The 125,453-nt window shown below is 54.2% G+C and overlaps 4 protein-coding genes across 4 annotated transcripts; 1 reads left to right on the top strand and 3 right to left on the bottom strand.

Moving 5' to 3' along the window:
- Positions 1-5,089: 5,089 nt before the first annotated feature.
- Positions 5,090-7,279, top strand: GP1BA (glycoprotein Ib platelet subunit alpha). Its single transcript, XM_054396321.1, has one exon. The coding sequence runs from the start codon at positions 5,093-5,095 to the stop codon at positions 7,277-7,279; it is 2,187 nt and encodes a 728-aa protein (XP_054252296.1). The 5' UTR covers positions 5,090-5,092.
- A 1,913-nt stretch (positions 7,280-9,192) lies between these two features.
- On the bottom strand, positions 9,193-12,753 carry KLHL33 (kelch like family member 33). Its single transcript, XM_054396303.1, has 4 exons — positions 12,222-12,753; positions 11,040-11,973; positions 10,466-10,636; positions 9,193-9,920 (listed from the first exon to the last, which is right to left on the bottom strand). Exons 1-4 carry the CDS (start codon positions 12,742-12,744, stop codon positions 9,344-9,346), a joined length of 2,205 nt encoding a protein of 734 aa, XP_054252278.1. The 5' UTR covers positions 12,745-12,753; the 3' UTR covers positions 9,193-9,343.
- Positions 12,754-16,364: 3,611 nt separating this feature from the next.
- On the bottom strand, positions 16,365-20,898 carry NDUFA11 (NADH:ubiquinone oxidoreductase subunit A11). The gene is made up of 4 exons (XM_054396284.1): positions 20,802-20,898; positions 20,567-20,659; positions 18,780-18,902; positions 16,365-16,543 (listed from the first exon to the last, which is right to left on the bottom strand). The coding sequence occupies exons 1-4, from the start codon at positions 20,881-20,883 to the stop codon at positions 16,431-16,433; spliced, it is 411 nt and encodes a 136-aa protein (XP_054252259.1). The 5' UTR covers positions 20,884-20,898; the 3' UTR covers positions 16,365-16,430.
- A 6,905-nt stretch (positions 20,899-27,803) lies between these two features.
- RANBP3 (RAN binding protein 3) lies at positions 27,804-75,300 on the bottom strand. Its single transcript, XM_054396035.1, has 18 exons — positions 75,279-75,300; positions 74,340-74,395; positions 60,248-60,400; positions 52,502-52,538; positions 52,331-52,417; positions 49,969-50,040; positions 47,361-47,426; positions 45,255-45,347; positions 44,115-44,218; positions 40,498-40,617; positions 39,115-39,218; positions 36,763-36,841; positions 35,841-35,943; positions 34,797-34,921; positions 32,289-32,409; positions 31,575-31,717; positions 29,538-29,718; positions 27,804-28,511 (listed from the first exon to the last, which is right to left on the bottom strand). Exons 1-18 carry the CDS (start codon positions 75,298-75,300, stop codon positions 28,468-28,470), a joined length of 1,710 nt encoding a protein of 569 aa, XP_054252010.1. The 3' UTR covers positions 27,804-28,467.
- Between the last annotated feature and the right edge of the window lie 50,153 nt (positions 75,301-125,453).

Below are 125,453 nucleotides of genomic sequence, written 5' to 3'. Positions count from 1 at the left end.
GGATCCTCTTCCCTCTCTGCTTCGCTCTCCGCCCCTGGCACTGTTGTCATCCTGTGCTGCACTCTGCCAGCTCCTGCCTGTGCCCTTCTGCTTTCTTACCCAGCCCAGTAAAGATCTCTGCTGGGGTGAGCTCTGCCCTGATGTGTTGACTCCATCCCTCCTGCAGGGAAGGTGGATCTGGATGCAGAGCTTGTCCTGCCTGAGGGTGCAGGGATGTGAAAGGAGAAGACAGGCAGCAGGATGTCCCTGACCTCCCCCAGAGGGTCAGCCCCTGGCACTCTGTGCTGGGCCAGGAGGGCTTCACCTCAGGCAGGCAGAGCTGGGAGTTGGTGGATGGAGGGTGGTCCATGGGGTCTCTAGAGAGGATGTGAAAAGGAAGGGAGGCACTGAGTTCAAACCCGAGGGCATCTGGGCAGTGGGGCAGTGGGCAGGGCACTCCCAAGCTCTCTTGTCCCCCAACCACACTCTACTTCCCAAGCTCCAGGCTCCCAGGCACCTCCAAGTCCCCCTGGACTGTGTGGAGGGCCAGGTGGCATCTTTCAGTGTGGATGAGGAGATTCCCATCTTCACCTTTCCACTGGCATCATTCAAGGGCATAAAAGTCCACCCTTGGGTCCTGGGACATGGCTCAAAATGTGGCCTGATGGAGGGGGGAGGCAGTAAGAGAAGGCTTTGAGAGAGAACCTCAGGTGTGCAGGGTCAGGAGGGTTTAGGGTGGAAGGAACCTGTGGAGGTTTCTGGTACAAGAACCTGTCCCAGCAGAGCTCCCCCAGGACAGAGATGGAAGAGTGAGCTGCAAATGCAGGGCTGATGTAAGCCTCCTCTGCCTCTTGTCCCCACCTGAGGGGAGCAGGCTCAGCACTCAGACACTGCCTGCTCCCTTCCTCTCCCCACATGGACGTCAGGACCTCAGGATCTCTCCTGGCCTCTTCCTCACTGCTCCTAACCAGCCATGGGGAGTGTGTCTGCAGATGACTCCTGACCTTTCCTCCACTACAGGAGGCTTCTTCCCCTTCAGAGCTGGTCACAGTGGACTGCTTGGACCTTTGGCTCCTTCTCTCTCGTGGGGTGAAGGAGCTTTTGAAGGCCCAAGGTGTCCTACTGCAGTCATCTGCCTGGAAAAAGGAGACAGAGAGGCAATTGTAAAGGGTTGGGGCTGTGGCAGGAGAGAGCAACTGGTGGTGTCGTGGGGGATGCTGTAGGACCAGGGGCAGGATGAAAATGGTGCTGTGCAGGAGGTGACCACAGGCAGGCTTCAGCCCTGGGATCCAAGCAGGAGACTGGGCTTACATTTGCTCTCTGCCTTCCTATCCCCTGAGTCCTGCTGGAAACTGCTGATGCAGAGTCAAGAAGCAGCAGCCCAGGTTCTGCCTCCAGCACTCCACAAGCTGAGCTGAAGTGTCCCTGCAGGGAGCAGGCTGGGGGTGAGAGAGGCTGGCAGAGGACACAGGAGGGAGGCTGCCCCAGTGGAGCAGAGGGATGTATCCCACCCCAGAGGGGTGAGTGTCCCACACAGAGGGATGAATGTCTCACTCCAGAGGGATGAGTGTCCCACACCAGAGGGATGAGTGTCCCACTCCAAAGGGATGAGTGTCCCACTCCAGAGGGATGAGTGTCCCACACCAGAGGGATGAGTGTCCCACTCCAAAGGGATGAGTGTCCCACTCCAGAGGGATGAGTGTCCCACTCCAGAGGGATGGATGTTGCACACCATGGAGCACCCTGCTCTGCAATGAGCCTGGCAGGAGGGAGGTTTTCCCAAGGTCCCCTTGCTGCAGGACTGCCTGGGCACCAATCTGCTGGGTGAGGAGCCGAGGGAGAGCTTTTGTGTCACTTTCTCTGCTTAACCCTCTAACCTGTCTTTGTCTTGACCCACTGAGGCTTTTTCCTCACTTTCACTTTTCCAGTTGTCTTCTCCATCCTGCCCTAGGGGCAGTGGGTGAGCAGCTGCTGGCTGCTTAGTTGCAGCAGAATGGAAAAGCAGTAGCAAAGCTCTGCAGCATCTCCTCCTGGAGCTTTTTGTGCCCTTCCAGCCCAGAGGGCCAAGGTGCTCTTGAGTGACCCAGGGCAGTGGAGACAGCTTGGCTGTGGGAAGGGCCAGCAGGAGGAACTGCACCACCAAGCTCCTTCCTCTGCCTCTAATCTCCTCTCCTGCTCTGGGCTGCAGCTTCTGCCTTGGACGTTGGAGCTGCCTCTCAGCTCTCCAGAAAAGCCCTCTCAAGCCACAGGGAGAGGATCCTTCCCTACACCACAGCAGACAAGATCAGGTAATGTGCAGAAGCTGAGTCTCACTGCTATGGCAGCCAGGCTGTGCTGCTTCAAGGATGGAAGCCCGGAGCATGCTGAGAAAGAGCTGCCTGGAAGCAGAGGAGGGGGCAGGCATTTCCCCAGGGATATCCCAGGGACCCTTTTCCCAGGAGGGATAAAGGTGAAAGCTGGGGGTTAGGAGGGAGGCAAGAGCTGCTCCTGGGTGCAGCCCTCCCTCCTTCACTGCACAAGAAGTTATGGAGCTGGGCTCTGGTTGAGACTTCTCCAAGGAGACGGTGGTGTGGCAGCACAGTTACAGCCAGGGCTGTGCTGAAGCACAGGAGATGGTTTGGACTGCTCAGGAAGCCACAGCTCCCTTCCCACAGCTGTGGGTGCTGATAGAGGGGCAGGGCAGCCCCAGCCCCAGCACTGCCCCAGAGCAGCCCAGGCCTTGGGCAGGAGGGAGGCAAAGCAGCAGAGAGCAAAGGTTGGAGCTCCCAGGTGAGTCTGAGTGGGAGCCACAGCTGTGCAGGGGAAGCTCTCATTGCACATGGCTCATGGCTTATGGCACATGGCTCATGGCTTATGGCACATGGCTCATGGCTCATGGCTTATGGCTCATGGCTCATGGCTTATGGCATATGGCTCATGGCTCATGGCTTATGGCTCATGGCTTATGGCTTTTGGCTCATGGCTCATGGCTTATGGCATATGGCTCATGGCTCATGGCTTATGGCACATGGCTCATGGCTTATGGCATATGGCTCATGGCTCATGGCTTATGGCTCATGGCTCATGGCTTATGGCATATGGCTCATGGCTCATGGCTTATGGCTCATGGCTTATGGCTTTTGGCTCATGGCTTTTGGCTCATGGCTCATGGCTTATGGCTTTTGGCTCATGGCTCATGGCTTATGGCATATGGCTCATGGCTCATGGCTCATGGCTCACGGCTCATGGCTTATGGCTCATGGCTCATGGCTCATGGCTCATGGCTCATGGCTCATGGCTTTTGGCTCATGGCTCATGGCTCATGGCTCATGGCTCATGGCTTTTGGCTCATGGCTCATGGCTCACGGCTCATGGCTCATGGCTCATGGCTTATGGCTTTTGGCTCATGGCTCATGGCTTATGGCATATGGCTCATGGCTCATGGCTCATGGCTCACGGCTCATGGCTTATGGCTCATGGCTCATGGCTCATGGCTCATGGCTTTTGGCTCATGGCTCATGGCTCACGGCTCATGGCTCATGGCTCATGGCTCACGGCTCACGGCTCATGGCTCATGGCTCATGGCTCATGGCTCACGGCTCATGGCTCACGGCTTATGGCTCATGGCTCATGGCTCACGGCTCATGGCTCATGGCTTATGGCTCATGGCTCACGGCTCATGGCTTATGGCTCATGGCTCATGGCTCATGGCTTTTGGCTCATGGCTCACGGCTCACGGCTTATGGCTCATGGCTTATGGCTCATGGCTCATGGCTCACGGCTCACGGCTTATGGCTCATGGCTCATGGCTCACGGCTTATGGCTCATGGCTCATGGCTCATGGCTTATGGCTCATGGCTCATGGCTCACGGCTTATGGCTCATGGCTCACGGCTCACGGCTTATGGCTCATGGCTCATGGCTCACGGCTTATGGCTCATGGCTCATGGCTCATGGCTCACGGCTCACGGCTTATGGCTCATGGCTCATGGCTCACGGCTCATGGCTTATGGCTCATGGCTCACGGCTCACGGCTTATGGCTCATGGCTCATGGCTCACGGCTTATGGCTCATGGCTCATGGCTCATGGCTCACGGCTTATGGCTCATGGCTTATGGCTCATGGCTCATGGCTCACGGCTCATGGCTTATGGCTCATGGCTCATGGCTCATGGCTCATGGCTCACGGCTCATGGCTTATGGCTCATGGCTCATGGCTCACGGCTCATGGCTCATGGCTCATGGCTCACGGCTTATGGCTCATGGCTCATGGCTCATGGCTCATGGCTCACGGCTTATGGCTCATGGCTCATGGCTTATGGCTCATGGCTTATGGCTCATGGCTCATGGCTCATGGCTCACGGCTCACGGCTTATGGCTCATGGCTTATGGCTCATGGCTCATGGCTCATGGCTCACGGCTTATGGCTCATGGCTCACGGCTCACGGCTCATGGCTCATGGCTCATGGCTCATGGCTTTTGGCTCATGGCTCATGGCTCATGGCTCATGGCTCATGACTCATGGCTCATGGCTCATAGCTTATGGCTCATGGCTCATGGCTCATGCTCCTACCTCCTGAACCCACAGCTGGCAGAGGGCTCAGCTGGCTGTGGGTGAAAGCATCTTACCACAGAGTCACAGAATGGATTGGGTGGGAAGGGACCCCCAAAGCTCATCCAGTCCAACCCTCTGCGGTCAGAAGGGACACCTGCAGCTGGAGCAGGCTGCTCAGAGCCCCATCCAGCACACTGCTGGTCTGGGCTGGCTGTGAGTGTGTGGAGAGATGTGGACACAGCAGGGCCACTGCTTTAGCAGTGGTGAGGGCAGCGATGCCACCCTGGTGCAGGAGGCACCAAGGTCAGGACCTGCATGGATCAGGTTCTCTCTGCCATGAAGGTTAGCAAAAAGGTAGAGGCAGTGTGCCCTTGCTGAGCCCCCAGGGATGAGACAGCCAAGGGTGGGTGCTGGCTGGGGCTGTGGGACTCATCTCTCCCTCCCAGGAGGAGCTGCGAGGCTCCAAGGGCTCTCAGGGGGTCTGGTGGGGGGCAGCAGCTGTGGTGCCTGCACGGGAGGAAAGGTGACTTGTAGCTGTGCACCTGCTTGTGCCCAAGCCTCTTGCCTCTCCCCTCCAGGCCATGTGGATCCCTGCCCTGCTCCTGCTCCTCCTCGCAGCCCTGCTGCCCCCAGCCAGCACTACAGACCCGGACCAGCCCTGCCCTTCGGAGATGAACAAGGTGAAGGACCTGCTGGAGGTGAACTGCACGGAGCAGGGTCTTAGCAAGGTGCCCCCAGGCCTGCCCCAGGAGACTGGCATCCTGCTGCTCAGCACCAACCACTTCACCTCCCTCTCCACCTCCGACTTCGTGCCCCTCGCCCAGCTGCAGGACCTGGACCTGTCCCACAACGGGCTGCTGGCTCTGCACACAGGGCCCCTGCTGCCGGCGCTGCAGGAGCTGACTCTGTCCCACAACGAGCTGCGGGAGCTGCCCACCCTGCGGGGGCTGCCCTCTCTCACCCACCTGGCCCTGGCCCACAACCGCCTGGCAGCGCTGGCGCCGGGGGCGTTCCGTGCCGTGCCGCGGCTGCAGGACTTGGACCTGCGAGGGAACCAGCTGAGGACGCTGCCCCCGAAGGCCTTCGAAGGGCTGGGGGCACTCAAGGACTTGGACCTCTCGGACAACCTCCTGGAGGAGCTGCCGCAGGAGCTGCTGCAGGACCTGCGGGCGCTGGTGACGCTCTGGCTGTCGGGGAACCGCCTGCGGAGCCTGCCCGAAGGCTTCTTCCCCGAGGGGCACATCTTCATGTACGTCTTCCTCACCGAGAACCCCTGGCACTGCGACTGCCAACTGCGCTACCTGCGCCTCTGGATCCGCCAGAACGAGGACAGCGTCTACCAGCCCGAGAGGGGCCTGGAGAAGACCAAGGTGGAGGTGGCCCCTGAGAAGGTTCTGTGCCACAGCCCCGCCGAGCACCGGCACAAACCTATCATCCACTTCCGACCCGACTGCGGCGCCGAGGGGGATGCAGATGAGGAGGAAGAGGAAGACTATGATGATGGGGAAGAGCCGGTGAAGAAAGCTTCCATGGCCACCTTGCCCTCCTCTCAGCCCAGCCCCCAGGAGAGCACTGCTGTGACCTCACCTCCCCTCACTGCCTCCACACCTCCTGTCAGCACCCCTCGGAGCTCCACCCTTGCCCCAAGCACTTTGTTGGCAATGCTGACAAACACCAGAGCCCCCAGCCCCACCAATCCTGTGCCCACCACCCCTACCCCCACCCAGCCCTCCAGCACTGCTCCCACCACCACCCCACACAGACTCACCACCCCCATCCCCACTACCCCCATCCCCACCACCCCCATCCCCACCACCCCCATTCCCACCACCCTCACCACTACCACCCCACTGACAACCACCATGAGCCCCACACCTCCCAGTACCAGTAGCTGTCCCCAAGCCACCCTTGCCACCAGCACCACCAACACCTTCACCACCCCCATGGTGTCCACTGGCACTTTTGTCACCACCCCCATGGCAGTGCCTTCCACGGCCATGCCAGAGACCTCTTCCACTGTCAGGGCTCCACCTCCTGCTCTGACATCCACCACACCACTGCTCTCCAGCACCCTGCTTCCCACTCACAGCCCACCACCACCAGCTCCCATGAGCACCACACACTTCACCCACCCTGCCCCTTCCCCTCCCCCTGCCCCTGTCCCCCTCTGCCCATGCTCCACCCAGGGACCAGCTGTCCTCCTGCTGCGCTCCCAGGCAGGGGCAGGGGGTCCGCAGTGGGAGCAGTGGGTGCTGAGGCACTGCTGCCTGTTGCACTGGGGGCTCTACTTGGCCTCCTTGCTCCTGCTTGTACTGATCATGCTGGCCCTAGCAGGCTGCCTGGCATGGATGTGTCTGGTGGGACGGAGCTCCTGGCACAAGTCCTGGCAGACCCAAGAGGTTCAGTATCCAATGCTGAACTGGAGGGAGGCAGCAGAAAGTCCTGAAGTACATCTCTGCAGCTCCAAGAGCCACGTCCAGCACCACACATTCTGTACCATCAAGGAGGTAGAGCTGTGCCCTGAGGTCACTTACTGCACCATCAAAGACCTGGGCTTCCAGCACCATCCTCCTGCACCTTCCTCCTTCCGCACCACAAAGCAGCTTTGGGTCCACCATGGTCCTCCAGAGGCTTCATTCAAATCCTTCTCCAAGAAGCTGATGGTCACAAACCTCAGCTCCCTGAGGAGCCCTTCTGCTTACAGCCTGGACAGGGGGGTGAAGACCATGGGTGCTGTCAGAGTGAAATACTCTGGCAACACCTTGTGAGGGCTCAAAGAGAGCCAGGGTGGTGGCTCTGCCTCCTGTACCCCTGGAATCTGCTTGCCCAGGGAGAAGCTACCCAGCTCCTACCTCCAGCATCCAGCCCTCACCCCCACTGAGCTTCCTACACCTGCAGTAATCACCTGGGGACTTGGCAGGGACAGGAGATGTCCAAGTCAGCCATAGCTTGAGGCTGCCTCTGCCTGGTGTCAGGGTGAGTGTGGGGAAGCCAAGCAAGCTCTGTGCTCCCTGCCCCAGCTGCTTCTGTCCAGGGGTTGCCTAGGAGAGAGGGTGGTGCTCAGGAGGGAGGGTGAAGCCCGGGGGGTAGGTGATGCCCAGGAGGCTGGGTGATGTTCCTGGCCCAAGCCAGGTTGTTAACCACAGAATAAATGTTCTCTCTGCCTGAACTTCAGATGGGTGCTGGCTTCCTTTCCCTGGACCTCCCATGGTCCTGGCAGGGCACAGTGGTGGACAAAATTGCCTTTGGCACTTGGAAAGGTGAGGGCAGAAAGGAAAACTCCCAACTTGGGACTTTTTCCCTAGATGTGTGACCCTTCCCTGTGGGAAAAGCATCCCACAGCAGGTCTCATTGCAGGTTCCACTGCAGATCCCACTGCAGGAGACTGTAGGTGCCAAAGGCTCTGCATGAGCCATCATGGCATGGCTAGAAATGGGGCAGAAAGCTTCAGAGGGCACTGGAGGGGACAGGCAAGGGATCACACAAGGACAGTGTCCAGGGGGTGGCCAAACTTGGTGACCACCTGTGCAGAAGTCACACAGACAGCTGGGGAGGTGTGAGAAGGAGGCAGAGGTTGTCCTTGGCAGAGGTCAAATGTGAGGGCCCAGCATTGGTGCACAAATGCAGCAAGGAGACCACAAGCATCATTTGCAGCCTCAAACACTGTCCCATCTGGGACTGGCCCAAAGTGCAGGCTGTGGCCCAGCAGACCTCCTGCCAGAGGAGTTGCTTGCTCCACAGAAGGGTTCATGTGCCTGAGCTTGGCCAGCTGGCCTGAGCACCCTTCTAGGTAGGAGTGCTAAGAAGGTTCTTCAGTTTGCCTACTTGGAGGTGGCAGGGGATGGAGACCCATGAGGCACAGGGGATATTGGGGTAGTAGGAGCCATGGGAGGTCCTGAGAATGGGCAGGTAGGAATTAGAGCTTCTCCCCCCAAAAAAAGACACCAGGATCAGCAGCCTCACTGAAGTCCTTCTGCACCAGTGCAGGCAGTGTGGGCAGCAGCCAGGAGGAGCTGGAAGCCATCATGCAGCAGGGAAAACAGATGTGGGAGTGGTGAGAGGACTCTCAGATGGAGTGCTCCCATGCATGGCTCTGGACCCTGCAGAAGGGACAGACCAGGAAGGAGGTGGTGGAGCAGCCCTGCTGGTAGGCATTAGCCCCCAGGGCAGTGACTGTGTCCCTGTGCTAGGCACTGGTCAGTTCTGCCAGAGTCTTGGGCTCAGTTTTGTGCCCTCACTCCCAGAAGGACATTGAGAGGCTGGAGCAAATCCAGAGAAGGGCCACAAAGGTGGGGAAGGGGCTGGGGAGAAGCAGCTGAGGGAGGACCTGGAGGTGCTTAGTGTGGAGAAGAGGAGGCTGAGGGAGACCTCATTGCCCTCTACAGCTCCCTGAGAGGAGGTGGGAGCCAGGTATAGGATCAGTTTCCTCCACCAAGAAACACCCTCCCTGTGGCCAAGGAGCTGAGCCCCAAGGTTCTCCACCCACCTCCTGGTCCCCACCAGCACCCTCCCAGGACACTCAGGCCATTGGTCTGCAGCTCTCCTGTTCCTTGCAAGAAGCTCCTGGCTGAGGTCTGCCCCTCCCCCCCTCCCCCCCCTCCCCAGCAGAAACAACAAGAGCCAGGGGGGCAGTTCAGGAGCCACTTTTATTCACCCCAAGTGTGGGGGGAGATTGGGGGACCCTCAGCTCCCACTGAAGGGCCCAGGGCAGGAGAATGAGAACTCCTGGAGGCACAGGGTCACAGTGTGGAGACTCTTTGTGTCCCACAGGGTGCCCACAGCCTAGGGCATGCATCCTTCTGGAAACCACTGGAGGAGAGGTTTAAGCCTCCCTAAATACTATTGGGAATTCGATCTGACCTGGAGGGGTCCTCAGGGCAGCTGGGGCCACGCAGGGCAGAGGGCACAGTGAGGACACAGGCCTGGAGGTCAGCATAGGCATGGGGCAGGGTGCCCCTAGTGATCCAGCGCCGGCTGCCCGGCTGGTAGGCATGGATCAGGTGAGTATTCTGGTAGGTCTCATGGCTGTACCCCCCCAGCACCACCAGTTCCCCCCCCACCACAGCTGCACCCCCAACCACATGGGCACGGGGCAGGGGGCTGAGGAGGACCCAGATGTTCAGCTTGGGGCTGTAGACCTCAAAAGTCAGCTGGTCCCTGTAGCCAGTCTGCCCAGCCCGCTGACAAAGCCCCCCAGCCACATAGAGCTGCCCCCCTGCCTCCTCCATGACGTGCCCAGCTCGGTGCCCATTCATGGGGGCCAGGAGCGTGGCAGGAGCCCCTGGGGTGTAGCGCAGCAAGGATGCCTGGCACTGGCACGCCTCATCAAACCCCCCTGACACGTAGAGGGCACCGTCCAGGGCACAGGCTGCGTGCCCACACAGAGCCATCGGCAGGGGCTGGCACCTCCTGGGCAAGGAGAGAGGGAAGGTGTGAAGGGCAGGGCAAGCAGGGCATGGTGAGGTTCCCCAGGGAGCTATGGCTCCACTGACTGCAGCATCTAACGAGCCCCTGTGGGCAGCATCAGCTACCACGTAAGGATGCCCAAGGGGTATCACTGCTCAGCACTTGCAGACCCCAGAAGAGATCTTTGGTCAACCTGCAGCAGCCTCCCTCAATGGACAGCTTTGGCCAACACCCAAGAGAGCACCCAGTGAAGGTGGCTGGAAGGTGGTCAAATGTTTGATCTCACTGGCAGAGGCCAGCAGACCCTCAGGGCCAATACTATATTGGCCAAAGCCTCACTCCCCACCCAGCAAACAGCACTGGCCAGTACCCAACAACCCACCAGGGACCTGGATGCTCAGCAATCAGCAGACCTCTCCCAAAGGCCACTGCAGGTCCATTCTCCACTGGAGGCTCAGTGAGCCAAAGACTGCTCAGAGGACACTGCTGGCCAGTGGAAGGGGCTCCCAGGGCAGAGCAGGGCAGGTGACTGCGTGCAGTGCTCTCACCTCCAGGTGTCATTGGCCAGGTCATAGCACTCCACAGTGTCTGTGCAGTACTGCTCCCCAGAGCTGCCCCCCAGGGCGTAGATGAACTCCCCCAGCGCCGTGGCGGTGAAGTAGCTGCGTCCGCAGCTCATGCTGGCCAGGCGCTCCCAGGCATCCTCCATGGGCTGGTACCTGGGGTGGAGGGCACAGGACAAGAGGCCAACTGTCATCCACAGTGCCACAAGGTGACCTGGGCACCACGGAGGGCAACAGCTCACCCTCTGCAGCTGGCCAGCCCCATCCTGCCTTTGGGCCACATGGTGCCCTTGCGTGGGAACGTCCCCTCCTGTGGGCAATACCAAACCATCATGGCCTGGAGCACCTCCAGACAGGAGCCCCCCTGGGTTACCCACAAAAGCCTGGAACACCCCAGAGTAAGAGGCCACCTCCCAGCCTGGCACCCAACCAACCCCAGCGTGTTCAGCTGTAGTGCCCCATGCCTCGGTTCTGCGGGCAGCTCTAGCTCCAGCAACATCTCCTCTGGTCCCACAACGTGCTGGTGACAGCTGGAACCCCAGGTCCCTGCAGCTCTCACCTGTAGACGCTGGCCAGAGTGTCATGGACCCCATAGTAGTGCTTCCCCCCCAGGATGTAGAGGGTGTTGCCCACCACAGCCACAGCGTGCCGGAAGCGTGGCCCATCAGGGAAGCGTCCCAGTGCCCTCCACTCCACCTTCTTCACCAGCCCTATGGCACTCAGGTAGCAGTGGGCAAACCAGAGGTGCCTGCTGGGCTTCCTGGCAGCCAGGTTGGAGGTCACTTTTTCCCCACCACAGACCACCAGCACCTCCTGCAGGAAGCGCACCCGGCAGGGCAGCTGGGCCATGGGGGCGAAACCTGCGACCAAGAGGTCGTGGACGACTTTGGGGTCAGCTACCCCTGCGGTCACTGACTTGACCTTCTTCAGCTCACAGGTGGACATGAGGGCGAAGCGGACGGACGACAGCACCTCCTTGGCCAGCTCCTCTTGGCCGTCACCGTTGGCCAAGAGCCAGCGGGATGCTGCTTCCAGAGCCTCCAGTTCGTGGAGGACGTTGAGGCTGTCGGAGCGGAGCAGGCGGATGAGGAGGTGTGCAGGGAGGTCCAGGAAGGCTGGCGTGGCCACCACGCTGGGGAAGGTGGCCAAGATGTAGTCCTCTGCTATGTGGCCCACCTGGGCCAGCTCATAGGTCATGGCAAAGGACAGCACGTCCGGGACAGTTTCTGGGGTCAGGCCATGGGTGAAAACATCCAGGCAGAGGGTGAGCAGCCCCCAGGCCTGGTAGCGCAGGGAGGTCTCAGCTGCCTCCAGCACCGCGGGCCATGGCCCTGCCACAGCCCCTGTGTAGGCGAAGGAGAGGAGGAGGCGCAGCTCCGCTGGGGACAGCCCCGTGGCCAGCGGGGCGGAGGGGTCGTGGGTGGCTTCCCGCATGGGGCAAGTGAAGAGGGCCCGGAAGAAGTCACAGGAGCAGCTCAAGGCCAGGCGCTGAACTGGGGGGAAGGAGGAAGAACAGTGGGGGGCAGCGGGGGACCCTCCGCACTGAGCAGGGAACCCTCTGCCCCCTGGGAATTTGAGGTGTCCTGACCCCCCACCAAGACCCCAGCTCTCCTGAGGGGACCAGCCCTGTGGCCACCTCTAGCTCCTCGCCCACCCCTGGAGCCTCAGCCCCCAGCTGCAGACCCCAGCAAGCCCTGAGCCCCACCTCAGCCCCTCCCGGGGCACCTCGCTGCTGGCTCACCTGGGATGACCTCGTCCCCCGCCTGCAGCTGGAGGTCGCAGCCCAGGCCGCTGCCATGCAGCTGCTTCATGGCTCTTAGCGTTTCCCACTGCTCCTCCAGGGGCTCGAAACCCCCCTCCTGGCTGTCGTTCTCCAGCCGCAGGGCACAGGCGGTCCCCAGCCGGGGTGCCCCCAGGGCGCGGGCAGCCTCTTGCACCTCCCGCTGCCGGCCGCGGGGCACTGCTCCCCCATAGGCGAAGGCGAGCAGAGCCCTCCAGCCCCACAGCGAGACCCCGGCGGGCAGGGGGACGTGGGGCGGGGGGCCCTGGCGCAGCTCACCGCTCCTGCCCTCCAGCAAGCGCAGGAAGAAGGAGCTGATGGAGGCCAGCACCACGGCGTGGGCTGCGTCAGCCTCTGGCCCCACGGCCACGTCCACCAACTGCCCCGCGGCGCGGAGCTGCTCGGCTGCGGCCAGGAAGTGTCCCGCATGGGCCCTGTCCTGCAGGCTCCAGTGCGCCGTGGCTGGCCCCTCTGTAACCCACATCCTGCCTGGGGGCACATGGGGGGCAGGTCAGGAGCTGTCCCCATCGCCAGGGCCGCCGGGACTGGCACTGCCCCACAGAGGATCCATTGCCAGAGCCTCCACCCCACAGCTGAGGTCACCAGGCTCTGATGCTGCCCCAGAGCTGCATCTGATGTCCCCCGGCAAAGCCACTGCCCCACAGGCAGTGCCAGCAGCCTGCGGTGCTGCCCCACGGCTGAGGCTGCTGTCCCTCATCTGCCTCACTGCTGAGCCCTCCGCATGAAGCTCCTGACCGCTCACACTGCTGCCCCACAGCCCAAATGCTGCCCCACAGCTCACAATGCTGACCCACACCTCACACTGCTGCCCCACAGCCCAAATGCTGCCCCACACCTCACACTGCTGCCCCACAGCTCACAATGCTGCCCCACACCTCACACTGCTGCCCCACAGCCCCACACTGCTGCCCCACACCTCACACTGCTGCCCCACACCTCACACTGCTGCCCCACAGCCCACACTGCTGCCCCACAGCCCCACACTGCTGCCCCACACCTCACACTGCTGCCCCACAGCTCACACTGCTGCCCCACAGCCCAAATGCTGCCCCACACCTCACACTGCTGCCCCACAGCCCACACTGCTGCCCCACAGCCCCACACTGCTGCCCCACACCTCACACTGCTGCGCCACAGCTCACACTGCTGCCCCACAGCCCAAATGCTGCCCCACACCTCACACTGCTGCCCCACACCTCACACTGCTGCCCCACAGCCCAAATGCTGCCCCACACCTCACACTGCTGCCCCACAGCTCACACTGCTGCGCCACAGCCCAAATGCTGCCCCACACCTCACATTGCTGCCCCACACCTCGCACTGCTGCCCCACAGCCCAAATGCTGCCCCACACCTCACACTGCTGCCCCACAGCCCCACACTGCTGCCCCACAGCCCAAATGCTGCCCCACACCTCACAGATCCTCACTGTCCTGCGGCAGGAGGCACCGAAGCCCTTCCGCAGCCAAAGCCACCGGCCCCGAGCGGCTCCCGGCCCCGAGCGGCTCCCGGCCCCGCAAGCCCTCCCGCGGCCGTGCCCTGCGCGGTTCCGCCGCGCGTCCTGTGCCCCATTACCGCCTACCGCCGCTCCGGGAGGCTGCTGTGACCCCCCAGGAATGTGTCCCGGTAATTATAGCCCAGACCGGACACGTGGCCACGGCCCGGGGCTGCGAGAGGCCCAAGCGGAGGGAGGTCCGCGGCCCCGGCATCCCGCGAGGGGCGGTGGGGACACCCGGGGGGAACCGGGAGATACAAGGTGACACCAGGAGATACCAGGGGACACCGGGGGATACCGGGGGACACCGGCGGACACCAGGGGACACTGGGAGTCAGCGGGGGACACCGGGAGACAGCGGGGGACACCGGGAAACACCAGGGGACACCGGGGGACACCAAGGTTCCCTGAGGATGGGCAGTGCAGAGCTGCCCGGAGAGCTTTCCCCTCTCAGCTGCAAGCAGAGCTGTCAGCCAGGGGTTTTCCTGAGCAGGTCCTCTTGGAGGGCTCTGTCCCATCAGACCTCCGCCTTAGCCTTGTGCACCTCCAGAGCCCAGGGTGAAGCAAGATCCCCTCTCAAGTCCACGGGTGGGAGAGGAACACTCCCTGTGCTCCCCCAGCCATATGGTGACACCTCCACCACCCATGGTGCTCCCAAACTGGCACCCAGCCACACTGACCCCCACACCGGAGATCTGGGGGCTCCCCAGCCCCCTTGTCAGGGAGCACATGAGGACACCAGCCCCTTTGCCCAGCCCCAGGACCACCCTGTGCCCCCTCAGAACCCTCCTCCCACCCACAGAGCACATGACAGGGACCTGTCCAGCCTGCCCTGGCTGTGACCACATGTTCCTGTGTCACTCTGTCCCCTTTCTGCTGCCCTTGGGCCCCCAATTCCATGCCTGCTGTCCCACCATCTCCTGTCTCCCTCCCCTCACACCTCCCTGTGTGCAGCTTGTGCCTGCCCTCTCCCCCCCTGTGCTGCACAGCCCAGCCTGCCTTTGCTGGAGCAGTAAGCTGTGATAAAATGAGACTGCCTCAGCCGTCAGTCTCCTCTCCAGGCTGAAGGATGCTCTGTCCTCACCTCGTGCATCCTGTGCCTCTGCACCTGCTTGGTGGCTTTGCTGGACACACTTCAGTACTCAGAAGCTGCTGGACACAGCCCTGAGCAACCTGTTCCAACTCCAAGCAGAAGGATCTCCAGGGCTCCCTTCCAGCCCCAGCTCTAACCCTGAAGTTTGGGCTCTAGGTTTTCTCAGATGTTTCCTGGAGAAGGTCCCTGGGGCACCCAAGCACCTGGGTGTGGGCAATCTGTGCCTCCTTCCCCCACCCCAACCTCCTCATCCTCAGTCTGGAGCCAAGTGCCTCTTCAGAAGTTTTGCCTCCAAACCCCTGGTGATGGTCTTGGAGTGGTGCAATGCAAACCCCTGCAGGACCCATCCAAAACCACAAACCCAGCTCCTAACAGCCCAGACTGCAAGCAGCAGCTGTGCCCCTCTGGCATGACAGAGGCATGAAGGCAACATGACTGGTGCCCAGAAACCACAGAATCATGGAATGGTTTGGGTGGGAAGGGACCTTCAAAGCTCATCCAGTGCCCTGCAGCCAGCAGGGACATCCCCAACCAGAGCAGGTTGCTCACAGCCCCAAACAACCTGACCTGCAGTGGTGCCAGCCATGGGGCAGCTCCCACCTCTCTGGGCAGCCTGGGACAGGCTCTCAGCACCCTCAGGGTCAAACATTTCTCCCTTTTCTCTACTCTCAATCTCCCTCTTGCAGTTCCAAACCATCCTCCCTCGTCCTGTCCCAGCAGGTCCTGCTCCAAAGTCTGTCCCCAGCTTTCTGTTCAGCCCTTGAAGCACTGCAAGGCCACCAGAAGGTCTCCCTGGAGCCTTCTCCTCTGCAGGCTGCCCAAGCCCAACTCTCTCAGCCTGGCTCCCAGCAGAGGGCTTCCTGCCATTGCTGTAGCCTCCTCTGGCCCTGCTGCACCAGGTCCCTGTTTGTGCTGTGCTGAGGGCTCCAGAGCTGCCCCAGCACTGCAGGGGGCGTCTGAGCAGAGCACAGCAGAGGGGCAAAATCCCCTCCCTGCCCCTGCTGCCCACACTGCTGGGGACCAGGCTCTGGGTTGGCAGCACTTGGTGCTGGCTCAGCTCCAGCTGTGCACCCCCAAGTACTTCTCCCCAGGGCTGCTCTCCACCCCTTCACCCCCCCTGCCTGGATTGGTAGCAGGGATTGCCCCAACATGGGTGCAGGACCTTGCACTTGGCCTTGCTGACCTCGTGAGGCTCATCCCTGCCCGCTCCTGCAGCTTGTCCAGATCCTTCTGGATGGATCCCACCCCTCAGGCTCCTCAACCACACCACTCAGCTTGGTGTGCCTTGCTGAGTGTGCCAGCAGCCTTGCTGAGGGTGCTCACCCTTTCACCCCATCACTGATGGAGCCATTGAACAGCACTGGCCCCAGTGAGGACCCCCAAGGGACACCCCTTGATCTCCACCTGGACACACAGCAGAAATCCCAGCAGGAGCAGCAGGAAAAGTTTCCTCTCCAGCAGCTCCAGCAGTTTCACATCTCAGCCCCACACTGGATTGAAAATATCTTTATTGCACAGCAGCAGCCAGGGACAGCTGGCAGGGGGCAGCTGGCAGGGGGCAGCTAGAGCTTGGGGGGTCCTGACAGCCTCCAGCCCCTCTGCTTGCTGATCTTCGCCAGCGTGGCCACGGCGCCCAGCCCCACGCAGGCCACGGAGCCTGTCATGTAACTGTGAGCTGCAGAGACACAAAGAGCCACAACAGACCTTCAGGGCACGAGCACCAAGGGGCACAAGCTCCTCACCACCTCCTGACGAGCAGAGCTGCTCTTTGCCAGGACAAGCAGAAGGGCTCCTGGGTTTAGTTCAGTTTTAGTCATGGCATCGTTTTGGGCGGAAAAGGACTTTAAGGTCATCATCCAACCCTGAACCCAGCACTGCCAGGGCACCACCAAACCACAGCTCTGTGGTTTTTAAATCCCTCCAGGGATGGGGACTCCACCACTGCCCTGGGCAGCCTAAGCCAGGCCTTGACAACCCTTTTGGGGAAGAAATTGTTTCTCGTATCCAACCTAAACCTCCCCTGGGGCAACTTGAGGCTGTTTCCTCTTGCCCTCCATGTCCCCTACTCTCCTTCAGCCTGCACCCTGGAATGTCAGCTCCTGCAACTCAGCACATCTCACAGGGGCAATCTGAACCTGCTCATTTCAGTGCCAGCAATCACTGCTTCCAGCTCCCACCAGCACAAAGATAAATTTGATTTCACCACAACTCCAACTGCAACCAATCCTCACATCTCTAACCCTGAATCTGAAAGGCTACAGAAAAGAGACCATGGAATGTGCCAGGTGGGAAAGGACCCTCCAAGGTCACCTTGTCCAACCCCCCTGCAGGCAGCAGGGACAGCTCCAACCAGAGCAGGCTGCACAGGGCCACATCCAGGCTGATCCTGAGTGTCTCCAGGGATGGAGCCTCAACCACCTCCCTGGGCAACCTGTTCCAGCCTCTCACCACCCTCACTGTGCAGAACTTCCTCCTGATGTCCAACCTAACTCTGCCCTACTCCAGCTTCAAACTGTTGTCCCTCATCCTATCCCCACAGCCCTCCTGAACAGTCCCTCCCCAGCCTGCCTGGAGGTCTCCTGCAGATATTGAAATGCAGCTCTGAGGTCTCCCTGCAGCCTTCTCTCCAGGCTGAGCAGCCCCAACTCTCCCAGCCTGTCCCCACAGCAGAGGTTCTCCAGCCCTCTGATCATCTTCATGGCCTCCTCTGGACTCTCTCCATCAGCTCCAGGTCTTTCTCATGTTGGGGATCCCACAGCTGGCCCCAGCCCTGCAGGTGAGGTCTCCCCAGAGCAGAGCAGAGGGGCAGGATCCTCTCCCTCCAGCTCTGGCCACACTGCTTTGGATGCAGCCAAGGCTGCCTTTGGCCTTCTGGGCTGCAAGTGCCCACTCCTGGCTCCTGTCCAGCCTCTCCCCACCAGCACCCCCAAGCCTTCTCTGCAGGGCTGCTCTGGATCTCATCACCCCCAGCCTGGATTGGTATCCAGCACTGCCCTGACTCAGGGGCAGCACTTTGCCCTTGGCCTTGTTGACCCTCATGAGGTTTTCCTCAGCCACTTCTGCATCCTGTCCAGGTGCCTCTGGATGGTTCCCATCCCTCAGTTTATCAACTACAGCACTCAGCTTGGTGTCATCTCCAGACTTGCTGAGGGTGCCTCAGTCTCTGTGCCACTGATGAAGGCTCTGAACAGCACAGGTCCCCACAGACCCTTGAGGGACACCACTGCCACCAATCTCCATCTGGACACTGAGCTGTTGACCACAACCCTTTGGATGCCATCATCCAATCCATTCCTTATCCACTGGCCACCCATCAAAGCACATCTCTGCAGCTTAGGGAGGAGGATCTTGTGGGGACTGTGTCAGAGGCTTTACCATGCAGGTGACCTCTGTTGGTCTTCCCTTGGCCACCAGCATGGTGACTCCACTGCAGAAAGCCAACTAGGTTGGTAAGATCTGCACAGAGCCCTGCAGGAGCTGCCCCAGGAGCAGGACACAGCTTGTCCGTTGAGTGCAGGGAGAAGTGCCAGGGCAGGTGTCAGACACCTGCTGTGGGAAATGAACTCCATGTGCTGCCCACACAGCCTGGTGCCAGCTGCGCAGTATCCAGACCCTGCCATCTCCAGGCCTCCAGAAAACCTGGATGCCACCTCCCAGACCCTGCCATCTCCAGTTCTAACTGGCAGCTGTCACTCAGCTGGCAGCACTGGGCTAGCTCTGCCTCCATTCTGGTGCCAGCCTGCTGTGGTCTCTGGTGCCCTTCAGCAGTGTTTGCTTCAGGTGCTGTACAGTGGAGCACCAATGGAACTGGCACAGCACGAGCTCTGCCATCACCAGGACTGCTCACCTTTCCCTCAGGGGAAGGGTCCCCAGCCCAGAGAGGGCTTCCCTCAGGCAGTGCCCACATTTACCTCGTGCCCCCAGCACGGCTCCTGTGGCACAGCCACCTATGAAGTAGTTCAAAGGGTCGTCTGGCTGCTCCCGGATCTGGGCACTCAGGCAGGTGGTGACACCAAACACAGCTCCCAGGGTGGCTGGAAACAAGAAGCACAGAACAAAGCAGACCCCTTCAGGCAGCTGGGAATGAACACAAAGCACATCTGCATAAACCACAGAATGGTTTGGGTTGGAAGGGACCTTCCCAAAGCTCATCCAGTCCAACCCCCTGCATGCAGCAGGGACATCCTCCACAAGAGCAGGCTGCCCAGAGCCCTCTCCAGCTTCACCTTGAATATCTCCAAGGATGGAGCCTCAACCACCTCCCTGGGCAACCTGTTCCAGTGTTTCACCACCCTCATGATGCAGAACTTGTTCCAAACATCCAATCTCAATCTGCTCTGCTCTAGTCTGAAGCCTTTGCCCCTGGTCCTGTCCCTGCAGGCCTTTGGGAACAGTCCCTCTGCAGCCTTCTTGTAGCCCCTTCAGGTACTGGGAGGCTGCTCTAAGGTCTCCCTGGAGCCTTCTCTTCTCCAGGCTGAACACCCCCAGCTCCCTCAGCCTGTCCCCATGGCAGAGCTGCTCCAATCCCCTGATCATTCTGGTGTCCTTCCTCTCCATCAGGTCCATGTCCTTCTTGTGCTGAGGGCTCCAGAGCTGGATGCAGCACTCCAGGTCTGGAGACACACAGTGCTGGTTCCTCTGGCAGAAGAGAGGACAATGAAGGAAGATCTGCTTCCAGCTACCTGGGCATCCTGTCCCAGCCACTGTGGTGAGACTCAGCATTACCCTAATTCCCTTCCAGTTACTCCTGGTCCCTACAGAGGCCCAGCTGTGCAGCCACCTCTGCAGGTCCTGTGCAGGAACCCTGCCAGCACATGAGGCAGGAATGGCCAAAGACACCCCCCCACACAACCAGCTTGGTTATCAGAGCCAGAGAATGCAGGCTGGCGGGGACCCCAAGGATCATCTGCTCCAACCAGCCCAGAGCCTTTCCAGATGAAGCAATAGGGAAGCCCAGCAGCCTCATGGTGCAGAACTTGTTCCTCACAGCCAATCTCAATCTGCTCTGCTCTTATTTCTAACCACTGCCCCTCCTCCTGTCAGGAGAGACCTTTGCAAACACTCTCTGTCCCTCTCCATCCGGGACAAAGATTCTCCACCTCTGTGGCAAACCAGCAAAGCATCAGCTCATGTTAGAGACCTCTGAAGCTTGCCAGAAAACAAACAAACAAAACCCCACAGCAAAACCCAAACCAATGCAGTCATGTTGCTCCTAAACTCATCTAAAAAGAAACAGAACCCCCAGGTCAAGGACTGCAAGGAGCCTCCAAGAAAGCCAGGAAGGGTCTGGGAGTGATAAGATGAGGGCAATGGCTTTGAGCTGGGAGAGGGGAGATTGAGAGTGGAGATGAGGAAGAAATTGTTGAGAGTGAGGGTGGGGAGACACTGGCACAGGTTGCCCAGGGAGGCTGTGGCTGTTCCCTGCCTGGAGGTGTTCAAGGCCAGGCTGGATGAGGCCTCGAGCAAGCTGGGCTGGTGGGAGGTGTCCCTGCCCATGGCAGGGGTGGAGCTCGATGAGCTTTCAGCCACTCTATGGGAAGGGAGCAGCAGCTGTGAGGCTTCTGCACCTTTCTCAAGTCATTTCTGCACTCAAGCTCTTGGCTGCCGTCCTTCAGCTGCCTTCGAGGGAAGCAGAGGGCCGAGCCCCACCGGCACCGCGCACGAAGCCAAGCTGGGTTCCCGCCGGGCCGGCCCTTACCCATGGTGACGGTGTCAGTCGTCGCCATCTGCAAGGCGGCCAGCGCCGAGCCGGGCTGCAGCAGGATGATCCTGTAGGCCGTCCCCACCAAGCCTGCAACACAGCACAGCGCAGCACAGCGCAGCGCAGTGCCGGTGAGCACGGCGCCGGTCAGCGCGGCCGCGGGGCTCCGGCTGGCAAAACCCGAGCCGGGCCCCGAAGCCGCCCTTCCGGCCCCCCCGACCGCAACCCTCACCGACGGCGGCTCCGACGCGGGTGGTCAGCCAGGTGCGGCTGGGGCACTGCTCGCCCTCGGGCCCGTCCCAGTACGCATCCATGGCTGCAAGGGCACGGCCGGGCCCCGCCAGATCTCGCGAGAGGACGGCCCCGCCCCCGCCCGTCACGGCCCCGGCCCCGGCCCCGGTCCCGGCCCCGGTCCCGGCCCCGGCCGCCCCGCCCGCAGGGCAGCACCGCCCCCGGGACCGGCGCAGAGCACGGAACAGAGAACACTGCGGGGGGGAAGGGAGCTGTGAAGAGCATCCAGAGTCCCACCCCCTGCCAGAGCAGCTCACACAGAACACATCCAGGTGGGGCTGGGAAGTCCCCAGAGCAGGAGACTCCACAACCTCTCTGGGCAGCCTGCTCCAGGGCTCTGCCACCCTAACAGGGACAAAGTTTTCCCTTCTGTTCCCCTGGTACCTCCTCTGCTCCAGCTTGCCCCCAGTGCCCCTTGTGCTGTCCTTGGACATCCCTGAGCAGAGCCTGACTCCAGCCCTGCACATCTTTATCCCCAGCAATGAGGGCAGCCCTCAGGCTCCTCTGCTCCAAGCTTCAAGCCTCAGCTCCCTCAGCCTGGCCTCACAGGCTCACAGGGAGATGTTCCACTGCCTGCAGCAGCTCTGGGGCTCTGCTGGACTCAACCAGTCTCAAGTATCTCCGCACCTGGGCCTGCCTCAGCCGGGACCGGCAACCGCAGGGGGTCGCGGGCACAGGGCTCTGCCCGAGCAGGAGCCGGCGCGGCGCCGCCCCGCCGGTGGTCAGGCCGCCGGTACCCGCGGGACGGCCGCAGTGCTGAGCTGGAAACGCCGCAGCGAGCCCGGGCCGGGAGCCGTATCCCGGCACTTGCTCAGGGTTGTGCAGGGCAGGTGTCCAGTGCCCGAGTGCACCCCGAGACCTCTAGAAATGAGCTTCATGGGTTCAGCTCACACCGACCGGGGCTCTCAGGATGCCTTCGGACGCTGCAGTTGAAGCTGAACACCACACCGGGAGCCCCAAGCCTGCCCTTGCTCAGTGCTGGCTCTTGGGATGCTCTGTGGCTGGGTTGTGTTTGGGTTTTTGTTCAGTGCTGGCTCTTGGGGTGCTCTGTGGCTGGGTTGTGTTTGGGTTTTTGCTGAGTGCTGGCTCTTGGGGTGCTCCGTGGCTGGGTTGTGTTTGGGTTTTTGCTGAGTGCTGGCTCTTGGGGTGCTCCGTGGCTGGGTTGTGTTTGGGTTTTTGCTGAGTGCTGGCTCTTGGGGTGCTCTGTGGCTGGGTTGTGTTTGGGTTTTTGTTCAGTGCTGGCTCTTGGGGTGCTCTGTGGCTGGGTTGTGTTTGGGTTTTTGTTCAGTGCTGGCTCTTGGGGTGCTCTGTGGCTGGGTTGTGTTTGGGTTTTTGCTGAGTGCTGGCTCTTGGGGTGCTCCGTGGCTGGGTTGTGTTTGGGTTTTTGCTGAGTGCTGGCTCTTGGGGTGCTCCGTGGCTGGGTTGTGTTTGGGTTTTTGCTGAGTGCTGGCTCTTGGGGTGCTCCGTGGCTGGGTTGTGTTTGGGTTTTTGCTGAGTGCTGGCTCTTGGGGTGCTCCGTGGCTGGGTTGTGTTTGGGTTTTTGCTGAGTGCTGGCTCTTGGGGTGCTCCGTGGCTGGGTTGTGTTTGGGTTTTTGCTGAGTGCTGGCTCTTGGGGTGCTCCGTGGCTGGGTTGTGTTTGGGTTTTTGCTGAGTGCTGGCTCTTGGGGTGCTCCGTGGCTGGGTTGTGTTTGGGTTTTTGCTGAGTGCTGGCTCTTGGGGTGCTCTGTGGCTGGGTTGTGTTTGGGTTTTTTTGCACAAGGGCTACAATGGTAACCTAGAAAGGTTGGCACAGATGATCCTCAGGGTCCCTCCCACCCTGGCATTCTGGGGTTGTGTAAATAGTGCTTGGACTATCTATCCTACAGGAGTTTTGAAGGACTCTGTGTGGAGGCTGTGGCAGTCAGTCCCTCTGGACCTTGTCTGTAGTATTTGCTGTTAGGGCTCCATCATTTTTTCTGAAACAATAACTGAAGCTTTTAACACACACAGGCCACCCTGGGTGAGGCTGCTCTGTATTTATTTGTTTCTGGTTGCTGATCAAACCATTGGTGACTCTCCACCCTGCTTTCCAGGCCTCTCTCTTCAAGCTAAGCTCTTCCAGGTTGTTTTCCCCACCACTGAACTAAGTCCAACAGCTGAACAGAAGTCCAGAGCTGGATTGACACAGGTCAGGCTCTCTCTCCACTTCTCTTTCCCCTTTATGGGAAAAACTGATGAAATACTTTTTTCTCTCTTGCAGTCCTGCTGGAGTTCCCCCACAGTGCTGCTTTCCTGGGGTACCTCAGAACAGCTGGGGGGGTGTGTGAGCTACTCCTGAGTTACCCCAAGTAGTAGCAGCTATGGAGCTACTCCTCAGCAGGACACTGCTGGGTGCCAGGCAGCAAGGGCAAAAGAAGGAGTGCAGCAGGGACCTGGGACTCAGCCCCTGGCTTTGCTGTGCCAGACCTGTGGCTGCACCCTGGGCATGGCAGGGCAAAGTCACCTCCACTTCAGAGCTGTCTCTGTGGCAGGCTTAGAGCAGCTTGGTGGAGGGCAGGCTGACAAGAGGGGGTCAGCCTGGTCCTGTCCCTTGAGTCCAGCAGCAGGAGCAGCAGGGCCACTGAGCTGCTGCCTCTGTGCCCCCAGCCAGTGGCTGCTCTTCGAACTGCAGCCCCCAGCAGCAGGCAGGGACTGCTGTTTGTTACAGGAAGCAGGTGCAGGGTGGATTTATTCCTCCCAGTGAGTCCTTTCTGAGCACAGTTAATGCAGAGCTGCCTGACCATTACAGCCAACAGGACAAGAGAGCCCTTGGCTGGGTGGTGGCACATGGGATAAATGCTCTTTCCTTACTCTAAACATGGAAGCCACTAACTCTTGCCCAGGAGAAGCCCTTCTCCCACTGACCAGTGTTGTAGGCTTTAAGCAGCTGTTAAAGGCTCTGAGCGTGTACCACAGCTGGTTCCACAGATGAGCCAGCTGGGACCAAGGCTGCTCCTGACTTCTTTGCAGCCTGTAGCTGCCAGGCATCACCCAAGCTTGTTCTGCTCTGAACTGGTCCCAGCAGAGAGCAGAGTCCACCTTAGGGCCTGGTACACAGCTGCAGTGGTTTGCTCTTCAGAAGCCTGTGTCAGACTCTGCCCAAGCAATTAATGCTCATCAGAGAGCTGTTAAGGGAGGTGTAAGGTCTCTTACCCCGAGCAGGCAAGCTCCAGGGCCAGACCAGTGCAGGCAGGTGACAAGACTTCAAACACCCAACCTGACTCCAGATACTTTATGAGCAACTGCAGGTGGTGGCTGCAGCCAGTCAGCAAACACAGGGCCTGGGCTCCCTTGGCTGGTGGATAGCATCCCACAAGCTGCAGCTGACTTCAGTTCCCTTCAACCCCTAAAACTTTGTTTTGCCAATAAGGACACCAAGTCACACTCAAAGCCTTTCCCCATCCTCCCCTCTTGTGGGCAGGTCTCAGTCACAGACCTCCCACCTGCATCTGAGCTCACTCCTGGGCCTCCAGAAGGAGAATTTCCCCTGGTACAAAATGCACCACAGTTGGTGAGCAACTGCCCAGGTGGCAATGAAAAAGCCTCTCCTGGGTACAGGCAGCACAGGCTGGGCACAGGACTGGTACCAGCAGCAGTGCCCTCCAACCAGGTACCTCCTGGTCTCTTGGGCAGGAGGAGGACATCAAATACAACCTTTCTGCTCAGCTCTTCCTGGGATTCATCGGAAGCTGAGGATAAGGTATCAGAGCTCCATCAGGAATGGCTCACTCAGAGCCCACCTCTGCCCTTAGCAAAGGCTTTCACTGCCCACCCCCAGCAAAGGTGGCAAATGGCTTTTGGGTCTTTTAAGCCCTTACCAGGAGCTACTGGAAGGGTACCTCTGAATATTATCTTTAAATGAGACTTTACAGAACTGTGCTTTGAGCAGTTCCTCTCAAGATACCTGAGCCAGCACCTAGCAGACAGTCTTCAGAGTCAAGTTTAGCCTCTCTGCTGCTCAGTGTTAACCTTCACAGGGTGAAGAAAAAAAAATCCCCCTGGGAAATGAAATCTTTTATAACTTTGTCTGAATTTTATCTGCTCCCCCAAAACAGACTCAGAGCTTGGCTTACACCAAGTCAGTGCACAGCAAGAGCAAAGAAAAAGGGCAGAAGAGCACACAGTGCAAAGTCAGTTTAATGAAGTCTTGCATGACAAATTATGGCAATTCTCAGCATTGGAATTCCTAAACCTGGGGATTCTGGGGGAATGTGGCCAAGTTCCATCCCTGTAACACATTTCTAACAAGGACAGAAGCCATTTCCTACACTCATTGGAGAAGAAGAGGCCAACTGCAGAGCAGCACAAGGCAGGGACAGTCAGCAATGGAAATGATCAACAGCTTGGGGCCCAGGAGAGAGAGGAGGCTTGGGACACAGGTGGAAGTCTTGACTCTTGCCAGGTGTCTCCATAATTTGGACATCTGCCCAGCCTGGTGGCAGTGAAGGGCTGCTGAGGATCAGCTCATTCAGATCTTTTCCTGCCCTGTCTCCTCCCAGGTGCTCCATCCTGCACTGGAACTGGGCTGATGCTGCTGTGCTTACCTTAACGCTGCAGCTCCTCTGGCTGTGACCTCACCTCTCCTTTCACAAGAGCTTTACTTCTGCTTTCCCTGCCACCACCATTCCTGAAACACCTTCCCCATCAGATATGTTCAGCTTTGTTCCACTCCTCAGCAGCTTCTTAACCCTGGGCACTCTGGAAGGCTGAGCCCACCTGGGCCAGCAGCCAGGCCAAGACACACAGCACCTGCTGACAACATCCACTCAGGAGCAAAGGTGCAGCAGGAGGAGGGTGCAAGGGGAGGGCTGGTGTGAAGGCAAAGCTGGATCACCAACCTCCCTCCTAAGAGCCATGGCCCAGCACAGGAAACAGAAGGCTTGGGGCTTGGTTTCTGACAGAGGTTTTCGTGTTGTCCCCACACGTTGTTGCCAGTCTCACGCAACCCCCTAAGAGCACAGAGGCATTCTCTGGGTTCACCTCTCCCTGGTTTATTGAGGCTTAAAGCAGAGTGAAACAAGAGGTTTGGCTTTGGCTCCATCTCGCTGGGCCAGGCCTGAGCTCCATCCATGGCCAGTTGGTGGTTCACAGAAATATTTCTCTCCTTGCTATGAGCATCACCAAGCTTCCATGTGGAACAGGATCTGCACCAGTAAAGAGCTGCCAGATGCCTTTCAGAATGCTGCAGGTGGCTGTGTGCCACCAAAGCCCAAAGCAAGGAGGCTTAGTCCACTTCCTGAAGCTTCTTAGCTTCATCAAGTTCAGTTTAAAGCAGCTCAAGTGAGACCCTGCATGGACCCCATGGAGCCTGGCACCAGGAAAGAACTCCTGTTCTCCACAAGCAGGCCCTGGTGACCAAGACATCTCATCTTCTTCATGCTGACCTCCTGCAGGGTTGTTTGGAAAGATTGGCCTGAATCTGAGTCATCTCAGCATCAACAGATCTAAAATACAGATCAGCTATTTGATAGTACAGAAACTCCCCAGACCTTGGGATGCAGCAGAGAATTGGGTGGGTGAGCAGCAAGAGACTTCTGTGAGTGAGCTGCATGAGAAGGGAGCTCAGGAGGGCATCAGTGAGTTTGTGCATGGTTAATAAAACCACCCCAGGACTCTAATAATAAACCCAAAATGCAGAAAGGGAAGAGCAGCCAGTCCAGAGACATCAGGAAGGGGTGGCACAGCTCAGCCCTGCTCACTCCCCAGAGAAGTAATCCAAGAGGCTCCTTCACCAGGCTGTCAGGAGAGGCACAGCAGCCCCTGCCCCACTGGCTCCCCCCAAGAAGCAGGCAAAGTCTTTTCCTGGCTCCCAGCAGAGCCTCAGGGAGCAGAGGCAGTGAGGGCTGCTTGATCCCTGCCTTTGTGCTGCAGCCTGGCCTTTCATGTTCAATCTAGGCTACATCAAATGCTTCCTCCCCTTCCATCTGCTTTTGACTGGTGCAGTTTACATCTCCTGAAGCCACCAAGGAAGAAGCAAGTGAGAAATGAGCTGTTGGTAACCTACTGGGAAAGGAAAGAGCACAGCTTGGGGAATTTCTAGGGAAGTGCCCTGGCCACTGAGTGACTGCCACACTCCAGCTCTGCTGGACAAGGACACAAGGAAATCAACCTCAGCTTCCACACAAAAGGCCCAAAGAGTGAGAAAAGCTCCACAGCAAAGAGTGAGCAATGGTTCCAGGAGGAGTACTTCAGAATTACACACAGGAAAACACATTCTTGCTTTTATTTTGGTGGAACAGAATACAGAATCCTTCAGCCCAAACTAGGCAAAGCTGGCAATTACCTTTTTGTTTTTCCTCATGCTGCAAGACTTCAGGAAACAGGAGGAGGAGGGAAGGGTTAGAAGTTACTTTTCTATTTAAGGCCGTTAATTCAGCGAGATATCGAAGAAGGAACTCAACTGAAGCATGAAGAAGTTGTGTTGACTTCAGGAAGGTTACTCACATGTGGGTAAGTCAGGCAAGTGCTTCAATGGCTTGGTGAATCAAGCCAGCAAGTGAGAGCTGCTTTAGGGGACAGATTGGTTGGGATGGCTGAGGGAGCTCATGACATGAGCCTGGCTTTATTCTTCTGAGGGCTTAACAGCTCTTTCCTCATCAGCTTTTCTGAAGGTGGAACCTGGAAGCCTCCTACAGGGGTACTGCAGCCACAGAAACACAGAGATTTTCTAAGAAGAAACTGTAGGCAACATCTACTCTAAGGGTGGCTTAGCTCTCCCTTAAATAGAACCAGAACAGTACAAAACAAGAGAGTTTCACTTTTTCAACACACAAGAGCATCTTATTGAGAAACTAAAATAAAAATTAAAAAAAAAAAGTATCACCACAATATAAATCCCCAAATAATAATAATGAAATGGGAAGAAAAAAAAAAAAAATCAAACCCCAACAAAACAACTTAGCAAAAAAAAAAAAAAAACCAAAACCATCCTGGGGACTTCAAAGTTCTCTTCTCAGTGCCTTAAAAAAGCTTCTCTGGTGAACCACGATGGGGAACAATGGGCAAGGGGGGAGAGATTAAAAGGTTCAAAACCTGCCCCCCAAAATCTGCAGTCCCAAAGAGGGCAGTCAGTGAGTGGAGGAACTGGTGAGCAGTTTCCCTGCAGGTGGAGAAACTCTTAAGGGGGAGTTGGGGGTCAAGGAAAGCAGAATTCGAGGTGGAACCGCATCGGGAAGTTCTATCTCGGAGGCCTGCAAGACAGGAACTACTGAAGAAACAGTCAGAAGGTCCCACTGGAAAGCTGTGACAAGCTGTAATGTGCCATCTCAATTACAAGGAGGAGGGGAAATGTTTGGTTTTTTGTTTGTTTTTTTGTTTTCTTTTCTCCTTTTTTTGTGTGTTTTTGGCTCATCAATATGATGAGCTTTCACGTCCCAAACCACATTCAGGTAGTTTCCCAAGTCTGCTTTTTTTGTGTGGAATCTATTGGATCCAGACCAAAAAAACCAAACAAACAGAACAGGGATGCACAGTTCTTAAAGTCCTGGAGCCTTCAAACACTGCCTGAAATCATAGCTGGCCTGGGGTGTCCAGAGATGCCTGCAAGATGGTGTTGATAGCAGCCTTGCAAGCAGAGCGGCTCACATCTGCTATGTGCTGCCAACGTTCTGCCCCTCACCTTCATCAGCAGCACCTGGAACAAACAGAGCAGGTCTTGGTCAGGAGAAACACCTTTGGTGTCTTGCCTTGCAATAAGAAACCCCCCCAAAAACCTGCAGAAGTCAAAGATTTGGGACTTTAATGACAGATGAGAAGTGCAGAGCTGCCCCTCCCTCTGCCTTACATCTTCCTTCTCCAGATGAAATTCTGTCCACAGAAGGATTTTGTGTTCTTGACTCATCTGCTTTGGGGAATCCCAGGAGCACCTCAGAGCCTAAAAGCTCAGTTTCCAGCCCCTTTAATCCACCCATTGCTTTTGTTCATTCCTTCTTTTCATCCCTGCAATGAGCTGGGATGGAGGCCTGGTCTCTGGCACAGGCTGGGTGCTCCAAGCTGCAGGAAAGCAAAGCAGTGATGGGTCCCAGGTGAGGAGTACTGAAGGAAGCCTTCCTCAAACTGCACACCAGAGCTGTCCCTATATTATGGTGTACAATGAAATGAGATTTTCTTTCCATGCTCCTTGGGAAACCTTCTGCATTCCCAAGAGCTCTCTGCTCAGGGGTCAGTCTGGCCCCCTTGAGGGGGACCACAAGAAAGCTGGGGAGGGACTTTTTAGGCTGTCTGGGAGTGATAGGACAGGGGGGATGGAGTAAAACTAGAAGTGGGAAGATTCTGATTGGATGTTAGGAAATTCTTCCCCATGAAGGTGGTGAGACACTGGCACAGGTTGCCCAGGGAGGTGGTGGAAGCCTCATCCATGCAGGTTTTTAAGGCCAGGCTGGATGTGGCTGTGAGCAACCTGCTGTGGTGTGAGGTGTCCCTCCCCATGGCAGGGGGTTGGAACTGGCTGAGCCTTGAGGTCCCTTCCAACCCTGACAATTCTGTGATTCTATAGATCCTGTCTGCTACTTGGAGAAGTAGCAAAGAGCTGCACTCAGAGCCAGGTCATGGCCTGAGCCCTACCCCACACCCTGAGGAGAGGCCAGGAGTGCACCCAGGAGACAGCCACAGAGAGAGAGATGCATGGAAAACAGGAAACCGCCTGGGCTGTCTTGCTTACCACTTCCAGCTGATCCTGAAGGTGCAATGACATCATCATCACTATCCTCCTCATTTGATTGTGTGACCTCTGGCTCAGGTGCTGCACTCTTCACCTCCTGCTCCTGCTCCACTCTGCTCCGCAGGGCCAAGATGCGGTGGTGCAAGGCAGCGTACAGCTGCCCTGTGTCTTTAGAGCTTGCCTGCAGGTTTCACAAACAGGCAAAAGGTGCAAGGAATTGTAACAGATAGAGCACTGCCCACACAGCACTCACCAGGCAAGCCCAATCCACAACTGCTCTGCAGTTTTCTCCTACAAGGTTTTCCAAACCAGGCCAGGATGGGCTGTAGGACACTGAGGAAGGTGTCAGGGCTGGACTCTGGTGGCAGGAGCCCTTCCCTCTGGCCCTGCACCAGCTCTCTCTGGCTGATTTTATACTCCCTCCTTCACCCAGCAGTCACATAGCTTTCCTGACACCTCCCAAAAGCTTATGCTAAAGAGATTCTGAACTCAGAAGTTTGCCTTGCACAGGTTTAGCTGCAATCACCTCATGGGTCCATGAGGCACTGACATGGAATTCCAACAGAAGGCATCAAGAATCTGAGGGGACCTGTGGCCAGACAGGGGATCAATCCAATTTTTTTGAGGGGTTGTTTTTTTTACACTCTCTTATACTGCTCAGCTGTTTCAGAGGGAAGCCTTTGTGAGAACCTGTCCACAGCCAAATCTCTTTTACTCTCCATGGTTCCTCAGGCCTTTGAAAGAAGCAGTTTCCAGGCCTATCAAACTAAGCATTACAGGACATTATTTCCAAATGCTATGAAAGTGTCTTCACCATGCCAATTCAACTCCTCACTGACTACTGCTACCCTTCCCTAAGTTACCTTACAGTTAACAACCCCAATTCTCAGACCTTTTCATTACAAATTATTTCCACCCCCATCTGTCACCTCTGGATCTGCAATGTTCATAGAGTCACAGAATGGGTTGGGTTGGAAAGGACCTTCAAGACCATCCAGCTCCAACCCCCTGCCATGGGCAGGGACACCTCCCACCAGCCCAGCTTGCTCAAGGCCAAGGCCAGGCTGGATGAGAACACCTCCAGGGAGGGGACAGCCACAGCCTCCCTGGGCAACCTGTGCCAGTCTCTCCCCACCCTCACTAGAAAGAATTTCTTCCTCATCTCCACTCTCAATCTCCCCTCTCCCAGCTCAAAGCCTTTGTCCCTTGTCCTGTCACTCCCAGCCCTACCAAGCCAATGTTCTGGGGGAAGGTGACCTGCTGCTATTCTCTTCAGTTCTGATCCATACACTTCACTCCTTGGCAATTCCTTGTGTAGCATCAGTGTAAGTCAGAGGAATGTGCTCAGACCTCAATGAGTGCTCTTAGCAGACAGAACACCATGACCCTGCTGTCTTGCTGACCTCCCAGGTGTTTCAGTAATCCTAACTGGGATTGCTGGTCCCTCATCGAGGGAGCACAGAAATCACTTCCCCTGTCCTGCTGCTACTTGGAACTGTCTGTATGAAAAGAACATCCAAGTTAAATGTGCTACCCAACTACTACCACAATGCTCTGAGAGACACCGAGTGTTTCACCTCCAGTGAGCACCTCCACACCCACCCATGCTGCAGACAGGCAGTGACAGCTTCCCTGGGCCTTGGAGGTCTCATTTTGGCTAAGCCATCACACAGAGATCTCTGAATGTCCATTACCCTGAGAGCAAAAATGATTTGCACCACATTAAGTCTCAGTAGGTGTGGAATAGATCCCATGGGATCAATGCTTGGGTACCACCTGGCTTCCCAGGGCAGGCTTTTATGTGGCACTTCTTTACAAGCAGTAAGGCTTTAGATGATCTTTAAGGTCCCTTCTAACCCAAACCATTCCATGATTCTGTGGTTTTAGGACTCTCTCAGCCAATCCAAGCCTGCCAAGGAGGGGTTTGTGGCAAGGAGGTAGAAAGCAAAGAATGGGGGAATGGAACCTAAAGTGCAGTTTAAGCAAGCCCTGATTTGAGGAAGAAAGTTTAAGGTGTAAACAAACTCCAGTACTCACTGATATGAGGAAAACTTTAACTCCCTGGTCCTCTGTGTCCATGGCAGTGATCCTGATGCTCTTCTCACTGGCTTTGTCAATCTGCATCTGAGCCCACAGCTTGGTATTTAAGATTAGCCTGAGGCTCCCCTGAGTCCTCATCACTAAAGCCAAACAAACAAGATCAGTTAGGTGGGAAAAGACACAACAGGAAGCTCAAGACAGCCAAGATGGCTTTTTAGGGTGTGAATGTTTAGGCCTCTGAACAAAAAACATTAAGGGAAAGTCCCTAAAGCAGGAATCTTGTCACAAGTGCTGCTCACTTGGACATGGGCTGGTAAAGGTTTTCAGCCCTGGCTAAGAGATGCTTAGCCCAAAGCCTTATGTTAATACATCCAGGTTCAGAGGTTGGATCTGAGCTGACAATCTCAGGCTAATCTCCATTCCTGCACTATGCAGGGACTTCCCTCACCACAGGCACCCTGTCCCAAAGAGCAGAGAGCCCAGCTCTGAAGAATGCTACCATCAATGTCCAGTCAAATATTCCAGCTGGTAAACACAGCTGGATTGATGGGGGGGAATGTCACTGGAACACTTGTTACAGTAGATCCATGGAGGAAAAGGTCATAAAGTGAAGCAAGAGAAAAGCTCCCAGGTGCTTCTGAGGGGCTGCATCTGAGACAGAAGCTGTGGTGTGTGAGGGAAGGAGCAGGGTGCCAGGCAGGCTCCTCTCACCCAGGCGGGACTGTAGTGTTCCGTCGTCCGTCGAGGCCATGTCATTGAGCCGCAGGAGTCCTCGGCCTCTTTCCACCCAAGACTGAGAGTTCTTATCAAACACAAACAGCTTGCACTGAATCTGTAACAGAAACATCTCTCTGTAGCACAGGGGCTGGTTGAAGCCATAAATCTAGTTCACATTCCCTCACAAACCAGTCAGACTCCTTGCTGGAATTTTAAGCCATTTGGAGCTGTGGAAAACAAATGTTCATCCTCTCCTCTGCAAGGAATTCCTCCAACTATGCTGTGTGCTTTCACAAGGTTTTGTGAAGAGAGGCTCTACATTCCTAAAGAGTGCCTGTGCTCAAGATCAGGCAAGAACAACTTCTAGACGAGGTACAAAGTTCTCCAGAGGAAGCTTTTTGTGGCCAGGCTTGGTTACAGTCATCATGGCCTGACGTCAGGCAACTCTTTGGAGTTAAAAGCATTTTGTAAGCCTCTGAGGCACTCTGCACCATCAAAGCTGGTGTCTGTTGCTGAGAGGACCCAGCAGAGAGAAAGGAAAGCAAACTTCTTCCTGTGCTGAGGAAGAAAGGATGAACAAAGACGTTAGCTCATCACCAACCCAAAGTCAGGAGCAAACCAGAGCTGTTCTTCCTGCCCTCCTGGTTCCTCACTCTGCCAGGCTCAGCCTCTCTGCTTTCTAGTGTAGGACTCTTCCACTTCCCATCAGAGCTCTGGTTTTTACCCCTGCCAAACACCTCTGCTTTATTTTCCCCTCTCTAATCCCTCTGTTGTTACCACTCAGGTTTCACACTTCTAAGCACCACCCCCAAGCTCCCCACAGGTGCAGAATTTGGTTCCATTTCTGTTACCTCTCTTCCTCTTATTCTCCCTGTGGTAGTTCAGAGGGTAGAGGTGCCTTTAAACACCACAAAGTTACAGACCTCCAGGGGCTAGAGAGGTGCAGGAGGTGGACCAGAAAAGTGTAATCTTCTGTATTTCATTCCCATAAGTCCTGCATCCCTAGAAACCAAATCACTCCTGCTTGCTCTTCCTTTTTTCCCTCCCTCTCCCCTCTCAGGAGGGCATCCAGGCTGTTATCTCTTGCAGGGGAGGCCTGGTGGTAGCCTTGGCAATGCTGCCAATTAGTCCTGGAGCTGCCTAATTGGGGCCTGGAGCTGCCAAGCTGAATGTTTGCTATGTTTGGTATGGGAAGACAGAGAGGCTTGGGGTGGGGGTGGGCATAAAGGCTTGGGTTTGTTGGCCTGGTTTAAAATGAGGTTTGTGTGAAGCTTTGACTAATGGGGTTCTGTGTTAAGCTCAGACTATGGATTTTGTGTATTTTATCTGCTTTGTACTGTTTTGTGTTGTTGTGAATAGCATTTCCAGTTAAACTTTCCAGTCCTATCCCAATCCTTCATGTGAGCTTTTTTCTTTTGCCCCTTTTGGAAGAGGTAAAAGAACAAATCTGTCTCATTCTAAACCAAGACACTCCCCACCACACACTCCCTAGCTCAGGATACCTCAGACCTGCCTCACTAACACACTTCTGCCTGCACAAGCTCCACTGAACTTCACAGGACAAGAGAAGTTAGGGAAGAGTTCTGTTAGGTTACAGCACATCCAGTCCCCTACTGAGCACACAACTGCTGGGAGCTAGGGGTTAGGAAACAGGACACAACCCTTCAGTGTTTTGATTACACGAAGCAGTCAGGAGCTTCTGCCTCCCAAACCAGGGAGCTCAGGAGCAACCATCTGTGTCTGGGGAAGAGAATTCTGAGAAGACAAATGTTGTAGATTACTCTTTTCCAGGATAAAGCACAGGTGCAGCTGGGATGCATTGGCCACTGACAGTGTCAGAAGAGAGCAGCAGGGACCAAAAGCTACCCTTAAAAAAAAAAAAATAAAGCAGTCCAAGTGCTGAGACACTCAAAAGATCAAGGGAAAAAGGCTCCACTGTGATTGGAAGATAAGAGAGGAGGGCAAAGGAAAATTCCAATATAGACACACCAAGCAGATGAAGACCCTTCACATCTTCAAGGAGAGAAAGTTATTAAATATTTATGTGAATGGATGACTGAAGTGTTAAAGAAATCACAATTAACATCAGGAGTTTGAGTCTAAACCATCTCTGATTCAACTCAGTACCTCAAGACAAATCCCTGACTGCTGTTGTGTGGTTTCTGCTAGAGAAGAAGCCAGGCTGCAGGCTGAGAGGCATCCTGGGTTTGACAAACAATTAATCTCCAAGGAGTACAATAAAGAACTTGGAAATCTTTAGGTCATTTAAATTTTCTTCAATTAATTAACCTTCTCTGGGATGGCTTCAGGACAGTATCCTTCATGTTTGTTTGGATGGCCCAGGCAATTTAAGAGGAAACTGAGACCAAAGTTAAAAATGCAAACTCTGGGTCTTTAAAGACAAGAAAGTGCATTAGAGGGAGGGAGGATGGCAGAGCTGCAGGCAGTCAGGTGGAATTCACTGGACAGCCACTGAACCCCCAGCACCTCCAAGCTCCTTACCTGTAGCACATTGCTCTCAGCCTCCTCCCCAGTGATCACTTCCACCTTGGCCAGCAAACACTTCCTGGCTGTTGCTTTAGTGTAGGCTGCAGCTGACTCTGCCAGGGACTCTGAAATGTTATTAGCTGAACAAGAGGGTCAAAGCTGGAGGATGACCAGCATATAATGGTTCAGGATTTATAAAGGCCCCACACCAGGGCCACCAAACTGGGTCCCACACAGCGTTAACAACCTGGGACCCACACGAGGGCTACCAACTTGGGTCCCCCCACCAGTGCCACCAAACTGAGCCCCACACCAGTGCACCAGAACTTGGAGAACCAGAAGCAGAGCAGACAGAGACTGACATCAGAAACAGGACTGCAATTCCAAGCAGAATCCCAGCTTGTCTTCCCAGGCTTGTCTTCAGAGCACAGCTGACACAGGGGCCAGGAGGGGTCAGTGATTGGCACTACACCTGGAGGTGCTCCAGCAGTCCTGCTCCTACCAGCACTACACACTGGTACCCACACATGCACAGCACCATCCACTCTCCACTTTTATTCTGGCTTGCAGAAACAATTGGCTGGAGAAATTCCAGAGCTCCCAGAAAATCTTGCCCAATATGGAGAGTGACCTGAGTCTAGAACCCAGCAAATGGTTCTTGAGGCAAATAACACATCTGGTGCAGCCTCTCTCTCTCTCCCAGGGACTCAGACACTCAGTGCCTGCAGGTGCAATGGTGAAAGGCTGTTTGCCACATTTCTGCACTCTGCAGGTCCAAGCAGCTGCTCTGTTAACCCCTTCTGCTTGCTTTCTACTGAAGGGACTCCCAGCAGCCTGCCATGGTCACTCTGGGGTATCTGGACATGTGGAGTAGTAAAGACAACAATTCAAGAGACTCCACAGCACCTCACCTCCCACCCCCAGCCTGTACCTTTGCTTACAGGAGCCAGGAAGAGCAACACAACCCCACCCTGATTATAAAGCCACAGCAGGCTGAAAAATGCCATTGTTCAAACAAGGATTAACTCCCACCCCCAAGAGATTGATTTTGGTTTTCACCTTTCTCTGGTGTGGCTTCCTGAGAAGATGATTCAGACCCAGACTCTGTAGCAGCATTCTCCTTATTACTCTCTGCGCTACCTTCGTTTGATTTGGGTGGACTCTAAGGCAAAAAGAGGAGGAGGTAAAGAGGAGGAGCAAGCAGACACTGCTTGTGCACAGCAGGAGTGAGCAATGGCTGAGGGAAGCCCTGGTGCTTAGAAACCACAGGGCAAGAGCAGGATCCCATGGCCAAGATGCTTTCCCAGGAGGAATCATTCCAACCCAGTTCCAATCATTCTCCCCTGAACTGAACCCAAACTTCAAGCCTCATGCTGAAGTTATGTTCAAAACAGACCCATTTCAGCCACAGTTCACCTCAGTGCCCATTTGACTGAGCTCCCTGCTCAGGCATGAAATGCAGAGCATGAAATGCTTCTCTTCTGGGGCCAGCACAGCACTAAGACAAGGGCTGGGAATGGGGAGGCACCGAGCTCACACCTCAGGCTGCCACACACCAAACAATGTCCTTAGCACCAAGGCAGCTGCTTCACTGCTGGCCCTGGAACCCCGTGGCTGGGGAGTTGTGTGAGTGAACTCCTAAGGTGGAGGCCAGCAAACCAACCACCCTCCAACACTTCTAACAAGGAGGCCATTGAAAGATAGGAGCTGTGCCACCCAGTGCAGGAGCTGTGCCACCCAGTGCTTGGACTCCAGAGCCACCTGCCCTATGCAGAAGGCATCTCCTCAGAGCAGCAGGGCAGGAAAACTCTGGAGAGCACTGGGAACCCCACACTGCACTCCCAGGAGTCATCTCCAAAGGAAAGCACTGAAAGAAAACCCTGCTGCAGGGGCAGACCAAAGGGGGCTCCAGACTGCTGGGTGAGAACCTGCAGCACAAGCTGCTCACAGGTGCAGGAGCCCTCCCCCCGTGGATACTCACTAGGACTCGCTCACTCATGTTCTGCCCAAACACAAACTTGTTGCTAGAAGCTTCTGCACTGTTTGTAGAGTTCTCTACACTGGAAAACAAAAACAAACAAAAGTCACACCAGAAGAAGCTTCAGCAATCAGGACAACATCTGCTGTCTTCTGGTGACATTCAGCACAAAGAGTGAGTGCCACTGGCTTTGGAGATTCAGCACTGGTGGCACAAACCAGTTCAGGTGGGAGCAGCTACTGGGGTTAGAGGGAGGCTTCTCTGAGAAGGATGGCAAAGGAGTTTGTCACTAAACACCTTCCCTTCAGGCATCCAACCCCATCCCAAGCAATGCTGAATGCTGCTCAACCATGGAATGCTTTGGGTTGGAAGGGACCTTAAAAACCATCCAGTCCCAGCCCCAGAACTCACTTTTTTAAACACTCTTCCAACAGAGGATGGCTCAGGTTGGGAGGGACGTTACAGCTCATCCACTGCAGCCCCCTGCCAGGGGCAGGGACACCTCCCACCAGCACAGGTTGCCCAAGGGCAACCAACCTGGCCTTGAACACCTCCAGGGAGGGGACACCCACAGCCTCCCTGGGCAGCATGCATGGACTTGAACACATTTCTAGGTCGACTTTCTCAGACACAAAGGACTGGAGCAAAGCCACTTGCAACATGACAGCTGAAGCACAAGCAGCAGGGATAAAGGAGGCCTTTTGGTGGCCTAGCTGCAATGCCACAGCCTCCCCAGGAGGTTTCCCAACCAAACCTCAGCCTTCATCTCCATTATACAATCAACATCCTCCTCCCCTGTGGCAGTTTCATGAACAGCTTTTCAAAGCCATTTAGAGAGGACAAGAGTTTTACTATTTAATGGACTCAAAAACCTCCCAAGTACCGTGGCTCTGCCTTCCCTTCAGGCAGACCTTCCCAAGACAGCAACATACAAAGTGAACATGCAGGATGGACACCACTTGGAATTGAGCCTATGTGGAGTGCACACTTCTGGGGGCACTACACAACTGAAGCAGAACCAAAACCACCTTCCAGGTGTGCGAGCAGGGCTGCTGCTTCTGCAAAAGGAGATTCAAAGAGGAAGTATTCAAAGGAAGGAGGTTTTGCCTGCTAAGGGAATTGAATAGCACAGTTCTGAGCTCCAGCTGGGAACTCAGTATGATCCACCAAGGTAATTTACAGCTTCTAAAGTACTGCCACCATGTCACAGAGGGAGGAGTTTTTCTCCTGCCACCCGGTTCTGCCACCTCAGCTGCAAACCAGAGATGCTTGATTTTTGTCAAGGCAAACCCCAAACCAGGCAGCTTTTGGCCATTACCTACCAGGAATAAATCCTCCCAGAATGAGCTCCAGCAAATCATGGCAGTAGATGTCACACAAACATCCATCCCAGGATGTGAAGCCCACAAACCAGAAGCTACTCTCTGCAAAATCCAATTTAAAGGATCTGACAGCATCCCTGGAGAGGCACCCACAGACTCCCTCTTCATGGTGTTCCCCACCTCTCCAGGGCATCATCTTAGAAGCTTAGCATCAGAAGGCGGAAAGGCTGCAGAATTGCCTGGTGCCTCCTTTGAGGTGAACAACAAGGTGCAGAATGCAAGGTTCAGGCAGGCTCACATTGCTGCTCTGCCTGCAGCTGCCTCGTGGCCTCAGATGCCCTGCAGCTCAGGTTCCTACAGCAGCAGAAGTCTCCCTCTGCTCTGCTGCTCTCCCCATGCTTCTCCAGCTCTGACTTGAACCTACAGCTCTGCAGGAAGAAATCCTCTTCTGTTTCCTCCTCTCTGTAACACTCCCTGATTTTTCTGGCCACTGCTGAGCTAACACTTTCACAGGGCCATACCAACCCCTCAGCCTCCAGTGAGTTCAGAATTCTGCAGACACAATTAGCAGTTTTCTCCTGGCTGCCTCACTTCACAACTGCACATACAGCAAATGTCTTCTGATGCTGCTGCCTACTCAGGATCTCTCCCAGTTAGGTCTCTGTTTACTCACACAGGCCCTTTAGCCACATGAAATCCACTCACCACCACCAACACAGCACAGAGCTCTACAGGATGCTACTGGCAGCTCCAACTGATTGCAACCATTCCTGAGAAGACTTTAACAAAGGTGAGACGAGAGCTTTCTGAAGCAGTTCTGGTGAGGATGTGGTCAAGTAAATGCTGTCAAATGCATCTCCCTTGACCAGATGATTGAGGACACCTGAAGAACTGAAGTTTGCCACCTCCTCCTTCAGAAGCCTGGGTTCCCAATGACCCAGTACAAGCTCTGCACCCAGCAAAGAGCAGATTCCCAAACCATTTTGGATCTGAAGTAAGGAAAACTGTCCTGCAGGTCTCCCTGCAGCCTCACCTGGAGCTGATGTACTGTAGGAAATAGTTTGTAGCAGAGGGGAGCTCTGAAGGGGGCAGGCCAGCACTCTGCACGTCGCTGCTGTCGTCGCTCTCGTCTCCTAGCTGCAGGAACAAGCAAATACTGAGAGCTTCACCTGCTGACCGCAGCATTTGCAGTTCATTCCTCCCCAGAGCTCTATCCACAAACACTAAACCAATGGCCCAGTCTCATCTTCTTCTGTCAGGGACCCAGCACAAGCTTGTTTTCAACAGGAGGTACCAACAACCCAGCTCAGCCACTCCCTGCAGAGGCTTGAGCCCAGGCTGTCCTATTTGTCTTTTCTCACTTTTGCTGTGAGCATTTTAACTGAATTCTGACTCAAAAGCTAAGAGAAAACATCACACAGCACTGAGCTTCACAAGTCACCTATGACTGCAGTAGGTCTGTTTATTTCTGGAAGTTTCTCTTGCTACTTAGCAGTTACTATTTGATTTACTACATCTGGAATATCAGTTTTACTTACCTGGCAAAGCCAACCAAGCTGTGCTCACAGAGTTGAATTTTGCATATCATGGAACCACTGAATGGTAGGGGCTGGAAGGGACCTCTGGAGATCACCCAGTCCAACCCCCTGCCAGAGCAGAGGCACCCAGGGCAGCTCACACAGGAACACATCCAGGGAGGTCTGGAAAGGCTCCAGAGAAGGAGACTCCACAACCTCTCTGGGCAGCCTGCTCCAGAGCTCCAGCACCCTCACACCAAAGAATTTTCTGCTCATGTTGAGGTGGAACCTCCTGGGTTCCAGTTTGTATCCATTGCCCCTTGTCCTGTCACAGGACACCACTGAAAAGAGCCTGGCCCAGCCTGGCCTCTTCCTGCCCCCCACCCTGCAGATATTTACAGACATTGATCAGATCTCCTCTCAGCCTTCTCTTCTCCAGACTAAGCAGCCCCAGGGCTCTTAGCCTTTCCCCATCAGAGATGTTCCAGGCCCTTCAGTATCCTGGTAGCCTCCACTGGCCTCTCTCCAGCAGATCCCTGTCCCTCTTGAACTGGAGAGGCCAAAATTGGCCACAATACTCCACATGTGGCCTCATCAGGGAAGCAGAGGGGGAGAAGAACCTCCTTAGCCCTGCTGGTCACACTCTTCCTAATGCAGCCCAAGAAGCCATTGGCCTCCTTGGCCACAAGGGTACATTGCTGTCCCATGCAGAACTTGCTGTCTACCATGGGTGATTTATTGTCCATATATCCATGGAGACTTTACCTCTGCCATGCAGAGACTTCAAAGTACCTCACAAACAGCCTGGGATGCCCATGCCAAGGAATGGTTTGCTCTACTGCTTCCCATCCTCACTTGCAGCCACAGACTGCCAGCCAAGGTAACCAGCAGGAGTTTACCTTCACTCTGTCCCTCAAGTTCTGCCCAAACACGAAAGCTTGCTGCGTGTTCAGCTCTGCCTTCTCACAGCTGTCATCATCTGAAGCACTGCTGGGCTCTCTCTTCTGACATTCTCCTGCCTGCAGAAAAGAAATTGGGAACTTTAGTCTGGGAAAATGAGTTTCTTTAGACAAACCCCCAGGTTATGGCACTCTGAGGCACAGAGCCACTCCCAAGGAGCAGCCAAGCAGACACAAGGCAAATCCTGCCCTACTGCTGCTCAGAGCATCTCGAATGGATCCTAGGATATGAAGGTCAAACCACAGGCTCAGGGAATTGTTTTGGCTGGTAAACACCTCAAGGGTCATCAAGTTCAAGGGGCTCTCTAACAATCATTTGGTCCAAACTGTGCTCAGAGCAGCATCAGCTTCTGAATTATGCAAAGCTGCCTGAGCCCTTAGTGCAGCTGAGTCTGCACACCCCAAGGATGGCAGTGGCAGAGTCTGGTGGCCTGGTTCAGTGTTTGACTGCATTGAAAATGAGAGTTCTGTCCAGGGAAGAGGCATCTATAGCTTCTCTTCTTCCTAATGTCCAATCTACATCTTCCCTGCTCCAGCTACAAACCAATGCCCCTTGTCCTGTCCCCACAGGCCCTTCTCAACAGCCCCTGCCCAGCTCTCCTGGAGCCCCTTCAGGTACTGGAAGGATGCTCTGAGGTCTCCCTGGAGCCTTCTCTTCTCCAGGATGAACAGCCCCAACTCTCCCAGCGTGTCCTTGTAGGAGAGGTTCTCCAGCCCTCTGATTATGTGTCCCTCCCTCATGCAGCACCAGGATCCCCAGGCCCTCTTCTGCACAGCTTTCCAGCCTCACTCTCCAGCCCTTGTGACACAGAGGGTGTCACTCCAGCTGCAGCACTTGCCATTTGCTGACCATCAGCTGGATTCTCTTCACTCATTCCTTCAGCCTGCTGAGATCCCTCTGTCCAACACAGTCATCATTTCCCCTTCCCTCAGTTTCCTGCATCCACAACCTTCACAGGGCTCACTCCACCTTGCCAGAATGTTCCTGTAGACATCAACTAGCACTGACTCCAAATCAGCCCTGAGGGAACACCTGTAGGAACCATCTGCCCATCAGACTTTAACCTACCACCAGCTAGCCCTGAAGCTCATTGGTGCAACCAATTTTCCACCCAACCAGTACAGCTCTCTCCAGTTTGGCCATGGCTCTAGTGGGAGATGTCCCTGGCCATGGCATGGGGATCCTTGAGGTCCCTTCCAACTCTAACAATTCTATGATTCTATGGCAATATGCCAGTAAGGTAAGACCATGACTCTGCTCTAGGAAGGGCAAACCAGGCTCAGAAGCAACAGCAAACCACCACCTATTTGCCTCACAAGCAGCTCCCTGGTACCTCAGATCTGTGCCACAGACCTGCACATCCAGCTCCCAGTGTGGAACTTGTCATTCCCAAGTCCCCATTCACCCTTGTCCAACCTTCTGCAGAGAGCCCCCAGGGTCTGACAAAGCTGCTGCATGAACTTCAGTTACTTACAGCTGTGCTAGAAAGCTTCAGGCAGCTCAAGCTGCCTGCAAGTGTCAACACAACAAAGAACCACCATAGCCCTTGGGAAGTGGCAAATCCTCAGGTATGGAGCTTCAGCCCATTTAACACTTAGCTGTCAGTGAGCCTCAGCATTCAGACCTAGGAGCTCCCTTCCACCAGAAAGCTTCCTCCCAGGTCACTACTTCTGGACTTTCATCAAAGTCAAGAAGACTTTTGGACATTAAAAACATACAGAGAGTCTCCCTATTGGCACAGACTTCATGCTGATCCCTGCAGTGAATTTAATTATTGCTCCCTAATTATGGCAGCAACCTTTCACTGAACCTCACACTGAGCCTCTCACACTGGAAGCCTTTCTGCTTAGACTCTTGGACAGCAAAATGAGCTGAGCCTGGAATCTCCAATAAGCCGCTGCAAGGTCTTGCACCATTGACAATGCTGCTGCTGTTCTCAGTGTGGCATCAAAGGGCAACGTACTGACTAATGAAGCCATCCAAAAAACCAACCTCAAATCCCATACCCCCTTCTCAACCATCATCTCCTCGAACCCCCTAAATCCCCTCCTCAGCCATCATCTCCTCAAACCCCCTCCTCAGTCAGTATCTCCTCAACCCCCAAATCCCCTCCTCAGGCATCCTCTCTGGAAGCCAATGCATTGGTTGCTGCAGGAAGGCAAGGCCTGGCCATGCTTCCCTGCACATACAGGGAGAGAACCACTCCAGCACTTTGCTTTCAGGACACAAAAATCAAAAACTTCTAATGCATGCAGCTGAAGCTTTTCAGTCCATTACCTGCACCCTCCCTCTACCACTTCCTGGAGGGAATTAATTTGCTGGGTTTTTACCCACTGTCAGCTCCTGGCTGAGCCTCTTTCTGTGCAGCACACTCACTTCAGCTGCATGTGTGCCCCCAGCAGCACTCCACACTCCACTGTTAGAAACCAAGAGCCCATCACCCATGGGCAGGGATCACTCTTGGCCAGGCAGTCTGAGCAGGAAGACTGCACACATGCAAAGTGCTCAGCTCCCCCAGCTAAAAGCCAAAGCCTTTTCAGGTGGGAACAAGAACTCAGTAAATGCCTCCTGGTCTCTGGCCTGGCAGAACACCAGATACAGTGACAGTCCCTGGAGGAGAAGACAACTTTTCCCTTCCTCTGACTCACTCCCTGCACACAGAGTGAGAGATGAAGCTGCAGGAGGCAGATACATTTCTTCCTGCAGTCTGATCAGATGGAGAAGCAGCACTTGTGACCATCAGCCACTGAACCACGACACCCAAACTAGAGGAATTCAGTGTCAGCAGTAGAAGGGCATCAGTCAAGCAGCAGTGAGATTTGAGAGCAAGACCAGAAATAGAGCCAGGATCAAAAGGAATCAATGAGAGCACAACTGAGTCATTTTTAAAACACAGAATCCTAGAATGTTTTGGGCTGGAAAGGACCTCAAAGCTCATCCAGCTCCAAGCCCCTGCCATGGGCAGGGGCACCTCCCACCAGCCCAGCTTGCTCAAGGCCTCATCCAGCCTGGCCTTCAACACCTTCAGGCTGGAGGCAGCCACAGCCTCCCTGGGCAACCTGTTCCAGTCTCTCCCCACCCTCACTCTCAACAATTTCTTCCTCATCTCCATTCTCATTCCTCCCTCCTCAAGCTTCAATCCATTCCCTCTCCTCCTATCACTCCAAGCCCTTGTCAAAAGTCCCTCCCCAGCATTCTTTTAGGCCTCTTCAGGCCTTGGAAGGCTGAAGGCCACCTTTATCTCTTGATGAAGATACCAAATGGGTTGAAGCAGAAATAACTGGCATGGGTTTAGGACATACACTGAAACATTTTGTGAGGGAAAAAAAAAACCCACCCTTAACTGGACTCAGTAAATGTTTGTTGCAGTTCTTGAGTTAGTAAAGGTTAATAGAGCAAATATCAGGAAGTATAAAATCTCCTCCTCTATCTGCAGAGGGCTGGCAGTATGGATGGACAGTGGGGCTGGGACTGCTCAGACTGCCTCCTGACACTGAACAGAGACCCTTCAGAGAATGCTGGCAGTTGAGAGTCCTTCCAGCCCTCCTCCACTCACCTTGTCTTCAGAGTCAGCACTTTTCAGTGCTGCATTGCTTAGTGATTCTGAGGTGGCTGCAGAGTCTGGTGGGATATTGACACCATTGGTGCCACTGCTGAGAACTGCAAGAAGGAATGGGAAATGGCATCAGTTCTCTAGGTATTATCTCTAAGTTTCCCACAGCAAACTCTGGGTTATCATCTCCAGAGTTCCCACAGTGTTTTGCAAGAGACATGACAACCACAATTCAAAACTCTTAGGAGGATTAAAATTCCAAATGCAGAAAGTCCCATCAGCAAAATACAGAAATAAATAGAACTAATCACTTAACCTAGACACAGGCTGCAGGGATAACTTCAAGCAACCAGCCCAGTCCACTCTAAAACTGCTCACAGCCCACAGAGCTCCTCTCTGGGCTGACCTGGTGACTTACGCACTGACCTCCCACAGAACATTTGTACTTCAATATTAAGTCCTCTGTAGAGTTCAATCTGTGCTAACAGGCAGGCCAGGAAGTCAAGCTGAAAATGTTTGGTTCTGTGCCAGATCCTGCAGGAGCTGCTCAGCTCAACTGAACACCCCAGGCAGGGGAAGCTGTTTAGGGGAGACAGACATCTTGATGAGTTTCTGTGCTTTAACTTCCAGTTTGCAGCCATGCCTGTTCCTCTGAGCTCTGTCACAGTCCATAAGCACACAGAGTCCACAAGCACACAGAGTCCGTAACATCCATGAATAGAGCTGAGAATTAGAACTGCAGCTCCAAAATGGTCCCCAAGCCTAGAGGCACCTCCCTGTGCTTCAAGCATTTGGCATCACTGTGCAGCTGGCTGAAGCCTCCCACTGCTGTCCAGTGATCAGCACTGGGGTGTTACACCATGGTCAGTGCTGCCACTTGAGAGACTGCTAATCCACACCCTTGAAAGCCTTTGCATTGCAAAACCCAAGCATGGACTACAGCAGAGCCAGAGGCCTGGCAGAGTCTGACACAGCCTGAAGTGCTGCATGTGGAGTCCCTGTGGCACACAGACACTGCACACTGAAAAGAGAAACTCAGAAAAGAGAACAGCAGATGCTGAGCAAAAGCAAACTGCTGCACTGAACAGCTGCTGTGCTCCTGCTCTCCCCTGCAGCACCCTGCAGAGCAGAAGCTTCATTTACCCATCTGTGAGAAGGCTTTGGGCTGGGGGGCCTGTAACACCGCCGGGCGTAGCACACTCCGCTGCTGCTCCTTCGGCTTCTGGCTAGGCAGACCTGCAAGGACAAAGCTGGTTCAAGAGCTAGAAAGCTTTCAAGTTCTAAAAATGCAGCTTCATTTGAGCTCAGCAGCTTCCAACAGAGCATGCAATGGAAAACCAGGCATTTAAAAAGCTTCAGCACATTTTTTCCCCATCCCTTGCTCAGGCTCAAAACAGAATTAGGCCCTGAGAGAGAAGAGAACCTCCCAGCCTTAGAGGAGTCCTTAAGACAAATCTGCCTCAGCCAGGACAGCAAAGAAGGAAGGGGCTGGGACTGACTCAGAAATAAGTCCAAGTGGGAGAGAAATGAACAACCTCCTGGCAATCCTATTTATGCACTGACAGCATTCAACTACAGTCAAAGGCTTTTCTGCTCCTTCCAAGTAAGACATCTCCTGACAGAGGGACACAATTTGTTTCCTTTAATTCTTCATACACCCAAACCTATTTATGGAGTAATCATCCCAGGGGTTCTATCACTGAACTACCTTTTGGTCTCCTCTCCTTAATTCTACTCTTGATTCACAGTCAACTAACTTAAGCTAATAAACTCCTCCCTCCTCCCCCAACAATCTTAACATCAAGCTCAGAAGGTTCAGGCAATCCCAGAAGGTTCCATTTTCTCCACTGAACACAGATGAGCTCTTGATCCAACAAGGTGCTGTGATCCACAAGTTACTGTGAGCACTCAGCTGATCACAGGGCTGAGGGAGCTGGGGGTGTCCAGACTGGAGAAGAGGAGGCTGAGGGAGACCTCATTGCTCTCTACAGCTCCCTGAGAGGAGGCTGCAGGGAGGTGGGGGTTGGGCTCTGCTCCCTAGGATCAGGTGATAGAAGGAGAGGAAATGGCCTGAAATTGTGCCAGGGGAGGGTCTGGTTGGAGAGGAGGAAAAATTTCTTTGCAGCCAGAGTGGTCAGGGATTGGCACAGGCTGCCCAGGGAGGTGGGTGGAGTCCCCATCCCTGGAGGTGTTCCAGAACCATGTGGCCATGGTTTGGTGGCCATGGCAGTGTTGGACTCAATCCTAGAGGTCCAAACATCCCTGGCAGTTCAAAATCATCTTCTTGTGGTTTTATGTTTACTGCTCTTGCTGCAAACGAAACAAAGGCTTCTTGCTCTCTCTCTAAAACCCAACCAACAAACCCAAATCACAACCTCCATGACCAAACACTGTGTGCTGGGTTTATCCTCAGCCTTCTAAGGAGCTGGAATTAATTGGGAGACATTAAGGTCTCCCCCATTCTGGCCAGGTCTGCATCAGCAAGCAGGGAAAGGGCAGTGAGCAAGGTAAGACTTTGCTGTAGACTGGGCCCAGGCTGAGCTCCCCTGGACTGCTGGCTCCTGTTCAGCGCCCTCCTGGAGCACTCCCTTTGCTCTGCTTTGCTAGCAAAGGAACTGAGTCCTTGTAGCCCAGGATTTAAGAACTCAAAGCAGAGAGAGCTGAGAGAGACACTTAAGCAATGTCTGCCTGACCCAAGCTGAGATCTGAGGTGCCTGCACACATCACACAGAGGGTAAGGGCTCAGCACTCTGGGGAATAAGGGATTTCTTCTGCATCATCACAGGCATGGCCACCTGCCAGCTCCATCTGAGAAACTCCTCAATAAGTGATAGAATGGGTTGGGAGAGACCTTAAAGATTGCCCAGTTTCAACCCCCTCCCACCAGCCCAGGTTGCTCAAGGCCTCATCCAGCCTGGCCTTGAACACCTCCAGGGAGAGGGAGCCACAACCTCCCTGGGCAACCTGTTCCAGTGTCTCTCCTCTCCACTCTCACTCTCCCCTCTCCCAGCTCAAAGCCACTGCCCCTCAAAAGTCAAAAGTCCCTCCCCAGCTCTCCTGGAGCTCCTTCAGGTACTGGAAGGCTGCTGTGAGGTCTCTCTGGAGCCTTCTCTTCTCCAGGCTGAACAGCCCCAACCCTCCCAGGCTGTCCCCACAGGGGAGGTTCTCCAGCCCTCTGGTCATCTTTGTGGCCTCCCCTGGACCCTCTGCAGCATCTCTCTGTCCTCCAGCTGCTTGCTTTGTGCTCACCTGCACTGGGGGCCTGCCCATGGATAAGGATCGGTGGCTTCAGCCGGAATCCGCTGCTCTTCTCCTCTAGGAGCAAAATGCAGAATGAGGAGCAGACAGCTGCAGCACCTCACACACAGCCAGCAGCAGCTCCTCACTGCCCACAGGGTAACCACACAGAGATTGTATAAATACCCAAAGTCCTAAGATGGCCAAAGAACAAATCCCATCTCTTCCAAAAGCAGCCTGAGTGCTCACACATCAGAGCAGCCACCCAAAGACACAAACACAGCTTGGGGCAAGGGAGTTCAAAAAAAGCACTTAAAAAAATAAAATAACAGTAAAAAAATTAAAAACATTAAAAAAAATTAAACTAAAATGAAAGATAAAAAAATAAAATACAAAATTAAAAAAGACATTGAAAATAAATTTTTAAAATTATTAAAACTAAATAAAATTAATAAAAATAAAAAGGAAAAATTAAAAATAAAAATATTAAAAATAAATAATAAAATAGACATTAACATTTGCATAAACAATAATAAGAAAAATAAATTAAAATTTTAAATAATCAACAATAATAAAAATAAATTAATTGTTAAAATAAAAGAATAAAATAAAAACATATAAGTAAAAAGAATATTAAGATAATTGAAACTAAAATAAAACAATAAAATCCAAAGTTTTTTTTTCAGGGGAACCACAAACCAGAGCATTCTGAGAAAGGAGATGGAGTCCTTCTGTGAAGGACTTAGGCAGAGGCTGAATGGAGGTCAGAGGGTTTGAGTGGGGATGAGCTGAGCAAAGGGCATTCAGAGGGTGACTGATCATGGCAGATGCTAACAAGCACTCAGCTGCTAATTACCATAAATGAAGTTAACCTTAATTGCTCAATCCCAGCTCCTGGACATTCTATTAGCTTTTAGTTTGTACTTTGATAGTATGAAGGTAAAAATATCCCTCACTCCAGGTAAGGCTTTTAGATAAAATACCAAAATGTCCAGAAAATATCCATAGGCCAAGGGGCAGTGGATGGAAACTGCAGCACAGGAGGTTCCACCGCAACAGGAGGAGGAACTTCTGCACTGTGAGGGTCATGGAGCCCTGGAGCAGGCTGCCCAGAGAGGTTGTGGAGTCTCCTTCTCTGGATTCCAGCCCTGTCTGGATGTGTTCCTGTGGTACCTGTGCTGGATCCTGTGGTCCTGCTCTGGCAGGGGGTTGGACTTGATGACCTTCAAAGGTCCCTTCCAACCCCTAACATCTGTGATAGATCACAGCTCTGACAGAATGAGCTCTTCAGAACCCACAAGGTGCAGCTGTCAGATGCTGCCTTTTGGGGGCTCAGTGGCTGAGCTCAGAAGACAACAGCTCAGCACCTCCCCATCCTACTGCACGGAGCTTTCCTCATGCCACTGAAGTGTAATCATCATGGGATGGGATGGGTTGGGTTGGAAGGGACCTTCAGGATCATCCAGTTCCAACCCTCTGCCATGGGCAGGGACACCTCCCACCAGCCCAGCTTGCTCAAGGCCTCATCCAGCCTGGCCTTGAACACCTCCAGGGAGGGGACAGCCACAACCTCCCTGGGCAACCTGTGCCAGTCTCTCCCCACCCTCACTCTCAACAATTTCTTCCTCATCTCCACTCTCAATCTCCCCTCTCCCAGCTCAAAGCCCTCTTCCCTCATCCTGGTACTCCCAGCCCTTGTCCAAAGTCCCTCCCCAGCTCTCCTGGAACCCCTTCAGGTACTGGAAGGTTGTTCTAAGGTCTCCTTGGAGCCTTCTTCTCTCCAGGCTGAACAGCCCCAACTCTCCCAGCCACTCCCCAGAGGTTCTCCAACCAAACTGTAGGATCAACACCACAAGTGGTCCTGCCAGCACAGGGCTCTCACTCACAGGCCATGGCTGAATCCCAGAATCATAGAGTTGTTAGGGTTGGAAGGGACCTCAAGGATCATCTAGTTCCAACCCCTGTGCCATGATCAGAGATTTGGGTTAATTTGATTTTCAGCATCAAAAAGCCAGCCTCCAGAGCAGGCACCTGCAAGCTTTCCTTGAGATCAAGAGCTGGGCATAGAGTTTTGTTGCTGTCTTACCACCACTCCCAAAGCATTTAAGAATTTGGAGGTTTGTTATTTTAATCACCTCTAGCAAGCAGGAAATCAAGCAATGAAGTGAGCAAGAGAGCAGCTGGGAGATCAGAGCCCTGCCCACTTCCACCAGCTGAGATCAGAGCCCTGCCCACTTCCACCAGCTGAGATCAGAGCCCTGCCCACTTCCACCAGCTGAGATCAGAGCCCTGCCCACTTCCACCAGCTGAGATCAGAGCCCTGCCCACTTCCACCAGCTGAGATCAGAGCCCTGCCCACTTCCACCAGCTGAGATCAGAGCCCTGCCCACTTCCACCAGCTGAGATCAGAGCCCTGCCCACTTCCACCAGCTGAGATCAGAGCCATGCCCACTTCCACCAGCTGAGATCAGAGCCATGCCCACTTCCACCAGCTGAGATCATAGCCATCCCAACTTCCATCCTCCCAGCCAGGGCTTCACTTCTGGAGTATCAGAGTGCTTTGGACCACACCAGCCTGAGAGGAGTTGCTGAGAAGCAGCAGAGAAGGGAGGAAGCTCACCTGGCTCTGAGTCAGAGTTGCCTGCAGAGGGTTCACAGAAGCTGGAGGGCATGAAGACGTTGTTCTTGGTTACTGCAGGCAAGGAAGAACAGAGCTGGGTTATTGCTAATGACAAACTCTGCTCCTGGACATCCTGAGGCTGCAAAGTGAAAGATTTGTTTTTCCAGTCGTTTGTTTTGCTTCTTTCAGATTTTCTTTCTTCTGAACTAAACCTGTCACAGCCACAGATGTGCACAGGTGACTGCTCAGAAAAGCCCCTTGGTGTCTCCTGAACCAGGGGAATCCTAGAATGGCTCAGGTTGGAAGGGACCTCAGAGACCATCTACAGCAACTCCAATGCCACTCCCATGCAACTCCCATGCAACCTCTCAACCAGACTCAGCTGCTCAAGGCCTCATCCAGCCTGTCCTTGAACACCTCCAGGGAGGAGGCAGCCACAGCCTCCCTGGGCAGCCTGTGCCAGAGTCTCACCACCCTGGTACCGAAGAATGAGTTGAAGGGTTAGGAGGGCATTGTATGAGGAGAGACTGAGGGAGCTGGGGATGTTCAGTGTGGAGGAGACTGAGGGAGACCTCATTGCTCTCTCCAGCTCCCTGAGGGGAGGCTGCAGTGAGGTGGGGGTTGGACTCTGCTCCCTAGGATCAGGTGATAGGAGAAGAAATGGCCTGGAATTGTGCCAGGGGAGGGTCAGGTTGGAGAGGAGGAAAAATTTCTTTGTTGCCAGAGTGCTCAGATATTGGAAGAGGCTGCCCAGGGAGGTGATGGAGTCCCCATTCCTGGAGGTGTTCAAGAAGCTGTAGATGTGGTGCTTCAGGACATGGTTTAGTGGTCATGGTAGTTGGGTTACAGTTGGACTCCATGAGCCTAAAAAGTCTTTTCCACCTTTAATGATTCTATGATACCAGAACCCCCCTAAGCTGCTCACCAGGAAGGTCAGATCTGAGGAAGCTGAGATTCTTCCCCTGCCCAGCACTAGCAGCATGAACTGAGAACACTGGGCCCATAAAATACATTCTGCATCCCATGGTCACCACTGCCTTACAATTCCAAGCAGTACAGCCAGGTTCTCACTGCTCAGTCACCCTGCCCAAGTATTCTCATTTCCAGTTTCTTTTTATTTCAACCAAAATGATGGAAACAGAGTTGTGACATCTCCAAATGTGCCCCAAGCACTGACAATTGAACTAAAAGAATTCTTAAAGCCAAAAGCTTCATCCTGGCTGTGAGGAGAGAAGGCCCCAGGTTCAGAGACTGCTGCTGTTGCAAACACTTCTTTTCCTACCCCTGATCCCCTCAGCAGTTGTTGCCTTGGCAAACACAAGAGGCTGAGCATGGCCAGGGGAGAGCCCAGCTGACCACTACTGAATCCTCCCCACTTTAAAAGGAGAGAAAAGGGAAGGACCAGAACAACTTTAGCACAACCAGAGACTGGGAAGAGGTAAAGTTGGTACCAACCAACCTGCTCACACCAAATCCAAAAGATTTCTTGTAAATTCCTCACTTCAATAGTGTAAGATGGAACACAAACTACAAATACAGCTAAAGTTACAGACTGGAGATGTTTTAAAATCATATCCATCAGCTCAGAGTCACAGAACGCATGGGGTGGGAAGGAACCCTCCAAGGGCACCTTGTGCAACCCCCCTGCAGGCAGCAGGGACAGCTCCAACCAGAGCAGGCTGCCCAGGGCCACAGCAAGGTTGACCTTGAATGCCTCCAGGGATAGGACCTCAACCACCTCCCTGGGCAACCTGTTCCAGTGTCTCCTCACCCTCACTCTGCAGAACTTTCTCCTGATGTCCAGTTTACACCTGCCCTGCTCCAGGTTCAAACCATTGCCCCTTGGCCTTTCCCCACAGCCCCTTCTGAACAGTCCCTCCCCAGCCTGCCTGCAGATACTGAAATGCAGATCCTTTGTTTCTATAGAATCATCCTTACAGCCCCTTCTGACCAGTCCCTCCCCAGCTCTCCTGGAACCCCTTCAGGTACTGAAAGGCTGCTCTAAGATCTCCCTGGAGCCTTCTCTTCTCCAGGCTGAACAGCCCCAACTCACTCAGCCTGTCCCCACAGAAGAGGTTCTCCAGCCCTCTGCTCATCTTTGTGGTCTCCTCTGAGAGACCCTCTCCAGCAGTTCCATGTCTCTCTTGTGTTGGGGGTCCCAGAGCTGGCCCCAGCACTGCAGGAGAGGTCTCACCTCTGGGCATCACTGTATCTGCTCACAGCCCACAGAAGCAGCCCAGGCATGGGGCTGGGTGGTCTCAACCGAAAAGTCAGCAGACAGCAGCCTGCTGACACGACTGGAGAAGCAAAAAGGGTAGGAAGAAAACTCAGCTTTCATCTCTAACAGCACAGCAAGGTTTACCTGACTGGGAAGGAGGGAATTGGGTGAGGGATGAGGTTCTCTCCCGTTTCACAGGTGGGCAGTAGCTGCCATCCTCTCGATCAGATTCTGCAGGAAAGAGCAATTAGGGAGTCAGCAGCAAATCCTGCAGACAGGGCCTGAGGGGGCTCAGCCTTAACTCCAGTCTCTTACCATCTCCATCTTCTGGACTCGACCCATCTGCTGATCTCTGAAATCAGAGGACAGGGACAAAACAGAAATCAGTCTCTCAGGATACATCCAAATGCTCTGCTCACAGCCTGGGGGTTGCTCTGTGCTGTCACTGAGGCACACCCAAGGCAAAGCTCTGCTGATGACTTCTGTCAGGCAGATGGAGCCTCACCCACACACTGCTCAGGAACATCAATTCAAGAGAGTCATTTACAGTGAGGGACCTGAACATTCCTTCCCCAAGCACCAGCAGCCTCAGAGGCTGGGACAGTTCCTGCAGCTGCATTTACTGTGTTTGGAGAAGGAAAGGACTATGAGGTACCCTCACCTGGGAGCTCATCCTTGAACTTCCCTTGAACTGCTGTCAGCTCCCTCACCAAAAGGGCAGCACTGCAGGAATGCCTTTCAGAGCATGCTCTAGAAAGCAGGACTAAGCCAGTTTGGCAGGGATCAGGGCAGAGTCTCCTGGCATCTTCTGCAGGACCAGGAACAAGCCAGGAAGCACCACAGGCTACCAAGTCTCACAATATTCAACAAGTCTTTACCAAAGGTTTCACATCTCCCCTGAGGATTTGTAGGTCTCTCCCCTCCCACCTGCTCTGCCAGTTGCTCAGCTGATGCATTTCCCTTGCTCCTGCAAAACCAGGCCCTGGTGGATTCCTTTCACTGTGCCAGGGCAGCATCAGCACCTTCACCTCATCACAAAACCTCCTACCACACCATAGTCCAACACCACCCTCTCACCCTACCTACTCCTGCCCCAGGACACCCAGAGGGACTCATTGCCTTCACAGCCTCACTGCAGAGCTTGGCTGGCTGGGGGAGCTCATGGGGAGAGCCTCACTGCAGCCCCAGAGCTCATCCTGCCCCACAGCAACCAGCTACAGACAACAGGCAGGACACCAGGATCAGGCAACACACAAGAGGACCGCACAGGGCTCTCAATGACAGACCTTGGGGAGGAGAAAGGGAAAGGGTACAAAGGTTTCTATTGAACACTGTAGAGATTTAGTGTAGCTGGGCCTGGCCTGTCAGCACAGCACCCAGTGCTGAGCACCCAACATTTCCAGTAAGGGGCTGCTGGTTTGGTTGACATGAGGGAAAGCACAGTGACCTCCCTAGCATCCTGGTCAAGCACTTGAGAACCCTTCAGCACAGCAGTGAAAAGCTACTGACACCCCACACATCAGCCCCATTACATCCACTCTGCTCCTGATGATCTCCTCTTGCACAACTGCTGAAGCACTCCACAGTGCTGGGCCATGACCTTACCCAGCACCTCCCTTGCCAACACAGAGTAGTTACCCAAAAGACAAGGCTCAAGTGGAAAACCATGATGCCATCTGCTTCAGCTACCAGTGTCTGAAGTCAGAGAGAAGAATAAAAAAAAAAAAAAAATCTATTTTGCACAGCAAGTATTGGCACAGTTTGTTTAAATTCTTAGCAAAACTCCTGGAAGCAGAAGAAAACCATTTGGTCAAAAATTGCATCAAAGGAACTGTAGATCTTGATGTGCAAAATACCCCAAAGCTAAACTAAAAACTAATCAAAAGGTTTTCCCTGAACCTCTAAAAAATCTTCTCCCTAGTCTCGGGTAATAGAAGGGGAGGAAACGGCCTGAAATTGTGCCAGGGGAGGGTTAGGTTGGAGAGGAGGAAAAATTTCTTTGCAGCCAGAGTGGTCAGGGATCGGCACAGGCTGCCCAGGGAGGTGGTGGAGTGCCCATCCCTGGAGGTGTTCCAGAACCATGTGGCCATGGCACCTGGGGCCATGGTTTGGTGGCCATGGCAGTGTTGGACTCAATCCTAGAGGTCTTTTCCCACCAAAACAACTCTGTGATTCTATCACTTCAGTCTGTGCTGGATCCTCCACGCTCACATGACAGACACAAAAAGTCAAACCTTCAGATGGCCCCAGCCCTGCCCTGCACTCACTGGGGCAAGCACAACTGAAGACTCTTTGGTGGGCAAGGAGCAGCAGCACCCAAATCCAACCCCATAACCTGCTGAGGACAAAGCAAAGACAGGTGTCTGCTCTCAACTATTTCCATGTCTCCTCATCCAAGAGCTTCTGGAAACTGAAGCTAAGCAAGAGCCCTGAGCTGTGCACAGCTGGGGCTGCCATGCCATGCCAAGCCCAGCCCATGCAGATGTTGCACAGCAGCACCCCCAGCTCCCTCTCAAGTGTCTGGTGTCCTACACAGGCACTGAATCTCTGATCACTGCTGTGCTCCCTCCAGCCTCACCTTCATGCCCTGCTTCCACTGCCAGCCCCTGAGCCAGCCCTTGTCAAGAACTCTAACCAGAAAGAACTGCAGCAGAGGTAAACCTTTCCCAGACTCAGGAATTTCAAGGCCAGGGGAAAGGAACAGTCGTAAGCCCCAAGGCTGATGCCCACCAGAGGGAGGCCCAAGAGCCCTGTGGAAAAAGACTTGGGGGTGCTGATGGACAAGAAGCTGGACAGGAGCAGGCAGTGTGAGCCTGCAGCACAGAAGGCCAGCAGTAGCCTGGGCTGCATCCAAAACAGCATTGCCAGCAGGTCCAGAGAGGTGATTCTGCCTTTTTGCTCTGCTAAGACCTCACCTGGAGTACTACATCCAGCTCTGGAGCCCTCAATGCAGGAAGGACCTGGACCTGATGGAGAAGGTCCAGAGGAGACCATAGAAATTATCAGGGGTTGGAGCACCTCTGCCATGGGGACAGGCTGAGGGAGCTGGGGATATTCAACCTGGAGAAGAAAAGGCTCCAGGGAGACCTTAGAACAACCTTCCAGTACCTGAAGGGGCTTACAAGAAGGCTGCAGAGAGACTGTCCCCAAAGGCCTGCAGGGACAGGACCAGGGGCAATGGCTTCAGACTAGAGCAGAGCAGATTGAGATTGGATGTGAGGAACAAGTTCTGCACCAGGAGGCTGCTGGAACACTGCAACAGGTTGCCCAGGGAGGTGGTTGGGATCCCATCCCTGGAGATATTCAAGGTGAGGCTGGAGAGGGCTCTGAGCAACCTGATCTAGTGGAGGATGTCCCTGCTGAGTGCAGGGGGTTGGACTGGATGAGCTTTGGAGCTCCCTTCCAACCCAAACCATTCTTTGACTCCATGATTCTCTGATTTATGGCTAACTCAGCACTGAGCACTGAAGCTGCCCAGGTTCAATTTTCTGGTTACAGATGAAAGAGGCCAGGCCAGCACTGGCATGGCAGGGCCAGCACCGGTGCAACATGGCCAGTACCCGGCACGGCAGGGCCAGCACCCGGCACGGCAGGGCCAGCACCGGGAGCTGGAGCTGGGCTTTGCTGCTGCTGTTCTCCGGAGGCAGCCCCAGCAGCCTGTCCTTGCTTGTATTTACAAACTTGCTGTCAACGTTCACTCACCTTCAGTGGACACCCACTGGAGCCCCTCACCCTTGGATCCATCTCCTGCTTTACACTGCACTGACTTTCACCAATGACCACCTCCCTCTGCCAGACCCTGAAAAACAGTCCTGAATCCTTCATTGTTTGAAGAAAGGCTTCCAGGAAGACAAAACTGCAATCACATGAACTAACAAAGCTGATTTCCCCCAGACCCTGCTGGGATCACCAACAATGTGCAAGAGGCAGCAGGGACAATCCAGTGCCCGAGGCTGTGAGATGTTTTCTCTCCTCTCCCCTCTGCCTCTCATCAGAAGAATCCAGAGCCAAGGTCTCCGCATTTCTCAGCATCTCTGCACAGCCCTGACAGCACTGAAGGGGAGCTGGGGACAGTGGTGGCACAGATCCAAGCTCATCTTCTCCTGAAGCCACCCTTCCCAGGGAGACACTGCTGCAGCCAGTGGTGCTCACCCGTGTTGGTTACCTGGGAGAAGCTGGGGGGGACAGGCCAGAAGCTGGGGTGATACATGCCTGAGAACAGCTGCAGATCACACCTAGTGACCAGCTGCACCACAGCCTTTCCAGCTCAGGCCTCTGTCCTCCTTCAGCCCACACTCTGCAGCCATACATCCACACAAGTGTTCAGCAGCAGAAAGGGAAGTGAGGACCAGCTCCTGCTGTAAGGAGCCACTAAGATGACTCAGCTCCCTGCAGGGGGGTTGGAGTGAGAAGGGGGCAGCCTCTGCTCCTTGATGACGAGTGACAGGACCAGAGGAAATGATTCCAAGCTGCACCGGGGTAGGTTCAGGCTGGATCTCAGGAAATTTCTTCACTGGGTTCTCAGACATTGGAAGAGGCTGCCCAGGGCAGTGCTGCAGTGACCATCCCTGGAGGTCTTCCAGGATCCTGCGGATCTGGTGCTTAGGGTCATGGTTTGGTGTTGACCTTGCAGCACAGGATCAGAGGTTGGACTAGGTGAGACTGGAGGCCTCTTCCAACCAAATATATTCTATGATTCTGTGAACTTCTCTCTATTCAGTTCTTGGAAATTAGAAGCTGAAGAGACACTTATAGCAGTAACAACAAAGCCTAACCCATAGATTACTCCTGGTGCAAGAGCAGGAGACACCTTCCACTTACTCCCTCCTCCTCTACTTTCAGAAATACAGCTACAGGAAGTTAAATTATTTCTGACTAGAGCCTCCTACAATCCTGACAGCTCCTAATTAATCAAATCACCTTAAAGACTACAACTGCTTTGTAAAAGTGGGGGAGAGTGGCTCGAAACTGCCTGGTGGAAAAGGACCTGGGGGCGCTGGTTGACAGCAGCTGAAGATGAGCCAGGGTGAGCTCAGGTGGCCAGAAGGCTACCAACATCCTGGCCTGGAACAGCAGTGGTGTGGGCAGCAGGAGCAGGGCAGGAGGCATGGGTGAGGCTGCACCTTGAATCATGTGTTCAGTTTTGTGCCCTCGATCCAAGAAGGATATTGAGAAGCTGGAGCAGGTCCAGAGAAGAGCAACAAAGCTGGGGAAGGGTCTGGGGAACAGGGCTGGGGAGGAGCAGCTGAGGGAGCTGGGGGTGTTTGGTGTGGAGAAGAGGAGGCTGAGGGAGACCTCATTGCTCTCTACAGCTCCCTGAGAGGAGGCTGGAGCCAGGTGGGGGTTGAGCTCTGCTCCCTACGATCAGGGGGAAGAGGAACTGGCCTGAAATTGTGCCAGGGGAGGGTCTGGTTGGAGAGGAGGAAAAATTTCTTTGCAGCCAGAGTGGTCAGGGATCGACACAGGCTGCCCAGGGAGGTGGTGGAGTGCCTATCCCTGGAGGTGTTCCAGACCCCTGTGGCCATGGCACTTGGGGCCATGGGTTGGAGGCCATGGTGGGGCTGGCTCAATGGTTGGACTCAATCTTGAAGGTCTTTTCCAACCTCAGTGACTCACTCTGACACCTGAGCACACTCATGTTTCATTGTCACTGATACCTTTGGAAAGGACCTCAATCTTCACTTGCAAGTCTACAACTCAAGCTCAACACCCCATGGCTATCACTCCAGAGGAACACTTCTTTCTCCCCTGCACACTTCAGGAGCCCTCCTGCTTTCTGCCCAGAGAGGTGGTGGAGTGCCCATCCCTGGAGGTGTTCCAGAACCCTGTGGCCATGGCACTTGGGGCCATGGGTTGGTGGCCATGGTGGGGTTGGGTTGGTGTTGGACTGGATGATCTCAAGAGAGCTTTTCCAACCCAAACAGTTCTAAGACTGTTTCTGCACATATCAGCATTGCTGAATTGCCAGGGCTGCTGCTTAAAAGCTGGCCCAGAACCTCTTGAACAGGAGTCCTGCTGGCACATCAGCTGCCTTGGGCTAGACAGCTCAAAGTCTAAACTTTCCCTCTGGTTACTCCACGTTCAGGTCTTAGCAACAGCATCTGCCTTCTCAGCTGGAGTTTAAAATAGTAACCCTTGAGAACTTTAACCTTTAAAACCCCAACAACCCATGGACAGAAAGCAGCAGGTCACCAAGCAGTGAACAGGACACCAAGAGGTGCTTCACCTACAGCTGTTTTGTACCTCCTCAACACAATCCATCCCATGCTGGCTTTACTTGAAATGGTTCATTCTTGGACAGACCCCACCTGTGCCAGGACAGGGCACAGGAACTGCCTGGAGCAGCCTCAACAGGCAAAGATCTGTCAGAGTAACTGCCCTGAACGAGGTCACAATGAGTGACACTCAGCTGCACCAAGGACCAGAATGCTGAGGGACAGCCCTACAGCCCCTCAGCAAGGCTGCAGGGCAGCACTCATCTCATCCTCCACAAAGTGTTCTGCTGCACCACCAGCAGAATCCTGGAATGGCTCAGGCTGGAAAGGACCTCAGAGATCATCTCCTCCAACCTCCCTGCCATGGGGGCAGGGACACCTTCCAACTAGATCACGTTGCCCAAGGCCTCAGTTCCAGTCTAACCCTGCTCTGCCTCAGCTTCAAACTATTCCCCCTTGGCCTATCTCTAGACACAGGCTGGGAAGTGATCTGCTGGAGAGCAGCCCCGTGGAGAAGGACCTGTGAGTCCTGGTGGACAAGAAGGTCTCCATGGGACAGCAATGTGCCCTTGGGGCCCGGAGGGCCAATGGGATCCTGGGCTGCATTCAGAGGAGTTTGTCCAGCAGATCCAGGGAGGTTCTCCTCCCCCTCTGCTCTGCCCTGGTGAAGCCACACCTGGAATATTGCCTCCAGTTCAGGGTGCCACAGTTCAGAAGGGACAGGGATCTGCTGGAGAGAGTCCAGGGGAGGGCTCCAAGGATGCTGAAGGGCCTGGAGCAGTGCCTAGGGAGGAGAGGCTGAGAGCCCTGGGGGGTGGTTAGACTGGAGAGGAGAAGACACAGAGGGGATCTGATCAACGTCTGTAAATGTCTGAGGGCTGGGGGTCAGGAAGGAAGGGACAGGGACAGGCTCTGCTCACTTGTGCCCTGGGATAGGACAAGGGGCAAGGGATGAAACTACTGCACAGGAGGTTCCACCTCAACAGGAGGAAGAACTTCTTTACTGTGAGGGTCCTAGAGCCCTGGAGCAGGCTGCCCAGAGAGATTGTGGAGTCTCCTTCTCTGGAGCCTTTCCAGACCCATCTGGATGTGTTCCTGTGCTGGATTCTATGGTGCTGCTCTGGCAGAGGGATTGGACTTGATGACCTAAGAAGGTCCCTTCCAACCCCTAACATCTGTGATCATGAAAAGTCTCCCTGCAGCCTTCCTGCAGCCCCCTTCAGGTACTGGAAGACTGCTCCAAGGTCCCTCTGGAGTCTTCTATTCCCCAGGCTGAACAACCCCAGCTCCTCAGCCTCACAGCAGAGGTCTGAAGTTAACAGCTCTGGAAAAATCAAGGTACTGATTTTTTCCCCAAGTATCTAAATTAAAACATTCTCCTTTAGCACCTTTCTTGCTGTTCTGATGTGGCCAAGCACAGCACAGGCTGCCACAGCAAGCTCCTGTTTGCCTCCAGAGCAAACACAGCAGCCTGGCTGCAGGCTCTGTCACCCTGCAGCACTGTCCCTCCGGGGGCACAAGGACCCTCCCCTGGCTGTCTGAAGCAATGCCCTCAGCTGCACCCCTGTCCCTGGTGGAGAGGAGCTCTGCTCCTCAGCAGACACAGAGCTTACACTCCATAGTTTGAAGCTCATCTCTGATGTGTTTTCTTTAATCACACCCAGCAGGGAGTCCCAAATTTCATTTGTACTAATTGAAAAAATGGCTTTGAGGGGACTGATGCTGGAGATCACAGAACCAGACAGGTACTGAGCTGCACCACCTCCAGCTAACAGCAACATCTCTGGTGGAAAGGGCTTTTTCCTTTCATCCCCTCAACAGAAGGACTTGAGAGGTCCACACTTACCCCTGCCAGTTCTTGTTGAACAGGAGCAAGCTGGGCTTCAAAGGCAGGACTCTTGGTAGCACTGACTGAGACAACAGCAGCTGATGCTGTGTAACCCAGACCATGGTGGAGGTCCTCACCTGAATCCAACAAAGCTTTTTGCTCTGCAGGGGACTGGGAGCAGAAAAGACAAAGTCCCTTCAGTGCCAGGCTGTGTCAGGAGAGAGCAATTGTCCTACTGAGAGGATGTGCCAGCCCCTCTTTACAGAGCCACAGGATGGTGGGGGCTAGAGGGGACCTCTGGAGATCACTGAGTCCAACCCCCCTGCCAGAGCAGGATCACCCAGGGCAGCTCACACAGGAACACATCCAGGTGAGGCTTGAAAGTCTCCAGAGAAGGAGACTCCATAACCTCTCTGGGCAGCCTGGTCCAAGGCTCTGCTATCCTCACAGTACAGAAGTTTCTCCTCACATTTAGATGAAACTTCCTCTGTTCAACTTTATGCCCATTGCCTCTTGCCCTGTCACTGGGGACCACTGAGAAGAGTCTGGCCCCATCCTCCTGCCACCCACCCTTAGATATCTGTAAGCATTGATCAGAGTCCCCTCAGCCTCCTCCTCTCCAGGCTAACCAGCCTCAGCTCTCAGCCTCTCCTTACATGAGAGCTGTTCCAGTCCCCTCAGCATCTCAGTGGCCCAGCACTGGACTCTCCCCAGTAGCTCTTTGTCCTTCTTGAGCTGGGGTGCCCAGACCTAGACACAGACATTTCCATCCTGCTCTTTTCATGGTGTGGGACACCAGTGAGCCACACACAGAGCAGGCAGCAGAGCTGCTGAGTGACCTGGCAGGGGGGACCCCACACACAAAGCTGCAGCAAAGGCTCTTTCCTGAAAGCCAGCTACAAATGTGGGCAACCCCAGCAGGGCACCTGGCCAGCCATGGGGCTTGGGGGATTTAGCTTCTTCTCTCAGGGCCTAAAGGACAGCTCCTTGCTTTTACCCCCTGACTCAGCCATGACTAAGCAGTTCAGGTAAATACTGAAGATGGGACCAGGCTCTTTTCATGGGTGACAGGACAAGGGACACTGGATGCCAATGGGAACACACAAGTTCTGCCTCAATACGAGGAAAGGAATTCTTTGGTGTGAGGGTGCTGGAGGCTTGGAGCAGGCTGCCCAGAGAGGTTTTGGAGTCCCTTTCTCTGGAGACTTTCAAGACCAACCTGGATGTGTTCCTGTGTGAGCTGCCCTGCGTGAGCCTGCTCTGGCAGGGGGGTTGGGCTGGGTCTTCAGAGGTCCCTTCCAAGCCCTACCATTCTGTGTTTCTGTGACCTGGCCCTCACTGCTGCTTCAGACCCTGAGGGAGGTAGGACTGATGATAAGATTCTCCCCAGGAGTTCACTCCTCTGACCTTCACACAAGGCACAATCCTCTCACCCTCACCATGGAGGAGCTGAAAGCAGCACCCCTGAGTTCACCTGCCAAAGGTCTGCACTTGTGTGAGGGAAGGAGGTGAGAGGCTGCCCAGTGCACACCACACAAGCTGCTGTGTGCTAAACTCTGGCCAGACTCTTGCCATTTTCTCAGGTCATTTAATGCTGCCTCACTTGTGGAACAAACATGAAGCGTTTCCATGTTCTGCACACATCTGAGGGAGAATGTGAAAGGCTTTGAGCCTGCACAGCAGCACTGTGCTAAAGGCCTAAATTGTGGCCCATGGACAATACCCAGGCCCAGGGACACTCTGCCAGATGCAATCTGTGGGCCAAGCCTCCTGGTGTCTTATGGTGAAGTATCTGAGGACTGAAGCAGTTAAGCAGAGCTGTGCCTCAAAAGCACCCAACCTTGGCTTGCTCTCAGACAGCACTCAGCAGAATGAAGAGAGGCTAAAGCTGCTCTGTGTCTGTGTTGTGCCCTGACCTGCTTGTGATGCTCTGAGCAGCAACTTCACACCCCCACTGCAGGTACAGGCAACAGCTTCACGCTCAAACCTTTCTCTCTGGTGGCTCAGTGATAGGACAGAGGCAACAGAATGAAGCTATGTCAGGGAAAGTCCACCTTGGACCTCCAGAAAAGGTTCCTCACCAAGAGGGTGGCTGGTGCCTAGGACAGGAATGATGGCTGCAAGGCTGACAGAGTTGAAGGAGTCAATGAAGCACACTTTAAGTCATAGTTTAGGTAGTTCTACAAGGAGTAGGGAATTGGACTTGATGACCCTTATGGGTCCCTTCCAACTTGAGACATTCTGTGGTCATGGCCCAGGTCTGTGCAAAACAGGGAACAGCAACCTCAAAAATCAGCTGCAGCTTGTAAATCTTCAGGGCTTGTAAATCTCCAGCTGGGGCTTCAAACAGAAGCAATTCCTAAAGGACAGCAATCCAGGCACTGCCAAGAGCAGGTTCCATTCAGTGAGGTCACTCAAGCTTTAAATCTTGCAAGAAATTCCTGCCATGAAGGCTGGCAGCAGTCAGAGTGTATTTGATGGGGCTGACATCAGGTGAAGCTGAGGGTGCTGCACCTTTAGTGTTTTCCAAGTGTTCTGCTTTTGGGAGTTGGTATTGACAGACCCAAACACTGACTTAAAGCCACACAGAGCCAGAGGGAAGAGTTAAAGGAACATTTTCTTTGTTGTCAGCATTTAAACCCAGTCCAGCACTCTGCTGCTCTCACCCCTTTGGCTCAGAACAGCCTGAGGAAGGCTGTTTGGAACTGGCCACAGCACTTACAGCTCCTGGGTGTTCACACAGAGACAGAGGAACATCCGAGGCCACTGCACCCAGCACTGCTCAGCCCCTCTCTAAGCTGAGCCTCATCCAAGCTAACAGATGCCAAATGTCACTCAAGCTGCTTCCTTCCCCTCTAGAGAAGCACAAGCACTAAGCCCCCAGCCACCTGCACCACACTAACACAGACACAGCCTGTGAGCAGCAGCACAGAACTCATCTGGCCCCTGGCTTACAGACAGGTGTGCTCTGCTCCACTCACTCCAGCACCCCACACCCTGCCCACAAACCTCACAGCACAAACTAAAGGGCTGCAAAGATGCTGAGGGCACAGAACACCTCTGATGAGGAATGGCTGAGGGAACTGGGGCTGCTTAGTCTGGAGAAGAGAACTTGAGGGGGATCTGATCAATGCTGAGCAATACTTGAAGGGTGGGTATCAGGAGGATGGCACCAGGCTTTGTTCAGTAGTGCCCAGTGGCAGGGCAAGCAGCACAGGCACAATAGAAATGAAACACCAGAAGTTCCATCTAAACATGAGGAGGAATTTCTTTTACTTATGGCCCAGGGATGTCGTGGAGTCTAGAAACATTCAAAACACACCTGGAGATGTTCCTGTGTGACCCTCTCTAGGTGACTCTGCCTTGGCAGGGGATTGGACTCTGTCTCCAGAGTTCCCTTCCAATCCCTACCATACTCTGATACCTCTACCCCACACCTCCTCACTCCTGTCAAACCCTCTCTGGCTGTCCACAGGACCAGAGGCAGCTCATCTGCACTGAGCAGGGCCACAGATGCCACAGCAGCTCTCCCTCTGCATGGGAGGGAAGTTTGGGTCCCACTGAGCCAGCCACATTTCTGATTTTCAGGAAACATGCAGAATGGATTTGACATCCAAACCTCTGTCACCTTGTCAGTGGTCACCTGCAAGCTCTTGCCTGGGGCACCAGAAGAGAGCAGCCAGCACAGCCAGCTCTGCTGGGCTTCCCAGCTGAACAGGGCTTCCCCCTCCTCCAGCACCAGCTCAATACAAGAGGTGACAGCAGCAGGACTGACAGACTCCAACTGCTCTAGAGGTGATGGTGCCCATCCTGCTGTTATCCACAAAGCCTCTGAAGAACTAGGAAAAGACACTACATGGGGAATGGGACACTATAAACCAGTGTGGAAAATGCTGAGAGCTACAACCAGAATGGTACTAAGTGATAGGGACAGAGGGGACCATCCTTGGACAGAGCCAGAATGAACCTCAAGATGAGCCAACAACCACCAGGGATCTGGAGGCAACAGGGAACAACTGGGAAACTGGAGACAGACATTCACTGGGGCTGAAGATCACCAAGAAAGTTCAGGGCTCATACGAAAACAGAGTGCACAGGAAGAGGGTACAGAAGTGTTTCCACACAAAAATAGCTAAAGACCTGATTGTTCTTCAGCCACCTTAGGAGTTTGGAGGGAAAAGGATTCAGAGAATCACAGAATGGGTTGGGCTGGAAGGGACCTCAAAGCTCATCCAGCTCCAACCCCCTGCCATGGGCAGGGACACCTCCCACCAGCCCAGGGTGCTCAGGGCCTCATCCAGCCTGGCCTTCAACACCTCCAGGGAGGAGGCAGCCACAGCCTCCCTGGGCAACCTGTGCCAGTCTCTCCCCACCCTCACTCTCAACAATTTCTTCCTCACCTCCACTCTCAGTCTCCCCTCTCCCAGCTCCAAGCCATTGTCCCTCATCCTGGCACTCCCAGCGCCTGTCCAAAGTCCCTCCCCAGCTCTCCTGGAGTACCTTCAGGTACTGGAAGCCTGCCCTGAGCCCTGGAGCCTTCTATTCTAGGCTGAACAGTCCCAACTCTCTCAGCCTGTCCCCACAGGGGAGGTTCTCCATCCTCTGATCCTCTTCATGGCCTCCTCTGGCCCTGCTATGAAATCAGGGGTGACATTCATGGTAGCAGTGCAAGGACTCAGCAGAGCAAAGCTGCAAGGCACCAAACTGAACCAGGCCACAAGAGGTTAAAAAAAAAAAAAAAAACCAAGACAAAACTAAAGGAGACAAAGCTCCCATCCTGCAGAATCCCCTGTCAGAGGGTCCCAGGGCTGGTGATCATCAGGAAAGCTGCTTGGGCTCAGCAAGCCATTGGAAAAATTCAAAAGGAAAGAAAGAGCCTCTCCAGCACCTCACAGGTCATTAAATTGCTGATAATGCAACAAGGAAGAACCCTCAGCACACACTTTGCTAGGTGCTTAGAAGTAGAAACAACAATCCCAGGATGCCAGTTTGGAAGGGACCCCAGGGATCATCTGGTGCAGCCTCTCCAGGTGTCAGTACAGCTGCAAGGAGCTGCCCCAGCACCCTGCCAGGCTGAGGCTTAAACTGCCCAGGGTAGGGAATCCTCCACTTCCCTTGGCAGATGATTCCAGTACCCAGCTGTGCTCATGGGGAAACATTTTCCTCTGCAGTCCCATGGGAATCTCCCCAGCAGTTCCTTGTCCCCATCCCCCCTTGTCTTCTCCTGGCACTCCTTGCACACAGGGAGTCTCCACCCTTCATGTCCTGGGCCATGGTGAGAAGGTCTCCCCTGAGCCTTCTCTCCTCCAGGCTGAACAACCTCAGCTCTCAGCCTTTCCTCACCTGCAGGGCTGCCAGGCCTCTGACCATGCTCCTGGCCCTTCCCTGGACACCTTCCAGCCTGTCTGTATCTCTTTTGTACAGCAGGGACCAAACCTGCAGGCAGTGCTCCAGGCATGGGCTGAGCAGTGCTGAGCAGAGAGGGACAATGACTTCAGCTCTGCTGGGGATGCAGCTCAGCATCCTGTTGGCTTCCTTTGCCCCTGCAGCTCACTCATGCTGAGCTTCCTGTCCACCAAGAGCCCCACAGGGGGTCCCTTTCCACAGGGCTGCTCTCCAGCCAGGTGGACCACAGGCTGAGGGATATTTGCAAGCAGTTTGTATCACTGCATTTTCCAGCAGGGTAAGTAAACCTGCATCAGATTTTTGTCATTCTTGTAGTATGTGCTAAGTGTTTTTAGAATCAGTCATAGAATGGTAGGGGTTGGGAGGGTCTTCTGAAGATCATCCAGTCCAACCCCCCTGCCAGAGCAGGGGCACCCAGGGCAGCTCACACAGGTGGGTCTGGAAAGTCTCCACAAAAGGAGCCTCCACAACCTCTCTGGGCAGTCTGCTCTAGGCCTCCAGCACCCTCACACCAAAGAAGTTTCTGCTCATGCTGAGATGGAACCTCCTGGGTTCTCATTTTTGCCTGTTGTTCCTTGTCCTATCACTGGGCACCACCAAAAAGAGCCTGGCCCCTTCTTGGCACCCAGCCCTCATATAGACATTGATCAGATCCCCTCTCAGCTTCTCCTCTCCAGACTAACCAGCCCCAGGGCTCTCAGTATTCCTTCACAGCAGAGACATTCAAGTCCCCCATGCATCCTCCTAGCCTCTACTGGACCCTCTCCAGCAGATCTCTGACTCTATTCACTTGGGGAGCCCAAAACTGGACACTATTCCAGGTGTGGTCTCACCAGGGCAGAGTGGGAGGAGAACCTCCCTAGACCTGCTAGAAGTGCAGTAAGCAATAGAGCCTTCAGAACCCTGATCTCTGTGCCAAGCAAACTGCAATGAGTGCTGCAAGGCTCAGGAAAGCAAGAAACAATGACCAGCACCACCAGGCACTAATGCAGAATAATCTAACGGAAAGATGAGAACTGCTTGGCCACATCAATACATGAAATCATACTTTAAAAACCTGATCAGTATGAAATGGACCAAACCCTACTGCCAGCTTCAGGGTGTTGTCACCAGTTTAAGGCATGGAAGACAAAACCAACAAAGGCCTCAAGGATTTGTCAGCCCCAGCTGCTGCAGACAAAAGCTTGCACAGCTGCTCCAAAGAGCACATCCAAGGCAAACTGCAGCTCTGAGCACTCATTTTAGTCTTAGTCATGCTGGCTACTGAAAGTGTTTCCTCAGCTCTTAGCTTCTAACTGTGATTCAAGTTCTTGGATAAAGTTTTCTGGAGCTTCTGAAGTTTGTTCTCTTTGCTGTGATGTTTTCTGCCTGTGATGATTTGTGTCTCTCCTTGAGCCTCCTCTAGTTCACCTGCAATACTATCTCCAGGTCTGGGCTCCCCAGTTCAAGAGGGACAGGAATCTGCTGGAGAGAGTCCAACAGAGAGCCATGAGGGTGATCAGGCTGCCTGAGTATCTCCTCTATGAAGAGAGACTGAGAGCCCTGGGGCTGTTTAGTCTGGAGAAAAGAAGGCTGAGAGAGATCTGATCAATGTCTATCAATATCTGAAGGGGGGGAGGCTCTTTTCAGTGGTGCACAGTAATAGGACAAGGAACAAACTGGAACATAGAAGGTTTCACCTCAACATGAGGAGAAAATTCTTTGGTGTGAGGGTGCTGGAGGCCTGGAGCAGGCTGCTCCTTCTCTGAAGGCTTTCAAACCCCATCTGGAGGCATTCCTGTGAGACCTACCCTGGGTGACCCTGCTCTGGCAGGGGGCTTGGACTGGATGATCTCTGGTGGTCCCTTCCAACGTCTAACATTCTGTGATCCTAGAGGAAACATTCCTTGTAAGTACAGCTCCAGGGAGAACTTGGCAGCAACCTGTCTTTGTCTCTTGAGCACCAAGGCAAAGATCAGGGGAGAGATTTTGGTCCTGAACTCACCTGGCACAGCCAGGCCAAACAACAGCTGGTTTGTGAACACAGCAATAACACAGCCAGGCTGAACACATCAAACTCTACCTGGAGATTTGCCTTCCCCTACACTGCAGGAGATTAGGAGAGACAAAGAAACCCATGAAAGCTGAGATGAATACAATGCTAAAACCACCAAATATAGGCAAGGAAACAAAACCTTCTAAATAAGAAGTGGCACAAACACTCTTGGGGCAATTTTCCCCCACATCAAAGCTGTGCTGGTTTGGGCTCCTTTATCCTGAACCCACAGCCCCCTCTGAGTTTTCTCTGCTCAATCTTTAGCATCTCAGAGCTGAGCACAACAGACCTGACATGATCACCTCTGCTGGCACCTTTCCTTGCCCAGCTCTCCTCTCCACACACACTGATGATGCTCTCCTAAGGCAGCACTGCAGTGATCTAGACAGATTAACTCTGAAGTGTTAACTCCTTCAGGACAGAATCACAGAACTGCTTTGGTGGGAAAAGCCCTCCAAGATTGAGTCCAACCAACAACCCATCACCCCCATGGCCCCCAAACCATGGCCCCAAGTACCATGGCCACAGGGTTCTGGAATACCTTCAGGGATTGGGACTACATCACCTCCCTGGGCAGCCTGTGCCAATCCCTTACCACTCTGGCAGCAAAGAAGTTTTTTCTCCTCTCCAACCTAACCCTCCCCTGGCACAATTTCAGGCCTGACTTACAACAGTTCACTTGCATCTCCCTACCAGAACCTTCTTGCATCAGTGCTAAAGGTAAACATTGCTGCCTCTCCCTACACAAGGCACTTCCTCCACAGTTCCCTCTCTGCCACCATCCTAACCCTACGAGTCATGCTCACAGCACCACCAACATTTTCCAGTCATCTACCTCCTCAAACCAAGACCCAGCACTTCCAAATGACATCAAACCATGCCTGTGACCACCTCCACTTGCTGTGCTGCCCCAGCCTGCTACTCTGGCTCTCTAGCTGACAGCCATCCTTCTCATCACTGAAAGCACTTCTACCACTGCACAGATCCAACAAGTCCAGGATGTAAACCCTTCACTCCATGACTACCTCTTTATCTTTAGGACTGAGGTGCCAGTTATCCCTTAGATCTTTGCATTGTTTAGCAGCCCTACATGGGTCTGGGACATGACCCAAGCACCACACCATTTATCTGTCCTCAGAGCCAGCCTTCAAAGCTGGCCACTACCAATCCATCTACAGACAGCAGCACACCCACCAGAAGCAGTCATGGCATGAGCTGGAGATGAAGTGTTCTTCCCTGCTTCTACCACTGCCTGCAGTCCTGGCTGGTGGAAGAAAAAGGACAAGGTGCAGGCTACAGTAGACACAATGGCTCCACTTGTGCTGACAGCTGATTAGCAACCTTCCATGTGCCCAGGAGTCAGGGTGTCCCAGTATGAAGTCACATGAGCCAGCAGTGCCCAGGTGACCAAGAAGGCCAATGGCCTCCTGGCTTGGATGAGAAGCAGGGTGGGCAGCAGGGACAGGGAGGGGATCATCCCCCTGAGCTCAGCACTGGGGAGGCCACACCTGGGGTGCTGTGTTCAGCTCTGGGCCCTCACTCCAGGAAGGACATTGAGGGGCTGGAGCCTGTCCAGAGAAGGTCAGCAAGGCTGGAGAAAGGCTTGGAGCTCCTGGGCTGAGAGGAGGGGCTGAGGGAGCTGGGGGTGTGCAGGTGGAGAAGAGGAGGCTGAGGGGAGACCTCATTGCTCTCTACAGCTCCCTGCAGGGAGGTTGGAGTGAGGAGGGGGCAGCCTCTGCTCCTTGGTGGCAAGGGACAGGACCAGAGGAAATGGAGGCTCAGGAAATATTTCTTCACTGGAGGGGTTCTCAGACATTGGAAGAGGCTGCCCAGGGCAGTGCTAGAGTCACCATCCCTGGGGGTGTTCAAGCAGCTGTGGCCCTGGTGCTGAGGGACATGGTTTGGTGCTGACCCTGCAGTGCTGTGCTGGATGACCATCAAGACTTCTTCCAACCAGATCTGTTCTGTGTTACCCACCAATGAAGCTCACAGCTGGAGAACAAAGGCCATGACTTTAGAGCATTCTTGGACAAATTGTTTCTTTACAACCCTGCTGGGGCCATTTAAGCTTTTCTGTCTACTTCAGGATGTGTCAGTGTGAGAAAGCCTTCAGAATGCTTTGCCCTCAGAAATGCACCTTAATAGTTAACTTCATGAGGTGACTTCAAGCAACCTATGGCCTGAAACTGTCAAGAAATGGCTTTATGGCAGAAGCTAAAATTAGTTTCAGAGCAGAAACAACTCTAACAAGTGACAAAAAAATTCATCACAGCCAAAGTTGTATCTAGCAGTTGAAATCTTTAATTCATGAAGTGCTATGAAAAGCACAGGGCAGTTCCTGAACCCCACTGGACTGCCAGGGATGTTCTGAGCTTTACAGAGCCAAGGGGAGGGACTTTTTAGGATATCAGGTAGTGATAGGACTGGGGGGAATGGAATAAAGCTGGAAGTGGGGAGATTCAGGCTGGACATGAGGAAGAAGTTCTTCACCATGAGAGTGGTGAGAGCCTGGAATGGGTTGTCCAGGGAGGTGGTTGAGGCTCCATCCCTGGAGGTGTTTGCAGCCAGGCTGGATGAGGCTCTGGCCAGCCTGATCCAGTGTGAGGTGTCCCTGCCCATGGCAGGGGGGTTGGAACTGGCTGAGCCTTGTGGTCCCTTCCAACCCTGACTGATTCTATGATTCCATGATTCTAAGGTAGGACTTCATGGCACCCTCAGACCTCAACAGCTCTGAGTCTTCCTGAGCTGATGCAATTTTCCAGCTGGTGTCAGCACTAGCTCTGCTTGTCAGAAAAATGAAGAGCAGTGAACAAAGAGGGAGGAGAGTAGGATGCCACCTGCAAGCATTATCCTCATTTCACATGGGGCAGAAATGATTCTCAAGGAGGTAAGGATATGAAAATGGAGACTAACTCTGGACAAGGAAACTGAGTGCTCCCTCAGAAAGTTTGCAGATGACACTGAATTGGGCGGCAGTGTTGATCTGCTGGAGGGCAGGAGGGTCTGCAGAGGGATCTGGCCAGTCTGGATCCATGGCTGAGGTCAATGGGATGAGGTTCAGCAAGGCCAAGGGCTGAGTCCTGCACTTGGGTCACAACAACCCCAGGAAGGCTCCACACTGGGGGCAGAATGGCTGGAAAGGTGCTTGGGAAAAAGAACCTGGGGGTGCTGGGGGACAATGGCTAAACATGAGTCAGGGTGTGCCCAGGGTGTGATCCAGGCAGCCTGGCCTGGATCAGCAATGGTATGGCCAGCAGGAGCAGGGCAGGGATCTTGAACCAGTGCTGGGCACTGGTTAGGCAACACCTCAAATCCTGGGTTCAGTTTTGGGCCCTCGCTCCAAGAAGGTCATTGAGAGGCTGGAGCAGGTCAAGGAGGGCAGCAAGGCTGGGGAAGGGTTTGGAGAACAGGGCTGGTGAGGAACAGCTGAGGGGCAGGGACACCTCTCAACTAAATTTGGCTGCTCAAGGCCTCATCCAACCTGGATGAAGAAGCACCCACAGCCTCCCTGGGCAGCCTGTGCCAGAGTCTCACCACCTTCCTACTGAAGAACTTCTTCCTCAGCTCCAGTTTAACCCTGCTCTGCTTCAGCTTCAAACCATTTCCCTTGCCCTGTCTCTAACCACCCTTAGGAACCTAAATCCCTCTGCAGCCTTCCTGCAGGATCCCTTCAGGTTTTCAGCACCTTGCTCTAGGACAGCTGTTAATGGCTTTGCCTTGCTTCTGTAAGGATAATCTTCGGTGGCAGGCAATGCACTTAGCCAGGCACCCCCTATGGAAACAGGAACAGGGTTAGCCTTTGGCTGTGACCCTGAGTGGTGCTCTGTCCAGAGACACAGTGGAAGGTCTGGACCCATGTGTGACCAGAGTCACCTCTGCTAAAGCTGCCTGCAGGGACACTCAGATGGGTTCTCACACACAGAGCATCTCTCAAGGGGCTGCTCCTTTAGCTGACACCACCATGCTCTGCCTCTTACTATGGAGCAACACTACAGAACCCAGCTGCTGGCACAAGCAAGGAGCTCCAGCCCTTAGTTTAATAAAGAAGCTAGAAGCAGGGCACTGATGCTCCTCTCCTCTTCCAGGCTCAAATGCACACAGTAGAAGTTCTACAACCATTGTGAACCCCTACCCAGGAGAGGAGGGGTGGTTAATAGCAGTTGTAGCACACACATCACAAGGATTTGTGCTTCCTAGACAGACCACCCCTGGGGAGCTGGCAGATGCCACTCTTCCACCCCCCCAGCCAAGCTATTCCACACCCCACTGGCCATGGCTGCTCTCCTCTCAAGCACCACCATCACTCAGCATTTAGATCAGCTTCTGACTCATCTCTTCAAGGTGCTTGGCTCCCCCACAAGCCTTGACACCCCACCCAGAGAGGCTGCCCTGCAGGAAGCTCTCTGCTCACATCCCCACAGCCCTCAGCACCTCAGAGGCAGCCTGGAAAGCTAAATCCCCCGATCCCTCTCCCTGGAGCCTTGGATCCTCCCTGCCAGCCCAACCTTTAGTTCAGGTTTTTCACAGAGATTTCCCTGAGACATACCAGAGTGGAACAGACCTGCCCACAGCACAGAGCAGCTGCACTGCCTGACACTGAGCCACTGGAGGAACCCTCTGTGCAGCAGGTACAGCATGGAGCAACCTCAGCCACAAGCCCTCAGCACTGCAAAGGATGGACACAGGACTGTGCCTCTCTGCCTGGGCTGCACACTGCTACAATTACTGCTCCGGGACCAGCTGGGAAGTGCTGCACCTGGGGAGACAACCCACCATGGGGTAACTCAGAAGGGCCCTGAGGGACAGTCTGAATAGCAGCAGGAGATCCAAAGCTGCTTCCTAGGAGGAACCAACACGATGCAAACTGACAGCAGCAGCACTTCCTTCATTTCAAAGCACATGGAAGCTGTCACTGGCAGGGAGGTGTCCAAAGCATCTGCTCTCAGGTGGGTCACATTTGCTGAGCTAACAGCAGAGGAGTGGCACAGACTGAAGTCCTTGCCATGCTGTCAGGGATCTCAAGCTAAGGACCTTGCTTCCTACACCTGTAAGGAAGCTGGAGGCTGCTGCTTGTTGCAGAGCTCCCAACTGCAAACCAGTTCAGTACTGCTGAAACATGAGAGGTTTTTCCAATGATTCAAACACTGAAGCTGTGCACACCTGCACTCTTCTCCTGCTTCCCACCAGCTTCAGCTGAAACAAAGATAACTTTGATGATCCTTTTTTCCAAATGCTAGCAGCTTTCCCTGTTAACCAGACAGGATTAAGTCATAGAATCATGGAATGGTTTGGGTTGGAAGGGACCTCCAAAGCTCATCCAGTCCAACCCCCTCTGCAGTCAGCAGGGACATCCTCCACTAGAGCAGGTTGCTCAGAGCCCTCTCCAGCCTCACCTTGAATATCTCCAGGGATGAGGCCTCAACCACCTCCCTGGGCAACCTGTTGCAGTGTTCCAGCAGCCTCCTGGTGCAGAACTTGTTCCTAACATCTGATCTAAATCTGCTCTTCTCAGACCCCACACACCTGTGTCACTGCAAACTGGGAAACAGCAGCAAGCAAATACTAAAGAAAAAAGCTTTTTTGGATTTGTAATACAGGTCCTTGACCATAAAATGTGAAGCTGGCTACCAGCCTCCATCTACAGATTCCAATTCATCTTTCTTGGGAAAAATAAAAAGCTTTGTTGAGCCTGACCTTGACTATCTCCAGGGATGGGGCCTCCCTGGGTAACCTGTTGCAGTGTTCCACCACCCTCATGGGAAAGGATGGAGATATTCCCATCCATTCCTTCTACTAAAGCCGTTTGTACAGTATCACAAACTGCAGGGCTTACTGTTTGGAGCAAAGTAACTAAGGAGGAGGACATCCTAGCACTTGCCCATGATATTTTGTGTCACTTCTGAAGTGAAAGGAATGCAAACTGTACTGCACTGCTCCCAACAGCCACAACTTCGCTACACCCAGTTCAGTTTAAGAACAATTTCTGCTCCAGGGAAGGTACTGCTCCTTCCTTCAATTCTCAGTCTCTCCTGAGCTCCTTCTACAGCCACAGGAAGAGTTGTATCAGCCCCTTGGCTCCACACCAGCTCACCCATGGCAGACCCTCCAGCAGGTTATCGCACAGCTCCCCCTGAGCCCTGCCTAACTGCTACTGCAGAAACCAAGGCAGGGGACAGGGACAGCTGGCAGGGCTGGAGGGACAGGGGAGGGAAGAGCGTTGCCAGTGTCCATGATCCGACACTGGGCAGCTCAGTAACCAGACAGGAGCTACACTGAGATACACTGCAGTGAAAAGTGATCATCTAGACTGTGGATTTATCAGGAAAAAAAAAAAAAACAACAAACCACCTTGATGGCTTTCTCCTGCAACTGCACCTTCCAGGACTTCCTCGGCACTTGCTGCTGTCAAGACACAGCTCGGAAGCAGCTCCAACAGAAAATTTTTCTCCCAAATCTGAACCCCCTCCTGTCTAGGGAGCTACCCATTTCACACCAGCACCATACACTTCACTTTTAGCCCTCCAGCACCTCCTTACCCTCTGGCTATCAGTTAATTAATGCTCTGTTATCCATCTCCAACCCCAAACAACAGCCACAGGGCTGCTCAGCAGGGAATGAGGCAGGGCTGAGAACAAAACAAACAAAAACAAGGTAGCAGCATCTCCTTACCTTCTGTGCTTTATCCTTCTGAAACACAAAGACTGGTGGAGCAATGGCAGGTTTTTCTGTGGAAAGAGAAAGCAGGGGGGGTTTCCAACACGTTCCTCAGTGACCCAGACAAAATTGTTCAGTTCTGGGATGCCTGACTGACAAGGAATCCCTGCAGCAGTTTCACTGCAGTTACACAAACTGCTCCCACTGGTTCCTGGCACCATGACTGAAAGGACTTATCTCCAAAAGGAAAAGCAGAGTGTTAAGAACAATACAGCTGACATTTGAAAGCCACTTGTCCTGTCCCTCTAGATCCATCTCAAACCAGCACTTCTACTGTGCCCTGGTACAGCAGGAGGAAACCTTTGCAGCAGGACTTTACTTTTTGAACACATCAGTTCTGCAGGCAGAGACTACTCCTCTGCCTGGGAGGAGTTAATGCCAGGGGAGCTCTGCTGCACCGACCCCCAGAGCCCTTCTGCTGGAGTGCTCAGCTCTGGGTGCCACAGGACAAGAAAGACACTGAAGGGCTGGAGCAGGCCAGTTGGTGAGGGGTTGGGAGGGCATTGTACAAGGAGAGACTGAGAGAGCTGGGGAAGTCAGTGTGGGGAAGAGGAGGCTGAGGGAGACCTCATTGCTCTCTACAGCTCCCTGGAGGGAAGCTGCATTGAGGTGGGGGTTGGGTTCTGCTCCCTAGGACCAGGTGATAGAAGGAGAGAAACTGGCCTGAAATTGTGCCAGGGAAGGATTAGGTTGGAGAGGAGGAAAAATTTCTTTGCAGCCAGAGTGGTCAGGGATCGACACAGGCTGCCCAGGGAGGTGGTGGAGTGCCTATCCCTGGAGGTGTTCCAGACCCCTGTGGCCATGGCACTTGGGGCCATGGGTTGGAGGCCATGGTGGGGCTGGCTCAATGGTTGGACTCAATCTTGAAGGTCTTTTCCAACCTCAGTGACTCACTCTGACACCTGAGCACACTCATGTTTCATTGTCACTGATACCTTTGGAAAGGACCTCAATCTTCACTTGCAAGTCTACAACTCAAGCTCAACACCCCATGGCTATCACTCCAGAGGAACACTTCTTTCTCCCCTGCACACTTCAGGAGCCCTCCTGCTTTCTGCTTGAAGCTCTCATTCCAATGTCAGCAGGACTCTACTTTCTAAATAAGCACATCAGCATCTAGGCACCAGACCAGAGGAATTTCTGGGATTACTGCATGTTTGCCATCATCCTTAAGGAGCTCCAAACTACCTCAGCATCCTTAATAACCAAAATCCAAAGGAGGGAGCAGTAAAGCAGAATGAGCTCTCCTGAGTGTCACAGATTGCATGGAGTGGGAAGGGACTCTCAAAGGGCATCTTGGCCAACCCTCCTGCAGGCAGCAGGGACAGCTCCAACCAGAGCAGGCTGCACAGGGACACCCCAAGACTGACCTGGAATGTCTCCAGGGATGGAGCCTCAACCACCTCTCTGGGCAACCTGTTCCAGTGTCTCTCCAACCTCACCACGCAGAACTTCCTCCTGATGTCCAGCCTCAATCTCTCCTGCTCCAGTTTCAAACCATTGTCCCTGGTCCTATCCCCACAGCCCCTTCTGAACAGTCCCTCCCCAGCCTGCCTGGAGGTCTGCAGATATTGAAATGCAGCTCTAAGGTCTCCCTGGAGCCCTCTCTTCAGGCTGAACAGCCCCAACTCTCAGCCTGTCTCCATAGGGAAGTTCTCTGATCATCTTTGGGGCCTCCTCTGCACCCACTCCACCAGGTCCATGTCTCTTGTTAGGGTCCCATAGGTGCAGGTGAGGTGGTGCCACACCTTGTGCATGAGTTACAGACAGAGAAAAGCTGCACACACACTGTGCAGCCAGCAACCCTCTGAGGTTGTAGGACTTAGGGTGAGTAGAACAGGTGAGTGTTCAGAGCAGGACTGCTGTGAGACAAGAAAGTTCAGGAAGAGCTCTGTTCTGGCTGACTGCTCTGCAGAAGTTCTACCTCTGCAGTTATTCCCTCTTACATGAGTAGACAGTTAAGGAAATTAGTATTTCTATAACTTTTCAAGTTTTAATGTTACTATCAAAAAAAAAAAAAAAAATATATATGTATTTATAAAGCTATCAAGAATTACTTTGGCACCTAAAAACACCAAACCAGGATCACAAAATCCTCCATCACTCAGCTGCAGCACCAGTAAAGCACAGGGGGCAGTGTGTAAGGAGAAGGAATGAGGTCGTGCACTTGGGAACTGCTGCTGGCAGATTGGTTTGGCTGGAAAAGTGAAACTTTACCTGACAAGGACAGAAAAATTATTGAAGATCCAGGAATTTTGGGCATTTGTTTGGGAGGCAAAGCCTCTTTCCACACTTCTGTGGGTCTGCCCTCAAAGAAGTAATCTGCTGGGAGCAGCCCAGAAGGACCTGTGAGTCCTGGTGGACAAGAAGGTCTCCATGGGACAGCAATGTGCCCTGGTGGCCAGGAAGGCTGATGGGATCCTAGGCTCAGAAGAGCGTGTCCAGCAGATCCAGGGAGATTCTCCTCCCCCTCTGCTCTGCCCTGGTGAGACCCCACCTGGAATATTGCCTCCAGTTCAGGGCTCCCCAGATCAGAAGGGACAGGGATCTGCTGGAGAGAGTCAACAGAGGCTACAAGAATGCAAGAATGCTGAAGGGCCTGGAGCACTGCCTGGTGAGGAGAGGCTGAGAGCCCTGGGGGTGTTTAGTGTGGAGAGGAGAAGGCATAGAGGGGATCTGATCAATGTCTGTAAATGTCTGAGGGCTGGGGGTCAGGAAGGAAGGGACAGGGACAGGCAAGGGGCAATGGATGGAAACATGAGGAAGAACTTCTTTACTGTGAGGGTCACAGAGCACTGGAACAGGCTGCGCAGAGGAGACTCCACAACCTCTCTGGGGACTTCAAGCCCCATCTGGATGTGTTCCTGTGTGACCTGGGCTGGATTCTATGGTCCTGCTCTGGCAGGGGGTTGGACTCAAAGATCTCCAGAGGTCCATTCCAACCCCTAACATCTGTGATGCTGCCTGAGGGCTAACCCAGCAAAACCACTGCAAGCCTGGCACAATTTGTTCTACCAAAGGTGACAGTCATCAGCAAATACAGCTCCTTCCTACAGCATTCTGCCTGCTTTTTCTCCATGATTTGTTGAATTCTTCCATTCAAACACTGCTGACTCTGAGAGCACTGCAGGCCAACTATTGCAGCAATGAAAAGTAATCTGCTGACTACTGACGAGCACCACCAAAGCCTTCACTACTTCACCTGTGCCATACCCCAGAGTCTGCTGAAGCAACCCAAGGATCCCTTTTGCTTCCCTGGGCCTCAGGATAGCCTCCCCGTGGGAAGCTGTACTCCTGGAAGGCTCAAGCTTTTAACCCTTCACTTCAGAGAGCTGTTCACCTCCTCACACCATGCTTCCTCTCCTTCAGTACTCATTAATGCTCATTAAAGTACTCATTAAAGCCACAGCAGCAGAGGTTCCACCAACCTCCTTCTATCCCAAACTGCCAAAGCAAGGAAAACAGGGTCAGTGCTCTTCCCTCTTGGAGACCTGCTGAAATCTGGAGCTCATAGAATGGATCATGTCTCACCTAAATCCAGCTTCTTCCAGTTTGAAGCCATTTGCACCTCGTCCTGTCACTCCATGCCTTTATCTAAAGTCCCTTCCCAGCTCTCCTGGAGCCCCTTCAGGTATTGGAAGGCTGCTCTAAGGTCTCCCTTCTCTTCTGCAGGCTGAAAAACCTCAACTCTCCCAGCCTGGCCTCACAGCAGAGCTGCTCCAGACCTCTTATTTCCATGGTGTCCCCTGCCCTGCTCCAACAGGTCCATGTCTCTGATGTGCTGAGCCTCCAGAGTTGGACACAGGGGGCTCACACGACCTGACTGTAACACACAAGAGACTCCTGTGCCAAATTCCACAGTTACCAAAGGGCAGCAAACAAAAGAGCAACTTTGCCTATTCAGTGCTTAATGAAGAATTGAGGTAGTGAATCAGAAGAAAGCAAACAGTAAAAAATCACAGATCCAACAGCAAAGTGCAGAGGAAACATGAGGTGATGGCAAATCTAGAACGGGAAGCCAAAGAGCAGCCTGTTCCAACTCCTGACCACTCTGGCAGCAAAGGAACAGGAAAAAATGGGAGACGGAGTTTGGTGATGGAAAGTTGAGTACAGGGGGAAAAAAAAAAAAAAAAGAAAAGAACCCACAAACCATAGGGATGCCAGAAGCAGCTGAAAGCTCAGGGTGGAAAAAGGACAAGAGTAGATGGAAGAACCAAGTAAGAACAGAGTGAAACCACCCAACCATTCAAATGGTATCCAGCTTCAGCAAGTGAGACTGAGAAGATGCCAGGAAAACAAAGACCAATCCTGCCAGTCAGGACGGAAAAGAGCCAGGAGCCATGTTGTAGAATCATGGAATCACTAAGGGTGGAAATGACCTTCAAAACCAAGTCCAACCATAACGAACCATGGCCACACAGTTCTGGAACACCTCCAGCCATGGGGACTCCACCACTGCCCTGGGCAGCCTGTGCCAATCCCTGACCATTCTTGCAAAGAAATTTTTCCTCCTCTCCAACCTAACCCTCCCCTGGCACAGTTTCAGGCCATTTCCTCTCCTTCTATCACCTGATCCTAGACAGAAGAGCCCAACCCCCACCTCCCTGCAGCCTCCTCTCAGGAGCTGGAGAAAGCAATGAGGTCTCCCTCAGCCCCCTTTCCTCCACACTAAGCCCCCACAGCTCCCTCAACCACTCCTCATACAATGCCCTCCAAACCCCTCACCAGCTTTGTTACCCTTCTCTGGATCCCTCCAGCCCTTCAGTGACTTTCTTTCCTGTGGCACCTAGAGCTGAGCCCAGCACTCAAGCAGAAAGGCTCTGTGGGTCTGTGGAGCAGAGCTTCCCTGGCATTAACAGCTCAGCTGTGGCCTCAGCCATGCCCAGCAGAGGGGCAGCATCGCTGCTGGACACTATTCTTGATCCAGGCCAGGATGTGCCCATCCCTGACCCTGTTTCCTGGATGGGGCTGGGACCTGCACTGCAGAGAGCTGCTCTCCTGGATGGAGCCCTCAGCCCTGTGGCAGAGCTCCTTGTGCAGACCCTGGCATCACACAGCACAACTGTGCTGTACTGTTCTGTTCCACACACTCAACATGAGTGGAATGAAAAGGGTAGAAGTGGGAAGATTGAGATTGGAGATTAGGAAGAAATTGTTGAGAGTGAGGGTGGTAAGAGACTGGCACAGGTTGCCCAGGGAGGCTGTGGCTGTCCCCTCCCTGGAGGTGTTCAAGGCCAGGCTAGATGAGGCCTTGAGCAACTGGGGCTGGTGGGAGGTGTCCCTGCCCATGGCAGAGGGTTGGAACTGGATGATATTCAAGGTCCCTTCCAATCCAACCCATTCTTTGGATCTATGGAAACAGGGCTATTAGGTGTCTGGAATCCCAGGCATTTCAGGTCCAAAACCACTTTCAAGGATACAAATCACAAAGGTTCCCAGTGGAGAGAGGATTTTATTTTCCTGACTCAGTTTCAGAGGCCATGCTCAGGGCTGTAACATGAGCCCCTGAGCAGCCAGGACCAGGCTGAGCTGTTCTGCAGTTGAGGTTGAAAATCATCCTTTGCAGGCTGGCAAAGGAAAGCCACAGAGCCATGAGAAGTGGCAGCAGGAGCACAGGGCAAGCAGCCTCCCTGTCCTGAAGAGAGGGAACCACAGGGTAGCTTCAATGTATGACACAGGTTGATGACAAACATTTTGCCTTCCAGAAGCTGCTCCACTGCTGTGCTTCTTGGGCAGTGACACTTGACAAGTGCTCTTGTGCCTGGGAGAGCTGGAAAGTGGCATCTCCTGAGGATGCAGCAAGCCTGGAGACCTTCCAATCACAGGCTGTTGTGCCCAGGCAAGAACCTCTGGGGAAATGGAGCCAAGGCAAGAGCAGAGCTCCTGCTACAAACATGCAACAGGCAAGAGACAAAGAGAGCCAGAGCACCAGTGGTGCCAGAGCTGCAGCAAGAACCAAAGGGACCTGGAGAAGCCCTGACCAGAGGCTGTGCTCAATGCTACAGAGGAAAAGAAACACTCCTGGGGAACCCAAGAAGCTTCCCTGTCCTTGGACTCTGGAAAGCTTCCTCCCCCTGGATGCAGGGCATGAGAGGTCATCTTCGTGGAGCATGAGCAGCAGCAAGAACTAAGCCAAAAGAACCTGGAGAAGACCTGACAAGAGGCTCTGCTCCATGACACAGAGGAAAAGAAACACTCCTGGGGAACCCAAGGAGCTTCCCCATCCTGGGAGTCTGGAAAGCTTCCTCCCCCTGGATGCAGGGCACAAGAGGCCACCTTTGTGGAGCACTAGCAGCAGGCACATGGCCAGAATGGCCCAAAGGAGCCCTGCCAAGGGCCATGCTCAGTGCTGCAGAGGAAGGCAACCCCCCCACCCCCACCCCGGGGACACTTTCTAGCCCTGCAGGATTTTCTCACTGTTCCTCACCAATGCTCCATGGGACATTTGCTACCACCTTGCTCATGTCTACCGTATGAGGAAGTTAGTAGAGATAGGAGCTCATGCCAGCATCTTCTGACAAGTCCATCTCTCCAGGCATGGAGATCTGGGATCTCCATTGGGATTAAAGCACAGGTGACAGAAGACCTCTCCATAAGACCAGAACTCTACTACAGCTACATATACTTTGAGCAACTTCAATTTCTCTTCTGGCAGGTTTTGTGCCAAAATGAAACCCATTTCCAAAACTTTCTGCAACAAACACTAATTAGCAGCAGGTTTGGTTTTTTCTTGCTGTAAAAGGAAGGATTCCTGCAGGATCACATATCCAGGACCAGAAAGCTCAGAAAAATCAACAGTCAGTGGATTTATAGAACAGAAGGAGCTGGAAGGGACGTCTGGAGACCAAGTTCAATCCCTCTGCCAAAGCAGGATCACCCAGGCCACTCAGGAACACATCCAGGTGGGGCTTGAAAGTCTCCAGGGAAGCAGACTCCACAACCTCCCTGAGCAGCCTGCTCCAGGCCTCCAGCACTCTCACACCAAAGAAGTTTCTCCTCATGCTGAAGTGGAACCCCCTGGGTTCCAGCTTGTACCTGTTGTTCCTTGTCCTGTCACTGGGCACCACTGCAAAGAGCCTGGCCCCTTCGTCCTGGCACCCACCCCTCAGATATTTATAGACATTGATCAGATCTCCCTTCAGCCTTCTCTTCTCCAGACTGCACAGCCCAAGGCCAGGCCTGAGTCTTTCTTCACAGCAGAGATGTTCAAGTCCACCAAGTGCCCTCTTAGCCTCCACTGGACTCTCTGCAGCAGATCTCTGTTGACTTGGGGAGCCCAAAACTAGACACAGTACAGCAGGTGTGGTCTCACTAGGGCAGGGTAGAGGGGGAGGAGAACCTCCTCTGGAGCCAGGGTTGGAACACGGAGCTGCTTTTCTCTAGGGGGAAGCAGCAGGAAGCTGTTCAAACATCTGGCTGGAGAGCCAGACCTTGCTGTGGTGCAGGTGGGCAGAAATTATCCCACTGTTAACCAAAGGAGGTCTGGACTAAATTGACCTGCTCTGTGCTGGCTGTGAATTAACAGAGATTGTGTCTCTGTAGAGCCCTCACCATCAAAACAGAAGGGTAGGGCTGAGAGCACACAGCTGAACTGCACCACAGTCCTTAGCTGTTGAGTGCCCAGATCCTGCACTTGGAAGCAGCCTAGATCCAACCCCCCTGCAATCAGGGTGAGGAGAATCAATGCCTGCTTCAAGCCCAGGCAGTGCACCCCCTGAGAGCCCTGCTGGGTTGAGGGCTTTAGAGAAACCAGAGGCAACAGCCCTTGAGCAGCCTGGGCTAGTGGAAGGTGTTGCTGCTAACAGCATGGGGTTGGTACTGGATGAACTTCAAGGTCCCTTCAGACCCCAGACCATTGGATGAATCTACAACAGTGACCCTGCAGAAAGGAACTCCCCATCAGGAGCCTTTCTCCTGTACAGGAAAAGCTTTCACACAGTAATTGTGCTGAGAAATGGACATTCAGATGAGAAATAATTTCTAATGGCCGGAGGATGATCAGCAGGCATCAAAGCATTGCAGCACATGGTTCTTGGCCAGTCTTACTTCCTCTGAGCACACTGAGAAGGGGCTCTGCTGCTGGGAAGTGAAGAGGCTGATTGCAAGGCAGCCTCTGACTGACACCCAGGACCTTCACTCACCCTCATCTTGCATGTCTGCAAAACTCTGCAAGAGCAGCTGCTGGCAAACCTCAGACACCCAGGACCTTCACTGCTGCCTGATGAACCCCAAGAGAGACACCTCCCTTTGCATTACAGCTGATTCTTGCTAATCTTTGACTGAAATCATTGTCTCAGAGCTCTGGGTGTCCTGTGCAGCTCCTCAGAGCCCAGCAGCATTTCCAAAGAGAACAGTTAGAAAAGAATTCACTTGCTTGAAGACTGCAGCTGAGAGGGGTAGGAAGCCAAGATGAGATTCTCCTCTCCCTCCACTCTTTCCCTGGTGAGAACACAGCTGGACTACTGTGTCCAGTTCTGGGCTCCCCAGTTCTAAAGAGACAGGAAACTACTGGAGAGTGTCCAATGGAGTCTATGAGGTTGCTGAAGGGACTGGAACAGCTGTGTGATGGGGAAAGGCTGAGACCTGGGGCTGCTCAGTCTGGAGAAGGCTGAGAGGAGATCCTATCAATGTTTACAAATATCTGCAGGGTGGGTGTCAAGAAAGGGCCAGGCTGGGCCATGCTCTTTTCAGTGGTGTCCTGTGACAGGACAAGAGGCAGTGGATGCAAACTGGAACCCAGGAGGTTCCACCCCAACATGAACAGAAACTTCTTTGGTGTGAGGGTGCTGGAGCTCTGGAGCAGGCTGCCCAGAGAGGTTGTGGAGTCTCCTTCTCTGGAGCCTTTCCAGACCCACCTGGATGTGTTCCTGTGTGAGCTGCCCTGGGTGATCCTGCTCTGGCAGGGGGGTTGGAACTAACTGATCTCTGGAGGACCATTCCAACCCCTACCATGCTATGATTCTAAGCTAATCCCCCTGTGAAAGATGTGAGAGCTCTTCCCACTGATGAACCAAATCCTCAAGATCTAGGACTCTCACTGCTACTGCTGCTGGCTGTGACACCAACGGACATGATGGCATCTGCTAGACATGGACAGCAGGCACCCACAGCTATCACTGACACCAGGAGCTAGCCAGGCATGTTCTCATAGGGGATTTCCTTCTAAAGTCTGCCACAAGACCACAACTCTGGAACCATTTCCCCAATTCCTGCCCAAGGCAAGAAGGGGTCACTTGCTCACCTTCATTATGCACTGCCTCCATTTCTGAGCCTTATTGTTTGGAGTCACCAATCACTGAAGACATTAAAAGCAAAGCTCTATTAGTGTTGTTGACCACCTAGCACCTCACTGGGCAAACCCCCCAGTGTCAAAAGTCCCATTTAAATCTTTGCCTTCAGTTTTCAGTTCCCATTCCTAGTGAGGTTTTTTGACTGCAATCATGTTCTAGATAGGGCCAAAGAGCTCCCCACAATTTCATGTTTCTCCTGTGAAGGTTCTTACACAAACCACAGATTTCTATCAGCTGAAGAACCACCATGGCAGGATTCATTTTGCAGAGCAGAAATGCATGAGTTGGGTACTCCCTGGGGTTTTGGCCCACATGGTGAACATGGGAGCCAGTGCCACTCCAACAGGAGAACCACATGGTCTGAACTAGCTAGCACCAGGGCATGTTTTCACTTAGTGAGCAGGAAGCCATTCCATCATGGGCTTGAAGCATCCAGAAGGTCCCCAGGACTCTCACCAGGTTAAAGAGAAACTAAAGCAGGGTAAAGGAAGGGGCTGGGACCAGCACTGACACTATGGACAGTGGGACTGAGTCCATCCTCAGCACCTTTGGGCATAACACCAAGCTCTCCTCCAGCACCATTACTGAACTGCTGGAAAAGGTCCAGAGGAGGCCATGAAGATGATCAGAGGGCTGGAGAACCTCCCCTATGGAGACAGGCTGAGAGCTGAGGCTGTTCAGCTTGGAGAAAAGAAGGCTCCAGGGAGGCCTTTGAGCAGTCTTCCAGTATCTGAAGGGAGCCACAGAAGAGCTGGGGAGGGACTTCTGACAAGGGCTTGCAGTGACAGGATGAGGAGTGATGGCTTCAAACCGGAAGAAGATGGATTTAGATTAGACAGGAGGAAGAAATTCTTTCCCATGAGCATGGTGAAGCACTGGAACAGGTTAACAGGCTGCCCAGAGAAGCTGTGGGGTTCCACACTCAGAAGTGCTCAGGGCCAGGTTGGACAGGGTTTGAGCAACCTGGGCTAGTAGGAGGATCTTTAAGGTCCCTTCCAACCCAAACCATACTATGATGGTTGAAGTCCTGCACGCTACAGGATGTGAGATGTTTAACTCTGACATGTGGCCATTTGTAGCTGTACCAAACTCTTTCATGCCAATCATGTTTTCTGTAGCTAGACAGAACACGACCTGGTTTCACCTCTCCACCCATCCACATCAGAGCAGCTGGTGGCATCTCTAGCAGCCACAATTATTTTTGCAATGCAAAGTTTTACACCTTGCCTACAGCACACAAGGACCCATTATGGAAGAACCCAACAGGTATTTTGGGAGGATAGATGCTAAAACAGGTCCCTTTTGAAAGCCACACAAGTGAAAAGGTAAAACTGCACAAAACAGAGGAAAAACAACAACCCCAAAGTGGTTTCCTGCAGAGGTCAATTCTGTGCATAGTTACAGGGCTCAGAGAGTGAATCCTCTGGTGAAGTAGTGACAAAGGCCACCAAGACCTCTACCACAAGACCACAGGAGAATGTAGGTTGGAAGGGGCCACAGGAGGTCTCTAGTCCAAGCTCCTGCTCAAGCAAGGTCAGCTATGAAGTCAGACCAGGTTAACCAGGTTACCCACTCCAGGTTTAACTTTCAGAGGTGGAGGGTGAGCAGCTTCCCAGGGTAATCTCTTCTACTGCTTGATTGTCCTTAGGGTGAGAAAATCCAGACCAACCTTTCCCCCAGCCTGAACATCCTGTTCCACCTCTTGACTTCTGTACCTCCAACATACACCATCGAGGAGCCTGGCTCCACCTTTCAATAACCTCACAGAGCCTAGCAAGCCCCAAATGTGCCTCTCTGAAGCCTCCTCTTCTCTAGGCTGAACAAGCCCAGCTGCTTCAGCCTCTCCTCACAAGTCATGCAACCCAATCCCCAACCATCTTGGTGACTCCATCTTTAGCTTTTAGAAGAAACCCCGGCCCCATGTCATGAAAACAACTCTCAAGAGCTCTCTCCCCAGAGCTGCTGCAGCCAGATTATTATACAGTGAATTTCTTTTTCAAGCTAACAATGACCCTGCTCCAAAACATCTTTGAGATCCCTGACTACATGGAAACCTGAAGGAGAGGCAGAAAAACCACAGAGCAACTTGCAGCTAAGAGAGCCCTTGCTGGGTTCTGAAGAAGCAATCTCCAACACTAAAAGCACACAAGTTAAGAACTGCTCTGACTTCCACCCATTAGAATGCATCACCTGAGAGAAAAAGCAGCTTGTGGCTGTGAAGGATGAAAGAGTGTTAAAAAGCAGCACAGCAATTAGGTTGTTAACTCCCCAGAAGTGTTCAGAGTGGTAATTTATTGCTTGTGAAAGGCTTATCTTGGGGGTGGGGGGGGACATGGTCAAGAAAATAATTAATTTCAAAGATAAGTTTCATTGTTTATTTGACCAGCTCAGGCCACAAAAATGCTTTTGTACTTTCTTTAGGTGATAAGGGCAGAATAATCCTGCTAAAAAGCAAACATATTAAAAGAGATATGGGCAAGCTGTGGCACTGTAACATTCTGAAGGTGCTGATAACAAAGCTACAAACAGACTGAAAGCAAAGAGCAAAGCACCACAGCAACAGGGGAGCTCCAAGGAGCCCACAAGCTAGGTCCACTCATACTCTATGTCAGAAAGGGCATGAAACAGGATTGAATGATCTACAGGATCACAAGAGGTTTGGGCTTGGAAGGGACCTCCGGAGATCTTCCAGTCCACCCCCCCCTGCCAGAGCACGGCCATAGGATCCAGCACAGGTCGCACAGGAACACATCCAGATGGGGCTGGAAAGGCTCCAGAGAAGGAGACTCCACAACCTCTGGGCAGCCTGCTCCAGGGCTCTGGGACTCTCACAGTGAAGTTCTTCCTCATGTTGAGGTAGAACCTCCTGTGCTTTAGTTCACATCCCTTGCCCCTTGTCCTATCACAGGGCACAAGTGAGCAGAGGCTGTCCCTGACCCATCTTTCCTGACACCCCCCCTCTCCCCCCACCTCCAGCCCTCAGATTTTTATAGACATTGATCAGATCCCCTCTGTGTCTTCTCCTCTCCAGACTAAACAGCCCCAGGGCTCTCAGCCTTTCCTCATCAAGCAGTGCTCCAGTCCCTTCAGCATCCTTGTAGCCTCTGTTGGACTCTCTCAAGGAGATCTCTGTCCCCAGACTTAAGAGTGATGTCATGGGGAATACAACAGGGGAAAAAAAAGGTACTTCTGCCTCCCTGCCAAAGCTTCACTAAGTTGCTTTTTATGTTCTCCTTCACCTTCAGACCCTCTATCTTTTGGTTTCCTACAGCATGAGTAAGCAAGCTGCTTCCAGGCAGCACTTCACAGCTGGCAGGGGAAGGTAGAATGACTTTTACATATTTGAGATGAAACAACAAATCCCAGAGCCCACATTTAAAGCACAAATCTGTTTGCAGAGCAGGTGTTAGTTTATTTCCCAAGCCCTTGTGGCACTACTAGAAATTATTTACTCTGCATTACATTATTTCACTGTTTCAGCTCAGACACTTCACAAAGCCAATGTTGCAGGTGAGAAAATGAACACAGGAGCCTTAATTTCATTTGAATGACAGGAAAAAGAAAACCATGAGGCAGCCTAGCTACTGTGCAGTGGACATAGAACACTTCAGAAGAACTCCAAAGAACCTTAACAGAATTTACCGAAGTGCTTAGAGAGCTCTGTCCTGTAAATGAAACAGCACTGTAGGGTGCTTGGGTGTGAATTATTAGGACACTTGAAAAACAGCCACCAAACAAACCCAGCTCACTGGGGATACCTTTGCATCCACTAGTCTGTCTGAAGCCACCATGGAAAAGAGATCTTGTTTGAATGGTCTACAGCCCTCAGCTACAACCACAGAATCCTGGAACTTGAAAGGGACCTCAGAGCTCACCAACTCCAACCCCTGCCATGGGCAGGGACATCTCTCAACTAGGCTCAGCTGCTCCAAGCCACAGGGAGGTGTCAAGTGGATGGGGCCAGACTCTTTTGGGTGGTTCACAGTGATAAGATAAGGAACAATGGGTGCAAACTTGAACATAGAGGATTTCACCTCAACATGAGGAGGAACTTCTTTACAGCGAGAGTGACGGAGTCCTGGAGCAGGCTGCCCAGGGGGGTTGTGGAGTCTCCTTCTCTGGAGGCTTTCAAAACCTACCTGGATGCATTCCTGTGCAGACTACCCTAAGCGATCCTACTCTGGCAGGGGGGTTGGACTGATGATCTCTTGAGGTCCCTTCCAGCCTCTGATACACTGTGATACATCCAGCCTGGCCACTGTGATGGTTTGAAACTTTTTAATTTTTCTTGGTCAGTACAGGGGGGAATTTCAGCTCACACTGACACAGCCTTGAACACCCTCAGGGAGGAGGCATCCACAGCCTCTTTGGGCAGCCTGGTCCAGAGTCAATACAGAGTGCAAAGGTGCACAGCAGCTTTTCCCCACCAAAGCTCATAAGCATCATCCCAGTGTGGAGAAGGATTAATGCTTTTGCTCTGAAACTGCTTCAGTTCTCTCACCTGCTGCATGTTTAAGGCAGGTACACACAGAGAGCTCCTTGTGACCACGAGCTCTATATAGGCTCAGCCACTTCATAAAGCAAAACAAATCATGTTTGGGGTCTAAGGGGAAAGTTTTCTACCAGAGGTGGTGCAGGGAACTCCACAAAGGGAAATGTGAAGGAAGCCATCAGGTTGTAGCCCTCAGAAGAACGTCTCAGGGACTGGAGAGTGATTAATGCATTCTCAGCAAAGCAGACCCTGTCTTCTACAGAGCAGCTGCAGCAGCAAGCTGTGTACAAACAAATTATTAGTGGTGTAACTGTAACTAGCTACTTACCCAACTACTTGTTACCAGGAAGTTCCTGAGAAAAGCACAGTGTGGTGTGAATACACAGAATGGCTCAGGTTGGAAGGGACCTCAAAGATCATCTACTTCAACCTCCTTGCCATGGGCAGGGACACTTCCCAACTAGACTCAGCTGCCAGGGAGGAGGCATCCACAGCTGCTCTCCCTGGGCAGCCTGTGCCAGAGTCTCACCACCCTGGTACTGAAGAACTTCTTCCTCAACTCCAGTCGAAGCCTGCTCTGCCTCAGCTTCAAACCCCTTGGCCGGTCTCCAAGCACCCTCAGGAAAAGACTCTCTGCAGCCTTCCTGTAGGATCTCTTCAGGTACTGGAAGGCAGCTGTAAGGTACCCCTAGAGTCGTCTGCAGGCTGCACACCCCCAGCTCCCTCAAGCTGTGCTCATAGCAGAGGTGCTCCTGACCTTGGATCATCTTTGTGGCCTCCTCTGGCCTCTCCCCAACATCTCTGTATCTTCCTTATGCTGGGGACACCAGAACTGGAGGCAGGATTGGAGGTGAGGTCTCAGCAGAGCAGAGGAAAGAGGCAGAATCCCCTCTCTTGCCACACTCCTCTGGACATGCCTAGGACATGGCTGACAGAAGTTCTCTAGGTCTCCAAAATACTTCACATGGGTGAAGACCCAGTTACAGCATCACAGAACATCCCCCAAGGAGTTCAGACCATTTCTAATGCCATTCAGTAACTATTTCATACAGCAGCAATGACTGTGCTGACCACTCCAAACCCCTGGTGTTCAACTATTGAACTTCTTTGTTAGCTCCTCATCTCTCATGATGAAGGGCAATACCAAGACCAGGACCTGTTCCTAAGAGTATCTCACGGTAAAATCTCCTCTGGGAAATGGCACTTGGACCACCTTGTCTGCAGCCCCTCCTCTGCAGAAGTGGACCCCCTTAAACCAGTGACCTCCTTGCCATCAGGCCACTACAAAAGGTAGGTGCCCAAGGTCACCACCTCACTGGAAAGAAAGAAAGTGAATGGAAAAAAATTCCAGGAACAATCAGAATGAGGCAAGTGAAGCAGTTATGAGAACATTAGAGGGAAGCTTGTGGCCTTGAAGAAAAGCAGCACAGAAAGATCACCCATTCAAATGGTCTGAATGCTTGAAGGACATTGGGTGAACAGTTGGAGGCAGCATTGACATCTCAGTGCTGATTTAGGACAATAGACTAAGAGAGATATCAGCATCTAGAAGGTAAAGATAAGTCCTATACTGTTTGAAAGGGAAAAGGCAATGAATGAACTGAAACAAAGAGGTGCAGCATTAAAAGCAAGGGGTTAAAAGAGCTTTGCATTAGCAGGATGAAAGGACACAGGCAAAACAAAACACCTTTTCAAGGTCCAAAGGAGGTTTGTTGCAGTAATCAAATGGAGAAACGTCTCAGCAAGCTTCCCTTGTGTGAAGAGAGGAGAAAAGCTGTTGTTGAAACAGCAAAAGCAACCTGGAAGCATGACTAAACTCTGGGTACTTGTGTCTGTGTGTCTCAAACACTCATTAACTGCACACTTGAGGTGTGACTGAGAGCACTGCTGCACAGCTCAGGCAAGAGCAGGCCAGGTGGAGAGCTCTGCTTTAATCACAGCTGCTTTGGGAATGTGAACATTCAGCTGCCCAATACTTCAAACGAGAAGGATGATGTGAAGCACGACATTAAAGAGTTATCAGCACCAAAATAATCACTTCAACTATTTGAAAATACCTGGGCACAAGGAAGCACCTACAGCCCTGGGGGCAGGAGGGGAAGAGATGGAGGTGCTTAAGAAGAAGAACACACTCAAAGTCACCTGAGAGCATCACTGCCAGGTCAGAGCAGGAACCAAGGCAAGTAAAGACTCTGGAATGCACTGACATATGCATAAAGGATGGTTTGGGCTGGAAAGGACATTAAACATCATCCAGCTCCAGCCCCCTGCTGTAGCCAGGGACACCTCCCACCAGCCCAGCTTGCTCAAAGCCTCATCCAGCCTGGCCTTCAACACCTCCAGGGAGGGGACAGCCACAGCCTCCCTGGGCAACCTGTGCCAGTCTCTCCCCACCCTCACTGGCAAGAATTTCTTCCTCATCTCCACTCTCAATCTCCCTCTCCCAGCTCAAAGCCATTGTCCCTCATCCTGGCACTCCCAGACCTTGTCAGAAGTCCTTCCCCAGCTCCCCTGGAGCCCCTTCAGGTACTGGGAGGCTGCTCCAAGGTCTCCCTGGAGCCTTCTCCCCAGGCTGAACCCTATCCCTCTTGCAGCCTGTCCCCATGGGGGAGGTTCTCCAGCCTTCTGATTATCTTTGTGGCCTCCTCTGGACCCTCTCCAGCAGTTCCAGGTCCTTCTTGGGCTGGGGGCACCAGAACTGGAGGCAGTGCTGCAGGTGCTGGTCTCCCTGTCCTGCTGCTCTCACTGCTTTGGATGCAGCCCAGCACACAGCTGACTTCTGGACTGCAAGCAACCACTGCCAGCTCATGGGGAATTTTTCTGACTTGCAGCAGAAAGATGTCAATCCCAGAAAGCATCTCTAAATGCATTGGTATACAAAAAAAAGACTCCTCAAATATGGAATCAGATGAAAGACAACACCAGACAACACTGAGGATATTAGAATCAGCAGAAGAGGCAGTTCAGAAGCAAGCTGGTCTGGCTTCATTTGATGGAAGTTTGTGTCACGTTCTCATTGCAAGAAGAAACAGAACAGCAACGAATGAAGATGACAACTCTGGAAGAAGATGCAAGCAGAAACTAAAGAGAGTAGCAGGTGAGGGAAGCCACTGAAGTTGGGAAGGGGTCTGAAGAGACAAAAAGAGAGAAAAAGGAAGATCACATGAAAAAGGATGGCATCACACTGCCTCTTGGCCTGCCAGGCTACAGGATTCCACAGGGATCTAGAGAGAGAACTGTGTGACAAGTGAGCACATTGGTCACTGGAATTCAACTGAGCTCAGTGTAGAAAGGGAGGGTAAAGTCAGGGGCTTGCATGACTTAACCATTCTCAAACTTCTGCTTCCAAAACCACCAAAATTCATTGTAAGGCCATTCTAAAGCCCAGCTGTAAATACTGCCTCTATATTATTCACAAGCAGTTGTCACACACCTGACTATTCATTGCCACTCTGAGCCCACTTATACCTCCCTGGGCACTAAGAGCTCATCTGCAGTTTAAGAGCCAACAGGCCAAGACCTGGTACACCACAGGAGCTGTCAAACCAACACAATTATGTGGGCAGCTGCTTGTGGACTTCATTGTCATAAGCTACACCTGCAATAGATATTTGCTTCCTGTTTTTCAACGTAGATAGCAGACCTGTAAACACCACTGGTGGAGTTCAAATGTAAAGAAGGGGCCTCACAGACTTTCATTGCCTCCTTCAGGGCATTTCAACCTCTCTTTCACCATCTGAGAAGAGCCACGAGAAACAACATAGAGAGCTGAGGCAAACTTGCTTTTGCAGAGGCCTGGAGGGAACTGAGTCGTTCTGAAAAGCTAACTGTAGATGGCCACCATCACCTAAACACCATCCCATACACCTTGGAGCACAAGACCCAAATCCCACACTAGTGCAGCCCACAGTTGCCTAACCCTCTTCAGAGAAAAATCAAACCACTATTTTACTTCACAGGTTTGCTGCTTAAAAAAAAAAAATCTCTATCTTTACCCCTCACCATGTTTTATGTAACCACCTCTATTATTCTCTTTGCTAGCAGAAAAAGTAACAGCAGTGGAAGTTAAGAGAAGATTTACAGTAGCCCTAAAGTTGTGGGCAAGGACCCCAAAAAGCCCCCGGGAAAGGAGGAATACAAAGCGCTCAGCGCTCCGTCGGGCTAGAAGTGCCGTGCTCACGGCCCCGCTCCAGCCCCGCTGGGGCTCGTTCGTCGGCGCCCGGGGCCGGCAGGACAGGCAGGGGCAGAGACCCAGCGGGGCTGCCGCGTCAACGCCGCTCGACGGGAGGCACTTACAGGCGCGGCCCCAAAACGCCACCCCCGACCCCCGCGGCAGCGCGGACTCCCGCCCCGGAGCTGGCTCCAGACAGGGCCAGAGGGGACTCCCTTTGTCCGGCTGCTCGCCCCAGAGGGGCTAGAGCACAGAGAGGCCGCGGTAAGGAGGCGCTTCCGAGGGCCGGCCTGCGCCCACCTCTGGAAGCGGATGGCAGGGCCAGGCAGGGGCCGAGACCACGGCGGCACAGGGCCAGTGCCGGGCCCACCGCCGGCCCCACCGCGCACCGCCAGCGGCCGCCTACCTTCGTTCGCCAGGTCCGCCATTTTACTTCCTCAATCTCGCCCACAATGCATCGCGTACCGGACGGCTTCCACCCACAGCAGGCCCGGCCGCGCCGCGCCTGCGCCGCTTTACGGCAGCCCCGTGGCGGCTCTGCGCATGCGCCGTGGGCTCTGCTGCGCAGCGGGCGGGGCCTGCCTTGGGCCGGGCGGGAACGGGCGGGGCGCGCGGCGTTGCGCATGCGCGAGGCTCTGGCCGGGGGGCGGTAGCCTGGCGGCGGTAGCCTGGCGGCGGTGGCACCGCGGCGGCAGTTCTGTGGAGCGGGCTTCCGTGGGTCCGATCGCTCCCGGAGAGGTTTCCTGCACCCGCAGTCGCGAACTGGGGCCTTCGAGACTGGCTGCCTGCCAGTTCCTTGCTGGCTCTGCCTGCTGCTCAGCCTCTGGAGCACCGACTTCACGCGCTCAGCTAACCTTGGTTCCCGTTTCCCACTGCCCACAGGGTCTTCTGGATTGTAATTCTCTACTCGGTGACTGTTGGCCTTGGCTGTACTTTCCCCAGGCTTCTTTCCAGCCAGGAGAGTTCAAACCCTTTTGGTTTATGGCAGGCTGCTGCTCCACCCCAAGGCTCAACACGTGCTGTGCTCTGTGGCTTCTAACTCCACAGGAAGGCTGCAGAGGACTTCTCATGAGGGTGTCTGAGACAGGCCAAGGAGGAATGGTTTGAAACTGAGGCAGAGCAGGGTTAGAGTGGAGCTGAGGAAGAAGTTCTTCAGTACCAGGGTGGTGAGACTCCTGCACAGGCTGCCCAGGGAGGTTGTGGCTGCCTCTGTGGAGGTGTTCAAGGCCAGGCTGGATGTGGCTTGGAGCAGCTGAGTCTAGCTGAGAGGTGTCCCTGCCCATGGCAGGGGGTTTGGAGGAGATGATCTCTGAGGTCCCTTCCAGCCTAAGGAATTCTAGGATTTTATGTGTCAGGCTTGGCTGAACAGAACTCATGAATGGATGCAGGAGGCAGAGCAAGGACAGGCTGCTAAAGAAGAATAGAGAAATACTTTCATGCAGGGGTTGTGTGAGGAAAGCCAAAGCTCAACTAGTGGTGAGGCAAGGGACATCAACTTCTTTCTTTGTCTACCTCTTCTCCAAGGATATCTCCCAGGCTTCTGTTCTTGGAGACAGTGTTCAGACAGAGGCAGGATCAAGTCAAGAGTCTCTGGAGAACCCTTCACCCACCCAAGTCCATGAGACCCAGGGGGCTGTGTTGGAGCAGGCTTATGTCAGTGAGCAGATAGGTTCCATCATCTTTATGTGGAGCTCAGGGAAGGCCACATCCACACTCAAGGGGCACTTAAGGAAGCAGTCTCTTTACCATCTCATTCAGCAGGCTGCTGAGGCAGAAGAAAGATCCCATTAAGACCATTGCCTTTCATCCAAGATGGGTCCTACCAATCCTTCCATGTCTCAACTGAGAGAGATTTTCTTTCCCTTCTACTCTGCCCTAGTGAGACCTCATCTGGAATATTTCATCCAGTTCTGGGCTCCCCAGTTCAAGAGGGACAGGGATCTGCTGGAAAGAGTCCAACAGAGGCTACAGGGATGCTGAAGGGACTGGAGCACTGCCTGGTGAGGAGAGGCTGAGAGCCCTGGGGCTGTTTAGTTCAGAGAGGAGAAGACACAGAGGGGATCTGATCAATGTCTATAAAAATCTGAGTGCTTGGGGTCAGGAAGGAAGGGACAGGAACAGCCTCTGCTCACTTGTGCCCTGTGATAGGACAAAGCCACAGCTGCATTTAGTGACTGAATGCAACTTTCTGGAGACTAAATGCAGCTCTTGACAACTAACAGCCAAGAGCATGTCCAGCAAGCACCTAAGAGAACAGGAGGTGTGAGGTCTCAGGTCACCTACCCACCTGTGCAGCTACTGGAATCTGGGAGAGGGCAGAGCAGAAGACAGAGAGAAAGGAGCTGGTGGGGTGAGGTCTTTGCCAGAGAATTCCAGGCCTGTCAGCCTGACCTCAGTGCCAGGCAAGACTATGAACAGATCCTCTGGAGTGCAATCACACAGCACCTGCAGGATGGCCACAGGATCAGGCCCAGCCTGGATTGAGGAGGGGCAGGTCCTGCCTGACCAACCTGATCTCCTTCTATGACCAGGGGACTGCCTGGTGGATGTGGGGCAGGCTGTGGATGTAGTCTGCCTGGACTTCAGCAAGGCCTTTGACACTGTCCCCCACAGCAAACTCCTGGTAGAGCTGGAGGCCCACAGCCTGGACAGGAGTCGAGAACTGGCTGGAGAGCCAGGCTCAGAGAGTGGTGGTGAATGGTGCCCAGAGAGGGGTGGTGAGTGGTGCCCAGAGAGTGGTGGTGAGTGGTGCCCAGAGAGTGGTGGTGAGTGGTGCCCAGAGAGTGATGGTGAACGGTGCCCAGAGAGTGGTGGTGAGTGGTGCCCAGAGAGTGATGGTGAATGGTGCCCAGAGAGTGGTGGTGAGTGGTGCCCAGAGAGTGGTGGTGAGTGGTGCCCAGAGAGTGGTGGTGAATGGTGCCCAGAGAAGGGTGGTGAGTGGTGCCCAGAGAGTGGTGGTGAATGGTGCCCAGAGAGTGGTGGTGAGTGGTGCCCAGAGAAGGGTGGTGAGTGGTGCCCAGAGAGTGGTGGTGAGTGGTGCCCAGAGAGTGGTGGTGAATGGTGCCCAGAGAAGGGTGGTGAGTGGTGCCCAGAGAGTGGTGGTGAACGGTGCCCAGAGAGTGATGGTGAGTGGTGCCCAGAGAGTGGTGGTGAGTGGTGCCCAGAGAGTGATGGTGAGTGGTGCCCAGAGAAGGGTGGTGAGTGGTGCCCAGAGAGTGATGGTGAACGGTGCCCAGAGAGTGGTGGTGAGTGGTGGTGAATAGTGCCCAGAGAAGGGTGGTGAGTGGTGCCCAGAGAGTGATGGTGAGTGGTGCCCAGAGAGTGATGGTGAGTGGTGCCCAGAGAGTGGTGGTGAGTGGTGGTGAATAGTGCCCAGAGAGTGGTGGTAAGTGGTGCCCAGAGAGGGGTGGTGAGTGGTGGGAAGAAGGGAAGTATTGGGAAGCCTTTGGGAATTCTGTAAGGGGTTCTGTACGCTTTGGGATACTCTTTGCCACTATGCTTTGTAGTTTGTAGTTCTCTGTAGCTTCACCAATTGCTTTTCCATTTAAACTTTCCATCACTCTCCAATCTGTTTGTGTGAGTCTCATTCTTTTGTCCCTTTCGGGGCAAGAGACGATCTCTCTGGCCTCAGGCCAGCACAGGTGCCCAGAGAGTGGTGGTGAATGGTGCCCAGAGAGTAGTTGCCCAGAGAGTGGTGGTGAGTGGTGCCACTGCAGCTGGCAGCCAGTCACTGGTGGTGTCCCCCAGGGATCAGTGCTGGGCCCCATCCTGTTCAATACCTTTATTGATGATCTGGACAAGGGGATTGAGTCCATCATCAGTAAGTTTGCAAATGACACCAAGCTGGGGGCAGGAGTCGATCGTTAGAGGGTAGGAGGCTCTGCAGAGGGACCTTGCCAGGCTGGACAGATGGGCAGAGTCCAAGGGCATGAGATTGAACAAGTCTGAGTGTGAGGTTCTACACTTCAGCCACAACAACCACATGCAGAGCTACCAGGTGGGGACAGAGTGGCTGGAGAGCAGCCAGGCAGAGAGGGAGCTGGGGGTGCTGGGTGACAGCAGCTGAACATGAGCCAGCAGTGTGCCCAGGTGGCCAAGAAGGCCAATGGCATCCTGGCATGGATCAGGAATAGTGTGGCCAGCAGGAACAGGGAAGTCATCCTGCCCTGTGCTCAGCACTAGTTAGGCCACACCTCGAGTCCTGTGTCCAGTTCTGGGCTCCTCAGTTCAAGAGAGATGTTGAGATGCTGGAACGTGTCCAGAGAAGGGCAACAAGGCTGGGGAGGGGTCTGGAGCACAGCCCTGTGAGGAGAGGCTGAGGGAGCTGGGGGTGTTCAGCCTGGAGAAGAGGAGGCTCAGGGCAGACCTCATTGCTCTCTACAACTCCCTGCAGGGAGGTTGTAGCCAGGAGGGGTTTGGTCTCTTCTCCCAGGCAAGCAGCACCAGAACAAGAGGACACAGTCCCAAGCTGTGCAGGGGAGGTTTAGGCTGATCTCAGAAGCTCTTCACAGCAAGAGAGATTGCCCTTGGGATGGGCTGCCCAGGGTGGGGGTGGGGATGATGTCCCTGGAGGTGTTTAAGAAGGGACTGGATGAGGCACAGTGCCAGGGTCTGGTTGATTAGTTAGGGTTGGCTGAGCAGTTGGACTTGATGATCTTGGAGGTCCCTTCCAACCTGGGTGATTCTGTGATTCTGTAATACCTGAGCCCAGAGTGAGCTGCTGGAGAACACCAACACTGCTACCCCAGGATCAGCCCCAGGTGCTCATGCTGAAGCTTTTCCTTTGATCCCAGCTGGCTCAGAGCTGATTTTATCATCTCCTCTGGTCATGGCCTGAGACTCCTGCAGCTTTGTGAGGGTTTTTTTTTTGTTTCCTGCACATCCTCTGGCAGTTCAGAGTGGGCACCACAGCCTGCCACGGTGTGACATCTGCAGGGCAGCCTGAGCTTGTGTGTGGGTCTGGATCTTGTCTGTGGCACTTCCCTAGGGGCTGGCTCACACCTGGTGCTGCCAGTGTGCAGAGAACTTAGCCAAAGCCAGGAGCACCTCTCTAACCACATGAGAACCATCACCTGCAGGCATGTGCAAGGTGCCTGGCAGCTCCACTTGCTCTGGAATTAAGCTCCTGTCCCAAAGCAGCCATGTCCTACAAAGGCAGCCAAACACCACTGAGGTGTGACAGTAATTACCCAGCCTGGGAGTAGCTAAAAAACAATAATTACATTTTTAATTTAGCCCTTTTTCTGATACAGACATCCCTGACAGAAGAGCTCACTTCAGAGCACTAAGGCCCTGTTAAAGCTCTCAGAAACTCTGTCCAGGCTTTTCTCATGGAAACCCTGGGTAGCTTTAATTGCAGGAATCACTGCTGTGCTTCACCAAGGAGTCCATGGGACCAGCAGAGTGGGAGGTGTGACCTACACAGGGAGGTACCTCCCTAGCAGAAAGTTGCACTCAGCAGACCTTAAGAGCCAGCAGGTCACAGAGTGTTCCATATTCATGTTCTAATTAGACCCTGCACGTCTCCAGCATCCTCATCAAACTGCTGGAGCAGATCCAGAGGAGGCCAAAAGATGATCAGAAGGCTGTGGGGACAGGGTGGGAGAGCTGGGGATGCTCAGTATGGAGAAGAGAAGGCTCCAGGGAGACCTCAGAGCAGCCTTCCAGTGCCTGAAGGCGTTCCAGGAGCTGGGAAGGGACTTCTGACAAGGGATGGAAGTGCCAGGATGAGGGACAATGGCTTGGAGCTGGGAGATTGAGACTGGAGATGAGAAGAAATTCGTGCCAGTGAGGGTGGGGAGAGACTGGCACAGGTTGCCCAGGGAGGCTGTGGCTGTCCCCTTCCTGGAGGTGTTTCAAGGCCAGGCTGGATGAGGCCCTGAACAAGCTGGGCTGGTGGGAGGTGTCCCTGCCCATGGGAGGGGGCTAGAGCTGGATGAGCTTTAAGGTCCATTCCAACCCAACCCAGTCCATGGATCTCTGACTAACATGAGGGAGGAAAATGATCACTTTTATCCTATCAGAGTTTGGAGGCCAGCTTCTGATTTAATTTACCTCCCAGTTAGCCTAGAACAATACCAGGGGAAATGTGATTCTGGCACTTTATTATTGCAGTAGAAAGTAAACTCCACCCACAGCAACTTTACAGTTCCTCTGACTTTTAGAAGTTAATTACCAGAGTTATCAGTACCCTGTGAGCTTGGCAACTTGCTGCTATAACTAGAGTCTATTTTGGGTGCATGCCATTAAGATACTATTAATGCCAGGCTTTCTGATTAGTACTATTGTTAGGTCAGCATTTCTAAAGGGACATGGCCTAAAAGTCACTGTGACTTTGACAAATTCAATACTTTTCCATGGCTGAGCTCTCAAAAATAAATATTAAATGACAGCCCCAACCCACCCTGGCTGAAGGCTTTCTACTGCTGAGACTTTGGAATGTGGATGAGATGAGACTCTGAAGGGTTTAGCTGTGGCATGGTGGTGATAACATCATAGAATCATAGAATCATTAGGGTTGGGAATGCTCTCTGAGAGCATCCAGTCCAACACCAACCCAGCCCCACCATGGCCCCAGGTGCCATGGCCACAGGGTTCTGGAACACCTCCAGGGATGGGCACTCCACCACCTCCCTGGGCAGCCTGTGCCAATCCCTGACCACTCTGGAAGCAAAGAAGCTTTTCCTCCTCTCCAACCTAACCCTCACCTAGCACAATTCTAGGCCTCTTGTTCTATCACTTGCTACCTGGGAGAAGAGCCCAACCTCCTCCTCAGGCCCAGTTGCAGCAGATATGACCTAGAACACAGGAGGTTTCACTTGAGCCTGAGGAGAAACCTCTTTGGTGTGAGGGTGCTGCAGCCCTGAAGCAGGCTGCCCAGGCAGGCTGTGGAGTCTCCTTCTCTGGAGAGCTTCCAAACCCACCTGGATGCTTCCCTGTGCAACCTGATCTAGGCAAACCTGCTGTAGCAGGGGGGTTGGACTGGATGAGTTCTGGAGGTGTCTTCCAAGCTCTACCATTTTGTGATTCTGTGGTGGTAGTCCTGGCTCAAGCAGAAAGTTATACCAGAGGCCTCCAGAGCTCCTTTCCTCCAGCACTTCTATGACTTTCAGTGATACAGTGACCATTATTAATTGGGAAGCATATCCAGGAGTCTAAATCAGGTTGTGCTGGAACTGGATCTCTGTTTCCCAACTGGTCTCTGCCCTGGTGGGTTCTTTTCCAGAGGACTCATTCCTTATGGCATGAGAGGGTTGGCAAGGACAAGCAACCCCAGGAGGGATGAGCTTCCTTCTTCAGCACCAGGTGAGTTGATGTCAAGCCTGACTGATGTCAAAGCTTTCCCAGCTGCCAGACCCTTTCTGTGAGTCTTCTAGAGCCACTTCAGAATGATTTGCTAGAACCCTGATCCCTCTTGTGATGGCTGAGAACTGCTGTGGCATTGTGACCCTCAGCCAGGAGCTGCTGTGCTAATGCCACTGGGCTGTTGAGCAGCTGCCAAGCCACAGATGTAGGAGCATTTGCTGGCTGGGAATTCCAGCCACAAACAAAACACTTCTGTTGGCCTGGCTTCAAGGCACCTGCAGCTCTGAAGGCAGGAATTCAGCAGTGATCTGCCTGAGGGCACCGAGTGCACCCTCAGTGAGTCTGCAGATGGCACCAGGCTGGGTGGCTGTGTCCATCTGCTAGAGGGTAGGGAAGCTCTGCAGTGGGATGTGGGCAGGTGAGACCCATGGGCCAAGGCTCACTGTGTGCAGATCAACAAGGCCAAGTGCCAGGTCCTGCACCTGGGTCACAACAACCCCAGGGTGACCTACAGACCTGGGGATGTGTGGTTGGAAAGCTGCAGCTTGGAGAGGGACCTGGGGGTGTTGGTTGGCAGTCAATGACCATGAGCCAGCAGTGCCCAGGTGGCCAGGAAGGCCAATAGCATCCTGGCTTGGATCAGAACCAGGGTGGGCAGCAGGGACAGGAGGTGACCATCCCCCTGTGCTCAGCACTGGGGATGCTGCACCTCGAGTGCTGCGTTCAGCTCTGGGCCCTTTGAGGGGCTGGAGCCTGTCCAGAGAAGGTCAGCAAGGCTGGAGAAAGGCTTGGAGCTCCTGGGCTGAGAGGAGGGGCTGAGGGAGCTGGGGGTGTGCAGGTGGAGAAGAGGAGGCTGAGGGGAGACCTCATTGCTCTCTATAGCTCCCTGCAGGGAGGTTGGAGTGAGGAGGGGGCAGCCTCTGCTCCTTGGTGGCAAGGGACAGGAGCAGAGGAGTTGGTTCCAAGCTGTACCAGGGGAGGATCTCCTGGATCTCAGGAGATATTTCTGCACTGGAAAGGTTCTCAGGCATTGGAAGAGGCTGCCCAGGGCAGGGCTGCAGTCACCATCCCTGGGGTGTTCAAGCAGCTGTGGCCCTGCTGCTTAGGGGCATGGTTTGGTGCTGACCCTGCAGTGCTGGGTGGAGGGTTGGACTGGATGAACTTGGAGGTCCCTTCCAACCAGGTGTGTTCTGTGTGTCACTCTCTGTGTCATTCATCACTGGAAACCCACAGCTGTGCATAAGCTGTTGTGAGTGTCCTCACCAACGTGGCAGTGCTGTTGGTTACCACCAAGGTTCTACCTCAGCAGGTGACTTTTGATGAAACATTTCTTTCCCCCTTAGGCAGGACTGAGGAAAGAAAGTCATCAGTCTCAGGCTGTGAGGAAAGAGGTCATCTCCTGACATTTCTGAGGCTGAACACCCCCAGCTCCTTCAGCTGCTCCTCCCCAGCCCTGTTCTCCGGACCCTTCCCCAGCTTTGTTGCCCTTCTCTGGACCTGCTCCAGCCCTCAATGTCCTTGGAGTGAGGGCACAAAACAACTCCAGGATTCAAGGCGTGTCTTTGCCAGTGCCAGTCCAGGGGCACAATCCCTGCCCTGCTCCTGCTGCCCACACCATTGCTGCTCCAGGCCAGGCTGCTGCTGCCCTCCTTGCCCCCCTGGGCACTGCTGGCTCCTCTCCAGCTGCTGTCACCCAGCATCCCCAGGTCCTTTTCTGCTGGGCAGTTTCCAGCCACTCTGCCCCCAGCCTGGAGCCTTCATGAGGTTGTTGTGACCCAAGGGCAGGACCCAGCCCTTGGCCTTGTGGAACCTCATCCCCCATGGATCCAGACTGGCCAGGTCCCTCTGCAGAGCCTCCTACCCTCCAGAAGATCAACACTGCCACCCAATTCAGTGTCACCTGCACTGAGGCTGCAGTCAGTTCCCTCATCCACATCCCCGATAATGAGATTAAAGAGGCTGTCCCCAGCACTGAGCCTGGGGAACACCACTGGTGGTCAGCAGCCAACTGGATTTAACTCCATTCCCCAGCACTCTCTGGACCCAGCCATCCAGCCAGGTTTTAAGCCAGCAAAGTGTCCACACATCCAGGCCATGAGCTGCCACAAATCTACAAGGAGAAAGCATCCCCAGCTCCTACCAGTGCATTGAATCCTGAGTGAAGCTTCTCACATCCTCAGCACACTGCAGAGCTGAGCCTGGCTTACACAAATGAGGGAACACTGAGAGTCTTACTCAGCCCTTCCAGGAGCTGTACCCCAGCTCAGCTGCAGTCCTGGCACACGTGGGGCTGTGCACCACTGAGGTGAAGGGGGAGGTTCTTCTCTTGATTGCTTTGCATGGAGCAAGCATCGCAGCTGAGGGAAACTGGAGCTTGAACTCCTTGCTGCTGGCACCCGGTCCTGCTCCCCCAGCGTCACTTAGGGCTCAGCATAGAGGAGCAGCCTGGCCTCCTGTGGCTGTGAGCACCAGCACCCACTAGATGGTGGTCTGGGATAACAAGAAGAAGGCTTCCAAGCCCTGGGAGCAGAGGTCCAGGTGCTGCTGACCGTGAGGGGTCAGAACACAGGACCTGTGGGCACAGTTGTAGGAATGCACACCGGAGCTGCCCTCCTGGGCCAAGCTGCGGTTGTCCCTGGCAGGGAGCAAGCTGGCTCCAGGTTGTGGCTCACTCCCAGCATGTCTGCAGCTGAGCTTGTTCAGACAAACACCCCAGAAGGCTTCACAGTGCAGCTCACATCTCTAATTCACTGCCAAGCTGAATGCTGCTGCCAAGCTTTGGCCCTGCAGGCACCAAGTGCAGGACTCCAGTCAGTGCTCTCTTGGTCCTCACAGCTCCGTGTGGGGCCTGCATGAAAGGCTTGCAGTGGGTAGGGCTGCTCAGGGGCTGAGCTGGAAGGCTTGGAACTCTCACTCACCTCCCTGCATGGCTGGGGGAGCCTGGCAGTTTGAGGCTGTGCTTGGCACAACCCAAGAGCTGAAGTGCAGTCAGCAGCTTCCTCTGCAGCCAGCAGGCACAAAGGGAGGCTCTGAGAGGGCTGCAGAGCATTGGTGTGCCAGGACTTTGTTTCTTTGGGGTGCTTTCCCAAAGTGGTGGAGCAGCACTGGCTCACAAACCAGTGAGGTGCGGAATCTCCATCCTTGAAGGGTTTCAAATCCAACTGGACAAATTTCAACCGAGTAACCTGATCTACCCTTGAAGCCAGCTTTGGAATCACAGAATCATAGAACTGTCTGGGTTGGGAAAGCCTTCCAAGACCATCCAGTCCAAACAGAAACCCAGCCCCACCATGGCCACTAAACCACAACCCCAGGTGCCATGGCCACAGGGTTCTGGAACACCTCCAGGGATGCGGACTCCACTACCCCCCTGGGCAGCCTGTGCCAATGCCAATCATAGAATTGTTTTGGTTGGAAGAGGCCTTTAAGACCATTGAGTCCAACCTTTCACCTAAGAAAGCCTTGCTGGGCAAGGTGTCCTGCCCTACCTCTACCTTTCACTATTCTGGGAGGTATTTGAACTCTTTCCTTCTTGCAAGACTGAAATGAGCTGTGCAGGTAAGAAGGAGCAGAGGATGGGGACAGTTACAGCTGCAGCTGCGTGTCACAGGATCATAGAATGGTTTGGGTTGGAAGGGACCTCCAATGGTCATATAGTTCAAGCCTCCCTGCAGGGAATCCTCCACTAGATCAGGTTGCCCAGAGCCCTGCCCAGCTTCACCTTGAATATGTTCAAGGATGGAGCCTCAACCACCTCCCTGGGCAACTTGTTGCAGTGTTCACCACCCTCATAGTAAAGAACTTGTTCCTCACATCCAGTTTCAATCTGCTCTGCTCTGGTTTGAAGCCTTTGCCCCTGGTCCTGTCCCTGCAGGCCTTTGGGAACAGTCCCACTGCAGCCTTCTTGTAGCCCCTTCAGGTACTGGGAGGCTGCTATTAGGTCTCCCTGGAGCCTTCTCTTCTCCAGGCTGAACACCCCCAGCTCCCTCAGCCTGTCCACATAGCAAAGCTGCTCCAACCCCCTGACCATCTTTGTGGTCTCCTCTGGACCCTCTACCATCAGGTCCAGGTCCTTCCTGTGTTGAGGGCTCCACAGCTGCACACAGTACTCCAGGTGAGGTCTCACCAGAGCAAAGAGGCAGAATCACCTCTCTGGACCTGCTGGCCATGCTGCTTTGGATGCAGCCCAGGATGTGATTTGCCTTCTGTGCTGCAGGCTCACACTGTCCATCTGAATAGGGTCCACGTGAGACCACATTTGAGGTGCCTGACCCTGGAGGTCTCTCCCGAAGGTGCATACACCCCAACCTCTGGAGCCCAGCAGCTGGTTTGCACTGGAGTTCTTCCTTCTGAGCAGAGCCACTAGATGGGGAAGCAAGCCCTGGAGTTTCCACCTTTCCTTCTGAACAGATTTCACTTCCTTGGTTCTCACAGAATTAGAGACCTCCCTGGGTTCTTGCTGTGCTGTTTAGCATTTCTCATGGCCTCCTGCTCTAGCACTGTGCTGTAGCCAGCCCAGAGGATTCCAGCCCAGCTAAGTCTGGGGTGCTGCACAGGACCACAGAAAAAAAGCTTTAAATGTGGTGGAGTTTAGTGCCTGGGTTCAGGTGTGCACAGCTTGTGCAGCAGGAGGGAGGCTCTTCCAGGGAGTGATTTCAGAGACAATCTTCCAGGTACCCCTGCAAACACTCAGTGCCTTTGGGCTCTTCTCTCTTCTTCACCCTCAAGATGTTTATAAAGATTCTCTGGTAGCCTGCAACATTTTTTGCCTCTAACAAAAGCAGTCCAGGCCTGGCCTGGCTCAGCTTCAAACTCCAGCACTGAAAAATGATCAGAGAATCACAGAATGGGTTGGGTTGGAAAGGACCTTAAAGCTCATCCAGCTCCAAGCCCCTGCCATGGACAGGGACACCTCCCACCAGCCCAGCTTGCTCAAGACCTCATCCAGCCTGGCCTTGAACACCTCCAGGGAGGAGGCAGCCACAGCCTCCCTGGGCAACCTGTGCCAGTGTCTCCCCACCCTCACTGGCAAGAACTGCAGTGAGGGTATCACCAAATCAGCAGAACTTGAGTGAGGGTATCACCAGTATCACCCAGGCCAAAGGGGACACAGGCTGTGGACATTTCACACTGCAATGTAGGTTAAGGAGGAAGCAAAAGCTTTGAGGTGTGTCTCACAGTCAGTGTCTGTCCCTCAGGACATTGCTCCATGGGTTCTTACCACCATGGCTTTTGCCACAGCAGGTCCATGGCTGGGCAGCTCCAAGGCTCTCCTGGGCAATCACTGATTGTGTGAATTGAAGGTTTGGTACTAAATGGCACTTGGCCAGACCTGAGATCACAGAATCACAGAAACATTCAGGTTGGAGAAGACCCTCACGATCATCAAGTACACCAGAACACTACTCTGCAAGGGTCACCCCTAAACCATAGCCCCAAGCACCACATCCAGGGTTGGGGACTCCACCACCTCCCTGGGCAGCACATTCCAGTCCCTGACCACTCTTGCTGGGAAAAAATTGTTCCTACTGTCCAGTCTAACCCTGCCCTGCTGCAGCCTGAGGCTGTTCCCTCTTGTTCTGTCATTGATTACCTGGGAGAAGAGACCAGCACCAACCTCTCCACAACCTCCTTTCAGGTAGCTGTAGAGAGCCAGGAGGTCTCCCCTCAGCCTCCTCTCTTCACACTAACCCTCCCCAGCTCCTTCAGTTGCTCCTCACCAGATTTCTTCTCCAGGCCCTTCACAGCTTCCTTGCTCTCCTCTGCCCTGGCTCCAGCACCTCCACATCTCTCTTGTGCTGAGGTGCCCAGATCTGGACACAAGACTCAAGATGTGGCCTCACCAGTGCCAAGCACAGGGAGACAATTCCCTCCCTGCTCCTGCTGGACACCTTTCTAATCCCAGCCAGGATGCCTTTGGCTTTCTTGGCCAGCTGGGCACTGCTGGCTCCTCTTTAGCTGCTTGTCCATTAGAGCCCCCAGGTCCCTTTCTGCCAGCAGCTTTCCAGCCACACTGCCCCAGGCCTGGAGTGTTGCTTGGGGCTGTTGTGCCCCAAGTGGAATAGGAGCAGGGAAGTCATCCTGCCCTCTGCTCAGCACTGCTCAGGCCACAGCTTGAGTCCTATGTCCAGTTCTGGGCTCCTCAGTTCAAGAAGGACATTGAGAGACTTGAATGTGTCCAGAGAAGGGCAACAAGGCTGGGGAGGGGTCTGGAGCACAGCCCTGTGAGGAGAGGCTGAGGGAGCCAGGGGTGTTTAGCCTGGAGAAGAGGAGGCTCAGGGCAGACCTCATTGCTGTCTACAACTACCTGAGGGGAGGTTGTAGCCAGGTGGGGGTTGGGCTCTTCTCCCAGGCAAGCAGCACCAGAACAAGAGGACACAGCCTCAAGCTGTGCAGGGGAAGTTTAGGCTGGAGGTGAGGAGAAAGTTCTTCCCAGAAACAGTAATTGGCCATGGGATGTGCTGCCCAGAGAGGGGGTGGGGTCCCTGGAGGTGTTGAAAAAAAAGCTTGGATGTGGCACTTGGAGCCAGGGTTTAGTTGTCAGGAGGTGTTAGGGATTAGTAATAGGTTGGACTTGATCTCTGAGGTCTTTTCCAGCCTGGTTGAACCTGTGATTCTGTGAAGTGCAGGCCCTGGCACTTGGCCTTGCTGAAGCTCCTCCTATTAACACTGGCCATGGATCCCACCTGCCCAAGTCCCTCTCTAGAGCCTCCCTACCCTGCTGCAGATGTTAGAGTCTGAAGTAAGCAGAGCATGAGGTGCACAGGCAAAGGCTTCTGGCTGAGGACCTCTCCAGAGGAGTCCTGCATGCTGTGCTCTGACCCCAGCTCAGGAGCAGTACTTGGTCCCCAGCCACAGTTGTGTTAGCCACCAGCTGCAGCAGTGCTGCCTCTCAGCACCCTCCCTGGGCAGCTGCAGGCCAGCAGAGGCTTCCCTTGAGCTTCTGCCTTCCACCACTGACCCAAGTACATCCTCCCTGGTTAAGGCTCCTCTGCAGCTGAACCTCTGAGGGGGACACAGCAGCTTTCTGCTCAGCCAGTAGGGGCTGGGCTGGGCTGGGCTGGGCTGGGCTCTCACACCAGAGAGCAGGAGGGGTGAGGGCACTGGAGAGGCTCAGGCCAGGATGTGGGGAAGATGTACCAGGGTGCCAGGATGGGTACCAGGATGGCAGAACACCTGGCCTCATTCCTTACTGCTCTTCATGGCCACAGGACAGGGGCCAGACAACTTGTCACAAGTCTCCCTTGGCACTGCCCCTGGCATCACTCACAGATCTTAGCTCCAGGGTAAGATGGGAGCCACTGCCCAGCAGACATCACACTGGAGAAGTTATGGGGAAACATCAGCTGTCCAGGAGGGCCACTGGTCAATACTGGCAGCAAACTGCCCCTCACTGGTAGCTGGGGACTATCTCTATCACCCCACTTTAGCCTGGAGCCAGTCATGGGCATATAGCAGCAACTCACCACCTGCAGAGAGCCTGCACTGACCAGGGTGGGTGATGCCAGATATTCCTGGCCAGAACACACTCTGTGCTTGGCAGGGGAACCTTAGCAAACCAGTGGCACCTCATTTGCCACCTCTGCCAGGAAACAGCAGCACTCAGGGAGCTGGGCTGGGTGACTCTGACATGGGGAAGGGTCTGCAGCTGGAAGTAGAGAGACCTCCATATGCCCAAGAGCCTCTCAGCTCTACCAAAGCTTCCTGAAAGGATTTAGAAGGACATAGATTCACAGAATGGGAGGGGTTGGAAGGGACCTTCACCAATCACCCAGTCCAAACCCCTGCCAGGGCAGGGTCACCCAGGGCAGCTCACACAGGAACACATCCAGGTGGGTCTGGTAAGTCTCCAGAAGGAGACTCCACAACCTCTCTGGGCAGCCTGCTCCAGGGCTCCAGTACCCTCACACCAAAGAATTTCCTCCTCCTGTTCAAATGGAACTTCTCTGGAAGATTGAGACTGGAGATGAGGAAGAAATTCTTGCTAGTGAGGGTGAGGAGAAACTGGCACAGGTTGTTCAGGGAGGCTGTGGCTGTCCCCTCCCTGGAGGTGTTCAAGGCCAGGCTGGATGAGGCCCTGAACAAGCTGGGCTGGTGGGAGGTGTCCCTGCCCATGGCAGTGGGTTGGAGCTGGTTGAGCTTTAAGGTCCCTTCCAACCCAACCCATTCTGTGACTCTGAATCCTCTGCGCACATCCAGCAGCAGTCTCCAGCAGACTGTTCCTTGTTCCCAACCAGCAGAAGTCAGCATCTTCCTCAAAGGGAATCCAGGTCTTGTTACCACTCTGCTGCTGGGGACACTGAGGCACAGATTGGTCCTTCAGGGTCAAGCTAATCAGAACCACTCCAAATGTGTTTATGTTTGTGAAAGCTGATGTAGAGCTGCTCCATGCTGCTGATCCCTGCTCAGCTCTAGAGCCAGGAAGGAGATGTCTCAAGTGAAAAATCAGCTGAGGGCAGTGGTGGACCTTGCCCAGGTACTGCTCTTTGCACACCTGTGTTGCTGCCTTGTACCTCATGTGCCTAAAGGACTGAGAACAGCAAAGCTGGTGGGTCACTGCCCCCTTGCTGGTGGGTCACTGCCCCATCCCTTGCTTGCTAACAGTGTGGTGGAGGCAGGAGGGCTGTGAGGAGTGCAGGCTGTGAGGAGTGTAGGCTGTGAGCAGTGCAGGGCAGCTTCCACCCAGCTCCAGTGGAGCTCAGGGATGTGCAGATGAGCTGGGAAGCAATTAAGGTTGGGGATCTCCCATTCCCCTCCCCAGAGTGACAACCAATTCACTCCACCTGCCCTTCACATCTTTCTCTTTGTTGGTGCCTCAGTAATACAAAGTGCAGGGAATGTCAGAGGATCAGCATTTCATGGGCACAAAACCCTCCTGGGTGTCTTCACCTGCCCAGCTGAGAGGCCCTCGGGAGGTTTTGGCAATGAGCACATTCCTGAGCCTGGTGGTTTGCTGCAGGATCATCACTGTGGTATGGAGCAGGCATCAGTGCAAAGCATCCCCAGGAGAGCTGCAATGCTGCCAGTAACCATCTGAAGAGGCTCTGCTTTGGCTCCTGCATCCCAGTTTGGATGCTACAGACTTCAGAAAAGATGTGGAGCTGGGGAGGCAAGAGAGAGGCAAGAGCTGGAGAACATCACCCCCAAGGAGAGGTCAGGCTTCAGGTGTTCAGACTGGGATGGTCTCAATGGCTTCCCCAGCAGACTACAAACCTGTGCTGGTGTTTCTTCATCTGTGCTTGCTCAGTGCTGCTGAATCAGTGATGCATCTGCCAGCTCCACCTCAGTTCTCTCCTGGCTCTTCCTTACCATGTAGTGTCCACACAAACTGGATTAGGCCCAACAGGGACCCAGGGCACTCAGCACTTGTCTGATAGGCTGATTACAGCCCTGAGGCATGGGCTGCAACCCTGCAAGGTGGAGCAGAGACCTGAGTTCAGATCTGGATTCATTCACTGCTGCTGAAGAGTGAGCACTTCCAAAGCTCCCTGTGAACAAACCAGTAAGAGATTGCCTGGTTGGGCAGTGGGGAAAGGAAAAGAACTGCTCTGGAAAGCTGTTTCTCAAAGGCAGGTTGCCATGGAAGTGGTTTCTCTGGTGAAACAGGGCTGGCCTCTTGGATTAGCCTTGCATTTTTGTGAGGTGGTCATGCACTGTGGACATGGAAATGGTCCTTCAGTGTGGACATGGAAAGGGTCACTCACTGGGCATGGAAGTGGTCATTCAAAGGAACATTACATAGAATCATAGAATGGTAGAGGTTGGAAGGGACCTCCAGAGATCATCAGGTCCAACCTCCCTGCCAAAGCAGCAACTTGCTCAAAGCATGATACTGCCCATGGCAGCTTGTGCTGGGGCTGCTGCCTGCAGAGCCCTTTCTTTGCCCTCTTGCAAGTACACCTGGCTGTAGATCCCTCCACTGATGGCCTAAACACAGAACCACAAAATGTTAGGGGTTGGAAGGGACCTCCAGAGATCCTTCAGTCCACCCCCCCCTGCCAGAGCAGGGTCACCCAGGGCAGGTCACACAGGAACACATCCAAGTGGGTTTGGAAAGTTTCCAGAGAAGAAGACTCCACAACCTCTCTGGGCAGCCTGCTCCAGGCCTCCAGCACCCTCACACCAAAGAAGTTTCTCCTCATGTTGAGGTGGAACCTCCTGGGTTCCAGCTTGTACCCAATGCTCCTTGTCCTATCACTGGGCACCACCAGAAAGAGCCTGGAACCTTCATTCTGACCCCCAGCCCTCAGACATTGATAGACATTAATCAGATCTCCTCTCAGCCTTCTCCTCTCCAGACTAACCAGCCCCAGGGCTCTCAGCCTTTCCTCATCACACAGATTGTTCCAGGCCCTTCAGCATCCTCATAGCCTCTCTTGGACTCTCTCCAGCAGGTCCCTGTCTCTGTTGACTTGGGAGCCCAGAACTGGACACAGTATTCCAGCTGTGGTCTCAGCAGGGTGGAGCATAGCAGGAGAACCTCCCTAAGACCTAATGCACAGCAAGACCTTTGTAGAAGGATCCCAGAGCCCTCAGTCAGAACCTTAGGTGCAAGGCAGCCTGAGCCAAGGGACTCTTGAAAGCAAAGGAAGCAAAGCCCTGCAGCCCCAGGTGTGTGGGATGTGTAAGCACCACATGAAGCAGCAGCTCCCAAGCAGTCCAGGAGTGCATTCCCAGGCAGCTGCAGGGTGCCACACAGCAGCATGCAGGGCAAACACAGCAGCATGCAGGGTATCACACAGCAGCATGCAGGGCAAACACAGCAGCATGCAGGGTGCCACACAGCAGCATGCAGGGCAACCACACCATGGGCAGCTCTGCTGCTCCAGCAGACATGGCAGCATGGCCAGCACAGCCTCAGTGCCACTCTTGTGTCACAGCTCTGTGACTGGTACAGGGCTTGGGATGGAGCTGGTCTGGCCCTGCCCAGTGCATGGCTGCATGCTCTGAGCAGCTCCTCCTGTGTGCTGTCTCTGCAAATGGTCCATTACTGGCAGCAGACACTGCTGGTATTGCCCATGGTCACTCTGTCCCCAGGACAAGCTCAGCCTCCCTCAGCTCTCACCACTTCAGGCCTCCTGGCTCCTTTCTGCTGCTCCCCCCCAGCAGCTCCTGCTGCCATCAGTCACCACTGCCCAGCATCCCCCAGCAGTGAGTGGGCTCTGAGCCTTGCCAGCTGCCTGCCCTTGCTGTGCTATCTGTGCCCAGCGCTCAGCCAGCAGATATCTACCACAGCTTTGTCCTGGCCCTGCCTCCCAGCCTGGCCTGGGGTGCTGGAAGGGTGGCAGTGGGACCTTGCAGAGCAGGGCCAGCAGAAGTCCCAGGAACAAGGAGCAAGCCGTGGGTGTGATGCTTGTGGCCAGCTGCTGCTCTCCAAGGGATTTCTTTCCAGCCTCAGAAGCTCTGTGTCTGGCTTTGCTCTGCAGCTGGGGGCCTGCAGATGCTGTCATCAACCTGAGCAGGCAGAGGCTGTTTCCTGAGCCAGCCTGGACTCCCCCAACTTCCTGAGCCCTCTGCAGGTTTGCCTCCAGCTCTACAGAGTGAAGGTGTGGTGAGAACCCTGTGAAGGTAACTCTCAGATTGCTGCTGGGTGTTGCATGGAGAGTTTGTTCTTCACCAGGAGGTCCTGAATGTGGGCAGGATTCTGCTCCAGGGAAGCTTTAGAGGTGCTGAGGGACTCAGCAGGAAATGTTCTTTCTTCTTTCTGGATGTCAAAGGTTTTTGTGCCATTTCCCATGGCCACAGGAGCAGGTGTGGGATCTTCTGCTTACCAATACCTCAAGGGAGGGTGTCAGGAGGATGGCACCAGGCTTTGCTCAGTGGTGCCCAGGGACAGGACAAGGGGCAGAAATTCCATCTAAACACGAGGAGGAACTGCTGTCATTTCAGGGTGGCAGAGCCCTGGAGCAGCTGCCCAGAGAGGTGGTGGAATCTCCATCTCTGGAGACTTTTAACCCCCCCGGATGTGTTCCTGTGTGACCTTCCCTTGGTGACTCTGCTCTGGCAGGGGGTTGGATTCAAAGATCCCCAGGGGTTCTTTCCAACCCCACTGCTCTGTGGCTCTTTGACCTCTCTCCTGCACTTTGCTCTTACAAAGTTTGCATCCAGGGTTTGTGAGCAGCAGCTGCCACACTCTGGAGCTTCAGGAAGCAGCTCTGCTTTGGGGCTCTGTGTAACTAAAGGCAGGACACTGACTGTGTCACTTCCCTCAGTCCAGGCTTCAACATCTCCTACCACAGCTGTGCCAGGCTGGCATTTTAACCAGGACTGGAGGATTCATTCCTGGCGTGGCAGGAATTCCTGCAGCCTGGCAGTGCTGGTTAGACCCAGTGAGCCTCACTTGCTTCCACTTCAGCCCCTCCTCTGATCCTGCATTTTCGATTAGCTGACCTGGAAAGTGCCAGCAGACCTCCTCCAACAACTCTTTTTCTGAGGCAATGTTTTAAACACGGGGGAAATATTCCAGGCATCCAGAAAGCTGTCTGGGGGGAAGCACAGCCTGGAACCCAAGCCTTAGCAAATCACCTTGCAAGTGGGCACCTAAAGTCCTTCAGAGACTGCTCCTTGCCTGCACCTCACTCCCCTTCCACCAGCACCAGGAGCACCTTACTGCTGCAAGGTCCACCCCTTGGACAGCCAGAGAGCTGCTTGCTCTGCATTTCCTTGTGTCTCCCAGGGCTGGGGAGCCATTAGCAAGGGAGGCATTCCCTGGTTTAGGAATGCTGGGGTGGGGGGAGGCTGGAGAATGTTCATTTCTTAGCCACTGCTGAAATCCATAGGTTTCACTGTGTGGAGAAGCAGCAATCCTGCATCTGAAATGTGAAGCATAGTTTCCAGGATTTGCAGCCGTGTAATTCCCATGGGATTTGCTCCCATTGGTTAGCACTGGGGGTATGTTGGTGACCTGAGTGACATTGCAGCACGAGGCTCCCTGCCCGGGCACTCGCAGGCTTCTCTCACCTCCTGAGAGGGGCTGAGGAACCCCACTGCTTGCAGAGCTGCTCACACAGGAGGTAAGAGGTCAGCGAGGGTGGGAGTGCAGCAGGGAGAGGGGAAAGTGTACACAGAGGGTGGAGGGGGAGGTGGGGGCTGGGAGCACATGGAAGCCTTCAGCCCCTCAGCCAGCCTGGATGCCTTCCATGCTGAAGGGCAAGCATTTGGCAGCACTGCTTCGACATTCATGGTCTGACAGAAGAGACCCTTAAGAGAAGAGGCTTCTTCAGAGTAAGAAGAGAAGCTGTTTGGCCGATTTGAGGCAGGTTAGGAGGTTTTGAGTTATCTGGGGAGAGGAGAGGTTGTTTAGATCTGGTCACTCAGCAGGGGCACAGGGAGCGGTGGCGTGGCTGCGACTGCTTCTTGTTCTCTGTTCATCCAGAGCTGGGAGAGAGGCCAATCCTGCTGCTGTCCCCTGTCTGGAGCCTCACCTTCTGTGTCACTGCACTGACCACCAGCAGTGCTAAAAAAAAACTATGACAAAGCAGAGCAAAGTGGGCAGGAGGCTGTGCCAGGGCTTCCTCTTACCATGGTGCTAAAAGAGGCTGAGCAGATAGCGCAGGCAAGTGTGACACAGCTGGTGGGGAGCAGAGCTGAGCAGCAGCCTGGGGAGCAGATCCACAGCACTGGCAAGGTTGGCATCCCAAACACTCCAGGGTGGGCTGCTGTGACCAGTGGAATTTTCCAGCTGGTTAGTCATGCTGCCTGTGCCACGCTCCCGGCTCCTGCCCTGGCTGCTTGCAGTTGCTGTTTAGCTGCAGGCTATGAACTGTGAGATTTCTCAGGGGCTTCTCCTAGGTCAGGAACAATCACTGGAAAAGTAGATCAGAGAGCTCACAGAGGAGGTGGCCTGATAAGCTGGGAACTGGGAACGTGCCTCCCCTGGCTCAGTTTCTGTGACGAGCTATGGGACAGTCCTGAGCTGCCTCTGCTGACAGCACACAGCCAGCACCGCTCCCAGCTTCTCCCTGCAAGGACTGGGGCCCAGCCTGCCAGATCCCTGCCTCCTGAGCCCAGCCTGCCGGAGCCCTGCCTGCCTGAGCCTGGCCTGCCTGAGCCCGGCCTGCCTGAGCCTGGCCTGCCTGAGCCCGGCCTGCCTGAGCCCAGCCTGCCTGAGCCCGGCCTGCCTGAGCCTGGCCTGCCTGAGCCCAGCCTGCCTGAGCCCGGCCTGCCTGAGCCCAGCCTGCCTGAGCCCAGCCTGCCTGAGCCCGGCCTACCTGAGCCTGGCATGCCTGAGCCTTGCCTGAGCCCAGCCTGCCTGAGCCCAGCCTGCCTGCGCCCAGCCTGCCTGAGCCCTGCCTGAGCCCAGCCTGCCTGAGCCCGGCCTGCCTGAGCCCGGCCTGCTCAAGCCCGGCCTGCCTGAGCCTGGCCTGAGCCCTGCCTGCCCAAGCCTGGCCTGCCTGAGCGCAGCCTGACACCCACAGGCATGTGTGGCCACCACTGCCCCTGTGGTCCATGGGAGGGGATGGGGAGAAATCCCCCTGGCAGGGGAGCCAGCAAGGCTGCTGGGTGAGGGGCAGAGGGCACCTGTGTGGTGTCTTTGTCCTTACACAGCTGGCAGGGGACAGCCAGCTCGCAACACCCCCATGCCTGGAGACATTCTGAACCACAGCCCAGCCCTCCGTGTGCTGCCTGCCCCTGCCAGAGACACCCAGCCATCAAACCCACCCAGTCTCAGGGGCTGAAGGGAGCCCTGCAGACACTTCTGAAGCACCAAATGGGACAAAGCCATCCCTGAGACACCAGCTCTGGAAACCTCTGGGTCATCATTTCCCCTGAAGCACTTCAGAGTGATCAAAGATGTGAGAGGAGCAGGAGAGGTTGTGAAGTGCCCCTGTGAACGCTGGACTGCTGCCTGGGGGGGTTACTGTTTACACCTGTGAAAGAGATCTGGCAGCGATCCTGCTGCCTGCACGAGATCCAGAGATAGGCAGATCGCTGAAGAGGGCTTTGAAATGCCACCCCAGGCTCGGGCTGCAAAGGCAGAGAGCAAAGGGGATACATTTAACATCCCCTGCAGTCCTTAGGAGATTCTGCAGCTCTGATACAGCTTCCAGGAGATCTCCACAGGTGAGGAAACTCCTGCTGGGTCTGGGAGCCTCGGAGCTGTCCACCTGGGGATCTTGCAGCAGGGCTCTGCCCCGAGGTGAGCTGCTGATGTTCTGTCAAAAGTAGGAGCCTCAGAAGCAGGACAGAAGGGGGTCAGAAAAAGAGTGAAATGAAGTCTGGCAGGGAGAGAGAGGCAGAGTGTGCTTAGGGAGAACCTGAGAGGGTGAAAGACAAAGTCCATCAGGAGGGGCTGAAAGCAGGAGGGACTAAACTGGGTTTAGGGAATCCTGCAGTTCAGAGAGGGAAAGCCAAGGCTGTAGATCTCCTCCAGAGCTCTGCTTTCTCTCAGCTCCTGTAGTTTTGAATTCTCCTCACTCCAGAAAGCCACTGAGCACCTGGGGAGCCTCCCAGTGGAAAGCAAATTGCAAAACCAGTCCCCAGAAATCAACACAATGCTTGGGTTTCACTCAAGGAAGTGACTCTGGGATCTCACTTGGGAGGAGAAGAGAAGCAGCCACATGGAACTCAGGGAAGCATTGGTTTGAGGGAAGGCATCTGGAAGAAACTTGGAGCTGCTGCTGTCCCAGGGACTGCTGCAGGACAATTCACTTCTCTAAAGCTTTTCAGATGCCAGCTCCCAGTTGCATTTGAGCCTCTAAGAGTGCCTGCAGGTGCTGCTTGCATATCCACACCGAGTAAGCTGCAGCCTCCCAGCGTGGCCCTGCCAGCAGCACCAGCAGCAGGAAGTTCAGTTCAGCTCCTCCACAGCAGCTGCTGACTGCTGCTCCCTCCTCCCCATGCATAATGTCCAGGGTCAGGCAGACCCCAGGCTTATATAATTTGCCTGGAATTGTGGTGAATTCATCACCACCAGTAGAGAGTGAAGCAGGTTCTGATTTTTCTTTTTTTTTTCCTAAGTAGTATATTCTACTTTCAAGAGAATTAATTAACACAGGGCTATTCCTGTGCTGCAAAAGGAGGGCAGACTCGATGGTCACAGCTGCTCCCTTTTGTCCTTGTAATACATAGACACAGATCCAGCACTGGGAGCTGCTGGGGAAGAGCAGGATGCCAATGGCAATGCCAAGTGGAGAATGCCAGATTAAATTTGGACAAATCTATCAGCAGCAGCAGAGAATTTCCATCCTGTTTGCCCAGCCCAGAGAAGGCAGCGAGCCCACAGCAGCAGCAGACCAAGAGACTGCAAACCACAGTGAGGGAGTTTGGCTTTCCCCAGGTTCTACAACTCACTAATAGAGGATCAGAGAAGCACAGAATTGGTTGGCTTGGAAAAGCTCTCTTGAGATCATCCAGTCCAACACCAACCCAACCCCACCATGGCCCCCGAACCATGGCCCCAAGTGCCATGGCCACAGGGTTCTGGAACACCTCCAGGGATGGGCACTCCACCACCTCTCTGGGCAGAAAGCAGGAGGGCTCCTGAAGTGTGCAGGGGAGAAAGAAGTGTTCCTCTGGAGTGATAGCCATGGGGTGTTGAGCTTGAGTTGTAGACTTGCAAGTGAAGATTGAGGTCCTTTCCAAAGGTATCAGTGACAATGAATCATGAGTGTGCTCAGGTGTCAGAGTGAGTCACTGAGGTTGGAAAAGACCTTCAAGATTGAGTCCAACCATTGAGCCAGCCCCACCATGGCCTCCAACCCATGGCCCCAAGTGCCATGGCCACAGGGGTCTGGAACACCTCCAGGGATAGGCACTCCACCACCTCCCTGGGCAGCCTGTGTCGATCCCTGACCACTCTGGCTGCAAAGAAATTTTTCCTCCTCTCCAACCTAACCCTCCCCTGGCACAATTTCAGGCCAGTTCCTCTTCCCCCTGATCCTAGGGAGCAGAGCTCAACCCCCACCTGGCTCCAGCTTCCTCTCAGGGAGCTGTAGAGAGCAATGAGGTCTCCCTCAGCCTCCTCTTCTCCACACCAAACACCCCCAGCTCCCTCAGCTGCTCCTCCCCAGCCCTGCTCTCCAGACCCTTCCCCAGCCTCCCTGCCCTGGTTCAGACATCTCAGGTTCTTAGCAGGGTGCTCATGAGAGGGTTGCATCACAGCCTCTCATCCCCAGAAACCAACCATGCTCAGAACAGGTAATCATTGTGTGCACCAGTGCAGTGCTGAGCTTATGGATGGACTATCCCAACCTAAGGATTCCATGATCCTATGATTCTACCCCCAGAAACGACCCTGGACCGCAGAAGAAAGCACTTCAGCTTCGAGCCTCACTTTTCAGAAGTATCAGTGAGAGGGAGTGGAGGGAGATCAGGCAGGGCAGGAGATTGGGGGCTAAGAGCAGATCACATTCATTTCACTCTAAGAAGGGCATCCAGCTGCCTGCCAGTCTGAACTGGTGCTTGCTGGGCAGACTCTGGTTTTCAGTGTGGGGAAAGGGAGAGGGCAAGGCCTAGGTGTTGCATCTATCCTGGTTTCTCCCTCCTCCCAGAGCAGCTGTGACACAGCACAGCCATCTTGTGCTGCACTGAGCACTGCTCTTCTCCACATCCCCATTGAGTCAATCTGCACCTGAGAGCTTAAATAAGAATTAATATCTGCAAGGGCAATCCCTGGGAGTGCTGCTGGCCCTCCTTCAGGCAGGATGCATTTCACAGTGCTTCAAATCTTCTGTGAAGAAGGGTCCTGAGAAGTGCTTCTGCCTGCTGTGAACAGCCCAGCATGGGGGGTGTTGGAAGTGACCTCTAGAGCCCATCCAGTCCAAGCCCCCTGCTCCAGCAGGGCACTCACAGCAGCTTGCCCAGGAGCAGTGCCCAGGGGGGATTGGAAGGACACTCCACAACCTCTCTGGGTAGCCTGCTCTAGGTCTCCAGCAGCCTCACACCAAACAACTCTCTCCTCCTGCTCAGATGGAACCTCCTGGGTTCCAGTTTGTGCCCCTTGCCCCTTGGCCTGTCCCTTGGCACCACTGAGCAGAGTCTGGCCCCAGCCTCTTGCCCCCCACAGCTCCTTTGTCTCTTGCTGAGCATTGCTCAGCTCCCCTCTGGGGCTGCTCTCCTCCAGGCTCTCAGCCCCAGGGCTCTCAGCCTTTGCTCCTCACAGAGCTGCTCCAGGCCCCTCAGCAGCTTTGTAGCCTCCACTGGACTCTCTCCAGCAGTTCCCTGTCCCTCTTGAACTGGGGAGCCCAGCTCTGGACCCCATCACTCCAGATGTGAGGTTGCAGTGCACATCTGTCCCTTGAGCAGCCAGAGCAAAAGGGCACCTCTGGAATTCAGCTGTCAAAGCCTAGCAGTAAGTGACTGGGAGTGAAGTGCCCAATGCACAGCACAGCATCACCTGCTGTGTGCACAGAGCTGACTAACAGCTGAGCTTCCAGCAGGGCACAGAAGAGTCACCTCTGAAGCTGGACTTTTATGGCTGGTGTGCTGCAGAGGCAGGAAGTTGTTTTCCAGCCACCTCAGCAGTGAGCACAGACTCTGTGCAACCAGGCAGCTGATGGCCATCAGCATCCCTGCTGGAACCTGCTGCACACAGACTGCAACAGCCAGCAGAGGAGGGAGCAGGAGGGCTGGGGACATTGATGGTGCCATGCAGGGCACAGGGCACAGGGGCAGGGTGGTGGTGGGAGGGAAGGATGGATGTGGTCTGAGCAAGCAGAGCCACCCTGGTGTCAGAGCTGTCTGTGCTGCACCATCTAGGGAAGAGCTTCACTCCCAAGCCATGGGGCAGGTACCAAGCAGTGTGGATTTAAATGTACAAATGCAGCCAGAGTCACAGAATCATAGAACTGTCAGGCTGGGAGGGGCTTCAAGGCTCAGCCAGTTCCAACCCCCTGCCATGGGGAGGGACACCTCACACCAGAGCAGGTTGCTCACAGCCACCTCCAGCCTGGCCTTAAAAACCTCCAGGAATGAGGCTTCCACCACCTCCCCGGGCAGCCTGTGCCAGTGTCTCACCACCCTCATGGGGAAGAATTTCTTCCTAACATCCAGTCTGAGGTCTTTAGAAAAAGAGGTCTTTGGGAAGCCCTTGGTTGTAGCAGGAAGCCTAAATCCTCTTTCAGCTGCATCAGGCTGAAGAGCTCTGGGCAGTTTGTGGTGCAGCAGAAAGCAAGGGGCTGGAGGGGAGGGTGAGAGCTGGCTAAGGCCAGGGGAGAACAGCTGAGTGGTTCATACTGGGGGAACCCAGGTGAGTGGCCACCAGGGAACCTGGCAGGGAGGGAGCTGGGGACTCATTCTGCAGGGTCAGTAACAGTCTGACAAAAAGGTGCTGTGGGCATCACCAGAGCAACCACTCTGGACCCCTGCAGCTCACACTGGCTGGGCCTGCACAGTGACAGAGGAGATGTTAGCAGAAGGATCAAAGCAAACCACCCCAAATCCCAGGACAGAGCTCCCCTAGAAGTGTGCAGCGAGTTCCCTGTGCACCTGGGAGAAGCAGGGAGCATGAGCTGGGATTCAAAATAGCTGAAACCTCTCAATCACACCCTCTGAGCAGAGCCAAGGAGAAAAGGAGGGCACTTGTGACTGACAGAAACTTCAGCAGCTCACAGAACTTTGTCCTGCTGAGTACTTGGAACCACTCAGCCAAAAACCTGGGGGAACAATTTCTGTTAGCAGATGCTGGAGCAGGTCCAGAGAAGGCCACCAAGATGATCAGAGGCTGCAGCACCTCTGCTGTGGGGCCAGACTGGGAGAGTTGGGGATGCTCAGCCTGGAGAAGAGAAGGCTGCAGGGAGACCTCAGAGCAACCTTCCAGTGCCTGGAGGGCTCCAGGAGAGCTGGGGAGGGACTTTGGACAAGGGCTGGGAGTGCCAGGATGAGGACAATGGCTTTGAGGTGGGAGAGGGGAGACTGAGAGTGGAGATGAGGAAGAAATTGTTGAGAGTGAGGGTGAGGAGACACTGGCACAGGTTGCCCAGGGAGGCTGTGGCTGTCCCCTCCCTGGATGAGGCCTTGAGCACCCTGGGCTGGTGGGAGGTGTCCCTGCCCATGGCAGGGGGTTGGAACTGGATAAGCTTTGAGGCCCCTTCCAACCCAGCCCCCTCTGTGACTCTGTCACCATTGTTTATTTCACTCTCCTTGTCCCATCAGAAGTTCCAAGCACAGTGTCCTGGTCAGTGCTGGCAGTGAGAGCTGCACCCTGGGGCTTTTCTCTTTCAGCCCTCCTGGCCCTGCTCTCCTTGGCTGCACCAAGGCTGGTGCACCAAAGCAGCTCAGCTGCAGAGGCCCCTGAGGGTTTCAGGCTGTCCAGCAAGGTGAAAAATTATCCTGAAGCACTCCCATGAAGCAATAGCACAGCCCAGGGAGGAGCAGATCTCCAGCAGTCTGATCCAGACCAAAGCATTGCTTGGCACTGCTGAATTTTTCTGAACTTTGTGTGTTGCAAGTGTTGAAATTTGGACTCCAAAATAGGGCAAAAACTCAATGTGGAAATATTTGCATTTCCCATAGGAAGGAAATTCCATTATTGAGCAGCTCTGTGAAACACGAAGGGAGGTTCATCTGCAGCAGGTTCTGCTAACTCAGAATGAAGGTCACAGCTGCATCATTGGACTCTGCTCCTTGTCCTCCTGCAGTGCAGGACAAGAAATGAATCCCAACCCCCAAATTAAGGTTACTGGAACGAGGAGAAGAAGACTACAGAACTGCAAAAGGCAGGGAAGGAAGGGCTGAGAGATTGCCTCACATCAGAGGAAATCACTTCTGTCCCCAGCACACTGAGCAGCAGGAATGTCCCAGAATCATCCCAGGATCATCCCAGAATCATCCCTGAATGGTTTGGGTTGGAAGGGACCTCCAAAGCTCGTCCAGTCCAACCCCCTGCACTCAGCAGGGACATCCTCCACTAGAGCAGGTTGCCCAGAGCCCTCTCCAGCCTCACCTTGAATATCTCCAGGGTTGGGATCCCAACCACCTCCCTGGGCAACCTGCTGCAGTGTTCCAGCAGCCTCCTAGGGCAGAACTTGTTCCTCACATCCAATCTCAATCTGCTCTGCTCTAGTCTGAAGCCATTGCCCCTGGGCCTCTCCCTGCAGGCCTTTAGGATCAGTTTCTCTGCAGCCTTCTTGCAGCCCTTCAGGTACTGGAAGCTGCTCTAAGGTCTCCCTGGAGCCTTCTCTTCTCCAGGCTGAACACCCCCAGCTCCCTCAGCCTGTCCTCACAGCAGAGCTGCTCCAACCCCCTGAGCATTTTGGTGTCCTTCCTCTGGACCATCTCATTCAGGTCCATGTCCTTCCTCCACAGCTGGTCCCAGCCCTGCAGGTGAGGTCTCCCCAGAGCAGAGCAGAGGGCAGGATCTTCTCTCTCCAGCTCTGGCCACACTGCTTTGGATGCAGCCCAGGCTGCCCTTGGCCTTCTGTGCTGCAAGCTCACACTGCCTGCTCCTGGCCAGCTTCTCCCTCCCCAGCACCCCAAGTCCCTTTCCTCAGAGCTGCTTTCTCTCACCTCCTCCCCCAGCCTGTACTGACAGTGAGGATTGCTCTGGCCCAGCTGCAGGACCCTGCACTTGCTCTGGCTGAACCTCATGAGGTTCACCTGGGTTCACCTCTCCAGCTTGCCCAGCTCCCTCTGGATGCCATCCTGCCCCTCTGGCACATTGACAGCACCACTCAGCTTGGTGTCAGTGCAAACTGCACACTGCAGCAGCAAACACCCCTGGCTCCCTGACAGGTGGAGGTGAGGATGGTTCACCTGCACCCTCCCAGCCAGCAGGGCTCAGGTGACAGCACTGTGCAGTGACACCTGGGATTCATCCCAGCTTGGCCTCCAGGGGTTGGGTTTTCAGCAGCTGAGGCACACTGAGCCCTGTTGAAGGCCTGGGGTCAGTGTCCATTGACACCAGGGGACAGAGGACAGGCATCTGCCCCAGCCCTGCAGCCTGCTCCAGGCTGTGGACAGCAGAGGGAAAGGGACAGAAGTGCCTGCTGGCAGCATGGATCCACACTTCACCATCTCTGGGTGTTCTGCTTTGTGAAGGCCAGCAGGCAGTCAGTGTGGTTCTTAGAACACACAGATGCTGAGCCAAGAGGCCAGGCTGGGCCAGGCTCTGCCCACTGGTGTCCTGTGCCAGGACAAGGAACAACAGGCACAAACTGGAACCCAGGAGGCTCCACCTCAGCATGAGGAGAAACTTTGGTGTGAGGGTGCTGGAGCCCTGGAGCAGGCTGCCCAGAGAGGTTGTGGAGTCTCCCTCCCTGGACACTTTCAAGCCCCACCTGGATGTGTTCCTGTGTGAGCTGCCCTGGGTGCCCCTGCTCTGGTGGGGGTTGGACTGGGTGATCTGCAGAGGTCCCTTCCAGCCCCTGCCATTCTGTGACTCCGTGGCAGGGAAGTAGTTGTTTTACTCGACCTCAAACCTCTCTCGACACTCAAACCCTCTGTGCAAATCTTTCTACTCTGCCCCCAGCTCCTGGGACCGAGTCCTCTCCAAGCTGGGCAGAGGTGCAGCCTGGGGCCATGTTTATAGGGGGAGGGGCTGCAAATCACAGGGCCCTGTCCCCCTGTGACATTTTCAGTCTACTTGTGAGATGAGCACAGATCACTTTGAAAGGTGCTTTGTGGGGAGCGTCACGAGGGAGCTGATTTGGGAAAGCTGTTCCAGGCTGTTTCCCAACCAGCCCTTCCTTTATCTTCAAAGGGCTGGGCAGGGCTCACATCAGAAGACCCTTCAGAAGGTGACTAAGTGGCAGGAGGCTGATTGCCATGGCAGGGGTGACATTGTGAGCTTCCTTCCTACCCACTGCTGATAACTTGCAGCATCACGTGGCCCCTGTGTGCTGCACCCTGTGTGGTGTGCTGGCCAAGTGTGCCTGGTGCTTGGAGAACAAGGAGAGACTTGGGGCACTCAGCTCCCCAGGGATGGCATCACCCTGCAAAGACCCTGCCTGGGCACTGGGCACCTCCATCCCAAGGGAGCAGAGCTCCTCACCTCCTTCATAGCTTCAGCCTGCTGCTCTATGTCCTGAACACCTCAGAGGTGTCTGGAATTTGCCAGGGGAAAGTCAAAATGAAAGGTGGAAAAAGTGGCTGAAGGAGAAGGTTTGAGGTGTTCATCACCATGAGGTTATGGCTAAGCCAGGCCTAGGACTATTAAGCTGGGGAGGAGTTAGTGCAGGTTTTAGGAGCCAGGCTGGACTCCAGACACAGGAAATGGCAAAGAACAATCTCTGCCTGGGCTCCCTGGGGTGGATCTGGGCAGAGCTGAGCTGTGGGTGAGGGATGCCCAAGGACATGGCAGCTCTGCCTCTCGCTGGGTGGTGTCAGAAATGCACTTGGCCAGCAGCCTGCTCCCTGCTGCAGGTCACCATGGCCCCAGCAGCCAGCTGGCAGCAGAGCCCAGAGCCCTTCTGGGAGGAAAGCTGCTGCCAAGCCATGGAGAGAAGCAGGGCAGGAGGAAGCAGAGATGTCCATCCTCTGGGACTGCGCCACCAGGGCTGTGGCCCCAGCAGAAAGGGTGAAAGAGCTCAGCATAGCCCAGGCTGTGCTGCCACCTTCCACCTCCTCCTCCCTGTGCAGGTGGCCTGGCTCCCAGCCTCCTGTCTGCAGCGTTCTGGGTGTGTGGTGCAGGCAGAGCACTGGAGCTGCTCCCCAAGACCAGAGATGGGCACTCTGGAACCCAATGGGTGTCTCCTGTGGCCCATGCCAGGGTCTGCTTGGCTGGAAAGGGACTGAAACAAGGCAGGGTGCAAGGTTGGGCGTCCATCCCCAGCTGGCTCCTGTGTGCCCTGAGACCTCACTGAGCTTGTGCAGCTTTCAAGAGGAAGATCAGGGCCACTTCTTGACAGCCCAGCTGTGGGGGCCAAGCACTCTGTTGGGTGCAGAGGGTGTCCTTGTTTCCTGTGTCCTGCTGACTGGACAGGTGGAGCAAGTTAAAACAGGGGAGAACAACAGAGACAGTCCAAGGCCCAGGCTCCAAAGTGCTCACTCAGCAAAGCCCCACCCAGCCAACCCCCCGTCCTGATTTGCAGCTGGACTTCGTGGCTTTGAAGGTCCAACCTAAGTGATTCTGTGATTCCTGTCTGCAAGAAGCCACTTAGTGTTGGGAGCTGCTCTCTGTAACCTGAGCTGAGAGGGCCCAGATCTCCTCTTCCCTCAGAGCCTGCCGGGGACTTAGGGCTCAGGGGGAGCTCTGTCAGCTGAGCCTGACACTGCCTTTGACCTGCTCCTTGCTGTGTGAGTTCAAACCCTGCAGCAGGCTCTGGCTGCAGACACAGCTCCTGGCTGCTGCTGCCCCGAGGCAGGAGCATGCAGCACAGCCCTGCACTGCTGCCACCTGAGTAAAGGAGAAGGAAACCACTGAGGTGTCCCCTGAGGGTCATGTATCTGGTAGGAAGGGAAGCAGAGGAGCTCTTGTAACCCTGGTGCTGGGCTTGCTCTTTGGAGGTGCTTCTGCCCTCTGCCAGCATGGGCTGTGTGCTGCTCACACCTGCAGCCCACCTCTGCTGTGGCGAGTTCATCATGGAAATCCTGGGCCATGAGGCTGCTGTCCAAGGAGCTGCAGCAGGAGTCAGGATGTCAGAGACCAGGGAGCAGAGACAGCAGAAGCTTCGCCTGCTCCCTTGCAAGCAAACCTTGGCTCTCAGACACTGTGTTGCTGGCACCTTCCCTCTGGACTCAGTGAGCTGATCCCTCCTGTGACCTGCCCAGCACCCCTCCAGGAGGTCACCAGGGGCTGGCTGAGGCACAGCCACACATCCACCCCTTGGGCTGGGCTGGACAAACCAAGGGCCGTGGGGCTCTGAGGTCCTGCTTGCACAGACGGGTTGGTGTGGGACCTGCCCCTCCGGGCTGTGTGGCTGTGGCTGCTGGAGGGACTTCTGCACGCAGCCCCCAGCGTGGAAGGGACGGAGAGAGGCAGGAGTGGGCTGGGGATGAGATCTGCTGCTCCTTTCGCACCGCCGGCTCCTGCTGCTGACTCTGGTTGTGAGAAGAGCAGAGCAATTGCAAGCCCCCCGGCAGTGCGCCCCGGGCGTGGGGACAGGAGCTCCCCGGCCCCTGCTCTCCTGCAATCACCGAAGATGTTTGCAGTCTCCTCCTCCCCGCCACTCCCCCAGCCCCTGCTGCCATGCATCCTGAGCATATCACAGCCTTCCTTTGCTCTCGCAGGAGGTGCTGCTCCCAGCTCTCTGCTAACGCTGGACCTTTCTAAGGAGGGATCCCCGCACCCTGCCTTCCAGCCTAAAGAACTACAGAACAAAACTGCTCCGAATAAAGCCCCCCCAAGAGGCAAAGGAGCTGCTGCCCTTCCTGCCTGACCACCGCCACTGGTTCCAGGTGAGTGGTTTTGTCAGGAAGTCTGAATGCATGGATGAGGGCAGTGCCAGCTGCAGGGGCTGGGGCAGGACAGGAGCAGGGCAGGAGATTTCCTTGGGCGTGGGCAGGAGGGAGCAGCAGGGAAGGCTCTCACCCTGCTCTAGGACAGGGACTTCCCAGAGCGGAGTGCTGTGAAGTGGGACTGGGTGCTCCGGGCTGGTGCTCTGGATTGGGTGCTCTGGATTGGGTGCTCCGGGCTGGGTGCTCCGGGCTGGTGCTCTGGATTGGGTGCTCTGGATTGGGTGCTCTGGGCTGGGTGGACAGCCGAAGAGACACAACCTTGCCACAGGACCTTGGCATGAGTGGGCAGCAATGGGGAGAGCAGCAGTGGTCCTCCCAGTGTAGGGCTCAGGCCCCAGGCCAGCTCCCAGCTGGGGCTCACTTAGTCACTGTGGAGTTTGGCTGGGCTGAAGTTCCTGCCTGCAGCAGAATCCTCTCCCCTTAGCTGCTGCTCCCTCACAGAGAGGGGTCCGAGGCTGACCCTGGGCAGATCCCTT

This window comes from Indicator indicator, chromosome 36, assembly GCF_027791375.1.
Source record: "Indicator indicator isolate 239-I01 chromosome 36, UM_Iind_1.1, whole genome shotgun sequence".
Taxonomy (NCBI): Eukaryota; Metazoa; Chordata; class Aves; order Piciformes; family Indicatoridae; genus Indicator; species Indicator indicator.
Note: the sequence above shows the minus strand (reverse complement) of the source record. Positions and strands in the feature narration are given on the sequence as shown.

What these genes read in the sequence shown, in the direction of transcription:
- GP1BA (XM_054396321.1), top strand. Translation starts at nt 5,093, where the DNA reads ATGTGGATCCCTGCCCTGCTCCTGCTCCTCCTCGCAGCCCTGCTGCCC.
- KLHL33 (XM_054396303.1), bottom strand. Translation starts at nt 12,744, where the DNA reads ATGTGGGTTACAGAGGGGCCAGCCACGGCGCACTGGAGCCTGCAGGAC. An exon ending in GGGGGACGAGGTCATCCCAG is followed by an intron (nt 11,974 to 12,221) that starts GTGAGCCAGCAG and finishes CCTTCCCCCCAG; the next exon opens with TTCAGCGCCTGGCCTTGAGC. An exon ending in ACTCTGGCCAGCGTCTACAG is followed by an intron (nt 10,637 to 11,039) that starts GTGAGAGCTGCA and finishes CCTCCACCCCAG; the next exon opens with GTACCAGCCCATGGAGGATG.
- NDUFA11 (XM_054396284.1), bottom strand. Translation starts at nt 20,883, where the DNA reads ATGGATGCGTACTGGGACGGGCCCGAGGGCGAGCAGTGCCCCAGCCGC. An exon ending in CCGCGTCGGAGCCGCCGTCG is followed by an intron (nt 20,660 to 20,801) that starts GTGAGGGTTGCG and finishes GCTGTGTTGCAG; the next exon opens with GCTTGGTGGGGACGGCCTAC. An exon ending in GACTGACACCGTCACCATGG is followed by an intron (nt 18,903 to 20,566) that starts GTAAGGGCCGGC and finishes TCTTGTTTCCAG; the next exon opens with CCACCCTGGGAGCTGTGTTT.
- RANBP3 (XM_054396035.1), bottom strand. Translation starts at nt 75,300, where the DNA reads ATGAGTGTGCTCAGGTGTCAGA. An exon ending in GAGTCCAGAAGATGGAGATG is followed by an intron (nt 52,418 to 52,501) that starts GTAAGAGACTGG and finishes TCTTTCCTGCAG; the next exon opens with AATCTGATCGAGAGGATGGC. An exon ending in CTACAGTACATCAGCTCCAG is followed by an intron (nt 36,842 to 39,114) that starts GTGAGGCTGCAG and finishes TTTGTTTTCCAG; the next exon opens with TGTAGAGAACTCTACAAACA.